Consider the following 144179-nt stretch of genomic DNA (forward strand, 5'->3'; position numbering starts at 1 on the left):
GCTCACCAACCAGATGTGTTTTCTAAAGCATATTTATCTCATCATCATTAGTTATTGAATGCTTAATTACATGCCTGGCACTCTAATACATGATATAGAAGTATTATTTAATTCTCACAACCCTAAGAAAGAGATAATACTGTTTTCTCATTTAACAGATGCAGAAGCTAATGCTTAAGAGATCCAAGTAATTGGCATTCATAGCAAAAATTTCAGAAACAGAACTCAAGCCAAGACTTTCTGATCCCAAAGCTCCTTATTTTAATCACTATACATTCCTTTGATCTGTGACCCTTAGGGCAATGCACCATGAGACCAAGTGTATCAGTGGCAGCTCCTATCTAGCTATAGAGAAGGAATTTGTTCAGCTGCTAAGTCATGTCAGACTCTTTGTGATCCCATGGACTGCAGCATGCCAGGCTTTCCTGTCCTTCACTATCACCCAGAGTTTGCTCAAACTCATGTCCATTGAATTAGTAATACCAATCAACTAGCTCATCCTTTGTCATTCCCTTCTCCTCCTGCCCTCAGTCTTTCCTGGCATCAGGGTCTTTTCTAATGAGTCAGCTCTTACATTAGGTAGCCAAAGTATTGGAGATTCAGCTTCAGTGTTAGTCCTTCTAATAAATTTTCAAGGTTGATTTCCTCTAGGATTGACAGGTTTGATATCTTTTTTGTCTAGCAACAGCAAACCAGTCTTCTCCAGCACCAGAATTTGAAAGCATCCATTCTTCGGTGCTCAGGCTTCTTTATGGTCCAACTCTTACATCTGTACATAACTACTAGAAAAACCATAGCTTTGACTATATGAATCTTTGTTGGCAAAATTATGTCTCTGCTTTTTAATACACTGGCTACTTTTGTCATAGCTTCTTCCAAGGAGCTAGTGTCTTTATATTCATGGCTGCAGTCACCATCTGCAGTGGTTTTTGGAGCCCCCCAAAAGAAAATCTACCACTTTTCCCCCATTTATTTGCCATGAAGTGATGGGATGGGATGCCATGATCTTCATGTTTTGAATGTTGAGTTTTAAGCCAAGTTTTTCACTCTCCTCTTTCACGCTCATCAAGAGGCTCTTTCCTTGGAAGGAAAGTGTTGACCAAGCTAGACAGCATATTAAAAAGCAGAGACATTACTTTGCCAACAAAGGTCCATCTAGTTAAGTCTATGGTTTTTCCAGTAGTCATGTATGGATGTGAGAGTTGGACTATAAAGAAAGCTGAGTGACGAAGAATTGATGCTTTGGAACTATGGTGTTGGAGAAGACTCTTGAGAGTCCCTTGGACTGGAAGAAGATCCAATCAGTCCATTCTAAAGGAGATCAGTCCTGGGTGTTCATTGGAAGGACTGATGTTGAAGCTGAAACTCCAATACTTTGGCCACCTGATGCAAAGAGCTGACTCATTTGAAAAGACCCTGATGCGGGGAGGCATTGAGGGCAGGAGGAGAAGGGAACGACAGAGGATGAGATGGCTGGATGGCATCACCGACTCAATGCGCATGAGTTTGGGTGAACTCCAGGTGTTGGTGATGGACAGGGAGGCCTGGCGTGCTGCCTTTCATGGGGTTGCAAAGAGTCAGACACGACTGAGTGACTGAACTGAACTGATTTGAACGGAGGCTCTTTTGTTCCTCTTCACTTTCTGCCATTAGAGTGGTAACATCTGCATATATATGGTTGTTGATATTTCTCCTGGCAATCTTGATTGCAGCTTGTGCTTAATCCAGCCCAACATTTCACACGATGTACTCTGCATGTAAGTTAAATAAGCAGGGTGACAATATACAGCCTTGATGTATTCCTTTCCCAATTTTGGTCCAGTCTGTTGTTCCATGTATGGTTCTAACTGTTGCTTCTTGACCTGCATACAGGTTTCTCAGAAAGCAGGTAAGGTGATCTGGTATTCCCATCTCTTTAAGAATTTTTCCCAGTTTGTGATCCAGACAGTCATAGGCTTTAGTGTAGTCAATGAAGCAGAAGTATATGGTTTTCTCAATTTCCCTTGTTTTTTCTATGATCCAATGGATGTTGTCAATTTCATTTCTAGTTCCTCTGCTTTTTTGAAATCCAGCTTGGACATCTGGAAGTTCTCGGTCATGTACTGTTGAAGCATAACTTGAAGGATTTTCAGTATTACTTTGCTAGCACACGAAATGACTACAATTGTATGGTAGTTTGAGCATTCTTTCACATTGCTTTTCTTTGTTATTGGATAAAAATGCACAAAAGTTCCAGGGTTTTTAAAAAAAATCTCTTTTGATTGTAACCAAACAAATGAACCTTAACTCTTGAAATTTCTCACACCGAAAGATTAGTGAAAATATAAATCTTGGGTGAAGTTTAGACTCAGAGAAGCCAGAACAGGGAGGAAAGGATGGTAATAGAGTGATTCCGAGAAAACCTTTCCGCTGAATGCTCACTAAACTGTGGTATCCTTTCCCACCCCATTTCCAGGAACCTGTGGAATGTATTCTCTGAATAAACTGAATGGTTTGAATAAAACACTCAAAGATACTGAGATTTCTGTGTCCCCCAACAATATCATCCAATTTCACTTCAATAAAGTCATCAGAGCACGAATCTCAGCCATGCATGCATCCATCCTAATTAGTGTTTGTCACTTTAAGATACGAACAGACAACCAAGGGTCTCCAGACTTTTCAGGAAAATACTCAGTATGGAAAAGATAAAAAAATAACAGAGGGAGTAGAAGAAACCAAGCAGACAAATAAACAACCCAAAACTAGTCTCATCCAAGAGAAAAAGAGAAGGAGCAGAGAGACTGTAAACTAGAGCCAGTTATACAGACTGAAATTAAGTCAGAAAAAGAAAAACAAATAGCGTATATTAATGCAAATGCACAGAACCTAGAAAAATGGTACTGAGGAACCTATCTGAGGGGCAGGAATAGAGATCCATATATAAAGAACAGTCTTGTGAACACTTCAAGAGAAAGAGAGAGTGGGATAAATTGAGAGAGTAGACGTGTTCAACACCATATGTAAAATAGATTGCTAGTGGGAAAACGATGTATAACACAGGGAAGTCAAACCTGTCTTCGGTGACAACCTAGAAGGTGGGATGGCAAGTGGGGAAGAGGCTCAAGAGGGAGGAGCATGTGTGTATATGACTGATTAACACTGGTATATGGCACAGGCCAACACAACATTATAAAGCAGTTGTCATCCAATTAAAAGTAAATTTTAAAAAGAAAAAAGAAAAAATTAACTTAGAAAAAGAAAGAACTCTTAGAAATTAAAAAGTTTATACCTATCCCCAAATTTTATGGAACGTTTGAAAAATAAAGGAAATTTTCTAGAAAATATAACCCATCTATAAAGCCAAATGGCTAGGGGTGTTCCAAATATTAAAATAGAAAATACAGAAGAGGAAATTGTTAAAGAAATATTTTTCCTAATTCTAATACCCAAAAGACATGAGCCTATAGACTGGGATGGCCAACCAAATGCTAAATTTCATGAATAAAAGGTGAAAGTGAAAGTCACTCAGTCAAGTCTGACTCTTTGCGACCCCATGGACTGTATAGTCCATGGAATTCTCCAGGCCAGAATACTGGAGTGGGTAGCCTATCCCTTCTCCAGTGGGTCTTCCCAACCCAGAAATTAAACCAGGGTCTCCTGCATTGCAGGTGGATTTTTACCAACTGAGCTATGAGGGAAGCTTGGATGAATAAAAAGAACTGCACAAGAATAGTATGTTATCATGAAATGTAAGAATTTCAGACATAAGGAAAAAAATATTAAAAGTTTCCAGAGCATCTTGCAGCACTAGGAAGTAGGAAATGTTAAAAAAAAAAATCCATAATTTAACAATAGGATTATTAAAGGGACAAAGGAGACAACAGGAAGAGTTCCCAGTGACCAGAACTGGACTAATCTGAACAACAAAATAAAGTAGTACTGCATTATAACCCAAAGTAGGCAATGTGTACTATGAGTCCATATTGATAAATAATTGAATCAATGCATATGTGGGGGAGAAGAGACAAATCTTCTACACAGAAGAGTACCAAATAATTGATGTAAAGACTCCCTCCTCAAGACGTGAAGCAAAACTCCCCTCCTCCTCAAATGTGGGCTGGGTACAGTGATTTTCTTCCCAAAAAGTGCTTCAAGAAGAGGGAGAAAAACACACTAACTTTTAAGTGGAGAAACCTGGCAAACACTGCCAGAGGCAGATGGTCAAGATCAATGTCAACAGAGGTAAGTCATGTTGACATTTGAGAGATGTGAGGTAAATGGAGCTTTATTTCTGCAGTCTCTCCCTAGAACACACCATCAGACACCACCAAATTGAGGGGTGTTCTACAAAGCATCTGATAAATGTTTCTGAAAACATTCAAGGTCATCAAAGATGAAGAAGGTCCAGGGTTTCCCTTGGTGACTGAGTGGTAAACAATCCACCTGCCAATGCAGGAGACATAGGTTTTATCCCTAGGCCAGGAAGATCCCACATGTCGTGATGCATCTAAGCCTGTGCACACAGTTGAGTAAATTCAACAGATAAAACATGGCCTGCACAGCCGAAAATATTTACTATCTTGTCTCAACAGTAAAGAATTCTCAACCTCTGAACCATATATTGAGTTCCTGCTTTGTGCCAGGCTGCAGAGTTACCCTAGCCATTCCTGTCTTCAATAAGCTCACAGACTAGTGCTTCCTAGTGGGAGACAAGCAAGTTAACAACAGAGCACGTTGTGATAAGATGAGACGGGGAAAGGACAGAACACTGGGGGTGGTAGGAAAAAATCCTAGCCTAGTCTTAAAGGTGAAGGAGAGAGTCAAGAACACTTCCTAAGTCTAGACCAAAAGGACATTGGAGAGGACTTGGGTGGGGTAGAAAAAAATTCAGGTAGAAGGAGGAGCTTATCAGTGGTAATAGCTGCAAGGCACCTCAGACTAACTAAAGAATTTCAGATTTTCAGGTGTTTGTAATATTATTTAAACCATTCAATACCTGTACTATACTATTTAAAAATAAAAGTAGAACTTAAATGTTTTCTACAAAAAAAAAGAGCTAAAAATATAAAACAGAGATACAGGTAGGCCAATAATGAGATCATGTAGCGGTCCAAGTATTACAAGTGATGGGTGTGCGTTTGTCACTATGGTTGGACTTGAAATCAGAAGAAGTGGAAGTGCCAAGTGAGGAGACTGGAACACAGGCTAGGGTCAGGACACCAAGGCCTGAAAAGCCCTATGAAGTGGTATGGACAGTGTCGGGGGAGCATAGAGGAACTCATCATTTTTTCCTTTAATTGAAGTATTATTGATTTCTATATTTTGAATATTATAATTGAACCTGAGAGTATTATCTTATTTTAAAAAAAAGAGAATCTCACATTTAGGAGAATTTTTAATAACTGACTAGTTGTAAGATCTCTAAATATCTTCCAACTTATACAGTCTATGACTCTTGAGATCAGGAAATGACTTTAACCTGAGAAGGAGCCTGTTTTTATGGGTTCTTTTAATAAGAGGAGAAGAGTATCCTCTCCTGCTTATCATCAACTATGAGGATCCCCTCGGCAAGCTTCCTTTTATCTGTGACCCTTGCATCGCTTCTGTACTTTCTGTGATTTCCTATGGGGTGAAAAATCAGTCTGCCTGGATTCCATCTTGACCACACATGAGCTGTGTGGATATGAGCAAATTACTTAACCTCTCTGTGCACAATAACCCCTCTACAAAATGCAGATAATAGTAGCTACATCTTGGATTGCTATGCATACTAAATGACAAGGTCCTTGAAAAGCATTTGACAGATTACCAGGCAAATAGTGAATACCTCACAAGTGGTAATTATTATTCAAGTAGCTGCTATTCCAATAATGTTGGAAGAGCACAGAAAACAGAGTGACCTGTTGCAGTGTGTATCTTGTCACTGCCTGCTCAAAAGCCTTTCCTTTGTGGAATTATCCAGTCCAGCATCTGAGTACAATCAATAATCCATTCTTTTTTTTCTTTTTTTTAATTTAATTTTTTTTTTTAACTTTACAAACATTCTTTTGTAGAGACTAGTATATGGTAAAAAAATACACTGGTTGACTAGGAGAGGCTAGTTCAGAGGCATGGAGAATCATGAATCTTGGAAATGAAAGTCAAGGGAAAGATCACTCATTTACCATCCATCCAAAACCTGATACATGTGGTCAAGCCTCTGCTTGTGTCTTTCTTCCAAGTGGTCCTTTCTAGCTCCATACAGCCATAATTATTAGGGAAATGGAAAGGAAGTAATATTCGCCCAGCTGCCACTATGTGCCAAGTACTGTGTTGTTCACATATAATCCCAACTACAAACCTGTAAGAAGTATTATTACCTTTTATACTATGTATGCAAAGAAAGAGGGATTGGATAAGTTAAAAGTTTAACTCACAAATAGCTTTTGCTCTCTAGTGTATTAGTTACAGCTTACTTGAGGACAAGGACAGTGGTTCACTCATACTGTCCCAGGAAAAAGGTGACTCCTGACGAGGGCCCTCATTATCAGGAATCACTACCCCATCAGGAATCTTCAAGGCATCATTTGCTCTGCTCTTTTCTTCCTGCTCCTCTCTGAACCACTCCTCATCATCAGTTTTCTCATAGTCTCAGCTTGCTCCTGGTCCACATCACACATCCCAGCCCCCAAGTCCTCTCTGAGACCCTCACCTCAGCAATCTGAGCTCAGTGACCCATTCTCTCAATTACAAATGCCATAGCCCTTAATGAGGACCCCAGTCTCTCCAGTACTTATTTCCCATGGCAGACCTCAGGTTATAGTTCATTGGCAGCTCTGTGGTTAGAACCTCAGGGTCATTCATGACCATGAGAAGAAAGACCCCACTGGGTAGAATACAATCATTCCATTTGTATTTTGAGCAATGAGGGCTATGAATGGGGTGTAGTTCTTCAGAAGTGGTTGAGGTCAACCAGCAATGACTAAGAACTCTACCACAAATATGAATTTATTTATGTCTGTCACCAAAATAGTCAGTCAAGTCACTTAAGGATCCATTCAAATGTGAGCAACAGAGAATCCAATTCACAGAAGCCTAAACACACAGGGGGTTTTCCTCTCACAACAAGAGATCTGGATACAGGCAACCTATAGATTAAAAAATACCAAGGACCCAGGCTCTTTTCCTTATGTTCCACTCTATTGATTTGCTACCATATTGTTACAACAGGGCTGAGGTACTTCTGGACATCAAGTTCATCGTTTGGAAGGGGAAAGGAGAGTCAGAGCAGTTTCCCATCATTGTTTTGTGACTTCCATTGGGGAGAGGAAGACCTTCTAAGCAGGTTTCCTCTGTCACTTCTTATCTAGAACAAGTTTACCAGTCCATTCTCTAATCCAACCTATGAGATGTCTATGACAGGTTTAGACCAAGCAGGGACATCCCCTGAAACTGGGATAGGAACTTAGGGTCTCTGATCAAGGGATGGAATACGCTAGCTTTCTGAATAAGTATTAGAGTTCTAATAGGAGAAAAAAAAGATGTTAGTTGAGCAACAAATAACACCTTATTTAGTAGAGCAGTCCTCAAAGACAAGAGACCATGCGTGTGCACCCCTTGAAGCTACCCCAGTATTCCTAATAGACAATAGAAGTCTGTGAAAACTGGCGTACAACTCACTATTTTCCCTCCCCTGACAGAGAAACTGGTTAGAAACTGTGAAAGCTTCACAAGCTTGGGCCCCAGGACAAGAATGAGGTCAAGCAGGAACCCCTCCACTATGATCCTCCATGGAAGCAAACAGCAATACAAACACAACTGTATTATCCTAAACCACTAAACTGTTTCACTGCAGCATAATGTCACATGTCCTAACATCACTGCGGTCATGTGGAAGCAGCAATAGGAGGGGTTAAAACATTCTCTGAAGTAAGACAGTCCAGGATTAGAGGCTCTGACACTTACTGTCCACATGTCCTGCCACTCTGTGTCCTTTAGCCTTGCTCGTGTTCCTCTATCAGCTTAGATCTGTGGTTCTCAGATCTGGCTACACCTTCACATCACAAGAGGAACCTCAAATACATGCCCAGCTTCTACCCCAGACATTGTGATTTCATTGGTCTGGGGTGGAGCCTACACATTAGCACTTTTCAAGCCAAATGTGCAGCTATGTTTGACAGCTACTTGTCTAGAATTCCGTAACGTTATTTAGCTGCTTCACCCTTCAACACTCAGACTGAATCTTCTCCAAAATGTTCTCCTGCACCCAAAGTTCCCACGTGAGCTCCAGTAGCAATCTGGTCATATCTGATCTCTGTAATTAGAACATCACATAAGATTTTCCATTTCCACATCTACTTTCCAACCAGAGTGTGATCTCCCAGAACACAAGGACTGTACTAAAATCTTCTTGTATTCTTAGCACCTAGATCTTGGCATCATGCTACATATCAAGGCATACACACAATAAATGCTGATTTTTTAAACAGAGAAAACAACCGTTGATTATAATTAAGTAACCGATGGTGACCTCTGAGAAAATAAATGGAAGCTTGGAAGAAATTATGACCATCCTAAGTTTAGAGGTGAATGTGAAAGTAAATTATTTGAAGATGATGACTTGACACAAGAAATACAAGGCAAATGATGATGAAGAGAATGGGTCATTTTTAGGACGGGAAAAAGCCAGTTTTATAGCACTAGGAATGGTATTATTCAAAAGGGAAAATGTGTTTTGGCAGAAAAGTAAAATTTTGTTAAAGATTCAGAAATATGAGAAGGAGGTAGAGAAAACAGCATAGGTATACAAAATGTCAAAAATGGTTCTTTCTATGTGGTGAGGTTTTGGTGATTTTTTTTTTTTCTTGTCTTCATGCAAGAGCTCAATGAGTATTTGTTGAATGAATAAATGTTCTTTCTGTGTGTGAATGTGTGTATTTTTTCACAGGTGCAGAGTCGAGTTCATTTTGCAGTTTAAGGCACAATATTACCTTAAGCCTTCTCAGATTTTCCTTTATATCTCCACACTTACCACAAAGTTTCTTTAATGTATCATATTAATGACCCAGATAATCATGATGGTGTGATCACTCACCTAGAGCCAGACATCCTGGAATGTGAAGTCAAGTGGTCGTTAGAAAGCATCACTACAAACAAAGCTAGTGGAGGTGATGGAATTTCAGTAGAGCTCGTTCAAATCCTGAAAGATGATGCTGTGAAAGTGCTGCACTCAATATGCCAGCAAATTTGGAAAACTCAGCAGTGGCCACAGGACTAGAAAAGGTCAATTTTCAATCCCAAAGAAAGGCAATGCCAAAGAAAGCTCAAACTACTGCACAATTGCACTCATCTCACACACTAGTAAAGTAATGCTCAAAATTCTCCAAGCCAGGCTTCAGCAGTACGTACATTATGAACTTCCAGATGTTCAAGATGCTTTTAAAAAAGGCAGAGGAACCAGAGATCAAATTGCCAACATCCACTGGATCATGGAAAAAGCAAGAGAGTTTCAGAAAAACATCTATTTCTGCTTTATTGACTATGCCAAAGTCTTTGACTGTGTGGATCACAACAAACTGTGGAAAATTCTGAAAGAGATGGAAATACCAGACCACCTGACCTGCCTCCTGAGAAACCTATATGCAGGTCAGGAAGCAACAGTTAGAACTGGACATGGAACAACAGACTGGTTCCAAATAGGAAAAGGAGTACGTCAAGGCTGTATATTGTCACCATGCTTGTTGAACTTGTATGCAGAGTATATCAAGGGAAACACTGTGCTGGAAGAAGCACAAACTGGAATCAAGATTGCCGGGAGAAATATCAATAACCTCAGATGTGCAGATGACACCACCCTTATGGCAGAAAGTGAAGAGGAACTAAAAAGCCTCTTGATCAAAGTGAAAGTGGAGAGTGAAAAAGTTGGCTTAAAGCTCAACATTCAGAAAACGAAGATCATGGCATCTGGTCCCATCACTTCATGGGAAATAGATGGGGAAACAGTGGAAACAGTGTCAGACTTTATTTTTTTGGGCTCCAGAATCACTGCAGATGGTGACTGCAGCCATGAAATTAAAAGATGCTTACTCCTTGGAAGGAAAGTTATGACCAACCTAGATAGCATATTAAAAAGCAGAGACATTACTTTCTCCAACAAAGGTCCATCTAGTCAAGGCTATGGTTTTTCCAGTAGCCATGTATGGATGTGAGAGTTGGACTGTGAAGAAAGCTGAGTTCTGAAGAATTGATGCTTTTGAACTGTGGTGTTGGAGAAGACTCTTGAGAGTCCCTTGGACTGCAAGGAGATCCAACCAGTCCATTCTAAAGGAGATCTGTCCTGGGTGTTCTTTGGAAGGAATGATGCTAAAGCTGAAACTCCAGTACTTTGGCCACCTCATGTGAAGAGTTGACTCATTGGAAAAGACTGTGATGCTGGGAGGGATTGGAGGCAGGAGGAGAAGGGAACGACAGAGGATGAGATAGCTGGATGGCATCACTGACTCGATGGACATGAGTCTGGGTGAACTCCAGGAGTTGGTGATGGACAGGGAGGCCTGGAGTGCTGCAATTAATGGGGTTGCAAAGAGTCGGACATGACTGAGTGACTGAACTGAACTGAACTGAAGCAATTTTTATCACTAATTTCTGATATAAGTCTATTCTTTCTTCAATGATTGGTGATGAAAATTTATCATATAATATATAGATTACTAGACAGGTAAGTAAATGTGTGTGAATGTGTGTGTGTTCTATGCTCTTTACTCTGAATCACTGCGGCTTCGTCTTTGTTTTTTTTTTATATATTCTTCATTATAATAGCTTTGTGTCAGGACTTAATATAAAGAAGGGTAACTCTAAACTCTCCAACTTACTTTGGTCTTCTTTAAAAAAGTTTAAAACTATTTTATACTTTAAGCTTTCACGAAAATTCTAGATTTAGTTGTTGAGTACTTAAAAAGATCCTGTTAAGATGGGGGTGCAAAATGGGTAAAGGCGGTCAGATGATCCAAACTTCAGGTGTAAGATAAATCAGTTCTGAGGATATAATGTACAACATGGTGACAAAGGCTCACAGTATTGTATCATACATCTGAAAGTTGCTAAGAGAGTAATTTTAACCTTAATTAGGTTAATAACTACCTTATACTTCCTCTGTGCTCAGACGCTTATTTGTGTCTGACTCTTGCGGCCCCACAGACTGTAGCCTACCAGGCTCCTCTCTCCATGGAATTCTCCAGGCAGTGATACTGGAGTGTGTTGCCATTTTCCAACTCAGGGATTGAACCCATGTTTCTGGAGTCTCCTGCATTGGCAGGTGGATTCTTTACCTCTAGCACCACCTTCCTATAGCTAATGTAATTTATATTGTATATTTTCTAGACAATTATTGCTAGCAATTGCTGTTCACATCTTAGCTACTTTTTTTTTTTATTTTTGGCCTTGCTGATTGTCTTGCAGGGTCATCTTTCCCCAGCATGGATTGAATCCTGGCCAGCATGCTGAAGGCACTGAATTCTAACCACTTGATTGCCAGGGAATCCTTGGTACTTTCTCTTTTGTACTCAGTTAACATAGATTAATGTTTTAAAATTTATGAAGCAAAATGCGGAAAGGAACACAAGTGAAAAATTTGCCTCTGTAGAAATAGGGCTATTTCTTCCTCTATAATAGGAAGAGTGACACAAAAAAGACGAAAATTACAGGAAAATGCAGTGGATGAAGTGAGGGGAGTTGAACAGTTCATTTCTCAAATAGAAATAATCCTGATGGGTTTGAACCTCATGTCTTTAAGAAAGAAGATACGTTTCTGTTAGAAAAACCCCAGGAAAGTCATTGTGAGTCAGAGTTACTAAGGCAACAACCCTTTTAAGAACAGTTATATAATACAAGAAGGAACAATCTAAACTCAAGAGCAAAAAAGAAAACGAAGATTAGAATGAAACCTACACAGTATATTCTCCACCTACTTTCTCATCCATAAAATGACGAGACTGTACTAAATGATAACTAAATTTCCTTCTACCTAAGGGCTCTGAAAATATTCCTTTTAGAAAATGAAAGAGTGGAAATGAAAAAATAATTTTAAGTGTAAATTAATCTCCTCCACTGACTTTCCAGTTCTATTGGCTTTTCTAGCAAAGAGGCTTTGAGAAGGGTTACTTTTTGTGGGAACTCAAGAGGAATAAGTTTAGTACATACAACTGTACAAAGACAGTTTGTACATGAACAATCCTTCCCATCCCATCCCTGAAAAATTCGTCTTCCAGGAAACAGGACCCTGGTGCCAAAAAGGTTGGGGATTGAGAAGACTCAATTTGAGAAGACTCTTTGGGAGAGGAATGTGATTATTTTTATCGCTGTCATTGTGGTTGGTTACTGAACTGGCTCCTTCCCTGTCATCAGCTCTACACCCACTCTATTACTGAAGTTCTTTTCAACAGGGCCCATGCATGTTAAGAATTTTCTAGTTTGGGAAAAGAAGAGAAAAAGGGGGAAAGGAGATGCATTGCTAAAGAAAGCTTTTCTTTCAGACCCTTTGCTGTCAAATTTTTACTTCTAAAGTCACCTTCTGTAATTTAAACAAACATGAAATAAATTCCTTTCTTACTGAATCAGAATCTCTAGGAGCAGAGCCTGGGAATCTGTATTCTAATGAATTCCCGGTTGATCTAATTTAGCAATCCCCAACCGTTTTGGCACCAGGGTCCTGTTTCCTGGAAGACAAATTTTCCAGGGATGGGGTGGGAAGGATTGTTCATGCTGTAATGCGATCTATGAGGAGTAATGGGGAGTAGCAGATGAAGTTTTTCTCTCTCATCTCCTGCTCTGTGGCCCTGTTCCTAAGAGGCCTTGGACCAAACTGGTTCACAGCCCAGGAGGTAGGGACACCTCATCTAACTCATTGCCTCTCTGGCTTCAGACATTTGCATAACCTTTGCCATACTCACATTGTCCTTTCGCCATTGTTCACTCAAGTAGTTTTAGGTTAACTTTAAAATTTTAGTCATCCTAAAAACTATAAAAACCACTAAATTATAGTTTTGATGCATTATTTTCTAAAAATGTACTAAATTTTCTAAAAATGTTCTAAAAAAATTAGAACACATAACTATTTTATTTATTTATTTTTTTTAGAACACATAACTATTTTAAAAATCCATCGTGGACTAGCTGAAGGCAGCAACGGCTCCATTCCACGGATTCCAAGCTGTAAGTCTAGAAAGAATGAGTTCAGCTGCTTTCAGGCCCATGTGATTCAAACTTTGGCCCTCTTCTTTCAGGAGCCTTCTTCCTAGGCCTGGGCACCCTCACACAGCGCTTTGAAAAGCCCCTCGATGCCAGGATCCACCCCCTTCCTTACCCTAGGTACCCTCTCCTGTGACCCCAACCAAACTGGATTTTTATATCTGAACTTAGAACAGTATCACCAAGCAGGTTAATAAATGTTAAAATGTAATCTGCAGGTTTAACTCTTGACAGCAAAAGGCTTTGATTTCCAAGAATGGGGTTCTCCTCAAACAGATACATTCATACAGCCCTTTGCATCAGCGCCTGAAATGGCACACGATTCTCCAGCTTCATTTCTTTTCAATCTTCCTCATTTACTCTGCCTCAGCCACACTAGAACGCACCTCACTTTCTCCCTCTGAATAAACAAGCTCTTCCTACCTCAGCACCTTTGCACTTGCTGGATTTCTTCCCTCAGGGGCCAGCTACACATTCCTTGGGTTTCACTCAAAGTCCCTACTTTCTGAGAGGCAGCTCCTGACCAACCCAGCTAAAGCTACACCAGTTCCCCACACCCCCACACCCTCCAGGCATCCTCTGTCCAGCATTTTTTAACCAAGGGTGACACTGCCTCACAGGAGACGTTGGGAAGGTCTGCAGACGTTTGCAGTTGTCACTACCTGGGGCGACACGAGTGCCCCCTAGTGGGTGGAGGTCAGGAGTGCTAACAATAGTCCAATGTGCACAGCACAGCCCTCCCACTATGGATTGTGTGTGTGTGTGCTTAGTCGCTCAGTTGTGTCTGACTCTCTGTGGCCCCATGGACTGTAGCTCGCCAGGCACCTCCGTCCGTAGAATTTTCCAGGCAAGAATACTGTAATGGGATTTTCCCTTCATTCCTAAGACAACCTCTCTCGGGGCAGCCCACTTCCGCTGGTGTTCTCTTAGATTCGGCCCTGGAATGCTCAGCAATGCCATCTCGGTTTGCTCAGTCGACTCATACTGCTGGCTGAAATGCCAGTACATGCCCCTCTACACCCAGGAGCTGCATTTGGGGGACGCCCATGTCAGGCCCCAATTCTGCTTCCCTTGGTCTGGAAGGCACCCGGGCCTGCGCACCGGGCTCTTCTTATCCTCACTCTGCTGCCCACCTCTGTGAGTTCCATTTCTTCTGGAGGCGTTCCGAAGCTCCAGTGTTCCTTCACGTCCATCATGTGGCCCTCGGGAAGAAGCTCGCACAGGAACCTGAGCCTGAACAGCATGTTCGAGGTGTACCTGGTGGGGAATAACTCCCACCACTTCATCATCTCCCCGACATCCGTCCAAGGGAAAGCAGACATTCGCATCCGAGTGGCAATCCCCCTGGACTATGAGACTGTGGACCGCTACGACTTTGACCTCTTTGCCAATGAGAGTGTGCCTGACCACGTGGGCTATGCCAAGGTGAAGATCACCCTCATCAATGAGAATGACAACCGGCCCATCTTCAGCCAGCCACTGTACAATGTCAGCTTGTATGAGAATGTCACCGTGGGGACCTCAGTGCTAACAGTCCTGCCCTTGGCTCCGCCGGCTTTCACAGAGTTGCTCCTTGCAATCAGTCACCTGGTGCTTGAGGCCCCATGGGCCCTCCTGCAGCCTCTAAGGGCCCCACAGAGAGCAAGGCCAGGGGCTCTGGCCTTCTGGACCCGAAGAAATCCTCTTCATCCCCCCAGCCACCTTCCAATGTCAGGGTGAAGGACACCCAGGCAGCCTGTCTCTCACAGGGCCTGCAGCCATATGGATGTACTGTACCGCAATAAGAATGAACAAACTGTAGCCACACTGAACATGGATATATCTCACAAAAATATAATACTTCAGGGGGGTGCTCTACATGAAAGAATACTTTTTGTATGATTCCCTAAGTGTAAAATAGATGCAAAATGGATCTGTAGAAAAAGGGATCAGCATAGTGGTCATATGGGGCAGTTCTGATGTCATAGGATGTTCAGGGGAAAGTTCTGATGTCATAGAATGTTTTGATTCTTCATCTGGGCGCTGGTCACATGGGGTGTGCTCTTTGAAAATTCATAAGACTACACCTGTGACTTGTGTACTTTTCTGCATATTATACTTCAATAAAAAGCTTATACAAAAAAAAAAAAAGAATACTGTAATGGGTTGCCATTACCTACTCCAGGGGATCTTCCCAACCCAGGGATTGAATCCATGTCTCTTGAATCTCCTGCATTGGCAGGCAGATTTTTCACCACTAGCACCACTTGGCTGCGGCTGCTGCTGCTGCTGCTAAGTCATTTCAGTCATGTCCGACTCTGTGCAACCCCATAGATGGCAGCCCACCAGGCTCCGCCATCCCTGGGATTCTCCAGGCAATTGGCAATCCCCCACAAATGGTTAGCTGGCCCCAAATGCCATGTTTGAAGAGTTCCGCTCGGTCAGTGTACCTGTTCTTCCCTTAGCATCGTCGGCACCAGAACTGAGCGTGCTGCAGTTTCCCTCCTACTGAATGGAGTTTCTTGGGAACTGGAGGTCAGGGTTGTTCCCTGCTCCATCCCCAGCACCTAGAGGAGTTCAGGCACCTTGACTCTCAACTCTGGTCCCACTTGCCCTTGTCCTGTGAAGCCCAGAGCTTCACAGGGAGTTGAAGATGCCTGGCCTCAAGTAAATGATGAAAATAAGAAAACAAGTCAGTTTCCAAAATGAAAACAAAAGTGTGTTTAATTAACGAGTGTACATATGAATGAAAGTCATAATGAGGAATCTCTCACACTTTCATGTACTCATAAAATTATCTTCATAGCCATTAGTGAAAATACTTTTTAAAGATGCACAAAATTTTCTAAGTTCAAATATATGATTTTAATTATTAATATACCAGTTTCCTAGTGCCCCAAGATCAACTGTATAAAATGTAAGCTCATCATCTCAAAAGATCAAAAGCAAGTCAATATTTTCTATATGATTGGTATATATACAGAAAATAATTTAGTATTAACTAAATACCCCCTTTCCCTCCTTATAAATCATTCTTCCCCTTAGTTATAAACAAATTTTTCTACAGTATAAGATAATAGCCAAATTACCCAGTATAGACTTTTCCAAAAGAGAAATGTAATTCAAAAAATAATAAAAAGGGACCATATACCAAGAGATTTGCAACACCATTGAAATTATTTTCTGAACACTGATCGTAGATCTCCTTCCTATCACTACAGACTTCACATAAACACACACAAAACTTTGCATTTCTGTAGTGTTTTTCACTTTTATCTTTCTCCCAAAAAGAAATGTCATTGGAATTACCACTGAACACCAATGTGTGTGTGGAAATAATTCTAAATATGTGTAAAAAAAAAAATCAGCACAACATTGTAAATTAACTACACTTTGTTTAAAAATATATTAAAAATTTAGGCATAAGGAAGGATTTACCATAATGTCACCCAAATATTACTGGTGTGAGTTAGGATTAGAACTCAAGTTCTGTCTCTAATTCTGAGTACCACCTGCTTTCTCCCACGCCCCAGGTCTTGTTCCACAGAACGCTACTGGGTATGCCCGGAGTCACTGTGCTCAGGGGTTTCAAACAAATTTTGGAAATGCTGGATTAAACAACACTAAGAAGATTTCCAAATCCGTAAAGTGCCATCATAAAACTCCAGAAAGGAAAGGGAGAATAGAGCATGAATCGTAAATTAAAAGGTCCACAAGACACAAAGCGGGTACAAACATGAGGCTGTAGGTAGGGCAAGGGCTGAGGGATGCTGAGCATCTAACAGGGCCCTGGCCGCATAGGGATGTCACCCACTGTTGCTAGGGCTTTCCTGACAAGTTACAATTTGGGGCATCAGTTTCAGATCTCTATGGTTATGCATATTCTCTTGAATTAAAGAAACAAACATCATAGTTGGAACATAATTTTTTAAACTCTATCAGTCCTGTCCCATTTGTGAAAGCTAGTATACAATGTTTATCAATCTTCTTTGCCCAAACAATGTTTATTCAGAGTCATATTAATTTCTGAGAATTCCACAGAAGTGTGAAAGCCATTGCCTTCAAAAACAACCATCCAGCCCTCATGGACCACTTTGGTGTCAGTAACTCTGAACACCCCCTAAATAACTCAAGCATGAGTTATGTCAGGGTTTATTCAAAGCGAAATTCTTTTCCAGCCTTCTTAACTGTTCATGTAGAAATGCTTCATAGTGACTAAAATATCCTTACTTTTAGTCTTCAGCTAACTTTTCTGGAAAAAACAAAAATTTAATTGAGATGTGAAAAAGATACAACATGGGAATTGATTCAATACAGAAAAGACCCCTTATCCTTCCAAAAGAATTTTAAGAATAAAAGTGGTCTGAGGACAATTTAGCCTTTTGGTGGAAACTGGTTAACACTCTCAAACAACACTACTATATTTGCAAACTCACTTTTCTAAGGCAGAAAGCCTTTTTTGCTACTCTGCCCCTCTCCTTTTCCCTTATATTTATTTCTGCCCTGCCACATTCTTAAGATTCCATCAGAGCCTGCCAGTTGTCTACATAAACACCTAGAACTGTAGTACCAATGTAGCAGAAACAGCGTAAATCACATGGCAATGGAGTTTCTTCCCCTGGTGTCTCCGTGGACCACTCACTTCCTTATCTTCTTCTAACTGCTAAAATACCATTCTGGTCCCAGGGAAAGCACTTAATGCCTTCTATTTCCAGATCCCTGAGAAACAAGATCTACCTATAATGGCAAAATCACACTCACTTCTATTTTCCCAATGGGTAAATAAAAATCAGTACAATCCCATGATTTGAAACCCTTGAGGTCCTCAGGAATCTAACATTTGGAGTCACTTAAATAGAAAAAAGAATCATGAGATGCTTTCATGTTAAGTCCTTTAGTCCCAAGCTGGGTTTGCTGATTTTAAGCTGTATTCATTTCTTGACAGTTTGTTAACCAAGGTAGAAGTGTGTTATCTGTCTTCTCAATGAGAATTCTTGATGGGATAACAGGATTCATAGGGTCTAAAGAGAATGTACAGTTCTAAAGAGTACATTTCATGTTTTGGAGAGGGATCTCCAATGACCAGAAAGATTGAGCCACTTTTAGTATAAAAAATTAGGACTGTGTGACAGAGGTTGACTGTGCACAGATGAGCTAGACTCACTCTACCCAATATCCCTGACTCCTTGGAATGCCATGGGAAACTGACCAAAAAACTGTCCTGCTGCTTGAAAGGACTCTGACATGGTGATATCTGGTCACTGTCTTCTACAGTGAAGGACATAAGACCTTAGAAGGCCACCAGATCTCAACCTGTGACTTAGAGAGCTTCATCCATAACGTAGATGTTGTCTTCTGCTCGGACAGGCTTCATGGCTGCATTTTTCAAAGCTCCAATGTGAGACTCTTTCAATGGAATCATACTGCAGAAAGAATAACACAAGTAAGAGAAAAGCACCACTTCTCAAGCATGAGCTGCACAGTTGTTTATGTTCAGGCAAGACTAGGTATTTGCATTTCCCAGATGCCAATTCCACAGCCTATGGAATGAAAGCTTTCAGAGTTGTGAATATGAAGTTGCAGGAAAGTCTTAATAATGAGGTGGAAAACCTCAGCAGTCATTAAAATTAAAAAAAAAAAAAAAAACACCCTGAAATTGGTATCTGTCAAGAGACTCATATAACAGAATAAAAAAATGAAAAATCTAAGACTAGTATCAGGCCTCAAATTAAAGTATTAAACTAGGATGCACATTCTCAAAGATGGTCAGGAACTGGTTTGGCTGGTGTTTTTCCAACTGCGGACTGAGACTAGTGAGGGTTAAATTAAATCTATTTAGTCGTCTATATCTTGTACTTAAGGTGAATATATATATCTAAGTATACAAAATATTAGAGCTACTGGATATAATAAAACAGTACTGTTCCACATAAATCTGCACTGGATCATGGAGTCAAAAATCTTACCATGTCTTACGTGGAAAATTAGAAAGTCATGGGTTACTTGATTTTGTAACATGTACACTCACATATCAAGTATATGAAAAGGTCATTTGTGGAGTTTTGATATTGCTGCATTTTTAGGATGTATATATAGTCACAATTTTAATTACCTAAGCCTTCCCAGAAATAATATGTAAGGCACTGAATTTTCATTAAACTCTGATCTTTAAATGAATTACTTATACATTTGTGGAAGCAGTTTAAGTGTTGGTAGCTCAAAATAAGTCAATGTGATATAGCTCCTCCAAAAATAAAATTATTAGGAAATTTTCCTTTTTGTTTTGTGTTGCTTGTCTATATTATATATTATTTTCTGCAATAAATATTTTCTTTTCTAATTATGAGATAAAAAGTGAACCTTAAAAAAAACCTTAACAGTGAAAGGACAAAAATGAACTAACAGGATGCTATTTTTCATACTTTTAGGTCCATAGGGAGTATTTCTTTTCTTCCATTCTTGGAAGCAGATAGTCAAAAACTCCTAAAAGTCTGGGTTTTGGACTCTAAAAGACCTAAGATGGAATCTTCTACCTGCTGTGTGATGTGACCTTGGATGCCACTTAACATCTCTAAACTTGTTTTCCAATTTGAAACCTGAGATTAATACAAGTGCCTGTCTCACAGGTTTATTGCTGTGAAGGGCATGCCTGCAATAAAAAGTCAGCATTTATGGGACACTTGCAATATGCTGGGGACTGTTCAAGGCATGTTCTGTGGACTGGATCATGTGATTAACTCATACATAAGGAAGGCTGTGTACAAACATCCAAAGAAGGAAAACTAGGAGTAATGGATGGCAGCCTAAGAGGGATGGATTTTATCAAAGAAAGACCTTGCTTAAAGCCTAAACTGGACCAGACGTAGCAGGCTATTTGGATTTGGAAGTAGGTAGTGGGTTCCCACCTTTACAGGTGTTTGGGAAAATGACTACAGGGATGTATACAAAGAGGATTTAACTTTTCATTGGCCAGAGGGATAGATTTGCACAACTGTAAATTCAAATGCCTATGAGGCCACACAGCTAATGTAATTAGCAGAGCAGAGCAGGCTGGGTGTGGAACAAAGGGCAAGGCTGCGCACTATGGAGGATTGGAGGCCGCTGCCTTTGTGCATCTTCAGCCTGGAGCTGTCCTCCTCCAGATCTTTGCAGAGCTGCCTTCTGCTCCCTTGGGGCTCACTCACATAGTCTCTTGTCTGTCTCTGTATTCCCCATGGTATTTCTCTGGAAGTTCTGTAAGTTCCCTGCTTATTCATTTATATGTTTCTGTCTATTCTTCTCATCTCTTCAGAGAATATAATAAGAATTCAATAAACAAAGCACTGAATGAAGTCAAATAACAAACCAACAACTCATTCAAATGGTGCATCAAACAAAATGCAACGTAGTCTCTTGTTTTAACAGGTACGGTGAGAAGTGCTTTTCTGTAGCAATTCTGGCACAATTTCAGGGAAATAGAGATGCTAAAATCATTACTGGAAGGTCGGACAGCTGTGGAGGTGCTCAATAAACTAGATTTTTCAGAATCCTAGAGTATAAAATGGAGAGCTCAAAAGAAAAAGAGGATAGGAACAAAGAAATTTCCCACATTTTTATCAGAGTAAGAATATCAAAAAGCATTGACAAAAAATCTTTCAATCTTACCATAGTAGCCTCATCTTGTTACCCAGGCAAAGAGATCCTAAATTGTGGGAAAATTAAGAGAAAATTAAGCTTGTAAGCCAAAGAGTTCATGAGATTTCTTTTTTTAATCAAACAAGCATATTATTTCTGTTATTACTTTAATATGAACAAAATCTATATGGACATCAGAGCCTTAAAAAGTTAACTTAACAGAAAGAATGTTTTAAAACAGAAGGAGAAACAAATCAATCTGGACCATTCTCTTATAACTCCAGGTTAACTTTTCTTGAATCTCTAGGAGTCAAATAAGCCCCTTGGTGTAAAGTATCTTGTGTTTATTATGATTAGTATATTCATCCATATGCCCTAGCTTACTTTAATATGATCATATTTCAGTGTAATAAAAATGGGTCATTGTTTTCTCTCACAGATGACAGGTTTTATACACACACACACACAACTGGTGGAAGGAGACCAGGAGGCACCGGAGGACTCTTGTGAAATCCTTTGCTCTCCTCCTGGCTCTGAAATCATGTACTCTCCCAAAGTCTCATGAGCTTCTTCTGTTAAGTGGGTGCTGTAAAACCCTCAACAATTTTACCTCCTATAAGGACAGAAGTTGGTTCTAGAGAGAATGAGAAAAAGAGGAGTGAAAAGATCTTATATATTATACTGGTTTATTGACTTCCAAATCCCAACTCTACTCAACCAGTGCTAACTCTCCATATTTAATTTCTTCTATGGAGAATTCAAATATAATGTTTCTCTTTATGGGAAAATAGTTTTAAGATTAAAAAAGAACAAGGAAATAATCAAGTAAGTTGTGTGAAATTGAAATCATGTGAGATGTAGGACTACAGGCAGCTTATCTCAAAAATACCCCTGTAGGCACAGTCCTGAGTGACTTACTTTTGCTAATCATGAATACCAAAAGCATGAGCAATAATACCACGACAATAACAGAGATTCCAATGTAGATTCCCTTGTTGGCGATCATCCATGGATCATGTGCCAGCATCACAGGTTAATGAAACATCAGCAGATAAAAAAAAAAAAATCTTGTTAGAATTATGGATAGAAAACATTTCTGAAAGTAATGTACCCAGACACATTTATCTTTATTAATATTTGGTTAGTTCTGGATCATGAGGGGTGAGACCAAATGATCTGAATTTATAACCATATGGGGAAACTCTAAGACAATTTAAAATTCAAAATGTATTTGGAAATGGTAGAAATGTTGTATATCTTTCTTGGTGTAGTATTTACAGATGTGTATACATTTGACAAAATTCAAACTATAATCTTCAAATGAGTCTGCTTTACTATATGTAAATTACACATATTTTTAAAAATTAATAAGGTATTTTCATATATAATCCTCTTATGATATTAGAAAAGAAAACAATTTTTGTTCATATATAAGTTAATATGGTGGTATTACATTTATGTGCTCAGTTATTGAATTTGGCCTTTTGTTAGAGAATTCTTTTTTTTTTAACCTAGAATTCAAGATTCTATATATTTCTTTATAAGTAGACTTGAAGTAGCTGCTCATATACATGGTGCTGCTTAGCAATTAAAATTCTGCACAACTGGAAAAAATACAGTTTTATTTCAGCCTCCTGGTGTGGCTTATAAGGAATCACCTCTTGCGGTAAACCCCAAAATACACCAGGCATCATGTTCGACCCTTTATATAACTTAATCCTAATCCTAAAGATGTCCTGCAGGGAAGGTATCTTAACAGAAGAAGAGTGGAAGACCAGAGAAAAAGATTAAGTCCGAAGTCTCTTCCTGCGTTAGAGTTTAAACTCTGGAGCCAGAATTTCAGCTTAACTTTTACTTAGTTGCTAAAGCTATTTAACCCCTTTGAACCTCTGTTTCTCTGTCATTAGCAGATTAAATAAGGTTCTTGGGAAAGGTACATTATGTAGTTCCTGATGAACAAAATGAGGAATACAGAGGAGGGTGACTTAGCCTCTGAGCTATCCTTGCTTAAAGGGGGGAATAGCCAGTGTCTTGGGAGGAAAAAGCTGTGTTATCACCTTACTTGTTGGCGGTAAAGTGGTTGGATGGAATATGGGATGACAGGAAGCAGGCTTTGCTTCATTTAAAAAAAATATGTTACATAAACTTTTCAGGTTCATTTTAGAATATGCGGCTCAGAGAGAAAAACAAAAATCAATCATAATTCCAACATCTAGAAAAGCCACTATCACCATTTTTCATTAAATATACTCCTCTAGAATTTTATTTCTCCAATATTTCTACTAACAGAAACAGTGACCATATTCAATATATACTACAGCATATACAGTATTTCATTTGTTTTTGTATATATATATATATATATATATGGCCATATCACACAGCATGTGGGATTTAAGTACCCCAACCAGGGATCAAACCTGTGACGTCTATATAGAAAGTGTGCAGTCTTAACCACTGGACGGTCAAAGAACCCTACACTATTTTAAAAGTTAGTTTTTTCACTTAACAATTGATACTATTTTCTCATGTCAGTAAATACACTGCGGTGACAACATTGTTAATGGGCATAAGAGGGCATGCTTAATTGACTAAGTAATTAATCTCATTATTGAATATTTAGGTTGTTTATAACATTCCATGATTATAAATAGCAGCAATGAACATCTTTTCTTATACATCTTCACATATTTGCTCAGTTCTCTCCTTAAGGTAGAGTTCAGGAAACTGATTTAGTACTGGGACAGAATATATGCTGTGTGGTTTTCAGGACACCTGGGAGACACTGCAACACCTTCAAGTCAAGACACCAAAAAGCCCATGATTTTGCTACAGCCTATTGTGAACTTGCTTCTATATTGCTTGTTGGTTGTTGTTGTGGTTTAGTTACTAAGTCGAGTCCAACTCTTTTGCAACCTCATGGAGTATACCCGCCAGGCTCTTCTGTCCAAGGGATTTCCCAGGCAAGAATACTGGAGTGGGTTGCCTTTTCCTTCTCCAGCACATCTTCCCACATCAAACCCATGTCTCCCACATTGGCAGATGGATTCTTTACCACTGAGCCACCAGGGAAGCCCAGATATAGCTTTTACTTTCTGCTACACATACCTGTCTGGCAGGTAGAAAGAATCTCATAATTTAGTATATTTGTTTCTTTTTTAAATCCAGCATAATCTGACTATGTAACAATACAACAGTCACTTACATGGTGGCAGTTCTGCTATTTAACAGGCATAAACAAATTCTGTCCATATCCATCAGATCAGTCAGTGCCCATACCGTGAAAGTGATTAAAATCTTGTGGTGGTGTTCGCATTGTCACTAAGGTATGCAGCATAGGCCATTTGACCTCATACTAAATAACCCCATTTTCTTGAGCTGGACTTTTACAATGGCCATGCTGCAATTACTCACCACTTATGATCAGGATTACTTCATACCTAAACTCTTTTTGTTTATTGCTTCTAAGAGTTATTTGCACACAATAAAAGGAAAGTTGTTTCACCCAAGGGAGCCAAAAGAAAACAACCTATTAATAAATTCTTCAAAGAATTCTTCAAAGATGAGGCTTTGATGAACTTCATGAGACTAGAACTCCTTAGATTTTTCTCTCAAGCTAACTGTGAAAATGTATGAGAACATCCTACAGAATCACAAAGTTGTTCAAGACCTTAGGACCTGAATAAGTCATCATACGGGGAGGATTATACATAGAAAGACTTAGCAGTGGCCTCAAAATTTCTCTCTAGAAGGACAATTAACTTGGAAAAAGATTTTAGGGGCATATATTTAAGCAAGCACACTTTCACTGGCATAAAATTTTGAGTTGGGATTGCTCCCATTCCACCACATCACTTCAGGGCATGTTATTTCTCTAACAAGGATCACAGTCTTCCTTGGTAGTAATGTTACTCACTATCCTTGAATTAATTCATTCTTTTTTCCCCAATTTTCTGGCCAGGAGAAAGTCTGTAGTGGGTGTGTTTATGTGTTTGTGTCGTGTGTGTGTGTGTAGAGTACACCATTTTTCAGGTGTTTCTAACAAACTAGTGCATCTATATAAAACTTTTTAAATTAATTAAAGCATCTCTGGGCTTCCCAGGTGGATCAGTGCTAAAGAACCTGCCTGCCAGTGCGGGAGACTCAAAAGATGCGGGTTTAATCTCTGGGTCAGAAAAATCCCCTCGAGGAGGAAATGGCAACCCACTCCGGTATTCTTGCCTGAATAATCCTATTGACAGAGGAGCCTGGAAAGTTATAGTCCATAGGGTTGCAAAGAGTCAGACATGACCCAGTGACTGAACACAAAGTATCCCTATTTAAGAGTCAGATTCATTTCTTCCTTTGTTTTATGGATTACAAAGAATCAATCTGTGGACTAGTCTAGCTTTACAAATAATAATCTCTAAATGTAACTTGCTTCCAGGGAGACATACAAGTGAACAGAGATAAAAAAATAGAAAGGAATATGCTTACAGTTTGAATGCTACAACAAACAGCACTTGGAAACTTTATCACAGTGTGATTCCCACCTGCTAAACAAGAAGGAAAATTAATTAGAATTATAAAGAAATATTAAGTTTTCACTGCAAACACCAATGTATTCACATTGTCATCTGGTATGAATGAGAAAAGTTGAATAATCATATGGCCAGATACTGTAGGCATTGCAGGAATTATACCAAGTCAATGACTTTTATTAATTTAACCTGCAACCTGTGTGTCTTAACCATTTTATCATGCTGCTTCTGCTGATGCTAAGTCGCTTCAGTTGTGTCCGACTCTGTGTGACCCCATAGACGGCAGCCCATCAGGCTCCTCCGTCCATGGGATTTTCCAGGCAAGAGTATTGGAGTGGGGTGCCATTGCCTTCTCCACATTTTATCATGCGGAGATAATGAAACCTTTTTTTGTCTCTATGGAAAAAGGTGCAGGTTCACAGAAAGTTTACCTACAATTTCAAGGAGTCATAGTGGCCCATTCTCAGAGCTAGGTTAAAAATTACCATTTAAGGGAGGTGGTCAGATTTTTCACAACAGCTAAGAAACTGCCAATGAGTGCTCAGAAGCCATTGCGTACCAAAGAGCAGAACTACCCTGTGCAAAATGGATGTTACATTGGTTTTACATTTAAAATATGAGTGAAATGCACTAAGATATCCCAAACAGGTGGCATCCAGCTCCTCCATTATGCGCCAATGTGCCCAGATATTGATCCAAAAGTGCTATAAAAAACATGTTACGTCAGCCCCCAAGACAAATATAGTGTATATAGTGTGTATATATTTATATATATACTATATGTATATGTATATAGTTATCCTATGTTGGCCTTGGGGCTGAGATAACATATATCATAAATATAACAATATCCTGTAATATAATGTGTTTTTATATTAAAGTTTTAAGTAGTATCCATATACATATTATGTCTTAAAGTTTTGAATATTCAGATTTTAATAGTGTTTTGAAATATCTCTTTTGTCACACAGAACATATACTGTTGACCCTCCTAAGCAACTATAGGTCAAATACAGAATTCTCTCTTTACTGAGTATCTGTTCTATATTAAGCACTCTACAGAATGGGTGGTTTTAAAACACCAAGGATTTGAGTCAGATAAAATTTGACTTCAGTGTTGACAATGTCCCTTACCAGTATGACCTTGATTAAGGTCCTTTACATGTACATTACATATGTATGCATGTAAATGTATAATTTTCTAACTTGGGTAACCTTGAACTGCAAGCTGTTGATAGTACCTGTTTCAGAAAGTAGTCACATTAGATGATGCATGTAAGGTGCTTAATAGCATATTAGAAAAATAGGAGCAATGGAGTGGGGGGACACCATGCAATGGACTTTCAAATATCCTGTCCTTCATTCCTTACAAACTTGCAGTGAGGAATGAAACAACTTGCCCATGGGTGTGCAACTTGAATCTGCCATGGGCGGGCAGTTGAACTGGAAGCTGCTTGGCTCCAAAGCAGAACTAAAGGTCCTTCCCAGTCTGGCAATGGCAAGAAGTAAACCTGCCCTGAAAGAATTAAGTGAGATAACGTACAACAGTTTATTGGCACATTTGTCTGAAAAGGTAGGTGTCAGGCCATATGGTGACCAAAATTCCTTCCAGACTAACACTGCTTGCTTTGGGAGGCTTTAATTCACTGAAGTGTGACTCGGGCACTGTGAGGATTTGCCTGAAGGGCCTCAGAGATGCTGTCAAGACGGCAGCAGTCACAGAAGTCGTGGGGACACAGCTGCTGCAATGTCTGTTCCATGCTGCCAAGTCTACTTGACCAGGTTTTAGTGCCATATTTTAGAGAATGATTTCCCATTTCTTACTTTGTTCTTCCTCTTAGCCTAAAAGTGTTGGGTGCAATTGCTCCAACTGCTCTTACCTGTATTTTAATCTGCTTTCTTTTTGATTTTGAGTTCACACCAAGGATTCCACTTTCAAAACCAAATGTAACTATTAGCTAATCCCAATTTAAATTGGTCCCATTCTGAGTCCCTGGAGAAGGCAATGGCAACCCACTCCAGTACTCTTGCCTGGAAAATCCCATGGACGGAGGAGCCTAGAAGGCTGCACTCCATGGGGTCACTAGGAGTCGGACACGACTGAGCAACTTCACTTTCTCTTTTCACTTTCATGCACTGGAGAAGGAAATGGCAACCTACTCCAGTGTTCTTGCCTGTAGAATCCCAGGGATGGTGGAGCCTGGTGGGTTGCCGTCTATGGGGTCACATAGAGTTGGACATGACTGAAGCGACTTGGCGGCAGCAGCAGCATTCTGAATCCCACTGCATGTTCATTTTCAATTAAGAGTTTCCTTGAATGATTGGCAAAAGGTAGGCCATACTTGGTGTCTGCTACAAATTAGCAACTCTTGATGAGTCATATGCATGAGGAGTCTTGCAAAGCCTAACCTTGCTTGGATGCTTCACAGGTGCAAGGACACATAAGCCAATGCTGCATTACAAAGGGGTTCACATGTGGCACTCCCCAAATTTACCACTATGGGTAACAGAGTTAGCTGGGAAAGATGACAGGACTCAGCACTACCTTTCTCCATCACAGGAAAGACAGACAAATCTTACATCCCAAAGAATATAGACCTGCCCAAATTAGGGAGAATAGGGAATACTTAAGGGGTGGAATAGCAGAATCTCAGTGGGGCATGCCTCTGTGATGCTGGTGTCCATGTCCTCAACCCATCTCAAAGGGCCCACATGGAATGAAAGCTCGACAAGGCAGCAGAGGAGCCTCATGGCTCTGTGTAGTTTCTGGAGGAAACATAAACAGGTGACTAGTTTGGTCTGGATCAGCTTACTTTGGATTTAATACTTTTAAGGCTCTGTCCAGGGAAGTGAGCCAAGTAATAAGTTGAAAACAAAGCTGGTTCATTTAATTTAGAAAAATATGGATATGCCTGTGAATATTTTCAGGTCAGACAAGTTTCCTATGTACTCAGTTAAACATACTTCTAGACATTCTAAGTAATAATCATAATTGCCACTCTATCACTTACATTTTAACTGTGCCCTAAGATTTTTTTTTCAGTTAATCCTTGTAAGAGTAAGTAACATTCAATCCATTTTCCAAAAGGGTAAACACAGATTCAAAGATGGTAAGATATTTGTTCTAGTTGCATAGCTAATTGGAGTAATCAGTACTGGCACTCAATTTCAGACTTGTCTTAATTCAGAATATGTGCTAATATCTATCAAAATTTAAAAGCTCCCAGCTGTTCTGAAAAGAAACTGAAGTTACCTGTTGTGGAAGAGCACCATGGTGAGTGCGTTACATTTGTTTTATGTGAGCAGGTAGACTGGGTTCCTGTAGTCTGCGTGGGAGACGATGAAGAAGCTACAGGAATGACAAGAACAGGAAAATGAGATTCAATTTTATGGAGGAAAATTTCCACCACCAAGAAAAATAACAGAACTAAAATCAGGAATTACCCTTTTACACTTTCTTAGAGAAAAATTCAAGGATGGCCATGAGTGATTGCCCTGACATATAGATATTTCATTATCATGGAGAAATCTGTTCTAGATGATGATCTAGGGAACTTAACAAGAGACAGAATTACTTCATTTTCTATACACTTAAAATTCCCCTAAAGCCTACAATCGTGCATGTTAAGAAGGACACCCAGTTATCTTGGGTTCATCCAGTGCTATTAAAAGTTTGTGGAGCAGGGCCTTGGAGCGGGCATTAAGCCAGTACCTTCACAAGAACCTCAATCTGGATTTCCTGACCTTATTCAAGTTCCTAATTATCCATCTACACATCCTTCCAGGGAGATGCACATATTAACCAGCACAGAAAATAAACTAAGAATATCCAAGTTCTTGAGGTTACATTAAGGCAAAGTACTGTCCAAAGTCTGAGTCTTGGTAAAGAGTCACAAACCAATGTTCCTGGCACCCTGGTTCCTTCTGCAGTTGTGCTCCGGTCACCCCTTTCATAGGACTGGTATCCGGTGTTATTAACTCATCTTTCATTTCTCACCAAAAAACTTCACTGGGATTTCTCAGGGCTATGTTTCCTTTTTCCTTCCTTGAAATCTCTCCTTTATTTTCTATCAGACATCTCATCTGATCTGCAGAGTTGACCATCTGTCTCTTAATAAGATTGTTATATCCCTTCCTATGAGAGCAATGCAGAATTGCCAGGCAAGTTAGTGGTGCTGCTTGAACAAGAGTTCCCAAACCTGGACTTTCCTTATTGCCTCTCATTGGTCTTCTTTTCACTTGCTCACCATGGACTTCACATTTCAACACCTTTACTCTTGTTCTTAGCAGTCTTTGTTTTTTGTGCAATTTTTTATTTCTTTGTTTAGTCATTGCTTCTGGTAGTAGCATTTTGGTTTTCTCTTTTGTTTGTTTTGCTTCCCCCAGTGCTCAACTCTACAACAGGATGTGGCTCACTTTAGGAACTAAAACAGGGCAAGAGAAAGTCAGGTGATCAGAGTCTTTATTCAACTTAAATCTGCGAAAGACCTTTTTTTGCTTAACTTCTTTCTCTAGTTTGGGCCTTTGTGGGCATCTTTCTTTTCTCCACTGCTCCTATGACTTAATTTTTGTTCATTTATTTAAAAACTACATCTCTTTTTAATCAGAAGATAATGTAGAAAAATGGCTCTGATGAACCTATTTGTAGGCCAGCAATGGTTTTTCCAGTGGTCATGTACGGATGTGGGAGTTGGACTGTGAAGAAGGCTGAGCGCCGAAGAATTGATGCTTTTGAACTGTGGTGTTGGAGAAGACTCATGAGAGTCCTTTGGACTGCAAGGAGATCCAACCAGTCCATTCTGAAGGAGATCAGCCCTGGGATTTCTTTGGAAGGAATAGTGCTAAAGCTGAAACTCCAGCACTTTGGCCACCTCATGCGAAGAGTTGACTCATTGGAAAAGACTCTGATGCTGGGAGGGATTGGGGGCAGGAGGAGAAGGGGACGACAGAGGATGAGATGGCTGGATGGCATCACTGACTGGATGGACGTGAATCTCAGTGAACTCCGGGAGTTGGTGATGGACAGGGAGGTGTGGTGTGCTGCGATTCATGGGGTCGCAGAGTCAGACACGACTGAGTGACTGAACTGAACTGAACTGAACTGAATAGAAACACAGACATAGAGAAGAGATTTGTGGAGACATCAGGGGGAAGGAGCAGGTGGGCTCGTATGATTTTACATCCAACCAGTGCAGGAGTATTTTAGGTGACCAGCATGGACAGGGTCGCAGAGCATAGAGAGGAAATGGATGTAAGGACAAATACCCCTGCAGTGGGTCTTCTTCCGTGTTCTCCTCCTTTCTACCCTGTAAAGCTCAACTGTAATCTCAGACTTTGAGGGAAATTATCAGGATACATGTAATATTCAGTGAGTTCTATTCACACAGAGGTCCTATGGACAAATACACCAAGACTTTCTTTCTGAACCTCTGCTTTGAACAAGGGCCATAACTTACACGTGTTCCCCAAACCAGGAGCACTAATCCATGCACCTCAGCAGACACAAACTATTAAGAAGTAAATCAATATTGAGAAAGTCAACAGATGCTCTAATGTGTTTGCTGCCTGGAAGAAAACTTTTTTTTTTTTTTAATAAACTTTCATGACTCTAAATCCACAGTTTTAACCTAAAGTCCTCTCTTCCAAACTCAGATCAAAGTCCAGTCCTTCAGATCCTTCCTAGTTGAATACACACATGGTTCAATGTGAGTGAATTGAAATCATTGTGTTCCATCAGACGTTTTTGGCTAAGAGGTTGTGATATTTCTGTTAGTTCTCAGATTCCAGAGTCACTTCAAAGTGTCAAAGAGTTGGGGAGGCTTTGGGAATCTCCAAAGGTAAAAGCTATCTTTTTAATCCAAAAGATAGAAAATTTGATCATAAACGGGTCCTCTGAATGGCAAGCTATTTCCCCACCCGTAAGTCAAATTATTCTCCATTTGTATTAAACCTAAACTTTCATCTAACAGAAATCTCAAGTATAAACTCTGGACCCTGAATTGAAAAAACAAACCTGTGCATTTTAAATCTCTTCAGTCTTTAAATCTGATGTTTACTTTATTACAGTATGAGTACATTTGCTGCTACATAAATATATTAAAGAGTGCTAGAAGCAAAACTGTGTAAGTCCTTGACACCCTGAAAAGACAGGGCAATTGTATAAAGGGGCTTCCAGTGAAGATGTCAGATCAGGCCAAATTCATTCAAATACATGCTCTATGATCAGGATAGAATGCAGAGAGGCTCCAAATTCAAATTAATGGGACAATCTAGACTCAACCATTTTCTATTCATGTGATTCCCAATGATGAACTTAGACACTGTGTCTCAGTCTTCACAAATATAAAGTAGGCCTGAGTCACACCTACAGTGCATAGGGTTATCATAAGAATTCAGTGGATTAATACTTCAGAAGTGGTTAGGCTGGTTCCTGACTCAGGAAACAGAATAAATATTATCTTCACTGAAATTTTCTCCTCAGGTGTTGAATTGGGCCTCAGAATGGATTAAGTGATCTCTATTCACAGCTCATTGTAAGGACAGATTCTCATTTACCTGACCTTGTTTTGCTGTTTGTACTTTTCCCTCATAACAACGTGTCAACTCAGCCAAGTCTGCCTTTCCTTAGATGTCCAAGACCAGTGGTCTGACTTGTTTTGTATTAATGAATTCCTTTGAGAATGAGATAAAGAGTCACAAGTCCCCTTCATTCTGATATGCTTGTACTTCCAAAAGGTGAATGTAACAAGGTATTCTGAAAGTGAGAGTCGCTAAATCATACTGACTCTTTGTGACCCTATGGACTATACAGTTCATGGAATTCTCCAGGCCAGAATACTGGGGTGGGTAGCCTGTCCATTCTCCAGGGCATCTTCCCAAACCAGAGATCGAACCCAGGTCTCCTGCAATGCAGGCGGATTCTTCACAGCTGACCCATAAGGCAAACCCAAGAAAACTGGAGTAGCAAGCCTAGCCCTTCTCCATCAGATCTTCCCAACCAAGGAATTGAACCAGGGTCTCCTGCATTGCAGGCAGATTCTTTACCAACTGAGCTATCAGGGATAGGAGTTCACAAACTCTAAAGTCAGATATGGAAGCCTGTGAAGAATCCTTACTCTAGACTATACCTCAGCCTTAACATTGTGCCCAGGATGGTCTATATCCAATCCTTTAAGGGCTTCTGGGCTCAGAAGCACAACTGTTTACCTGGCTTGACGTCGTCTGTGGGTGTTGGCTTTGGAAGAGCAGAGGTAGAGGCCCCCGTTGTCATATGAGTATCCGTGACTACTGTGGTAGTGCTGTTCCCTTCTGGAATGGTGGTGTTCATTGTTGGAGGAGTGGTGTAGGTTGTCCTTGGAATATTGGTAGTACTGGTGCTTGTGCTTTCAGAAGTGATATTGGGGCTCACTGTTGTCATAGGTGGAGCTAGAAATCAACATGAAAGCAAGGGTTCATCATACTGCAGGAAAGAAGAGCCTGTGAATCAATACAACCAAGGAAACTGTCCTCAGGCAGAAATGAACACTTATCTCCCATGAACCCAGACTTCACATCATTGGTCAACTAGAATCTCTGACTGAGGAGTGAGTGAAGACATGGTCACAACAAGAAAACAGCTGCATTGAAAGGACAAAATTTGGGGAGGTATGGACATAAAAACAATGATACCTGGGATTTGTGCTGAACAATTTGTAAAAACTAGTCATGTATATTATGCTTATGTATCTAAATAAACATCTGTGAGTAAGGGGAAGATGTCTAGATCCTGAAGCTGCATTTGTCTTTTCAGTGGTAGGACCTAAATAGTAGCTCCTAAGAAACAGACTATTTACCAAAGAAATGCCATTCAGTCAGTCAGCGTTATGAGTACCCTTCCAAAAGACCTGCATCCTAAATGCAGATTAAGTCACACCAAGAGCATATGCTAGATAACACATGCATTATGCACTTGGTTAGAAAGTGGACTAGATGTTTTAAGGTTCCTTTCTACATGAGAGATAATAACCACAGGTAATAACTTTGGTGCTTTCCAGAATCAGAAATCCTGTGGGATTCCAAACTACTTATTGAAGTCCTCAGAGATACCCAGAGGAAGAACTGAAATTAGAAGTGAGTCAAAACACAGTGCCTGGCACAAGAGCCAAAGTTATAGGGTAGACTCAAGAATGGGGACTTTTTTCCTCAAGGGACATCTATTTTGCCCACAAGTGGTATTCTCAGTTTTCAACTCTACAAAATGTAAATTAGAACATCAAGTCTCTTTAATACGAGACAACTGCTGTGAACACTCATTTGAGGAATTCAAGCAGCTTAATTTGGAAACTAGCCAATTTTGCCCTCAAGAACAAAAATTTTTTTCAACAAGTATTTATGTACAAGGTATTAGTAAATATTTTAGTATTTGGGAGTCCTGTGATCTCAGTGATAACTGCTCTGATCTGTCAGTGTGAAAATATCCATTAATAGTATATACGTGAATAGCTGAGTCTGTGTTTCAATAAAACTTTATCAATCTTTTGGTGAGCCTGTTTTACAATCTGATCTGGTCCTAGAGCTACAATTTGCCTCAGTTCAGTTCAGTCGCTCAGTCGTGTCTGACATTTTGTGACCCCATGAATCGAAGCATGCCAGGCCTCCCTGTCCATCACCAATTCCCAGAGTTCACCCAGACTCACATCCATCGAGTCAGTGATGCCATCCAGCCATCTCATCCTCTGTCGTGCCTACCCAAGTCTAAAAGTTTAGTCAGAGGTTTTGATGAAAAGCACACCCAAATCCCCTCCATTCTTTTTGAAATCAAATCTAGACAAAAAGAGGAAGCAAGCAAAAAAAAATCCGACCAAAGGACTATAACAAGGAAGAAGTCTACTTGGCTTTTTTAACTAACTGTCTTCCTTGGTGGTAAATATTTCCTGAGGAAGAAGCTAGGAAGCTAAGGGTAGAAGAAGATGCTGAGGAAGAGCCTTAACAGAAGGTTGAAAAGTAAGTTCATCCTGTCAAAAGTGCAAGAAAACTTAAGCAAAGAATTGGATTGGAGGCAGAAAGTCACTTTGGCTCAGTTATGGACTGGTTTCCCTCTGGACAGGGGCAGTGAATTTGTAAATATTCATGTATTAAAGATTTCTGAGCACTACAAAATTTCCCTAATTTCCTTCTATGTCATTTAAAAATATATTCAGCTAGACCAATCATATAATATCACAACTCCAAAATGATCTCTTCACAAACCAATCATATAATATCACAACTCCAAAATGATCTCTTCACAAGCTGTCTCTTTTCCACGTCTCTATGGTCAGCCTCTTTGGCTTCCATTAATTGACTCCTAGAGGCAGTTTCCCTAGAGTCAGTGTCTTCTGCATCTGAATTGACCTTATTTTACTTGCCTTCATCAAGGACACAGAGTACAAAGTTGGAAGACTGCAATATCAAATTCATTGAAAGCAAAAAAGAGACATAACTTATGACGTCCTGGGTACAGTGTTCTATTTTCAATGGAAGACTTTTGCGGGAGAACATTCATTAGGAAAGAGTACCAGAAACCAGGAAATCCTGAAGAACCTTGTCCTTTCATCAAGAGGTAAGAAAAAGTAGGATGTCTACATCAAGATAGAAAAATGTAAACTTCCCTGATTTTTTTATTTCACAGTATTCTTAAAAAGTACCAGTGAACATTTATTGATATGCAAGTGTTTTCATATTGCAATAAGCACGTTTTAATTTTTAAAGAAGTAATTTAGTGATATGGTGTGAAATGTGCTTCAAAAAATCCAAGACAAGGCAGATGGAAGAGGTGAAACTATATAGTATAAAGGCCCATACAGTGTATTTGCAACAAGACTGAACTGGCCCCTGTTAAAGCCAAAGTATACAAATACTTGACCAGACATTATATTGCCTATTTTATACATGAGAAATTCTCTGTAAGTCCTAAAATGTTAGGAAAGGATATTTAAAATTTCTATTAAGAAATAATCTCAGAGAAAAGGACAGTTCTTCAAGTGGAATAAATTCAGCTCCATAAAAATGTTTACTATATCTCAGTGTGGAACAGTGAATGTTTTTTCATGAACCAGCTAGCACTACTGAAGGACTGCTTTAGGAGATAGCAGTCTTTTCTGGCTGGGAAGTTCCTCTAGCTTAAGGTCTTGAATCAAGTTTAGTGTTAACACCTCATTCTACACAAATACAGTTATTTGTGTAGATAAAGTTATTTTATCCCAAGAGTGATTAGAAAACAAGATTATAGGAACCTCTTCTTTCCTTATTAATGAATGAAGAAGTTATATCAAACAAAAAACCATGGAAGCTCCCAGCAAGTGATCAAAGTAAGTAGAAATACAAGCTCACGTGTCTTAATACACAACTCTAGGATGTCATTGAACTACCCTTTCTTCTCAAAACGGCAGCAATGCAAGCCACTGTCAAGAGGAACTGCACTCTCTGTGCTCAAAGAAACATTAATTTCACAAATATTTCCTTTTAGCTCATAATGTTTGGAACAAGAAAAGTTTGGGGCATAATGAGGGACAAGAAAGGAAGATTCATGTGTAATTTGCATAGGAAAATTTCCACTGCCAACAAAAATAACAAAACAAAAATCAGGAATTACTCTTTGACACTTTCTTAGAGAAAAATTCAAGGATGGCCATGATGCATTACCCTGCCATATAGATCTTTTATTATTATTAATAAATCTGCTCTAAGTGATGATGTGGAGAGCTTAACAATAGACAGAATTATTTCACTTTTTATACTCTGAGAAGTCCCCTAAAGCCTACAACCATGCATGTTAAGAAGGACACCCAGTTAAACTTGGGTTCATACCAGTGCTATTTCATGTTTGTGGAGCAGGGCCTTGGAGCTGGCACTAATACACTCCCTTCACAAGAACCCCAATCTGGATTTCCTGACCTTATTCAAGTTCCTAATTATCCATCTACACATCTTTCCAGAGAGATGCACATATTAACCAGCACAGAAAATAAACTGAGAATATCCAAGTTCTTGAGGTTACATTAAGGCAAAGTACTGTCCAAAGTCTGAGTCTTGGTAAAGAGTCACAAACCAATGTTCCTGGCACCCTGGTTCCTTCTGCAGTTGTGCTCCGGTCACTCCGTTCATAGCACTGATATCCTGTGTTATTTAACTCATCTTTCATTTCTCACCAAAAAACTTCACTGGGATTTCTCAGGGCTATGTTTCCTTTTTCCTTCCTTGAAATCTCTCCTTTATTTTCTATCAGACATCTCATCTGATCTGCAAAGTTGACCATCTGTCTCTTAATAAGATTCTTATATCCCTTCCTCTGAGAGCACCGCAGAATTTCCAGGAAAGTTAGTGGTGCTGCCTGAACAAGAGTTCCCAAACCTGGATGCTGAGGTCCAGCCCCGGCTGATCCAGGGTATTCAAAGGAGAGACGGTGTTGGCGATTTATTTAAATATTAATTAGAGATATAAAGAGTAATAGCATGAGGATAGCTCAGTAGGAAAATTCAGTGGAGAAAAGAGGCTGAGTAGCTTGGTTTACGCGGAAAATCAATATAACCTGTGACACCAGGTTAGCTCTGACCACGGAGGTCGCAGGTGCCCTCTCGAATAGCGGAAGGTGCCCCACCTTAGACACCTTCTCAAGTGGGTCTTAGAAGCCCAGGCAAATAAATAGTCGCAGAGGACCTCCACGCTCCAGATGGAGACTCAGCCGGAATGTGAAAAGAAAGAATGACATGGGGAGACCAAGCTTTGGTGAGCAAGGCCCATAGCTTTATTTTCAACAGGGGCTTTTATACCCTAAGTTACACATAGAGGATAATAGGGGATGTGAAATCATGCAAAGTCAGCAGTCTTTGATCCTTATCAAAAACCAGGGTTTCTTTCCTGCAAATTTACCGTATACAAATGGTTTAGGTGATTTACATCATCTTCTAGCCAGAAGGCCTATTAACATTTTATGACTCTTGACAAAGATTTGTCAACCGTAAGACTTATTTTCTCTAAGAGTAATTATTTTAAGGTTTGGTGCCATCCTCTGAAGGTGTTAGATAAAGTTGCATTCCTATAGGGCAGAGGTGCAGTGGGTTTACAACAAAGGAAAGAATTTATTACCTTAAGGGTCTAAAGTTGCTAACACCAAGGCCACTACTTATTTTTTCTACATACCAAGTATATTAATTAATACACATTCAAGGATACAATACAGGGGATGTGGAAACTTGGCAGCAAGCATTGGCTCATCAACGAAATCTTTTACTAGTTTTATTCTGACAGTTTCTAACTCTCTGAGAGGCTCTAAGCTATTTGAATATCTTAAGCTTCTGGTGCCTCTCAAGGCTGGGAGACTGTAAACAATCGTATGCATAGCTGTAGGAGTCTGGGTAAACTTGTCAGGCGAGTTAGAGAGCTATCTGAGGGGTTTGTATTTAAACACTCCCAATGCCTAGGAACTTTATTAATTGGAGCTGTAAGTTAACTTTTTGTCAGAGAGAGTGAGATGGTGGTGGGGGACAGCCCCCAGTAAAGTCAGAGGTGAGAGCAGAAAGCAGTTAAGTAGGCAGACTCTGGTTTTTTGGGGGTAGATGCTCGAGAATATCCAGGGGCACTCCTGAGGCTCGATCCCGCCTTTTCGTATGCCAAGCCTCCTTCCTCATGACCTTTGCCATGAGTGGACTGCCTCTTGCCGGCTCCCAGCACCTGGACTTTCCTTATGGCTTCTAATTGGTCTTCTATTCACTAGTTCACTGTGGACTTCATATTTCAAAATCACCTTTAACTCTTGTTCTTAGGAGTCTTTGTTTTTTGTGGAATTTTTCATTGCTTTGTTTAGTCACTGCTTCTGGTAGTAGCATTTTGGTTTTCTCTTTTGTTTGTTTTGATTCCCCCAATGCTCAAATCTACAACAGGATGTGGCTCACTTTAGGAACTAAAACAGGGCAAGAAGAAAGTCAGGTGATCAGAGTATTCAACTTAAATCTGCGAAAGACCTTTTTTGCTTAACTTCTTTCTCTAGTTTGGGTCTTTGTGGGCATCTTTCTTTTCTCCACTGCTCCTATGACTTAATTTTTGTTTATTTATTTAAAAAAATACATTTCTTTTTAATCAGAAGATAATGTAGAAAAATGGCTCTGATGAACCTATTTGTAGGCCAGCAATAGAGACACAGACATAGAGAAGAGATTTGTGGACACAGTGGGGGGAAGAAGCAGGTGGGCTCGTGTGATTTTACATCCAATCAGTGCAGGAGTATTTTAGGTGACCAGCATGGACAGGGTCACAGAGCATAGAGAGGAAATGGATGTAAGGACAAATACCCCTGCAGTGGATCTTCTTCCGTGTTCTCCTCCTTTCTACCCTGTAAAGTTCAACTGTAATCTCAGACTTTGAGGGAAATTATCAGGATACATGTAATACTCAGTGAGTTCTATTCACACAGAGGTCCTATGGACAAATACACCAAGACTTTCTTTCTGAACCTCTGCTTTGAACAAGGGCCATAACTTACACGTGTTCCCCAAACCAGGAGCACTAATCCATGCACCTCAGCAGACACAAACTATTAAGAAGTAAATCAATATTGAGAAAGTCAACAGATGGTCTAATGTGTTTGCTGCCTGGAAGAAAACTTTTTTTTTTTTTAATAAACTTCCATGACTCTAAATTCACAGTTTTAACCTAAAGTCCTCTCTTCCAAACTCAGATCAAAGTCCAGTCCTTCAGATCCTTCCTAGTTGAATACACACACGGTTCAATGTGAGTGAATTGAAATCAATGTGTTCCATCAGACGTTTTTGGCTAAGAGCTTGTGATATTTCTGTTACTTCTCAGATTCCAGAGTCACTTCAAAGTGTCAAAGAGTTAGGGAGGCTTTGGGAATCTCTAAAGGTAAAAGCTATCTTTTTAATCCAAAAGATAGAAAATTTGATCATAAACGGGTCCTCTGAATGGCAAGCTATTTCCCCACCCGTAAGTCAAATTATTCTCCATTTGTATTAAACCTAAACTTTCATCTAACAGAAATCTGAAGTATAAACTCTGGACCCTGAATTGAAAAAACAAACGTGTGCATTTTAAATCTCTTCAGTCCTTAAATCTGATGTTTACTTTATTACAGTATGAGTACAGTTCCTGCTACATAAATATATTAAAGAGTGCTAGAAGCAAAACTGTGTAAGTCCTTGACACCCTGGAAAGACAGGGCAATTGTATAAAGGGGCTTCCAGTGAAGATGTCAGATCAGGCCAAACTCATCCAAATACATGCTCTATGATCAGGATAGAATGCAGAGAGGCTCCAAATTCAAATTAATGGGACAATCTAGACTCAACCATTTTCTATTCATGTGATTCCCAATGATGAACTTAGACACTGTGTCTCAGTCTTCACAAATATAAAGTAGGCCTGAGTCACACCTACAGTGCATAGGGTTATCATAAGAATTCAGTGGATTAATACTTCAGAAGTGGTTAGGCTGGTTCCTGACTCAGGAAACAGAATAAATATTATCTTCACTGAAACTTTCTCCTCAAGTGTTGAATTGGGCCTCAGAATGGATTAAGTGATCTCTATTCACAGCTCATTGTAAGGACAGATTCTCATTTACCTGACCTTGTTTTGGCATTTCTACTTTTCCTTCATAACAACATGTCAACTCAGCCAAGTCTGCCTTTCCTTAGATGTCCAAGATCAGTGGTCTGACTTGTTTTGTATTAATGAATTCCTTTGAGAATGAGATAGTCACAAGTCCCCTTCATTCTGATATGCTTGTACTTCCAAAAGGTGAACGTAACAAGGTATACTGAAAGTGAGAGTTGCTGAGTCGTGTCTGACTCTTAGTGACCCTATGGACTATACAGTTCATGGAATTCTCCAGGCCAGAATACTGGGGTGGGTAGCCTTTCCCTTCTCCAGGGCATCTTCCCAAGCCAGAGATCGAACCCAGGTCTCCTGCAATGCAGGCGGATTCTTCACAGCTGACCCATAAGGGAAGCCCAAGAAAACTGGAGTGGCAAGCCTAGCCCTTCTCCATCAGATCTTCCCAACCAAGGAATCAAACCAGGGTCTCCTGCATTGCAGGCAGATTCTTTACCAACTGAGCTATCAGGGATAGGAGTTCACAAACTCTAAAGTCAGATATGGAAGCCTGTGAAGAATCCTTACTCTAGACTATACCTCAGCCTTAACATTGTGCCCAGGATGGTCTATATCCAATCCTTTAAGGGCTTCTGGGCTCAGAAGCACAACTGTTTACCTGGCTTGACGTCGTCTGTGGGTGTTGGCTTTGGAAGAGCAGAGGTAGAGGCCCCCGTTGTCATATGAGTATCCATGACTACTGTGGTAGTGCTGTTCCCTTCTGGAATGGTGGTGTTCATTGTTGGAGGAGTGGTGTAGGTTGTCCTTGGAATATTGGTAGTACTGGTGCTTGTGCTTTCAGAAGTGATATTGGGGCTCACTGTTGTCATAGGTGGAGCTAGAAATCAACATGAAAGCAAGGGTTCATCATACTGCAGGAAAGAAGAGCCTGTGAATCAATACAACCAAGGAAACTGTCCTCAGGCAGAAATGAACATTTATCTCCCATGAACCCAGACTTCACATCATTGGTCAACTAGAATCTCTGACTGAGGAGTGAGTGAAGACATGGTCACAACAAGAAAACAGCTGCATTGAAAGGACAAAATTTGGGGAGGTATGGACATACAATTTATAAAAACTAGTCATGTATATTATACTTATGTATCTAAATAAACATCTGTGAGTAAGGGGAAGATGTCTAGATCCTGAAGCTGCATTTGTCTTTTCAGTGGTATATGACTAGGACCTAGATAGTAGCTCCTAAGAAACAGACTGAGCGCTGAAGAATTGATGCTTTTGAACTGTGGTGCTGGAGAAGACTCTTGAGAATCCCTTGGACTGCAAGGATATCCAACCAGTCCATTCTGAAGGAGATCAATCCTGGGTGTTCTTTGGAAGGAATGATGCTAACACTGAAAGTCCAGTACTTTGGCCACCTCATGTGAAGAGCTGACTCATTGGAAAAGACTCTGATGCTGGAAGGGATTGGAGGCAGGAGGGAAAGGGGACGACAGAGGGTGAGATGGCTGGATGGCATCACCAACTCGATGGACATGAGTCTGAGTGAACTCCTGGAGTTGGTGATGGACAGGGAGGCCTGGCGTGCTGCGATTCATGGGGTCGCAAAGAGTCGGACACGACTGAGTGACTGAACTGAACTGAACTGAAAGCCAAATCATACAAATACTTGACCAGACGTTATATTACCTATTTTATACGTGTGAAATTCTCAATAACTCCTAAAATGTTAGGAAAGGACATTTAAAAAATCTTCTAAGAAATAATCTCAGAGGAAAGGGAAGTTTTTTAATTGGAATAAATTCAGCTCCATAAAAATGTTCACTATATCTCAGTGTGGAACAGTGAATGCTTTTTCATTAATCAATTAGCACTCCTAAAGCATGCCTTAGAAGTCATATTTTGCTGACTGGGAAGTTCCTCTAGCCTATGGTCTTAAATCAAGGTTAATGTTAACACTTCATTCTACACAAATACAAGTTATCCTATGAAGAGTTATTAGAAAACAAGATTATAGGAGCCTCTTCTTTCCCTAATCAAGGAAAAAAAGGTTAATATCAAATAGAAACCTCTTTATCTAGGGAAACTCACAGCAAGTGATCAAAGTAAGTAGGAAGACAAGCTCACCTGGCTTTATAGTCAACTTTATGATGCTTTGTTTATCATTGAAAAGCCATTTCTGAATACGGCAACAATACAAGCCACTGTCAGAAGGGACTGCATTCTCTATGGTCAAAGAAACATCCCTTTTACCAATATCTCCCTTGAGCTTATAACGTTCATTCTTCTGTTTAGTGATTTTGTATCCATCAGTACTGATAATGGTATTTCTGCAGTCTATCCAAGAACATTTCCCTTGGCCCCAGCACATGGATGTGACTTTTCCTTCATAGAAGCAGGGTAGCGTGACTGACTGGCCTACCACTCCAATCACTTCTCGGTAAGATGTTACACCATCTGTAAATAAAGAGAAACCAAAGCATGAGGTCTCAATATTTTAACTTTACTTTCATTTTTTTCTTTATATAGCTTATTTGGTTTGAAATCATCTGACTAACATCTTGAGTTTTTAAAACTTAGTATGAGCATTTTTTTACATTCACATATTCTTTAGCAGCATTATCATTTACTAGATATATTTCTAGATGAAACATCATATAAATGTTTTCCTGTATTCAGAATTACTTCCTAATAGGATAGATTTCTGAGAGAAAGTTTCATTATAAAGGGCAGAAATATGTTCAATCTCTTGGTAATAAGACCAAATTTCTCTCCAAAAGGTTTGAAATAAATGGTATTACAGTAATACATGAATATGTGTGTATTTCTTTCTATTTTTGACATGTATCTGCTTATTAAATAGGTAATACATACATGTAGCTTTTCTTCTCCCCTGATTGTCACTGTTTCAGTTGAAATCTCTTTTAAAAACTCTTTTGCATTTTTAGTTTTGATTTTAAGTCTTTACTTCAAGTTTTTAAATAGCTCTTTCAAATTAAATCACCTCATAACCCTGCTCTTAATTAAATTTTTTAAAAAAAGCAGAGTTAAAGTTTTACTTAAAGCATCATTGGTTAGAAGGCCAAAGCCTTGTAAGCTGTTTAGAAATCAGTTCTTAGGAAAATGAGTTTATAATACATTCAGGAGAAACTGAGGCTTTATCATGGGCTTAAGGATCAACCAGATAAATTCAAGCTAGGATCCCTTCTTGAGCAATGTACAATGGAGCACAGTTCACTTACCTAGGTGAAACCAAAAAATTGGAGAATATTCAGTCAAACACTAAATGTTGCCTCTTAAAAAACAAACAAACAAAAACACCTCTCTCCTGAGTCAGCAACTTAAAAATCCCTACATTGTCAAATGCAGTCCGAGTGGTCTGTAAAAGAATCTGAGACTCAGTGCCTAATCATGGGGCTGGGCTGTAAGTCTGGGAAATGCTCTGGGAATAAAACACTCATTGATACATAAAATAAGAGTCTAGTTTTTTCGTTGGAATTCTGGTAATATTTAGTTTTGCTTAGTATCATTTTTGGATTACAAAGGTAATACAGTATCACTATAAAAATTTGTTCTAGAAGTATAATTTTAAAACATACTTTCTTCAGATTCCCAATTCTAGAGATTGTTTTAAAATTTAGGATATGTGTATTCCTAAATTTCCCCCTGTCTCATAGAATATTTTTAATTAAAATATTTTATTTATTACAAAAAAAATTTTGGCCACACGACATGGTCTGTGGGACCTTAGTTACCCATTCAGGGATGGAACCCTGAATTGGAAACACAAAGTCTTAACAACTGGAAAAGCAGGGAAATTAAAACATTTTCTTTTTAACAGAAATAGTTGCCCACAGTTGAAGGAATCAAAAAGCACAGAATGGTACAGTAAAGGACTCTTTCCTTCCCCACTCACCCCCATTTCTTCTTCTCATCCCCTTCTACACGCTGATAACAGCTGTTACTGTTTCCTACCTACACATGAGCAGTTCATGCATATACAACCATCTACCTACCCACCCCTCCATTTATTTTGTTGTTGTTGTTTAAATACAAGCAATGCATAAACCACACTGTACAGCATCATGCCTTGTAACCCACTCACAGATTTTGTAATTCTTAGCATTTAAGCACTTTCTTTGGCTTTAGCCTTCAGCCTGGTTCTTTGCTCATTTGTTGACCCCATTACCTTCTGACAAAGCCCTAGCACACCTACTCTGCCTCATCACTCACACAGCCCCTACACTCCCCATCCTCAGGCTTCCAAAGCACAGCCCACCTGTTCACTTACCTGCCAGAAGGAGTAGGAAGCCCAGGATGGCTACCCAAGGATGCATGGCGCTGTTGTCCTGAAGGAAAGAGAAAGCAAAGTGGTTAGTGTGTCTTCCAACCATATCGTATCAGAATCAAAACAGTTAGGTGATGTTTTGGGGGCTCCAAGAAAGGATTGCTGCTGCTGCTGCTAAGTCACTTCAGCTGTGTCCGACTCTGTGTGACCACATAGACGGCAGCCCACCAGGCTCCCCCATCCCTGGGATTCTCCAGGCAAGAACACTGGAGTGGGTTGCCATTTCCTTCTCCAATGCATGAAAGTGAAAATTGAAAGTGAAGTCGCTCAGTCGTGTCCGACCCTCAGCAACCCCATGGACTGCAGCCTACCACGATCCTCGGTCCATGGGATCTTCCAGGCAGGAGTACTGGCGTGGGGTGCCATTGCCTTCTCTGCCAAGAAAGGATTAGCCAGAGGCAAAGTGATAAAGAAGAGATTTATTAGAATAGAATGCTTGTGAGACATCAGATCCAGCAGGTGAGTGTTGTGCTACCCCAAGTACTCAGTGAGTTACATTTTTATCATCAAAGGAGGATAGAGGAGGGGAGAAAACCACCTTCTTTGTCTTTCTTTGAGTCTTCCATCACTAACTCCTCCTACAAGTTGGGTAGGGGAGTTTTTGGCCCTATATGGTGCATCTGGGACTGTCATGGAACTATGGAGAAATTATTTCAGGTCTCAGAACAGTGAGGGTCATTCACTTTGAAATGTACCCTTCCATAAATTATTTGTGTGTGTGTGTGTGTGTGTGTGCAGAGAGCATGTCCTAGGGGTCATTACCTTGTTCATGTCACTGGGCAGGTTTTAGACCCTATTTTCCACTATTGTTTTACAGTTTGAGGGCATGTCTCACGCTTCTGTTAAATGGTTTTATGGCTAAGCAAGTTAGCTTGGATTTGTTGTTTGGCAAGCAGATCTGGCTTTGATGCTAACTGACTTGCTCTGCTTTATGAGACAAGCAAGCCCACATTGTTTCAGGATTTTTCCATTTTGTTCTTGGATGATCATCAACTTACAGGGATCTCTCTTACTTTTTTCTTTACATATAATTACCTCATGGGATTAACTATTAAATCACTATCATGTCCCTTTACTTTGTCCCTATAATTTCCTACTCCAAGTGTTTACCATTTTATGCTTAAAAGTGGGTAAGAAGTAACAGTGAGTCTTTAACAGTGAGTCTTTAACTGCTTCTGTCTGAGATGGGATGTAGGCCTGCCTGAGGAAGGAGTGAAATGTCTGGCTGGCTGTCTCTTTTCTGCGGTAAGAATTATAAACCAATTAGTATCATCCTTTTAGCTCTCTTAGACGTTAAGCTTTGGAGGATGGATTTACAAAAGACAAAAATGAAAAGAAATTAGCATTAAAAGAGATTATAACCATGATTTGGCGATCCAAAACATTTTTCCAAAAAAATTTCTAAATCTGGAAAAGGGTCATTTAAGTCCTTAATCTGTTTGTTTTTGATTAGGCCCATTATCTTAATATTTTATACTTCAGAGTTTATTAAGTCTTCTATCTCTGTTAATCTGTTCTTTATTTTCTATGAATATCAATTGGTGATAGAGTTGCTTCCTTGTCCCTCAGGAAACAGAGTGGCCCCTAATTTAGTTAAGTCCCTTCCACTACAGAGATAGGACTTGCCTGGTGGCTCAGACATTAAGGAATCCGCCTGTAATGCAGACCTGAGTTTGATCCCTGGGTTGGGAAGATCCCCTGGAGAAGGAAATGGCATCCCACTCCAGTATTCTTGCCTGGGAAACCCCATGGACAGAGGAATCCGGCAAGGGTCATGGGGTTGCAAGAGTAAAACACAACTTAGCAATTAAACCAGCATACCACCTTCCATTAAAGAGAGGACAATCAGGCGCAAACAGAAAGGAATATAAAAACAACTGGCCATTGATGTTGTACAAAAGGGGTTTCAGGAAAACTTCCATTACATACTTCTTATGTTTGTTAAGATTTCTAACCTTCTGGGTTAAGAAGGAGGTTGGCACCAATATCTCTAAGAAATTCTACTAAGTGGCCTTCCGCATCAATGACCACCTGAAGTTTGGCATTAGGTATGTAGATGGCCTCTCTAGGCAAAGTCACCTTTGGCTTCAGGCCACCTCAGTCTTCTGATTATGAAACTGTCAATAGCCAAGGGCCCCCTGTCACTCACTGGCATCTGGGGCATTCTCTCTTTCAATGTCCTGGATGTTTTCTAAAAGCTCATTGATCACAATCTTCCTTCGAGTGTCCCTTCTGTTCACACCTGGCACACTGATTTTGGATACCCATGGGTCTTGCACAGTCAAATGACCCAGGAAGTCTGGCCTCCCTTTCATGGTCCGTGAGTGGACAGGACCACCGCCATCATTTGGGCCTTTTGTGTATTTCTCTGGATGCATTCAGCCTTTTCAGCCATATCCCTATTATTGAAAACCAAATAAGAACTGGAGCAAATCACTCAAAAGGTCTGAGGACCTCCTCCTTCCAGCAGTTGCTTTTTGAATTTTGCGTCTGAAGTCTGGGGCAGACTGGGTTATGAAATGTATAGCCAAAAGGATCTGTCCCTCAGGAGAGGAGGGATCCACATTTGGGTGCTATTTAAAAGCTTCCACTAATCTCTCTTGAAAGACTGCAGGATTTCCCTCTGGTTCCTGTTGGACTTCTTTCACTTTTTTCATAATTGATGGGTTTCACTATAAGCTTTTTCATACCCACTAATAAATAATTACTCCTATGGTCCTACTTATTTCTATCATTACAATTCATCTGGAGACTCCAATGCGGATCTGCCTCAGGGAAAGCATTGTTTTCCACCTGATGCACTGCATGGCCTTCTTGGGCTTGGGCTGCTACTCGGTCAGCATGGGCTCTGGCTGCCAGTACTGAGTGCTGTTCTTTCTTAGGAGAGTAGCGGTGGGATAAAATCTGTAAATACCCCCAGGTGAGATTCCCCCCAGGTAAGCTTCTTTGTGAAAATTTCAGAGTCCTCAGAAACACCTCTCAATTTATCCTCTGCCAGACTTAGATCAGACATCAAAGAAAACACATTTGTTTCTTGATTTTTATGAGAAAGTCCTCTCAGAGGAAGAACCATAGGAGCAGTTGGTTGGTAACATACTCTGGTATGCTCTCAGCCAGCTAGGCTGGGATTGGGTCCCTTGGGTAACTTGGGGTACCTAGGAGCTCCTGATAGTGGAGGTCGTTCCTCAGCCTTGGGTGTGTTTTCCCCTGGGATAATAGCCTCTGCTAGAGCAAGGGCTCCGCCTGTAAGATAGCTCCTGTTGCAGCAGCGGGGTGCACTCGAGCAGTAGTTAGCTATCCAAGTTTCCTTCCCATGTCAAAATCCCCTGTGTAATTTAATCAAGATTTGTACTTACAACTTTAGATGTTGTTCCTTCCAAAGTGGTCTCCCAAGCAGGTGTTACTGCCTGAGAAATTGCTGCTAAGGAATAGTAGAGAAGGTGTTCCAGTGGTGTTGACAGTGAGTAGACACTGGTCTTGCTGAAAATTGAAAATAAAGGATCAGCAATTATAAGGGTTGGAGGGAGGGGAAGACTGGGAAATCCTCTGCTGGGCACTTCAAGTACTTAGGAGGAAGTACCTTAAGTCTTGAGCTTCCCTGGTGGGTCAGCTGGTAAAGCATCTGCCTGCAATGTGGGAGACCTGGTTTCGATCCCTGGGTTGGGAAGATCCTCTGGAAGGCATGGCAACCCACACCAGTATTCTTGCCTGGAGAATCCCCATGGACAGAGGAGCCTGTTGGGCTATGGTCCCCAGGATCGCACAGATTTGGACAAGACTGAAGCGACTTAGCAGGCAGGCAGGACCGTAAGTCTTGGAAGATGATTCCCATCAGTTTCCTTGTATATCGTATACTTAAGAAAACTGATAAGAGGCCTTTCATCTAGGTTGGCCATAGTCCTCTAAATGATAGTATGTATAATCCCCCGGGAATAGATTATGGGCATCTAGTCACAATCCAAAGACCAGCTTCAGAAACAAGCTTAGAATCAGTGACCAGCTTCAGAAACAAGCTTAGAGTACCTTCTTAGTAACTCATTTAAGCTTTATAATAATATAACATAGTAACAAAGAACTATTTGAAAAGTAAGTTTTAGACAGTAGATACATACCTCAAGTAGCAAAACTAAAATTTTATACCTATTAAAACAATCTTTTTCTCTAAAATTACTCTCATTTTTATCAAATATAGCCAAATTAAGATTAATCTGTTCACAAAATAAGACTGCCAGATCGATCACATAGGCCTGTATAATTTTTCCAATAAGGTAGGTACCTTGGTTACTAAAAATACAAAAGTATACCTCAAGTGAAAAACACATTTTTAATCATTCTCTTTTCACTGTGAGGATACCAGTCTTGTAGCCAAAAAAGGCTTCAACCCATTAAATGAAGAGTGGGGTTTGCCAGGGAGCCAGGAAAAGCCAAGTGGTCATCTTGGATTTCCCATATTCCTGACTGTTTAATTTACAGCTTTTTAAAAATCTATCTTAGTTTTTCCCATTTAGGAGCAGACAATAGTCGTGCTTCAAGGACATCAGACTGGCAAAAGTCTGACAATAAGGGGTTAATTTTCTTGCTGACAAATTTTACAACAAATATAAAGTTAACTTACTAACTTTTAGAAAACCCAGGTACGATAAAGTATTATGCTTAAGGTTGATGATGCTAAAAATATGTCTGCATTAATTAAAAAATGTAAGTTTACAGACTTGAGTTTTAACAGGGATACACACAAAATGTAGAAGAAAACTCGCAGAATTAGGAAGATGAGTATAGATTGCCAAATCCTGACAGAAGCAGCCCAAAAGGTAAAATTTCTTCCTCTTTACATATCACACTCCTTGTCACATGTGCCAACCATAAGATCCCTTTTACATCTCCAAATATCCATACTACCTTTCTGTGGAAACCCACGTTGATTGCCACCGTTCCCCTGGTTCCCTGTCTTTACACATCCAGTAATCATTTCTATAGTCTGTACTTAGGTACCCAGAGTCCCAAATCATTCAGGGATGATCGGCCTGCTTAATACTGGCAGCAAGGGTAGAGTGTCCTTCCCAGAACTTTTGGACTCCGGAATGGCACCCCACTCCAGTACTCTTGCCTGGAAAATCCCATGGACGGAGGAGCCTGGTAGGCTACAGTCCATGGGGTCGCGAAGAGTCGGACACGACTGAGCGACTTCCCTTTCACTTTTCACTTTCATGCATCGGAGAAGGAAATGGCAACCCACTCCAGTGTTCTTGCTTGGAGAATCCCAGGGATGGGAGCCTGGTGGGCTGCCGTCTATGGGGTCACACAGAGTTGGATACGACTGACGTGACTTAGCAGCAGCAGCAGTCCCTTGGCCCTACTAGGACCCATCATCGACCTCCTTATCTACTGTCAGATGTGGTTGCCAGTTGAAACCACTAGGTGGCGATCTGGGAGCTCTGAGGAGCTCCAGTTCCCTAAATAGCACAGAAAGAATTCAGCCAAAGGCGGAAACGGGATAAATCAGAAGTGATTTATAAGAATAGGACCCTTGTGAGACTCATAAGCTGACAGATGAGTGTTGTGCTGCACCAACTACTTAATGGGTGACATTTTTATAATCAAAGGAGGGAAGAAGACCACCTTCTTTATTCTTTGAGTCTTCCATCACAAACTCCTCCTACGTGAAGGAGAGAGAGTTTTTACCCTATATGGTGCGTCCAGGACCGGCATGGCAGTATGGAAAACTTATTTCAGGTCTCAGTACAATCAAGAGAGTTCACTTTGAAATGCCACCTTTCTAATTCTGGCAAATGTCTTGATTTCTGCAAACCTCAGTTTCTTCTCCTTTATTATGAATGTAATAATAGAATCTTCCTCAAACATTTGGATGAGGCCTCACAACAAGATAATGCCCTCAAAAGCATCAAGCCCAGGCCTTTCCTATAAAAAGCACTCGGTGATTGTTTTTTATTATCAGTGACTCCCACAATTACATAGATAGCCCAGAACTCTCCCCTATGAGGTAATAACTATGAAAGCTTTGGTATAGTGTCAAGTCCCTATTCAACACTTACACTGTATCATCATAGTAATGATTATTTGATCAGAGGGAAGTACCGATCATCAGACACTAATCCCCACTTAGGCATCCAAAAGTCCACTCAGCCCCACATTTCCAACTGCCTGCTAAACATCATCCAGGAGCACTTCAAACTCAAGATCATCCAAATGATTTTCACTTCTTCTCCCAGGGTTCTTTTACCAGTGAACCCATCACATCAGCTAATCTCCCAAGTACAGAGACTCAGTCATTCGTCCTTCTTACTCCAGCCACCAGGTCCTCACAATTCCAAGTCCTAAATGGCTCTGACTCTGTCCCTTCTCTGCTGTTACCGCTGCTGTCACTCTAGCCGAGACACTCCTCTCCTGTCTGAATTATAGCAGGAACCTCCTGGGGAGCCTCTCTGCATAGAGGCTTGTGGAAAGTGAAAGTGTTAGTCACTTAGTCTTATCCAACTCCTTGGGACTCCATGGGCTGAAGCCCAGCAGGCTCCTCTGTCCATAGAATTCTGCCAGCAAGAATACTGGAGTGGGTAGCCATTCCCTTCTCCAGGAGATCTTCCCGACCCAGGGTTCCAACCCAGGTCTTCCGCATTGCAGGCAGATTGTTTACCATCCTCTCCCCTCCAACATACCTTCCATAGACTTTACAGGAGCAATTTTTCCTAAAACAGAGCTGAAAATACCATTTCCTAATCCACACACATGAATGGTTCCTTAAGACCCTGGAATGAAATCTAAATTCTTCTGCCTATCAATGAAGTCCTTTAAGAACCGAGGCCACTCCTAGCTCCCCAGTCACCCTTAGATAAAACCAGGCTCTTAATCAATCACCAAAGATTTTACACTCTTATCCGTCCCTTTATTTCTGTTCAGGCTGTTCTCCCTATTTGTTCTCTCTGCTCAATGAAATGTTCTCATCCATGAAGAATCAGTTCAAGGATCTCTGAGAGAAACATCCTGGCCCTCCTTTCCCACTTAGAATCCTTCTCTCCCTTTTTTGGGTCCCCAGGGCACTTTTTCATAACTCTACCCCAAAGTAAATCCCACAGGATGGTTGTTTGCTGTAGACAAGCCTGTCTCTTCAACCCCTTTAAGGAGAGATGTCAAGACTTCCTCATTTTGGTGTGTCTGGGCCCTGCACAGAGAAGCAACCAGTTAAGCCATGTTTAATGAATCATAGATTTGAAAGGCCTTTACCAAGTATCATGCAACCTATTTCTATGTATCCAAATGAAATGCCAAGATAAAGATATAAAAATCTCATCTCCAACCACTTTTCCCTCTGAGAATCCTTCGATTTGCTGGAAAAACCAGCTTGCTCTGGACCGTGAAGCTTGGGCTGGTTTTATAAAACAGAGAGACATAGTAAGAGAACAAATGCTCCTAAAAGTCCCCCATTTCCACTCCCCACCATCCAACCCTGGGACCAAGAAAAAACTACTGTAACAATCACCAAGAAAGGAAAATTTGATGATTACCAGAGCAGGTTTCACTTTTTTCCAGTTTTCCTTGGTGGACAGCCAAGTCCTCACGCGTATTTGAATGTGTGGGATTTGAAATGATTTACCGCCTGGACTTCTTGCTGTTGGTGAGCATAATAAGCCAACTTGGGTCTGAGAAAAACTGAAGGCTGATATTTGAGGAGCAAATAGGAAAATCTGCCCTCAGGGAGCTCTATTGAGAGAGAGAGGCTGCTAGTCCTGGGACAAAGGTTAACTATGTGGAATAAGAGAACTGGCCTCTGATCAGCAATCTCCCCAACTGTAAGCCCTCTCTGAACTCAGTGGCCTTTTCTGAGCCTCAATTTAGCATCAGTTTCCCACTGACAACACCACTCCCAGGAGTCCATAGACTCAAATTTAAAGCCTCTGAAACATGAGTATGAGTCTCAGCTCTCCCTCTGCTTTGCTGTGTGATCTTGGGAAAGTCACTCCACATCTCTGAGCTCCATTTAGGCAGCCACAGAGTGGAGGTGAGGATTTGCCAGCCTAGGTAGGGTTTCTTCAGATGATGTCTGCAGACCAAACACCTTCAAAGCAGAGGAAGACACTGGAGCAGGAGATCTATACTTGGAGATATCTTATAAAATAAATAATACACATCAGGAAGCCCTTGCATGACACATTTGACCACAGCTCTTTTTCAAGCAAAACTTGATTTCTGAGCCTAAATTATAGAATGGTATCTGCCTGTGTGCTAACTTGCTTCGGTCCTGTCCAAATCTGAGACCCTATGGACTTCTCTGTCCATGGGATTCTCCATGCAAGAATACTGGAGTGGGGTTGGCATTTCCTACTCCAGGGGATATTCCTGACCCAGGGATTGAACCCGCGTCTCTTAATGTCTCCTGCAGGCAGGTTCTTACCACTAGAACTACCTGGGAAGCCCAAATTATAGAGTATAGGCCCTCTACATTGAGTGATGTGAATATTACAAAAAAATCTGAGGGCTATCAGAGGATTAAAGATGTCCGCTCAGAGAAACAAAACCTGTAACTGAGAGTTCTGTAGAGCCATGCAAAAAGGAGTCAGTTAAAACCTTTCAGAACCTCAAGTTTATTCTAATAGTGAGTCAAGAATGACTACCATGATGTTTTTTAAAAAGGTTTTTTCACTTCCCTAAGTGAAAGTAAGTTTGCCACTCATCACTGATTTTTCCCCTGATGTGATCAGCAGTAAAAACAAACAAACAAACAAACAAAAAGCCATAAAACCAAAAAAATGTCTCTGTACTTGGAAGGAAGCTCTAGTCAAAGCTATGGTTTTTCCAGTAGTCATGTATGGATATGAGAGTTGGACTATAAAGAAAGCTGAGCACCGAAGAATTGATGCTTTTGAACTATGGTGTTGGAAGAGACTCTTGAGAGTCCCTTGAACATCAAGGAGATCCAACAAGTCCATCATAAAGGAAATCAGTGCTGAATATTCATTGGAAGGACTGAGGCTGAAGCTGAAACTCCAATAGTTTGGTACATGATGTGAAGAGCTGACTCATTGGAAAAGACCCTGATGCTGGGAAAGATTGAAAGCGGGAGGAGAAGGGAATGACAGAGGATGAGATGGTTGGATGGCATCACCAACTCAATGGGCATGAGTTTGAGTAAGCTCCCAGGGAGTTGGTGATGAATAGGTAGGCCTGGTGTGCTGCAGTCCATGGGGTTGCAAAGAGTCGGACACGACTGAGCGGCTGAACTGAACCTGGAAGGAACCAACTCAGCTGGGAACTGGTAGATGTGGCCTCTTGCTCCCCAGCCAGCATGGCCTGAGAATTAAGGTATGTGAGTAGGAAGATCAACAGAGATGCAGTGAGGAGAGGGGATGGGAGTCCCGCCTGAGGGCTCTGATTCACCACCAGGAATTACAGACCAGGCACTGTCCTCATGCATTTCCTAAGTCACAGCCCTGTGAAACATGTACTGTCATCTCCATTGTTGATTTTGAGGAAATAGACTTAGAAAAGGCTAGAACAAGAACCTGAGATTCTAAAATTAAAAAAAAAAAAGCATACAATGGTGGAGCTGGTGCATAACCATGAGTCTTACACTTGCCAGCTGAGGTCTTTTAACCTCCACCTACTGCTACCCAGAAGACTGGGAGGGCAAAGGACTAGACAAAAAGGATTTGGGATGTTATTGAGGCAGTAAAAATGAGGATAAGGCATAATCATAAGGGAGTTAATCTCATGTCACTGGATTTTATTTAGGAAATGACTTAGTGAGATGGGTTTCCTCGTGCTATCTTCAGGGTCTGGACCCAAGAGAGAAGCTAGGACTATAAGGAGCAATTTGGGGCCATTCCACACATTCCTGTAGCCTAGTGAGAAATGAAATTAATCCACAGGCTCGACAGAATGATCTGAATTCCCAGCTACTTAGAGGGACAAGAGTTCGTTTTCCCCTAACAGACTGCCTTTACCTGGGGGTAGGAAACCTATGAGAATTGTAATTGTGGTTGTTCCTGTTGTTTGTGTTTGAATTATGGTTCCTTATTTGGGGCTTTGCAGAAATCTTAGAGAATCTAACAGAAGTTCTAGACTTTTTCCACAGAAAAATGTGTGGATACATACACACTATATACATATATAGTATATGTATATGTATGTGTATATATATATATATATGTGTGTATGTGTGTGTGTGTGTGTGTGTAATACACACACATATATAATTTCAGGTGGTTCTTGCATTCCCCCCTGAGTTTATCCACTGAAAACTCCATCTTGGCCCCATGAAGAGTAGCCAGCCAAGCTTCACTGTCCATGGGATTTTCCAAACAAGAATACTATAGTGGGTTGCCATTGCCTAGTCCAGTGAATCTTTTTGACCTGGGAATTGAATCCCAGGGTCTTTTGATTCTGGCATTAACAGGCTGATTTGTTACTACTACACCACTAGAAGATATTAAGAAGAGATGGCAAGAATACACAGAAGAACTGTACAAAAAAGATCTTCACGACCCAGATAATCACGATGGTGTGATCACTCACCTAGAGCCAGACATCCTGGAATGTGAAGTCAAGTGGGCCTGAGAAAGCATCACTACGAACAAAGCTCGAGGAGGTGATGGAATTCCAATTGAGCTCTTTCAAATCCTGAATGATGATGCTGTGAAAGTGCTGCACTCAATATGCCAGCAAATTTGGAAAACTCAGCAGTGGCCACAGGACTGGAAAAGGTCAGTTTTCATTTCAATCCCAAAGAAAGGCAATGCCAAAGAATGCTCAAACTACGGCACAATTGCAGTCATCTCACACGCTAGTAAAGTAATGCTCAAAATTCTCCAAGCCAGGCTTCAGCAATATGTGAACCATGAACTTCCTGATGTTCAAGCTGGTTTTAGAAAAGGCAGAGGAACCAGAGATCAAATTGCCAACATCTGCTGGATCAGGGAAAAAGCAAGAGAGTTCCAGAAAAACATCTATTTCTGCTTTATTGACTTATACCAAAGCCTTTGAATGTGTGGATCACAATAAACTGTGGAAAATTTTGAAAGAGATGGGATACCAGGCCACCTGATCTGCCTTTTGAGAAATCTATATGCAGGTCAGGAAGCAACAGTTAGAACTGGACATGGAACAACAGACTGGTTCCAAATAGGAAAAGGACTATGTCAAGGCTATATATTGTCACCCTATTTATTTAACTTCTATGCAGAGTACATCATGAGAAACGCTGGGCTGGAAGAAGCACAAGCTGGAATCAAGATTGCTGAGAGAAATATCAATAACCTCAGATATGCAGATGATACCACCCTTATGGCAGAAAGTGAACAGGAACTAAAAAGCCTCTTGATGAAAGTGAAAGTGGAGAGTGAAAAAGTTGGCTTAAAGCTCAACATTCAGAAAACGAAGATCATGGCATCTGGTCCCATCACTTCATGGGAAATAGATGGGGAAACAGTGGAAACAGTGTCAGACTTTATTTTTTTGGGCTCCAAAATCACTGCAGATGGTGACTGCACCCACGCCATTAAAAGATGCTTACTCCTTGGAAGGAAAGTTATGATCAATCTAGACAGCATATTCAAAAGCAGAGACATTACTTTGCCAACAAAGGTCCGTCTAGTCAAGGCTATGGTTTTTCCTGTGGTCATGTATGGATGTGAGAGTTGGACTGTGAAGAAAGCTGAGTGCCGAAGAATTGATGCTTTTGAACTGTGGTGTTGGAGAAGACTCTTGAGAGTCCCTTGGACTGCAAGGAGATCCAACCAGTCCATTCTGAAGGAGATCAGCCCTGGGATTTCTTTGGAAGGAATGATGCTAAAACTGAAACTCCAGTACTTTGGCCACCTCATGCGAAGAGTTGACTCATTGGAAAAGACTGTGATGCTGGGAGGGGTTGGGGGCAGGAGGAGAAGGGGACGACAGAGGATGAGATGGCTGGATGGCATCACTGACTCAACGGACATGAATCTGGGTGAACTCCGGGAGTTGGTGATGGACAGGGAGGCCTGGTGTGCTGCGATTCATGAGGTCGCAGAAAGTCGGACACGACTGAGGGACTGAACTGAACTGACACCACTGGGGAAGCCCAGGATGGACACGGTTTAATAATATTCCTGAAACCTGTGGGTGAGTCCCAGCTCTCTCTGCACTGATGTGTGATCTTAAGCAAATCACTCCACATCTCTGAACATGTGAAATGGTGCTTTAAAAATGAGGGCAAAAATTGTTCTGTAGTCACTAACAGAAGCTGGTAGTAAGTGAGCAGTTCTGACTACTAGTAACCATCTCAGTCTGTTTGAACAACAGTAGTGAAACTTGTCTCCACACTTGTCCCTAGTGAATATTGTAGAGGGAAATTTGGAGCATAGTGGAAATTTGCCATTAACCCTCAATACAAACACATGTTACAGTTTGGGAAATTCTGGGTACATGTGCAAAGGAAGTGTTCTAAAACCCATGTGAGTACTTGAATTCAAATAAATCAAGAATATTCCCTGATAGTACAGTGATTAAGACTTGCACTCCCATTGCAGGTGACATGGATTCAATCCCTGTCAGGGAACTAAGATTCTGCATGCTACCCCAAAGCAGCTTAACACCAGTGTCTATAATATTGAGACAACTTTGTAATTGATGGGCAGTACTGTGGTGTTGGAGAAGACTTTTAGAGTCCCTTGGACTGCAAGGTGATCCAACCAGTCCATTCTGAAGGAGATCAGCCCAGGGATTTCTTTGGAAGGAATGATGCTAAAGATGAAACTCCAGTACTTTGGCCACCTCATGTGAAGAGTTGACTCATTGGAAAAGACTCTGATGCTGGGAGGGGTTGGGGGCAGGAAGAGAAGGGGACGACAGAGGATGAGATGGCTGGATGGCATCACTGACTCGATGGACGTGAGCCTCAGTGAACTCTGGGAGTTGGTGAGGGATAGGGAGGCCTGGCGTGCTGTAATTCATGGGGTCGCAAAGAGTCGGACATGACTGAGCCACTGAACTGAACTGAACTGAACTAAGGGGCCAAAAGAAGCAATCATCTGATCTTGGAAAGGAGTGGCTTTCTCTGCCAAATCCAGTTCTTAAGTTCCCATCTTTGGACCACTTCTGCTCTTCATAAGGTTGCTCTGTGCTTCCCCAGCATTTCGTTCACACAAGCACAGCTACTCTGCTTTCAACATGGCCTTGTCTTTTCAGGGAAATTCATGAAAACCAATTGTTTCCATAAACACCCAGGTAATTCATCTTGCATGACTGATTGCTGTGATGACTGTACAAGCTGGTACAAATGATTAAGCACTACTCAGTGGTTTAATGCCTTGGGCTTGCATTCTGATTAAATACAGAGTTGGAGAGGTGGTCTTAGAGGTAAAAAAAAAAGATGTGGGGATTCAGCTCACATTAACCTGTCTTGGTTAACACTGTGGTATTTGCCCAAAATGCAAATATAGTGGCAGGTTCTATTGACAGAAGTATGACACACAAAAGAAGGAAGGTGATGTGTCATTCTACCCATTATTTGCTCAACTCTGGGTGACTCACTTCAAAAGGTCATTGTTAAACTGGAGTTCATTGAAGGAGCATTAACGGTATCGAACATGAAAAAACATGTACAGTATCATTCCTGGGTTTTAATTCCTCTACCAAATTAGGCAATGGGAGCAGATTTTTTGTTTTGTCTTTTTTTAAAAAATAATTTGAAAACTCTCTGGAAAGGGATTTTGCATACCTGTTCTGCTACATAGCCTTTTATAAAAGAAGTGAAAGGATTTGGTATAAACTGTGATAAAGACCTTGCTTTCTTAATAATTAACCAATATCACAGTATCTATTAGCAAGTAAATATTAATAAGTAAGGAAATTGAGGGTTAGCAAGGTAACTTTTCAAAGTCATACTTGGAGATTCTCCTGGTAAAGAAACACATTAAGATCATGGTTTTATGTTTTGCTAATACAGAAACTTTAAATCCCCTTATTATACTAGATTGGCAAATGCCCTTTATCTCCTGTGGCCTCGGTTTTGCCATCTGTGAAATAAGAAGCTTGGACTGGATGGACTCTGGGCCATTTTAACTCAAACAGCCCTTGGTTAGTCATTTTGTAATTTAGCAGCATCCATTGGTTACTGGTCTTGGTGTTCTCATCAGCAGGCTCTCTTCTCTCTTTACAGGCTAGACAATGTTGGAGAAAGTAAAAAATGTCCTCAGTGGAACAGAAGATGAAGATGGTCTTTTCACACTGTAATGTACCTCTTTTTCTTAGGGTTGATGATGAGGGTATGACATGTGAATCATCAAAATATATCTTGGAAGTTTTTGTTTAAAAAAACAAACACTCACCTATCACATTGGTGTGATGTGAGTCTGAGTGAGCTCCGGGAGCTGGTGATGGACAGGGAGGCCTGGCGTGCTGCGATTCACGGGGTCGCAAAGAGTCGGACATGACTGAGCGACTGAACTGAACTGAACTGAACTGAATCCAGTCATGCTTTAATTTCCCAAGTGAAAGTTACTTTAGAGACTACACTTTGTCTGTCTCATGGTTTAATATATGTAGCATCACTGCTGAGTTATCTTCCACAGTATACTTGAATGCCTTTAGTGACAGTGAACCCACTACCACACCTAAGGAAGTCTATTCAATCTCGGGGCACTTTTGAGATTTAGAAATATTTAAAACAAGGTCTGTGTCCAGATAGCATCTGCCTGTTGGTCCTGTTTGAACTCTGTGATTACAAAGAACAGGTCTAAACTCTCTACTGCCTGGTAGCAGTGCTTCCGGTACCTAGAGGAGAACCTCATGTTTCTCCAAACTGCCTTGTTTATGGGACACGATTTATGGTCCCTTCCCTACCCTTGTTAACTTTGCTTTAGGTTGCTTTTATATATCTGTTTATGTCCAGCATTAAGAATTCAGTGCCTCACTCTGGGGATGGTGTGAGCATCCCTGGGGATGACATGACTGTCCTCAACAATGAATGAAACAAAAAGGAATCATGCCATCACTTTGACTGACCTCTAAAAGGTCCTGATTCTCTATTATTTTTCCATTCATATTTTGTCACATCTTAATTCTTGCTTGAGAAATTTAATTTTTGAAATAGCTAAGAGTTCATCAGAGTACACTAAGGTGAATGATGTGGATGTTCATAGAGAGCCAGCCGTGGTTATGACTGTGAGGCAGTCCAGATCAGTTTCGCTAAGTACAGTCCATGGGAACTGAACACTTTCAGAGCCGGTAGCATGAGGAACCATGGAGAGAGGTTAAAACAAGCTGTCATTGACTGAAGGAAAGAATGTGCACCTCAGTGAGAGGCCTCTGGCTAGGAAGAAATGTGGAAAGTCAGCTGGGGCTGAAAGAAATTTGCCAGAAATACTTCCTGGTATGTTTGGGCAGTAGACACACTCATGAAATAGGTGCACAGTCTTTCCAGGTAGCCATGCTTTATATTTTGACTCTCTTGACATTACTTCAAGAGAGGGGAAAAAATACCAGTTTTATGACCCATCCACAGCAGCCTCTAAGTTTTTCCATTGTTAGTTCACACAAATAGAGCAGTTAATAAAAGCACCCCCTCTCACCCAAGCACTTGGAGAACCACCTGCCCAGGGCGGCCAGCCCTCTGCCTCGCTCACCTGGTGCCAAGAGGAGAGGCAGGGTTGGACTAGTAAGGAAGGAAGGAAGGAAATAACTAGCAGCACACGGGTTGCTTCTTTATTAGGCTTGGCTTTCCGCTCTGTGTTAACTCAAAATACTGGAAATGACCAGCAGGCTCAATTGAGATTTAGAACCTGGGGATGGGTGGTTGGGGGGCGATGGATCTAGAATCAGGTACAGGGCTTCAGTGTCCCCATCTGGAAAATGGGGTGGGACTAGATGACCTTGTACAGATGGTCAGGTTTTAATATTTTGTGGGTTAATGAGACACCCCATTCCTAACTTAGCTCATGCTCCCTACCCACCTTCCCAAACCACCACCAATACCACCACCGACTTGGGTCTGACTAGAAGAGATGACAGCAAATATCATACCCCCTAAACAGAACATCTCAGCTCAATGAGTATCTTTGCAAGAGGCCATCTTCAGTCTTTACTAAGTATGTTTCTAAAACGCCTTGGTCAGATTTATAAACACTTAAATGCATAATCATAGTGTCTTACAACTAGTAATAACCTCCTAGTAGCCTCCAGCCTAGTAGCTCTCAACCTTAGCTGAACACTGTAATTACCCGGAGAATTTTTTTTAAATGTCAATTCCTGAGTCCCACCCTTTAGGAGATTCTTTTGTGATTGGTCTGAGTGTAGCCGGGACATCTGATTTTATTTTATTTGTTTATTTTTAATGCTCCAGGTGGTTCTAACATGCAACCAGGGCTGAGAACCACTGCTGTCACTCTGTGGTTCTCAAACAGGGCACGTCAGACCAGCAGCCTGAGCATCACATGGAACTTGTTAGGCACACATTCTTGTCCCCACCTCACACCTTGCTTGCTTGCCAAGTCACTTCAGTCATGTCCAACTCTTTGTGACCCTATGATTGTAGCCAGCTAGGCTCCTCTGTCCATGGGATTCTCCAGACAAGAATACTGGAGTGGGTTGCCATACCCTCCTTTAGGGGATCTTCCCGACCCAGGGATTGAACCCATGTCTCTTATGTCTTCTGCATTGGCAGGCAGGTTCTTTACCATTGAGTCACCTGAGAAGCCCATCCATACCTACTGACTCAGAAACCCCAGGTTGGAGCCCAGTGATCTGTATTTTAACAAGTGATTAAGATGAGTCTTAAGAGTTTGAGAACTCTGGCTGCATATAATCCCTAAGAGGAGGGTAGAAATGTTAAGAAAAGACTCTTCTGTAACCAGGGCCCCAGGATGATTGGCGTGACCACAGAGGTGGAGTGGGGAGTAGGGGCAGAGTTTCCAGCAACTGGTGCCCAAGGTTCCAGTGGAGTCATCAGCTCTCAGTCAAGCTAACATTACTTTCTGCTGGATTCTTAGGGTAGCTTCTAACTACACTCACCAACTAAGCTCCTTTCCCTCTCCAATTTGTCCTCCATGCTGTGGCAGAGGAATCTTCCAAATGCAGATATGAGATTCCTGTCTCCTATTTTCCACACAAGGGGACTTAGAGGAAACACCCTTAGGCTCTGCCCCAGGCTGCAGTGGGGAACTCAGAGGCCAGGCAGCTGATACGGAGGAATGAAGACGTGGGAATGAAGTGGCCTAAACTGACATGGAATGTTGTGTGTCTACTTACAGGCACTCACACCACACTTAGTAAATAACATCCTCCAACTGGATGGCCACAAACTGAAACAAGGCAGCCAGTGTGAGATTCAAAGGTCTAGGGGGTGGAGGGTGGGAGTCACAGGATAAAGAATGAATACATCCAGAATTCTTACCCTGAGACTCCTTGATCAGAGCAGGCAGTTGGGGTACTGGTTCTTCTTTCCCTCTCTGTGCCATCAGGATGAATTGGTAGCATCTATAAACAACTCCCTGGGAGGAGCCTGGTAAGCTGTAGTCCATGGGGTCGCTAAGAGTCGGACACGACTGAGAGACTTCACTTCCACTTTTCACTTTCATGCATTGGAGAAGAAAATGGCAACCCACTCCAGTATTCTTGCCTGGAGAATCCCGGGACAGAGGAGCCTAGTGGGCTGCTGTCTATGGGGTCACACAGAGTTGGACACGACTGAAGCGACTTAGCAGCAGCAGCATAAACAACTCCCTAGTATCCACTGTGTTGGGGGACCAGAAGAGAGAATCACTTCCCTGTGGTGGTGGTTTAGTTGCTAAAGCCTGTCTGACTCTTGTGGCCCCATGGACTGTAGCCTGCCAGGCACCATTGTCCATGGGTTTTCCCAGGCAAGAATACTCGACTGGGATGACATTATTCTTCTCCAGGAGATCTTCCAGACCCAGGGATAGAGCCCAGGTCCTGCATTGGCAGGCAGATTCTTTACCACTGAGCCACAGGGGAGGCCCTGGTTCTCCAATGCCAATCCCTTTATAATTTAGTCTTCCCCTGCTCGCATATTATTTACTCAGAGTCTATTTGCATTTGTGGAGGAAGCTGCTAGTGGAGAAGCTGGCAGTAACCTTAATGAAGCCAGGTGAGACCCATTGAAATGGGAATGTACTGAACTAAGTTATAAAGAGCTGAAGCCAGCTGTTAGCAAGCTTAATGAAAGGTTAACAGGAATCCTGCAATGGGTAGCTGGGGAGACTCTTTGTCCATTTAAAGAAAAAATGTTGAGAAGTGGGTCCCTGTTGTGGAAGCAAGAACAGAAAGAAGAAGCCACTTGTAACCAAAAAGTTGTATCTGAGATAGAGTTTCATTTAGATTTGTATACATGTTACAGTCTTAAGGGAAAAAAGCACTATGAGTTCTTGGCTCTCTGAACATCAGAGGCCAGAAAAGGGAAGTGTTCCTGAATATGATAAATGTTAATGCTGTTGTGGAGGTGCCTGGGGAGCCCTGGAGATGGTTGCTCCCAAATCAGAAGGTTCATTTTCTAATTGCACTAAAGATGTACTTCTGCAGTGGTAGTATTATCCATGTTGCATAAGGAGCTAGGGGGTATGGGAGCAGGAAAGACCCTTCACATCCTTCGACTCAACACCCATTTCTTAGCTCCTGAAGTTGAGGCCCAGAGACAGGGAATAAGTTACCCCAGAAAACACAGGAAAGGAATGCTAGAGCAGAAACCTAAACCTTGTACCCTAGACTTATCTCTACAGCCGTGTGATAATATTGTCCTTGAAATTTTCTAATTCCATCTGGGTCTGCGTGATTCTTTACTCTTTTGAAGTCACATTCTTTAAGTTCTTGTTGGGCCTGCAACTCTCATTTCTTTTCCTTAAGCGGTCTTTCCTAACAACACTTGACCCTATTGCACTCCCTCCTCCTCCCAGAAAGAGGAACCAGACGCTGAAGTGCAAAACTTGGCTGTTGCTCTTTGGAATGCTGCTTCTAACTATGGTGACCAACATGTTCCAGTTTTAAGACTCAAAATCCTGGCATTTGAAAACCTCCCTCAGTCCCCCATAAAGTGGGCTAATTTGTCAACCCAAGTCCATAACTAAATTGGAGATCAACAACACTCTTCCGACTTTTTCAATTCAGTGCCCCTGCTCTTGGCTTTATTGCAGGCAATATATTTTCTTTTTTCCTGTGACTTTGCAGTTGGACCTAAGGGGAATTTAATTTCAGATCCAGCATTAGTATAGACTACTAAATCTAGATTCAAGACCCTTTCTCTGCAAAATGTGGGCCTCAGACAACTATTGTCATCACCATGGAGCTCACTAGGAATGCAGAATATCAGTGGAATCCCAGACCCTCAGAATCTGCATTTAAACAAGTGCAGATTTGAGTACTTGTTTCACATGCACATTAAAGATCAAGAAGTACTTGTCTAAAGCACTGATATTCAAATGTGACTGTATACTGGAATCTTGTGGGGAACTTAAAGAAATCCTGAAGCTGGATTTCCCTCTGCTCTCTTGGTTTAATTGACATGGAGGAGACCTGGGCTTCAGGAGTTTTGAAAACACCTCAGGTAATTCTGCTATATAGCCATGTTTGCAAAGCACTAGTCTATAGGGCCCTGGAGAAGGGCATGGCAACCCACTCCAGTATTCTTGCCTGGAGAATCCTCATGGACAGATGAGCCTGGCAGACTATAGTCCATGGGATTGCAAAGAGTTGGACACAACTGAGCGACTAAACGCAGCACAGCACAGTCTACAGGCAGGGCAGCTTTGCACCAGAAAGCAATGTTGCTAATTAATCAGGATAACTCTTGGCTAAGTTACAAGTTTACATGGGTCTAGTACCCCCACGTGATTTTGCTCCAAGAAATGATCAATAAGATTGCTCAGGAAGATCTGAGGAGACAAGGTAGTGACTTCAATGTCCCAACTGCTGTGGATGAGACCCATTAAAGTAATTAAAAACGAAGATATAATATTTGGTCTGTGGAAAGTGATAATGAGAAAACTTCAAAGATCAACAGAGAAGGAATGTCTGCGGGGACAAGGTGGTGCCATTAATCTGTTCAGAGATATGAGAGGGACAATGAGGAGATAGCACTAAGATAAGACAAACATGGAGGAAGGGTTCAGTGGAAACCTTTGTGCAGAACAAGGAGCTTGGTCAAAGGGCAACCCTGTGCCCTCTGGTACCTAAACATAATGGGAGTCCCATGTATGTGTGAATTTGGTGAAAGAATTTGTCAACTAAGCACACATCTCTGTAGAAGGTCACTGCTAGTCACAGGGAACAGACACCTTAGTTAATGGTTTTAGTGCTTTTCTAAGTATGTGAAAATGCAAGAATCCTGGTTCAAAAATTTTCTCCTGAACATATCCCTCTGAAGGCCTGTTCTGCCCTTTTCCCCAGACACGGAGCACCTCATTCCTGATCTCCACCCTGAACTTCCTTTGGCTATGCTGAAGGACAGAAGCTGGAGGAGCAGTACTCAATCCTCATTGAGCCAGATGGGGAGTGACATTCTTTAGTTGACAATGAGGTGTTAGAGTCTCTCTGACTTTCCTTGGTCCCAAGATGGCTGCCACAGCTCTAGTATACGCATCCACAAAAGCATCCCAAGCAGGAAGGAAAAAGAAGATGGGAAATGGGACTTTTCCCTTAATATGACACTTACCTTTTATCCAAAAGAGAAATACTTCCTAGAATCAACCAGAAGACTTCCCCATATATTTCACTGCCCATTCATTTCATTGGGTCACAGACCCATTCTTTAGCATGGGGGACTGAGCTGCCTGGAACTATTTTACAAGAATCATTACAGGCTGTGCACATTGCCATTCAGCCAAAACTTAGGATCAGTCTGTATGGAAGAAACTGGGAATGGCTGTTGGGTAAACAATCTTGATTTCAACCACATTCATTCATCTGACAAAAGTATGCTGGATGTCTCCTACGTGCCAAGGGCCCTACTGTGTACTGGGGTCTAAGAATGAACTAGTCCTCATTTCCAGACAGCTTATAGTCTATAAAGCCATTTCTGTCTTTATTAGGCTAAATGCATAATATAGAGACTTGAATAATTTCTAATGTACCTGAGAAGCAAAAAGAATGATGAGAGAAAAAAGAATGAAAGTTTGGAATTCTGCCTGCACACATCCTTGCAGCTCTGCCTTTGATGTCAGTATCCAGGTCAATGCAGGAAGGAGCAAACATTCCACCTTAGAAGGTGAAGGCAAATTATAGCAACTAATAACTCTTTTTACTAGTTTTTCCAGTAGTCATGTATGGACGTGAGAGTTGGACTGTGAAGAAAGCTGAGCACCAAAGAATTGATGCTTTTGAACTGTGGTGTTGGAGAAGACTCTTGAGAGTCCCTTGGACTGCAAGGAGATCCAACCAGTCCATCCTAAAGGAGATCAGCCCTGGGATTTCTTTGGAAGAAATGATGCTAAAGCTGAAACTCCAGTACTTTGGCCACCTCATGCGAAGAGTTGACTCATTGGAAAAGACTCTGATGCTGGGAAGGATTGGGGGCAGGAAGAGAAGGGGACAACAGAGGATGAGATGGCTGGATGGCATCACCGACTCGATGGACTTGAGTTTGAGTGAACTCCAGGAGTTGGTGATGGACAGGAAGGCCTGGCGTGCTTCCTGGGGTCGCAAAGAGCCAGACACAACTGAGCTACTGAACTGAACTGAACTGAATAATTCTTAGCTACAGGAAGTTTGATAAGCTCAGTAGTCAGTGGTCAGCTTGGTAAAAGTGCAGTGACAGAGTAATGGAAATGACCACTTCTGTATTTCTATGCTGTCTCACACTGTCCCAAGCGTTTTTAAACACACAGCAGTCTGTCAGAGGAAGGGCATAGCTCCATTTTATAAAGGAGAGAAAGGAAAGCACAGAGGGGTCCAGTGACACCCCTGGTTCCCTCTACATTGAATGAAATATAACTAGAATCAAGCATCCTCAACCCAGGGGGTCAATATCATCTTCATGGGGTTCCTGCCATGTGCACCCAGCTTTGCGCTTGGACCTACTAACAGGACCAGCAGTCAGACGAACACGATTTGAGCACTTCTGTGTGCCAGGCACTGCCCTAAGCACTGTACGTGCATTATTTTGTTTCACCATATCAATCTCTCTGTGAGGGAGCTTCCAGTCTTATCCCTGTTTGAGAGATGAGGAAATGGGAGCTCAGATACACAGGGTAACTCATCTGCAGTCGAGCTGAGACTCAAGCTGTGGAGCAGCTCCAAAGCCGAAGGTTCTGTGCTGTGCTCTGGCCCCTTCAGGCACACAAAGTGCTGGGGTGACCTCCAAGGGATTATGCTAGTGTGTGAGGTGGGAAGGATAGTCAGCTGGGAGTCGTAGGTCTCCCCCTAATAACCTCAGTAAAATCAGGTGTTCTTTCTGCCTACATCTGTCTGAAACCAACCTGGAAATGGGTTGTTGTTGTAGTTGTTGCTGTTCAGTTGTTCAGTAGTGTCCAACTCTTTGAGGCACCATTGGACTGCAGCACACCAGGCTTCCTTGTCCATCACCATCTCCCAGAGCTTGCTCAAACTCATGTCCATTCAGTCAGGGATGTCATCCAACAATCTGGTACTCACAATTTCAAGTAATGTCTCTGCTTTTTAATATGCTCTCTAGGTTGGTCATAGCTTTTCTTCCAAGGAGCAAGTGTCTTTTAATTTCATGGCTGCGGTCACCATCTGCAGTAATTTTGGAGCCCAAGAAAGTAAAGTCTGCCACTGTTTCCATTGTTTCCCCATCTATTTGCCATGAAGTGATGGGACGGGATGCCATGATTTTCATTTTTTGAATGTTGAGATTTAAACTAGCTTTTTCACTCTCCACTTTCATCTTCATCAAGAGGCTCTTTAGTTCTTCTTCACTTTCTGCCATAAGGGTGGTGTCATCTGCATATCTGAGGTTGTTGATATTTCTCCCAGCAATCTTGATTCTACCTTATGTTTCATCTAGCCTGGCATTTCAAAGGATGTACTCTGCATATAAGTTAAATAAGCAGGGTATCAATATACAGCCTTGACATACTCCTTTCCCAGTTTTGAACCAGTCTGTTGTCCCATGTCTGGTTCTAACTGTTGCTTCTTGACCTGCATACAGGTTTCTCAGGAGGCAGGTAAGGTGGTCTGGTATTCCCATCACTTTAAGAATTTTCCAGTTTGTTGTGATCTACACAGTCAAAAGCTTTGGTGTAACCAATGAAGAAGTAGATGTTTTTCTGGAATTCTCTTGCTTTTCTGAGATCCAGTGGATGTTGGCAATTTGATCTCTGCTTTCTCTGCCTTTTCTAAATCCAGCTTGAACATCTGGAAGTCCTCCGTTCATGTACTATTGAAGCCAAGCTTGGAGGATTTTGAATATTACCTTGCTAGCATGTGAAATTAGTGCAAATGTGTGGTAGTTTGAACATCCTTTGGCATTGCCCTTCTTTAGGAGTGGTATGAAAACTGATCTTTTCCAGTTCTGTAACCAATGCTAAGTTTTCCAAATTTGCTGGAAATGGGAGTGGGGGGCATGTAAAGGACATGATGCCAGAGGGTCTCGGGTCCTGGGTCTCACGGTCTTGAAGAGATGAGAGTTTAGATTTACCAGCAAATGTGACTATGTTTTCAGGCACAGAGACCGAGTATCAGAATTGAACATTTAAGATATAGTACAAATATACTACAAAGATGGCCTCCTTCCTCCCTTTTAAGATATATTCTGAGAGACAAACAAGAAAGAAAGGCAGAGTCCCGGACAGACTCCAGACTAGAAAATCCAGTCTGGTCTTCCTCCCTGGCCTTGCCTCACCCTGCCTCTTATCTCTGCTCTCCACCCGGTTATCTCTTCCTTCTGCTCGGTTCTCTTTCCCAACCCAGGCCCCTTTTCCCTCTGAGATGCCTTCAGTGTCTTATCTTCCTTCAGCAGCTCCATCAACAAAGTCCTGTCATTTTTTCCCCTCGTGATTCAGGATGCCTTTGCATCATTTTAATCTATTCCTCTGAACTTTGATTTTCAATCTCTTCCCAAACTTAATCTCAGACGCTTCTTCACTGAGATTAAAAAAAAAGAGAGATTATGTAACTTGATAATACCTCTGGCTGGAGGATCAAGAAAAGACAGCAGAGTCTTGCTTCCCCATTAATGCCTTAGGCTTGCTGTGAAAAACATTTTTTTACATTAACCAAAGACTCACCATCAACTAATACTGCAACCTCCTCTTTGATCTTCCACATTTTTCTTCCCCCAACTTTTTAAAACGATGTCTGAAACATTTTGTAACACCTCGGTGTATGCAAAGAGTCTTGGAGTCAAACCGGCCCAGAACCTGAAGCTGCTCCAGGAGGCCCAGGATACACTGCTTTGCTTCTGTTAGTCTCAGCTTCATCATCTATAAAGTGGGACTGATCATGGGACTCTCCTCATAAGTAAGCATTAAATGTAGCAATGCCAGGAAAGCATGGCATGGGGTGGGTGCTCCATGACTAGTAGGCGCTAGGAGGCGCTGCTGTCATAGCTCCCTCTCCAGCCCTACAAGCTCAGAGTCTGTGTTTATCAAAGCTTGCTGGCAGGACCTGCATGCCCCCGATGAAGATTGATCCTATGAGCTAATGTTGAACCTAGGGACTGGTGGTCTATCTAAGAGGCTGTGGGAATGTCCCCTTATCTACATTTCTCATACTCTAAGGAGCTTCAGAACCATCTGAGAACATATTAAAAATGCATATACCTGGTTCCAACCTCCAGGAGATGCTGAGTGTATGAATATGGAATTGGGTCCTGTTACCTGTGTTTTTTATAACCTCCCCAGGTGGAGTTCTGAAGCAGGGGGCAACAGACACTCTAGGGTGGCTGCGATGCCCATGTTCCACAGTTCTCCTATTACCCATCCCAGCTCCTGACCCCTCTGCATCACCAGCCTCTTCTGAACTCTGACCCTGCTTTACCTTTGTTTATCTTTGGGCCCGGTGCTTGGCCCTGATTTTGCTCTTCTGTGGTTTACCATGGTCAAGTCCAGGGCGTTGCCCACTTTGTCTGTGGTTCTTACTCTCAGCTCTCACTCCTGGTTCACAGGCGATTTTCTTGGAACACCTCTGAGATTTGGCTTTTGGCTTCATTCTGTTTTTCATCATAAATTACTCTGTGGTGATGCTGGCACTCTGTGGCTTCTGTGCATCTGCTGATGGTTATCATCTTCTGTCCTTTCCTGCCTTTCATTTATGTCTTTGGTACCAGTCACCTCTTTGGATTTCCAGTATGATGGAGAATCTTGGACCATGGTAAGGGCACCATTTTGAACCTGAATCATGATTTTAGAACATCAGGAATGTGCAATGTAGACAATGCATTGAATGTTTATGTTAATATTAACTGGGCTATTTTCTATTTGAATTTTAAATCCATCTTATATATCTTAGTTTATAGTGGGGGCTTTCCACCTCTACCAAATGATGAAGCCTCTATGAAAAATGCTCTGGTTTCTACCTGGATTCTAACTTTAAAAAAAATGCCATAATATATATATAACATAAAATTTTCCATTTTATCCATGTTACTGTATAATTCAATGGTATAATTACATTCACAGTATTGTACAACAATATGTACATTATCTATTTCCAAACTCTTTTCATCATCCCAAACAGAAACTTGGTAACTGTTAGGCAATAACTCCCCATTCCCTCTTCCCTCAGCCCCTGGCAACCACCATTCTACCTTCTGTCTCTCTGAATTTGCCTATTCTAGATATTTTATATAAATGAAATCATATAATATTTGTCCTTTTACATATGACTTATTTCACATACTGTAATGTTTTAAGTTTCATGCATGTTGTAGCATGTATCAGAACTCCATTCCTTTCTTTGGATGAATAACATTCCTTTATATGTACACAGCATGTTTTATTTATCCATTCCTCTGTTGAATAACACTTGGTTTTTTTCCCACTGTTTGGGTATTGTGGATAATGCTTCAATGAACACTGGTGTACAGTATCTGTTAAAGTCCCTGCTTAAGAATTTTGGAGTTTTATACCAGAGATGAAATTGTCGGGTCATGGGGTATCCTATGTTTAGCTTTTTGAGGAACTACCATGCAATTTTCCTCCGTGGATGCACCATTTTATATTCCCACCACCAATGTACAAGGGTTCCAGTTGTTCTACATCCCCACCAACACTTGTTACTCTCCTTAAAAAAAAAAAAAAAATAGCCATTCTAGTCGGTGTGAAGTGATATCTCTTGGTTTTGATTTGTATTTCACTAATGGCTAATGATGTTGATCCTATTCTCATCTGTTTATTGGTCATTTGTGTATCTTCTTTGGAGGAGTATCTATTTAAGTCCCCCATTCATAGATAAGGAAAAATGAGCAGCCAGTAAATTTAACCTACTAGACTGGAAAAAATTTAGAACACTGATATAGCAAGTATTGGCCTGGCAGAGGCCTAGAAAATGACTTGGCCTCCTGGAGTGAAATGGGGTATGAATTAGTACAGCCACACTCTGGGGCAATTTGGCAGTTTTGGTTAATTGACATGCACATGACCTAGCTAAGCCAGAGCAATTTTATGCTTTGTTATCTGTTCTAGAAAAGCACACGTGCACAAGGAAACATATTTGCAAATGTTACCAGCAGTGTCATATGTGTGGGGATGGAATGAATATGTGTATATGGGGAGTGGCTTACCTATGGCACAGTTCTTCCAAGGAACCGCATGGACAAGGATAAGAGAATTAGACAGATTTGTATCCATTTGTGTGAAAACTCCAAGCCTTACTGAAAACAGGAGACTTCAAAACATCACATAGAGAGGGAGACTTCAAAACTTCACCTAAAATACAAAACCATTAAGAGAAAAATAAACTAGTTTTCAGGATTTGCGGGCACAGACATATAAAAGTAAATGTATAGAAAAGTGCCTGACAGGACATACACTCAACTCACTGTGTCAGCATCTCCTTGATCAGAGGAAACAGACTGGGCTTGAGGGTAGTAGTCAAAGAGGATTTTAGCTTTATAACATTTTAATTGTTATACCAAGGGTGTTTCTGTATTACTCATTTGATTAAAAATCAACATTAAAAAAGGAAGCAAGTGTGGCAGGAAAAAAACCATTATGCTTACAATGAAAACCTCATTCTGTCAGTCACTGCTTTTGTGTTCTCTGGAGGAAAGCCACAATAATCCTGACCTCATTATGCAGGAAAGGGGAGAGATCATGTTCACCTCAGAAATAGTTCTCAGGTTCACATGAGGTAGAGCATTAAAGGCCACATGAAACAAATAAGCTATTAGTACAAATCACCAAGCATATCAGAATTTAGAAATAGAAAAGAAACTCTTCTTTTCAGCTGCAAAATTATTCTGGAGTGCAGGAATCAATGGTGCTAAATCAATTTCTCTTTTCAGGAATTACCCAGAATGGTGGGTACAACCTGGGTTCTGGGGCCAGCTGGGTTCCTTCTTTAGCTGGTGAACTTAACCAAGGCCTTTCCCCAATCTGGGTCTCAATTTCGTCATCTACATAGTGAAGAGTTTGATTTTGCAACTTTTAAGAGCACATTTAGCTCTGATCTTTGATAAGCCCGAGCAGTCACTACCTTCAGAAAAGGCACAAAAGCAAAGCAAACAGATTAGCCACCAGGCACAGCCTTCTTCAAGGAGGGTTAGAGAAGCCCACTCAGTGTCCAGCCATCACCAAAACTTTCCCCACACCTCCAGCCCATAGGAGAATATATAGACCAGGGAAAAAGATGAGAAAGTGACAGGAACTGCTTTCATTCCATTAGCTACCACAGGGTATCTGGGGAGAGAAGCAGTTCAATGAATAATTACCTCAGGGTGACAAGTTCTCTGATGGGGGATCTCCAGGGAAGACAAGTAGACACATGCAGACCAGTTTGGCAGCTGTAGGTGGACCGGAAAAGCCTGGCTTACATGGAGACCTGAGGATGCATGGAGTCACAGAGGACAGAAAGGAACAGAGAGCAGCAGGACAAGGGCTTGTTTTTTGGAATACAGGTGTTTTCTCATGCAGCACATCTGAAAGATTCATGTGCAGGAATTATGAACTGTTAAAACTGCAAAGGGCATTAGATACTGTCTCATCCTAAAGTCATAGATTATTAAAACTGGCCCTATCCATGTTCCTCTTTTCTTATCTGGAAGGGCCATAGATGTCAGTGTCAAAAGATAATAACCAAGATGTGACTGCAGCTCAGTTCAGAGCATCTCACCCTATAGCATCAGCATGTGACGGTCTATTCTGGCCCACACTGAGTGTGTACATTTGCATCTTCCAAAGCCTGGAAATGATGTGCGGAAAAGGTAAACTTCACCTTGATGCCTGACCCCCAGCAAAATAAAATGAACAAAGAAGCAAGCAAAAACTCCTAAAAAAAGAGAAAAATAAGAATTATAATAAGAGCTCTCAGCAGAACAAATTCCCCTTGTTCTGGCAGTGCTAGCAACACCTGCAAAGGCAATTTCTTTTTCCCATGTTATTCGAGTCCATATCTCTGTGTCTTCGATTATCATTTCTGGTATGAACATAAATATCCCCACCCTAAAACATCCAAACCAGTCTCAGGATAAACAATGTATCACAAATAAAGGGAGAGACCCTCCAAGAAGAGAAGCTGAGTGGATGCAGGAATGCATGGACTTTGGCTTTACAGATCAGCCATGAAAATTCATCACAGGGTGCCAAGCCTCCTGGGACTCCTGGATGGAAAGACTGAGAACTCTTACTCAGGTAAACCCACCCAAGTTCAATCACCAGCTAGAGAATTAGAAGCCCTTTGAACATTTTAGCTGTTGGCAGATGTCAGGAGTTTGTCTGTCTGTCCAAATTCTATTTCTTACATTCCAGTTAATGCTGACAGGGCAGAACCTCTAGGTTTCATTTCTCTTTCTGCCTCATAATCTTCCCTTTCTTTCTCCTGAATGGCCTCCCTCAATCTGAGATGTATGATCAAATGTGCTGAGCACTTTCCTCCTGGCCATTAGTGTGTATGCAGACACGTGGAGTGATGGTGTGGGCATGCATGGACACTGCTGTCCACGCATGTTGGGGGTTTCCCACACATACATGAGCACCTATGCTGTGTGTATGCTTGCTCATAAACTGTGCATCAGCCATGGTCCTCCTGGCTACTGTGCAATTCACACTCAAATGCAATTAACTCTCCCTGCTGGCAGTAGTTAAACACAGACTCCTCATGGAGCCAAAGGGAAATTAGGCAGGAATTTGGTTCTGCTCCCATACTGGATTCTCCCTTACCCAGCCCCTTGGCCTCCTTGCCCTGATAATGGAGAAATAAAAGCAGGGCTGCTACCAACCATATCATAAACCAAAAATACCATTAGAGTTTATTGGGCAAGGAAAGAAGAGGTTCAATAGAGGAAGCATATGGTGATAGTTACCAGATAGGCTCAGGTAGTAAACAAGCCAAGGTCTGGGCCCAATTCCACCACTTTAGTGAAACCACTTGATGGGGAAGAGCACACATTTCATGGACCAGATTTCAGGGCTTGAACTAGGTGATATTTATGGCTCTTCTGGACTCTATGGATTCAACAACATATCCAGGACCACAGACTCAGAGGAATCAAATCAGTGTTCATCAACCAGATGTATTTTCTTAAACAGATTTATCTCATCATCATTAATCACTGAAGGCTTAACTTTATGTCAGACACTCTGCTATGTGATATAGATGTATTATTTAATTCTCACAACCCTAAGAAATAAATATAATTATTTTTCCCATTTAACAGATGAGGGAACTGAAGCTTGAGGAAACTGAAGCTTAAGGGAACCAAGTAAAGATATTCACAGCAAAAATGTAGAAACAGAGCTGAACCAAGATTTTCTGATGCCAAAGCCCTTGATCTTAATCACTGCACACTCCTTTGATCTGTGACCTTTAGGGCAATGCACCCCCAGTAGCTAACGCCTATCTATACCAGAGTGGGAATTTAAGGATGCACAATGTTTAAGATTTAAAAAAAAATTTTCATTTGATAGTAACCAGCCAATTGAGCCTTAAATTTTCAAATTTCTCACACTGAAGTATGCATGAAAATACAAATCTTGGGTGAGGCTCTGGACTCAGAGAAGCCAGAAACAGTGGGGAAGGGAGGGAAACAAAGGGATTCAGAGAAAATCTTTCCACTGAATTGCTCAATAAACTGTGGAATCCTTTTCCCACCCCACTCCCCACTCCAAACCTGGGGAATGTAATCTCTGAGAAAACTGAATGGCCCAAATAAAACACTCAAAGATACTGAGATTTGCGACTCCCCACAACAATATACCCAATCCCCTTTCAATAAAGTCATCAGATTAAGAGTCTCAGTCATCTATGCACCCCTCCTAATTAGTGTTTAGGCCATCACTTTGAGATATGAATGGAGGACTGAGGATCTCTGAGATCAGGAGAGTATACAGTGTGAAAAAGATATAAAGACAACAGAGAGCACAGAAGAAAACAGAATACAAACAAACAAACAAAAAAACTAGTATCTTCTAAGAAAAAAGAGAAGGAAGGGAGAAACCACACTAATAGGAAAAATCAGAGAAAAGGAAAGAGCTTTTAGAGTTTAAAAAGATTATAATTATCCCAAATTATTTTCTTTTAAAAGTTTAGTACTTTAAGGTTTTAATTTTTAGCCTCTGATCTATTTTAAATTAATTTCCTGTGTGGTATGAGGTGGAGACAATTTCTTTAAAAACAATAATAATAAGGTTTTCCCAGCACCATTTGTAGAAAAAAAAGATTTCTTTTCCCCATTCAAACTGCCTTGACACCCTCATCAAAAGTCAACTGAGTCTATATGTGTGCTGGCTATATATGCTTGAGTCCTTTTTTGGATTTACTACTTTGTGCTACCATTCAACATGTCAGTTCTTTTGCTAATAGGATACTAAATGAATAGTATACTGTCTTGATTCTGTAGCTTATACTAAATTAGGTAGTATGAGCTCTTCAACATTCTTTTTCTAGATTGTTTTGGCTTTTCTTACTTGTGTTTTATATAAATTTCAGATGTGTGTCAATTTCCATAAATAAACAACAACAACAACAAAAAACAGCAAAAAGTCCTCTGTCATTTTGATTGTGATTGCATTAAAACCACAGATCAACTTGTGGAGAAATGCAGAACTAGCATTGCAATAATATTAAATTTTCCAGTGCACAAGTATGGTATATCTCTGTATTTAATTATGTCTTTTAAAATCTCTCTCTTCTAAAGAACAGTCTCACTTCATCCCATGCAGGTCCTATGTTTGGCTATCATACTGACACTCTTACCTTAGCAAGGGTTAAAACGTCATTCATCTAATATCACCCAATTAATTCCCTCTTTGACGAATTTAAATTTGAAGAGCTGAATTTTCCAGATTCAGTATCCAGAAAACAAGGTTTAAGGTTTTAGACTGAGCTCCCCAGAGATAATCCAGCTCCTACATTTCTGCAGACTTTTTGAGCTTTTCTTTTAACTTCGAAGTTACCAAATATGCTTCAAAACATTTCTTTAAGTAAGGTAAACTATTGCTTCCTACTTTAGGTTAGAAAATATAATGTAGCATTTAATATTACTACAGATGAGCATAATTTGAAACAAATTAATCCTTGTTATATAAAACAAATTATGATTATTTTCAGATACTCTATGTTGGTTCATGTTCAAATGTTTTAACACGATCCAAATTTGTAACTTGACAAAGATATGGTTTTGAGAAAATTCAGAGCAAAAGAAATAATAGAAAGATCTGAAAATATCAATCACTTTATCAATTGTATAGTATTCCTTCAAAGTTCATTAAAAACGTAATCTGTGACATAATTCTTCAATTTTAATATTCTCAAATAATATCCCAGAAATAAGCTGAGAAGTTCGTGGTGAACATGCCACTATTTTCATATTTTCTTTTAGAAAGTGCTTGAAAAATAAGTGAATCTGAGTTTAGAGAAAGCTTGTTCACATCCAGAAAGACACCATTTCTCCATATAAGCCAATTTCTTTTCCCTAGCCTCTCTGCTCTCTAGGCTGGCTTGGCAGTATTGTATGTAATTTATAGGTAACTCCTGGAAGAAGCTGATTACTTCAGAAAATGTACCTCTCTTTATGACCAGCATGCTTTCTGAATTTATTAAACCAATATGAACATGGGAGACTCCAAAACTAAGAGCATTAGAGAACTCCACTTGACCTGCCATGTCTTTACTTCTCTGGATGTGTTTTTGTACAGCACTGATGCTCATAGCATCTCTCCTTACAGCAAGTGAGTCGAATACTCATTACTAGCAATAGCTAAGGGGCTTCCCAGGTGGCGCTAGTGGTAAAGAATCCGCTGCAACAGATTGCAACGGATTGCAAGGTAAAGAATCTGCTGCAACGCAGGAGACAAAAGAGAAGCAGGTTCCATCTCTGGGTCTGGAATATTCCCGAGAGGAGGAAATGGCAACACATTCCAGTATTCTTGCTGAAAAATTCCATGAAGAGAGGAGCCTGGCAGGCTACAGTCCATGGGGTCGCAAAGAGTTGGACATGACTGAGCACCCACGCACTTAGGCAGCAATAGCTAATGGAATCAATTCTGTCTTTGCAGCTGCTTTGAACTGTGAGGACAGGAGCCTGAAGCCAATGTTAGTCACCAAGCTACAAATGGGTGAAGGCTGACTGATAAGAGAACCAGTCAGGCAGAAGGCAAGTAGACATAAAGAGAAACCCTGGATCTCTGACGTGGTTTGAGCCCCTGAACAAGGCACATCAATGTGCCAGTAAATTCCCTTTGGGGCTTTAGGCAATTTCTGTTGAGTCTTCCATTATTTGGAATCAAAAGACCCCCATCTAAACCAAAAGGCCGTCTACATAGTGGCAATTTGGCTGGATGACAAGTTTTTCCAGTTTTAAGGGTTTTTACCATTATATGGTCCAACTACCTGCTTCACCAAACATCTGTTTCACTCCAACTAGTGTTTGTCATCTCTTATACTCTAGGCATGTAGGAATTCTACATTCTGGGCTCAGGGAGTGAAGACAAATAAGACATAGATTTAACCATAAGGACCTGATAGTTTCAAATCTTTAAGCAGAAGCAGTATTATGAGGTGCTATTTTAAAGACAAGGCCCTGGAGGCCACAGAGTACACAAGTCTTTTAAGTAATAGAAAGAAAATAGAATCCAAGTTTTCTGATAAAGGGCTCTTTGTGGTAGCCAGTAATTCCTCTCTGGTTAAATGTAATTCCACTCATTCATTTTCATTTGTTCTTTTCCTTATCAATTACAGTGGAGGGGCGATCAGCCCATGGACCACATCCAGCCCATCCTCCATTTTTGTAAATAAAGTTTTATTGCAATACGACCATGCCTGTGTGTCTACTTACTGTCTATGGCTGCTTTCACATGGCAATCACAGAGTTGAGTAAATGGAACAAATACTGTATGGTCCACATATCCAAAAATGTTTATAATCTTAGCAGTAAAAACTGTCAATCTCTGAACCATATATTGAATTCTTGCTTTGTGCCAAGCTTCAATGTTAGGAGTCATTATTGTCCTCAATAAACTCATAGGCTAGTGCCTCCTAGAGGGAGATAATCAAGTTAACAAACACTAGAGCACAGTGTGAAAAGATGTGATAGGAAAAGGACAAAACTCTATGGGAGTGTTAGGAAAAGAAACCTACCCAGTGTGAAAGGTAGAAGAGAGTCAAAGACACTCTCTTAAGTCTAGATCTAAAGGACATTGGAGAGGATTTGGGGTGGGGTAGAAAGAATTTCAGGCAGAGGGAGCAGCTTATCAGCGGTGATAGTTGCAAGGCACTTCAGACTAACAGAAGAATTTCAGGTTTTCAGACATTTATTACATTACTTAAACCATTTAAAGGTGTATATTGTAATTTTAAAAGTAGAACTTAAATGCTCTCTCAAAAAAAATTTAAAAGTTCCCTGGTGGCTCAACAGTAAAGATTCTGCCTGCAGTGCAGGAGCCAGAGGAGATGCAGGTTTGATCCCTGGGTTGGGAAGATCCCCTGGAGAAGGAAATGGTAACCCACTCCAGTGTTTCTGCCTGGGAAATCCCATGGACAGAGGAGCCTGGAGAGGTATAGTCCATAGAGTCACAAAGAGTTGGTCACGACTGAAGTGGCTTAGCACATGTTTAGACTAATGATGAGACCATGTAGTGATCCTAGGATTATGATTGATATATATGTGCCTATATTTCACTGTAACTGAACTTGAAATCAGGAGGGAAGAAGTGGAAGTGCCAAGTGAGAAAGTTGGAATACAGGTTGAGTCAGATTACCAAGAGCTTGAAAAGCCACAATAAAGGAGTATAGGCATTGTCATGAAAGTGAAGAGGTACTCACCTTTTTTTTTAAATTGAAGTGTAGTTTATTTCTGTCATTTGTGTATGATCCTTGAACCTCAAAGTAAAACTTGTTTAAAAAAAAAGAATTTCACAATTGGAAGCATTTTCAAGAACTAACTACAAGATCATTAAATCTCCTCCACCTTGTACAGCATGACTCTTGAGATCAGGAAATGGGAAGAGGGCTATTTTTTGGGGCTCACTTAGTGAGAGGATAAGGGTAGCCTCTCCTGCTTATTGTCAACCATGAGGACCCCTCAGCAAGCTCCCTCTCATCTATGACCCATGCATCAGCTTCTGTAATTTCTCTGATTTCCTGTGGGAAATCCAGCCAGCCTGGATTCCATCTTGACTACATACCAGCTGTGTGGTTATGAGCAATTTACTTAACTTCTCCGTGCGCAATTACCTGTTTATATAATATTATCTATTATATGATATTACCTATATCTCTAATTGCTGTTAGTGCTAAATAAGATGGTCCATGTAAAGCATTTAGCAGAGTACCAGGCAAATAGTAAGCACCCAAGAAATGTTACTTATTATCCAAGTAGCTATGATTCAGGTAGTGTTGGAGGAGCACAGAAGACAGTATGACCTGTTGCAGTATGCATCTTGTCATTGCTTGCTCAACAGCCCTTCCTTTATGGAACTATCCCTTCCTCAATCTGTGTGGATCCAGTCCAGCATCTGAGGGTGGGTAGAGTCAATCATCGGAGAAGGCAATGGCACCCCACTCCAGTACTCTTGCCTGGAAAATCCCATGGACGGAGGAGCCTGGTAGGCTGCAGTCCATGGGGTTGCTGAGGGTCAGACACGACTGAGCGACTTCACTTTCACTTTTCACTTTCATGCATTGGAGAAGGAAATGGCAACCCACTCCAGTGTTCTTACCTGGAGAATCCCAGGGACGCGGGAGCCTGGTGGGCTGCCGTCTCTGGGGTCGCACAGAGTCGGACACGACTGAAGCGACTTAGCAGCTGCAGTAACAGAGTCAATCATTTAACCTATTCCTTTGTAGGGATCAGTACAAGGCAAACAAAATAGACTGATTTACTTGGAGAAGCTAGTTCAGAGATGTGGAGAATCATGACTCTTGGAAACAAAGTCAAAGGAAAGATCACTAATTTACCAACCTTCCAAGCTTGATACACATGGTCAAGCCTTTGTTTGCATCTTTTTTCCAAGTAGTCCTTTCTAGCTCCATAGAATCCTAGTTGTTAGGGAAATGAAAGGAATTCACATTCATGCGGCTGCTACTATGTGCCAAGTACTGTATTTTTCACATATAATTCCAACTACAAACATGTAAAGAAGTATTACCTTTTATATTATATAAGCAAGAAAGAAGGGTTGGAATTGTTAAAACTTTAACTCAAAGTATAGCTTTTGTTTTCTAGTAGATTCGCTAGAGCTTCTATGAGGAGAAGGTCAGAGAGTCACTTATATGGACAACGAGTCACCCAGAAAAGAGGTGATTCCTGACAAGGGCTCTCATGGTCAGGAATCACTACCCCATCATATACTCCCAAGGCATAACTTGTTCTGCATGTCTCTCAAATGTCTCTCTCTTCTTGTCTTTGAACCTCTCCCCACGACCAGGCTCATCATGACTTCAGCTTGCTCCTGGTCCACAGCATACACCCCAGCCCCAAGTCCTCTCTGCCACCCGTAACTCAGCTTTCTGAGTTCAATGACTCGTTCTTTCATTTATAAGTTCACAGCCCTGAAGGAGGACTCTAGTTCCTCCAGTCCTCATTTTCCATGGCAGACCTGAGGTTACAGTTCACCGGCAGGTCTGTGGTTGGCACCCTAGGATCAGCCATCACCATGAGAAGAAGACCCAACTGAGTAGAATACAATCATTCCATTTGTAGTTTGAGCAATGAGTGCTATGAATGGGGTACAGTCCCTTGGGGTAAATCAGCTATGACTGAGAACTCTACCACAAATAAGATTTGTTTATGTATGTCACCAAAATGGTCAGTTGAAACCATTCAACTGTAATAGAGAATCCAATTCATAGAAGCCTAAACATACAAAGTATTTGTTTTTCTTCTCATTAGAGACATCTGGATGTAGGCAACCTACAGATTAGAAAATATCAAGGACCCAGGCTCTTTTCTTTCTGTTCCACCTTACTGATTTGTGACAACACGTGGTCACAGTAGGGCTGACATACTTCTGGACATCAAGTTCATCTGTGGGAAGGGGAAAGGAGAGTGAAAGTGCTTTTACATCATTGTTCCATGACTTTCACTACCAGTCAATTCTCTAATCCAATCTATGAGATGTCTATGACTGATTTAGGCCAATCAGAGACATTCCTTGAGCCTGGGATAGGGGTTTATGGTCTCAGAGATCAAGGGATGGAATATGCTGGTTTTCTGAGAAAGTACTATAGTTCAATTAAGAGAAGGAAAGGCTGTTAGTGGAGCAAAAAACAGCACTTTCTTTAACAGAGTACTCCTCCAAAAGAAGAGACTCTGAATACACTCCCCCTACAGCTGGCTGAATGCTTCCAATAGATAATAATTGCTTGTTGAGTAGGATGAGAAACTGAGTGAATGAAAGAATACTTTGACTCATTAAAGGGAAAAACTAATACAGAGTAGAAAGAAGACCAAGGTGGTTGTCAGTTCAGTTCAGTTCAGTTCAGTCGCTCAGTCGTGTCCGACTCTGCGACCCCATGAACTGCAGCATGCCAGGCCTCCCTGTCCATCACCAACTCCCAGAGTCCACCCAAACCCAGGAGATACAAAAATTTCAGAAATCTCATGAGATCAAGTCTCACATCTGTCAAACTCAATTTCTTTATCTGTAAAATAAGATTGAACAATCCATTCATCATAAACTTGATTTAGGGATCAAATAAGACTACTTATATTCTTTGAGATCATAAAGAATTAGGAAATATTGTTTTAATTTACAAGCAATGGAAACAAAGACAACAAAGACAGGAGGAAACCAGCATGAGTCAAAAGGCCTTAGAAATATCATCCTTATGGGGAAGGGGGGTGCTCCACAGACAGAAAGGCAGAAATGGAGCCTGGGCAGAAACATATTCTGATTGGCTGAAAGAGTCATTGTTATGTTGGTTTTATCTTCTGAAGATGAAAGATAGTTTCCATCTGAATAATATAGGAAGTGCTGAAAGCTTGGAAACACAACTCTTATTCTTCTGGCAAGTCAAGAACTTGGATTAAGAAATTGAAAGACATAAGATAGAAAAAGTAAAGTATCCAGGTCCCCTGGGGATATCCTACTTGGGCCAATATAATGAAATCACTACTTTCAGGTTACATTACATTGTAGAACTACAGATGAGTATAGCTTGCTGCCTGGAGCAACTGTTGTTGTTCAGTCGCTCAGTCATGTCTGACTCTTTGAAACCCCATGGACTGCAGCACACCAGGCTTCCCTGTTCTTCACCATCTCCCAGAGCTTGCTCAAACTCATGTCAATTGAGTTGGTGATGTCATCCAACTGAGCTCAATTTGATTTCATAAAACTTAGTGACAGTCGTTTTTACAAATATTTTAGCTAAATTCAGGCACATGGTGAAGGGATATTCCCCACCCCCATGATGTCACATATGGCCACCAGGCTTGATCTGGCCTGTGCATGTGGGCAGAAGCGTCATGAATCACATGCAGGTAGAAGTGTGAGAACTGGTGTACAATTCACTGTCCTCCCTCCCCTGACAGAGGAACTGGCTCCAAACAGTGGAAGCTCCACAAGCCTTGGTCCCAGGGTGAGAATGACATCAAGTGGGAACCCTTCCCTCCCGACCCTCCATGGAAGCAAACAGAAACACAAACAAAGTGGCATTGTTCTAAACCACTAAACTGCCTCACTGCAACATGATGTCATGTAACCTAACACCACCGTGGTCACATGGAAGCAGTAACAGGAGGGGTTAAAACATTCTTTGAAGTAAGACAGTCCAGCATTAGAGGCTCTGACACTCACAAACTGCAAGTCCTACCATTCTGCACCCTTTGTCCTTTCTTGTGTTCATCTATCAACCTAGATCTGTGGTTCTCAGATCTGGCTGCACCTTCAAATCATAAGAGGAACCTCAAATACATGCCCAGCTTCTATCCAGACTGTAATTTTATTGGTCTTGCATGGGGCCTGGGCATTAGCACTTTTAAAGCCTTATGTGCAGCTAGGTTTGAGAGCTACTTGTCTAGAATTCTTTAATGTTATTTAACTGGTTCACCCTTCAACACTCAGACTGAAATCTTCTCCAAAATGTTCTCCTGAATCCAAAGTTCCCCCTTGAGCTCCAGTAGCAACCTGGTCACAGCTGATCTCTGTAATCAGAACATCACATAGAGTTCCAAATCTACTTTCTAACTGAGTGTGAACACAGGGACTGTAACAAAATCTCCCTGTAGCACCAGCAATAAATCCTGGCATCATGCTAAATATTAACATGTATAAACAATACATGCTTATTTATTTAAACAAAGAGAATGCCACTTGATTAAACTTAAGGAACCATTGGTGACCTCTGAGAAAACAGCAGTTTTAATGGAAACTTGGAAGAAATGACAACTGTTCTAAATTGGGAAGCAAAAGTAAGTTATTTGAAGACACAGTCTTGACATGAGAAATAGAAAGGCAGATAATGATGATCAAGAGAATGGGTCATTTTCAGGATGGGGAAAAAGCCAGTTTTGTAGCATCAGAAATGGTCATTCTAAAGGAAAAAATGTGTTTCAGCATAAAAGTATAATTTTTGTTAGTCAAGGATTCAGAAATAGAAAAACGAGGTGGAGAAAAGAACACAGGTATACAAAATGTCACACATGGTCATTTCTGAAGTAAGGTTTAGGTGATACTGTTTTCCAGTAGGTGCTCAATAAGTATTTATTGAATGGATAAATGTTCTTGCTGTGGGTGAATGTGTATATTTTTTCATAGGTGCAGAGTTGAGTTCATAGTATAGCTTAAGGCACAATATAATCTCAGGTATGTAAAGCCTTCTCGTATTTCCCCTTATAACTAACAGTTTTTCTTCAATGTGTTGTGTAAATGTCATTGGATATGTAAGCATCCTTGAAAGATGCATAGCATTGCTTCGTATGCTGTTGTTGTTTAGTCACTAAGTCCTGTCTGACTCATCTGCAACCCCAGGACTGTAGCCCACCGTCTCCTCTGTCCATGGGATTTCCCAGGCAAGAATACTGGAGTGGATTGCCATTTCTTTCTCCAGGGGATCTTCCTGACTTTGGGATCGAACCTGAGTCTCCTGCATTGGCACGTGGATTCTTTATCAGGTAGCCACCAAGGAAGCTCATTGTTTTGTATACTATATTTCAAACTGACAAAATATTTTGCCATACATCTCATTCTGCTTCATGTTTACTCAACCCAATATTCTTGAGCTCTGTGTTAACATATTTATCTTAAGAGTTACCAACTGCTGCGTAATTTATCATTGTAGGCATATTCCCTATTATGGTCAACCATTCTCTTGATGAGCATGTAGTTTTACCCCTCTGCATGTTCTCAGTTGCCCTGTCATGTTTCTTTGCAACCCCATGGACTGTAAACCTGCCAGGCTCTTCTGTCCATGGGATTCTCCAGGCAAGAATACTGGAGTGCCATATACTTCTCCAGGGCATCTTCCTGACCCAGGGATCGAACCTGTGTCTCTTGCATCTCCTGCATTGGCAGGCAGATTCTTCACCACTAATGGATTCTTTACCACTTTATTTCCTAGTCACCTGGGAAGCCTTCCCCACTAGTAGAAATATCATTTAAATTGACAACCTCACACATGTCCTGACATGGACTTGAGAAACAGTTTCTTAGGGATAAGTATCCAGAAAAGGGATCGTTAAATTATAGGCTAGTCACTTACTTAATTTCAACGGGTACTGACAAAGGTCTCTCTAGAACTGCACAGTTTTACTGGTACTAGTTGTGGTTGAGAGCTGCTTCCCCAGAGCAGCTCTAGAATCCCTCTGTATGATCTCTCTAGAATTTTTGCCATGCTGACGAATGTTATATGCTACTGTGTTCCCTTTGAATTTCTCTGACTACTGGTGAAGTCAATCATCTCTTCACTTACTGATCACATTATGGTCCCCCATTAATGAATTGGCTTCTCTTATCTTTGCCCATTTTTCTACTTATTTTATTTTTCTCTCAATCTGTGTGTGTGTGTATAATGTCATCTTTGAACATTACAAGTGATTCTGTTCCATAATGTCTCTGCCAACTTTGTCCATTAAAAATGTCATCGAACTGAAATCCTTAATAGTGATATATTAAAATCCATCAAGCTTTGTTCTCATGGATTCTGACTTGAAGATTTTATTTAAGAGTCCCATTTCTATTCCAAAATTACTATAATATTTCCCTTTATTTTTTATATTAATTTTACAGTTTTACTTTTGAAGTTGCTCTTTAATTCCTCTGGAGTTCACCATGTACATGGTATGAGATAGGGATTGAACTTTATTTTTTCTGTAGAGTAAGCTAATTTTCTCACTACTTTCTGCTACAATTTCATTCTTTCTTCACTGATTGGTGATGCCATCTCTATCATATGCTATGTTGAATATTAGACAAGTAGATAAATTGTGTGAATATGAGTGTATTCTATTCTGTTTCTGATGTGCTGGGTTTTGTTGTTGTTGTTGTTCTTCTTCTTCTTCTACAGTATTTAGTATAACAACATTGCATCAAGCTTTAATATTAAGAAAAATGACTCCAAATTCTCCCACTTTCTTTGGTCTTCTTAAAAATTTTTTAAACTATTTTATACTTAATACTTCCATGAAAATTCTAGATATAATTGTTGAGTACTTAAACAGATTCTGTTAGGATGGGAGGTGGAAAAAATAGGTAAAGGTGGTCAGAAGGTCCAAACTTCCAGTTATAAAATAAATCAGGTCTGAGGATATAATGTACATCATGGTGAAAAAAGTTCACAATACTATATTGTATATCTGAAAGTTGCTAAGAGAGTAAATCTTAAAAGGTCTCATCACAAGATATAAATTGTAACTATGTAAGCCTGGCGTGCTGCAATTCATGGGGTTGCAAAGAGTCGGACACGACTGAGAGACTGAACTGAACTGAACTGAAGGTGATGATTGTTAACTTATTGTGGTAATCATTTCATAACACATACAAATAACTATCATCAAGTTGTACGTTTAAAACTAGTACAATACTATGTGTTAATTATATCTCAATAAAATTGGAGGGAAAAAAGATCCTGTTAGATTTTTATTGAATTAGCTTGAATGATGATTTATTAAGGAAGAAATGACATCTTCATAAATGTTAAGTCATTCAGTCCATGAACTTAGTACATCAGTTTTCCTTATGTTCCATGACATTTTTCTTTATAAAGTTTTTCTGCATCCTTGACTAGGTTAATTACTACATTATACTTCCTAAAGCTAATGTAATTTATACCTTATGCTTTCTAGACAATTATTGCTGAGGTAGAAATTGCAGTTGACACCTTAGCTATTTTTTTTTTTTTCCTGGCAGTGCTGTATGGCTTGTGGGGTCCTATATACCTGACCAGGAATTCAACCCAGACCACAGGGATGGAAGTACCAAATCTTAACCACTGGACCACTAGGGTATCCCCACTACTATTTTGTATTCAATTAACATGGATTACTTTGCTAAAAGACTATGAAACAAAATGGGGGAAAAGAATACACATGAAAAGTTTGCTTTTGTAGGCATAAGGCTATTTATTCCTCTACAACAGAAAGAGTGACACAAAGAAGGTCAAAGATATAGGAAAATGTAGAGGATTACGTGAGGGAAGTTAACAGTTCATTTCTCAGAATAGAAATAAGCCTGATGAGTTTCAACCTCATCCCTTGAAGAAAGAAAATGCTTTTCTGTTAGAAAAAACTGATGTCAGACATTGTGAATCAAAGAATTACCAGGGCAACAAACCCTTTACAAGATGAGTTATATAATACAAAACTGAACAATTTAAACTCTAGAGCAAAAGAGAAAACAATGATCAGAATGAAATCTAAACAATATATTCTCTACCTACTTTCTCATCTATAAAATGAGGAGGCTGTACTAAATGATATCTAAACTTCCTTCTACCTCAAGTCTCTGAAAACATTCCTTTTAGAAAATGAAAGAGTGGAAGTGGGGAAAAAAAAAAAACTTTTAATTGTAAATTAATCTCCTCTGAAAGAGATGAGAATACCAGACCACCTAACCTGCCTCCTAAGAAATCTGTAAGCAGGTCAGGAAGCAACAGTTAGAACTGGACATGGAACAATGGACTGGTTCCAAATAGGAAAAGGAGTACATCAAGGCTGTATATTGTCACCCTGCTTATTTAACTTATATGCAGAGTACACCATGAGAAATGCTGGGCTGGAAGAAGCACAAGCTGGAATCAAGATTGCCAGGAGAAATATCAATAACCTCAGATATGCAGATGACACCACCCTTATGGCAGAAAGTGAAGAAGAACTAAAAAGCCTCTTGATGAAAGTGAAAGAGGAGAGTGAAAAAGTTGGCTTAAAACTCAACATTCAGAAAATGAAGATCATGGCATCTGGTCCGATCACTTCATGGGAAATAGATGGGGAAACAGTGGAAACAGTGTCAGACTTTATTTTTTTGGGCTCCAAAATCACCGCGGATGGTGACTGCAGCCATGAAATTAAAAGACACTTACTCCTTGGAAGCAAAGTTATGACCAACCTAGACAGCATATTAAAAAGCAGAGACATTACTTTGCCAACAAAGGTCCATCTAGTCAAGGCTATGGTTTTTCCAGTAGTCATTATGGATGTGAGAGTTGGACTATAAGGAAAGCTAAGCACTGAAGAATTGATGCTTTTGAACTGTGGTGTTGGAGAAGACTCTTGAGAGTCCCTTGGGCCAAAGAGATCCAACCAGTCCATCCTAAAGTAAATCAGCCCTGATTATTCATTGAAAGGACTGATGCTGAAGCTGAAACTCCAATGCTTTGGCCACCTGATGCAAAGAGCTGACTCATTAGAAAAGACCCTGATGCTGGGAAAGATTGAAGGCAGGAGGAGAAGGGGATGACAGAGGATGAGATGGCTGAATGGCATCACCGACTCAATGGACATGAGTTTGGGTAAACTCTGAGAGTTGGTGATGGACAGGGAGGCCTGGCATGCTGCAGTCCATGGGGTTGCAAAGAGTCCTCCATTGACTTCCCATTTCTATTGGTTTTTCTAGCAAAGAGACTTTGAGAAGAGTTATTCTTTCTGTGAATTCAAGAGGAGTAAGTTTAGTGCATATGACTGCACAGAGACAATTTGAGAAGGACTCTTTGGAGAGGAATTGGATAATTTTTATTGCTGTCATTGTGGCTGGTTACCAAACTGGCTTCTTTTCTGTCATTAGCTGTACCCCTACTCTATTACTGAAGATCTTTTCAACAGGGTCCATGTATTTTAAGAGTTTTCTAGCTTGGGAAGAGAAGAGGAAGAGGAAGTGAAACTTCTGGAGTTGCATTGCTAAAGAAAGTGCTCATTCTTTCAGACACTTTGCTATCAAATTCTTACTCAAAGTTCCTCTTTGGTGAGGTAAGACTCCCCGCCGCCTCCCATATTCAAATAAAAAAGTAGTGTGACAAAGTAAAAAGCCCATCACTGAAGTGTCTTGAAGAACAGATGTTTTTTTCACCTGGATGAGCTCCATTTCTCCTTTCCTCCTTTCTATATCAGGTCCAGTTCCCTTTCCAAATCTCCAAGATAACTTGGAAAGAAACCAAAGTTACACTTCTGAAGAACAGGAAAAATTAAATCATGTGACCATCTCAAAATGTAAAAATATGGTTTAGAAATAAGTGGAGACACAAATAAATTATTAAAAGTAAATATAAGACTATTACAAATAATAACATAAAACTTAAAATAACCTGAGTGGCATGTGCCATAAATATGAAGGGTCAGACTGAATCATCTGTATAAAGATTCATCAACCATTTAAAAGGATTTTTACAAGTGTGTCCTTACTGTTCTCCACAATAGAAGTGAGGAAGATGACTCGTGGTTGAGTGTGACAATCTAGATACAAATGATCATGCACAATCTTAACCCATTTTGTAAGAAGAAACCTACATAAACTCAAGCTTGAAGTAATATGAGAGATGTTAACAATAACCTCTTCTGAGCAGAGACAACAGGCGACTTTGGGTTCCTTTTTTCTTCAAAAATCCACATTTAAAATTTTTGTATAAAAATTATATTCTTGTATAAAGCAAAATATTTAAAAAGAAGAACACAGAAAACTAACCAAAGACAAATGAATATTAGAAATACATGGCCCAGGCTTAGTATGTCACAAGTTAAAGAGTAGAAAAGTCTGAGTAAATCACCAAAATTTTTTTGTGCCTCAGTTCCCTTTTCTATAAAGTTGGAAGTGCTGCCTTCCTTGGGCACAGAGGTTTTTTGATATCAAAACATCTTCCCATGAAAACTTTGAAATGCATTCAGCTAATGATAATTTCCCTTGCATAAATGAGGGAGTGGGTTTAAGTAAAGACAAAAATAAGTTGCTCTCTGTTTCTTTGATTTCTTTTAGCTGTGTTGTTAAACTTTACATAATAGTTCAGGGAAAACATATACCCTCTAAATTACTCTAATACTGTTCTCTGCTAAATACTTGGAAAGTAGGAGAAAGGAGAGAAGAAAAAATTTCCTCAGTTTCAGCCCCAAATCCTACCATTGGAAACCCAGCAAAACAGTTGTATTAAATATTTGGAAAACCTTCAAGTCCACATTTTCTGTTTCTAATAGGACTTTGGAGAAACAATCTGAGAATTGTTAATTTCTTGCCCGAAGACACATAAAATAAGTTGCAGAGTCAGAGTCTACTTTTAGGTTAGATCTTGGACACTTGGTCACAACCCCACCCCACCTCAAACAAAAACTCCAAATAAATATACAGTAAGAACCAGCGAGAAGATGGTAAGGTGTCTAGAGGGGGAAGTCCTTTGGAAATAAGAAGTAGAAAGAGTAGGGTGGCCACACAAGGAGAAGGAGCCCAAAGGGCAAAAGGCGAGGTGCCAGAATTCAGGTCCTCCTTTCACAGCTGTGTCCTGGCCCAGCCTCGGGTGCCCCTTGCCATGGGCACGGGGGAGGGTGCCCACATGACACAGTCTGAACTGTGCCTAGGGTGACTGCCCAGTGTGTCTCAGTCAGTGGGTGGACATTATTGTGCTGATGGCTTCCTGAATCTCTGGATTGAAAAGGAGTGTCTAACAACCCTACTTGTTCAACTATAATGATTACATGTTGTTTCTAATTTATCTTTTGCCTCCTTTCCCAGGTTTCTAATGTAAGAACACCATGAAGCCAGCCAAGCATTCTATCTTTGAAGAAAGTGGTTTGAAGGAGCTGAAGAACCTGCAGAAAGTCAAAGTTTATACCCTGGAAAATCCCATGGACAGAGAAGCCTGGCGGGCTACAGTCCATGGGGTCCCAAGAGTCGGAAATGACTTAGCGACTAAGCCACCATCACACCCTGTTTGCTGCTGCTGCTGCTAAGTCACTTCAGTCGTGTCCGACTCTGTGCGACCCCATAGATGGTAGCCCACCAGGCTCCCCCATCCCTGGGATTCTCCAGGCAAGAACACTGGAGTGGGTTGCCATTTCCTTCTCCAATGCATGAAAGTGAAAAGTGAAAGTGAAGTCGCTCAGTCGAGTCCGACTCTTAGCAACCCCAGGTACTGCAGCCTACCAGGCTCCTCCTTCCATGGGATTTTCCAGGCAAGAGTACTGGAGTGGGTTCCCATTGCCTTCTCCAGACCCTGTTTACAACATTCTATATTTCAGGATGCTTTCCAAAGATAGGGTACGGTATTTTGCTATGGCAACCCTAGCAAACGAACATGGATATCAAGCAAACACTAATCTAAACTAATCAAAGTAAGTATGAGTGGCTATATTACCATAATGTAAAGTAGAATTCAGACAAAAGAAAATTACCAGACACAAAAAAGGACATTATATAAAGATAAGAGGGCTAGCCGAGCAAGACATAGCAATCCTAAATCCATCCACATCAAACAACAGTGCTGTAAAATATGTGAAGGAAAAACTGACTGAACAAAAAGAAGTAGAAAATTTGATGATTATATTTGCAGACTTCAGCACTCCCTCTCAATGACTAAAAGAATAAGTAGCCATAAGATCATCAAGAATATAGAATTCTATGACACTATCAGACAACAGGATATAATCAACATTTATAAAATCCATAAATAGCAGAATACATTCTCATTGAGTTACCGCAAAACATATATCAAGACAGAGAACATCACAAGCCATAAAACAAACTTTAACACATTTAAAAGAGTTAAAATCATACACAGTAATATTCTCTGTTTACAATGGAATCAAACCAGAAATCAATAATAAGAAGATTACAGGAAGTTCTTCAAGCACTTAAAAACTAAATAACACACTTCCAAATAATCCAAGGATGAAAGAAAAAGTCTCAAAGGAATTTAAAAAATACATTGAGCTGAATAAAAATTAGGTCAGAATTTGTGGGACAAAGCTAAAGCAACGTGGAGAGGGAAATTTATAACAATTTTATGCATACATTAGAAAAGAGGAAATAAACTCAAATTAGTAATCTAAAATAATCTCAAAAACCTAGAAAAAGATGATCAGAAGAAACAAAACAAACCCAAGCTAAAAGACAGAAGACAATAATAAAGATAGGAGCTGAAATTAATGAAATTTAAAGTGAAAAACCAATGCAGGAAGTCAAGGAAACAAAGAGCTGGCTTTTTAAAAAGGTCAATAAATTGACAAACTTCTAGCAAGACTAACTTTAAAAAATAACGGAAAAGGCACAAATTGCTAACAACACAAATGAAACCAAGAATATCACTACAGGCCCTGTGACCCCCCAAATGATAATAAGAAAATACTAAGAATGACTACACAGATAAACTAGTCATTAGATGAAATGGACCAATTCCTCAAAAACACTATCACAACTCACCCTAATTGGAATAGATAATATGAATAAGCCTACAACTATTATGGAAATTGAAATCATAATTTTAAAATGCCTCCAGAAGATCTATAGGCATATATGATTTCACTGGTAAATTCTTTTCTCTCTCTCTCTCTTTTTTTTAACTTTACTTTCTGTCTCTTCAATAGAGAATTCTATCAAACACTTGGAAAAGCTAACATTAATCCTACATGATCTTTTCCAAAAAATGAAAGTAGAATATCTCCATTTTATGCAGTCGGTATTACCCTGATACCAAAGCCAGATAAAGAGTATAAAAAAGAATACACTCAAGATTATAGATACACAAATTCTTCATAAAATATTAGAAAATAGAATTCAGCAACATATAAAAGGAATTATGCACTATGACCAAATGGAGTTTATTTCAAAGGTGCAAGGCTGATTGAACATTAAAAATTCAATTGGTGTAATCCATCATATTAAAAGTATAAAGAAGAAAAATCATAAAATCACATCAATTGATTCAGAAAAAAAATTTGATAAAAGTCAACACCCATGTATAAATAAAGTTCTCAGACAGGTAGGAATAGAGGAGAACTTACTCAACCTAGTAAAAAACATGCACAAAAGAAAAAAAGTCCCTGCAAATAACATCATAATAATGGGGGAAGAGTAAATGTTCCCCACAAAGAGTGGGAAGGAGGGAAAGATGCCTGCTCTTCCCATTCCTATACTACAGAGAGCTAAAGTTCTATCCAGGCAATAAAGCAAGACAAGGAAACAAACAATATACAGATCTGAAAGGAAAATTAAAACTGTCCCTATTTGTAAATTACACGATTGATTGTCTATATAGAAAATCCCAAGGAATCTTAAAAAAACAACAACAAAAAAAGAAACAACTCTTTGAACTCGGAAGTGAGTTCGGCAAAAATGCAAAACATAAGACAAAAAATACAAAAGTTGGTTTATTTCTATGTATTATTTTATTTCTATATACTATCAAGGAACACAGAGATGTCAAAATTTAAAAGAAAACTACATTCAAAAATATAGATATACCAATCCTTAATAAAATATTAGAAACTAGAATTCAGAAACATATAAAAAGAATTATACATTATGACCAAACTATACACTATGACATTATGACCAAATGGAGTTTATTTGAAGTGTGCAAGGCTTATTCAATGCTAAAAATCAGTGTAATTCACCATATTAACAGACTAATGAAGAAAAATCATAAAATCACCTCAATTGATCCATAAAACGCATCTGATAAAATTCAAACACCCATGGGTGAATAAAGCTCTCAGATAGGAAGAGAGGAGAACCTTCTCAACATAATAAAAAGCATATACAAAAAAAATTCCCCAAAATAGCATTATACAAGGGGAAAGTGTGAATCTTCCCCATGAAGACTGGGAAGAGGGAAGGATGCCTGTTCTTCCTATACTTAGACTGTGTGTTAATCACCTAGTCCTGTCTGGCTTTTTGTGACCCCAAGGACTGTGGCCTTCCAGACTCTTCTGTCCATGGAATTCTCCAGGCAAAAATACTGATGTTGGTAGCCATTTCCTTTTCCAGGTGTTCTTCCCAACCCAGGGGTCAAACTCGGGTCTCCCACATTGCAGGCAGATTCCTTAGTCTGAGTCACCAGGGAAGTCCATTCTAAAGCTACATAGAGCTAACAATCTGTCCAGGTCAATAAGACAAGACAAGGAAACAAATGATATACAGATTAGAAAGGAAGAATTAAAACCATCCCAATTTTAGATAACATGATTTGCTGTCTATATAGAAAATCCCAAAGAATCTTAAAAAAAAAAAAAACAAAACTAGAACTCATTAGTGAGATCAGCAATGATACAAAATGCAAGATAAATATATAAAAATGGTTTTATTCCTATACACCATTTTATTTCTGTATACCACCAAGGAACACAGAGACACATATACATATATATGAGGCTTGTATGCTAAAAACTACAAAAATGCTGAGGAAACTCATCAAAGAAGATGTAAATATATTGAGAAACATATTGTGTTAATGAGTTTGACCACAGAGTAAAGATGTCATTTCTCTTTCCCCAGACTGATATATAGGTTTAATGCAATTCTTATCAAAATCTCAGCAATATTTTTGTAAAAATGAAGATTATCCTAAAATCTATATGAAAAGACAAAGGAACTAGAATAGATGAAATAATTTTAGAAAAGTAGAACAAAGTAGGAGGAATAAGTCTACTCAATATCAAGCTTAAATACATAGGTACAGTAATCAAGATTATGCAATGTTACACTCAAAATGGATAACCAATAAAGACCAAATATATAGCACATGGAACTCTGCTCAACATTATGTGACAGCTTGGATGGGAGGGGAGATTGTGAGAAAATGGATGCATGTGTATATGTATGGCTGAGTCCCTTTGCTGTTCACCTGAAACTATCACAACATTGTTTGTTAACCAGCTATCAGTTCAGTTCAGTTCAGTCACTCAGTCATGTCCGACTCTTTGCAACCCCATGAATCGCAGCACTCCAGGCCTCCCTGTCCATCACCAACTCCTGGAGTTCACCCAAACTCACATACATGGAGTTGGTGATGTCATCCAGCCATCTCATCCTCTGGCGTCCCCTTCTCCTCCTGCCCCCAATCCCTCCCAGCATCAGAGTCTTTTCCAATGAGTCAACTCTTCACATGAGGTGGCCAAAGTACTGGAGTTTCATCTTTAGCATCATTCCTTCCAAAGAACACCCAGGGCTGATCTCCTTCAGAATGGACTGGTTGGATCTCCTTGCAGTCCAAGGGACTCTCAAGAGTCTTCTCCAACACCACAATTCAAAAGCATCAATTCTTCGGTGTTCAGCCTTCTTCACAGTCCAACTCTCACATCCATACATGACCACAGGAAAAACCATAGCCTTGACTAGATGAACCTTTGTTCACAAAGTAATGTCTCTGCTTTTGAATATGCTATCTAGGTTGGTCATAACTTTCCTTCCAAGGAGTAAGCGTCTTTTAATTTCATGGCTGCAGTCACTATCTGCAGTGATTTTGGAGCCCCCAAAAATAAAGTCTGACACTGTTTCCACTGTTTCCCCATGCATTTCCCATGAAATTATGGGACCAGATGCCATGATCTTCGTTTTCTGAATGTTGAGCTTTAAGCCAACGTTTTCACTCTCCCTAGGGAGTATCAAATAGTGAGAACTCACACAAAGGAAACCACTTGAATACAAAACCCGGCATAACCCAACCACCAGTATCATCCTGTGCAGGATGCCTCATCTAAACAACAAACAAAACAAAAATACAAACTGAATCATCAGCAGACAGGAGTACCACCTCACTCAGCCTTGCCTATCAGAAGAAAAAAAAACAAGCAAACAAAAACTCAGCACAAATCTCACCCTATATGAAGCTCACACAAACCATTGGACAAACCTTAGGAGGTCAGAAACCAAAAGGAATAAAGAATTCAATCTTCTTCAAGGAAAAAATTTAACTGTCCTTAAAGCCTGGGAAAAGGAGCCCTCAAACACAATAGCTTAAAAAAAAAAAAAAGATAGAGAAATACTGCACAAATGAAGGAATAAACTAGAGACACAAAAGTCCAAATAAATGAAGAGGAAATAAGAAAATTACCTGAAAAAGAATTCAGAATAATGATAGTAAAAATGATCAAAAAACCTTGAAAACAAAATGGAAAAAAATGCAAGAATCAATTAACAAAGACCTAGAAGAATTAAAAAATAAGCATGCAGAGACAAACAACACAATTACTGAAATTAAAACTACTCTAGAAGGAATCAATAGCAGAATATCTGAAGCAGAAGAACGAATCAGTGAGCTGGAAGATAAAATGGTGGAAATAACTTCTAAGGAGCAGAATAAACTAAAAAGAATGAAAAGAGCTGAGGACAGCCTCAGAGACCTCTGGGACCATATCAAACACACCAACATTCAAATTATAGGGATCCCAGAAGGAGAAGAGAAAAAGAAAGGGTATGAGAAAAATTTTGAAGAGATTATTGTTGAAATTTTTCCCAACATGGAGAACGAAAGAGTCAATCAAGTCCAAGAGGCACCAAGAGTCCCATACAGGATAAACCCAGGGAGAAACACACCAAGACACCTACTAATCAAACTAACAAAGACTAAACACAAAGAAAGAATATTAAAAGCAGCAAAGTAGAAGCAACAAGTAACATAAGGGAAACCCCATACGCTTAACAGCTGATCTTTCACCAGAAACTCTGCATTCCAGAAGGCAGTGGCAGGATATATTAAAGTACTGAAAGAGAAAAATCTACAATCAAGATTACTGTACCCAGCAAGGATCTCATTCAAAACTGATGGATAAATAAAAAGCTTTTCAGAAAAGCAAAAGTTAAGAGAATCCAGTGCCACCAAACCAGCTTTACAACAAATGTTAGACAGACTTATATAGTCAAGAAATACAACAAAAGAAAAAAGATCTACAAAATGAAGCCCAAACAATTAGAAAATGGCAATAGGAACATATGTATCAATAATTAATTTAAATGTAAATGGATTAAATGCTTCAACCAAAAGACACAGTTTGGCTGAATGGATAAGAAAACAAGACCCATATATATTCTGTCTACAGGAAGCCCACTTCAGACCTCAAGACACATATAGACTGAAAGTGAGGGGATGGAAAATTATATTCCATGCAAATGGGAAGCAAAAGAAAGCTGGAGTAGCAGTCCTCATATCAGACAAAATAGACCTTAAAATAAAGAAGATTACAAGAGATAAGGAAGGACACTAATAATGATCAAAGGATCATTCCAAGAGGAAGACACAGCAATTGTAAATATCTCTCCACTCAATATAGGAGCACCTCAGTACATAATACAAACACTAACAGACATAAAAGGAGAAATTGACAGTAACACAATAATAGTAGGAGACTTTAACACCCACTCACACCAATGGACAGATCATCAAAACAGAAAATTAATAAGGAAACACAAGTTTTAAATGATACATTAGATGAGCTGGATCTCATTGATATCTTCAGCACATTCCACCCAAATGCAGAAGAATAGAACTTTTCAAATGCACATGGAACATTCTCCAGGATAGACTACATCTTGGGTCACAAATCAAACCTCAGTAAGTTTAAGAAAACTGAAATTTTATCAGGCATCTTCTCTGACTGCAATGCTATGAGACTAGATATCAATTATAAGGAAAAAAACTGTAAGAAACACAAACACATGGAGATTAAACAACACATTTCTAAATAACCAACAGGTTACTGAAGAAATCAAAAAGAAAATCAAAAAAATTTCTAGGAACAAATGACAATGAAAACATGACAACTCAAAATCTATGGGATGCAGCAAAGCAGTTCTAAGAGGGAAATTTATAGCTATACAATCCTACCTCAAGAAATAAGAAAACATCAAATAGACAAACCTAACTACACCTAAAGCAACTTGAAAAAAAAAGGAAGAAAAAAATTAGTAAAAGGAAAGAAATCATAAAGATCCGAACGGAAATAAATGAAAAAGAAATTAAAGAAACAATAGTAAAGGTTAATAAAACTAAAAGCTAGTTCGAGCCAGACTCATAAAGAAAAAAAGAAGAATCAAATCAACAAAATTAGAAATGAAAAAGGAGAGGTTACAGCAGGCAATGCATAAATACAAAGGATTATAAGAGACTATTATGGAAAACTATATGGTAATAAAATAGATAACCTGGAAGAAATGGACAGATTCTTAGAAAGGTTCAATCTTCCAAGACTGAACCAGGAAGAAATAGAAGTTATAAGAAATCCAATTACAAGCACTGAAATTGAAACGGTGATCAAAAAAATCTCCCCAAAAACAAAAGCCCAGGACCAGATGGCATCAAACATTTAGAGAAGAGTTAATGCCTATCCTTCTAAAACTCTTTCAAAAAATTGCAGAGGAAGGAACACTTTCAAACTCATTCTATGAGGCCACCATCATCCTGATATCAAAACCAAACAATGACAACACAAGAAAAGAAAACTATAGGCCAATATCACTGATGAACATAGATGCAAAAATCCTCAACAAATTTTAGCAAACAGAAATCAGCAACACATCAAAAAGCTCATACACCATGGTCAAGTTGGGTTTATTCCAGGGATTCATCAATATACAGAAAGCAATCAATGTGATACACCATATTAACAAATTGAAAGATAAAAACCATATAATCTTCTCAATAGATGCAGAAAAAGCCTTTGACAAAATTCATCACCTATTTATGATTAAAATGCTTCAAAAAATGGGCATAGAAGGAACCTACTTCAACATAGTAAAGGCCATATATAATAAGCCTATGGCAAACATTATTTTCAATGGTGAAAAACTGAAGCATTCCCCCTGAGATCAGGAATAAGACAAGGCTCTCCACTTTCACCACTATTATTCAACATAGTTCTGGAAGTCCTAACTACAGCAATCAGAGAAGAAAAAGAAACAAAAGGAATCCAGATCAGAAAAGAAGTAAAGCTCTCACTGTTTGCAGATGACATGATACTGTACCTAGAAAACCCTAAATATAGTATCAGAAAATTACTAGAGCTAATCAGTGAATTTAGCAAAGTTGCAGGATACAAAATCAATATGCAGAAATCACTTGCATTTCTATATACTAACAATTAAAAATCAGAAAGAGAAATTAAGGAATCAATTCCATTCACCATTGCAACAAAAAGAATTAAATATCTAGGAATTAACTTTCCTAAGAAGATAAAAGAACTGTACACAGAAAATTATAAGACACTAATGAAAGAAATGAAAGATGGCATAAACAGATGGAAAGATATCCCATGTTCCTTGGTAGGAAGACTCAATATTGTGAAAATGACTATACTACCAAATGCAATTTACAGATTTAATGTGATCCCTGTCAAATTACTAATGGCATTTTTCACAGAACTAGAACAAAAATTTCACAATTTATAGGGAAACATAAAAGACCGCAAATAGCCAAAGCAGTCTTGAGAAAGAAGAATGGAACTGGAGGAATCTAGCTTCCTGACTTCAGGTTATACTACAAAGCAACAGGCATCAAGACAGTATGGTACTGGGACAAAACAGAAATATAGACCAAGGGAACAAGATAGAAACCCCAGAAATAAACCCATGCACCTATGGGTACCTTATTTTTTACAAAGGAGGAAAGAATATACAATGGGACAAAGACAGCCTCTTCAATAAATGGTGCTTGGAAAACTGGACAGCTACATGCAAAAGAATGAAATTAGAAAACTTCCTAACACCATACACAAAGATAAACTCAAAATGGATTAAGTACCTAAATGGAAGACCAGAAACTATAAAACTCTTAGAGGAAAACAGAGGCAGAACACTCGATGACAAATCAAAGGAAGATCCTCTATGACCCACCTCCTCCTGCTGCTGCTGCTGCTAAGTCGCTTCAGTTGTGTCCGACTCTGTACGACCCCATAGACGGCAGCCCACCAGGCTCCCCTGTCCCTGGGATTCTCCAGGCAAGAACACTGGAGTGGGTTGCCATTTCCTTCTCCAATGCGTGAAAGTGAAGTTGCTCAGTTGTGTCTGACTCTTAGTGACCCCATGGACTGCAGCCCACCAGGCTCCTCCATCCATGGGATTTTCCAGGCAAGAGTACTGGAGTGGGGTGCCATTACCGTCTAGGGTAATGGAAATAAAAACAAAAATAAACAAGTAGGACCTGATTAAACTTAAAAGCTTTTGCACAGCAAAGGACACTATAAGCAAGGTGAAAAGACAACCCTCAGAATGGGAAAAAATAATAGCAAATGAAACAACTGACAAAGGATTAGTTTCCAAAATATACAAGCAGCTCATACAAGTCAATACCAGAAAAACAAACAACCCAATCAAAATGTGGGAAAAAGACCTAACCAGACATTTCTCCAAGGCTAACAAACCATGTTAGCCATCTCCAGATGGCCAACAAACACATGAAAAGATGCTCAACATCACTCATTTTTAGAGAAATGCAAGTCAAAACTACAATGAGATATCACCTCACACCAGTCAGAATGGCCCTCATCAAAAAGTCTACAAAGAATAAAGGCTGGAAAGGGTGTGGAGAAAAGGGAATACTCTTGCATTGTTGGTGGGAATGTAAATGGATACAGTTACTATGAAAGACAATATGGAGATTCCTTTAAAAACTAGGAATAAAGCCACCATATGACCCAGAAATCCCACTCCGAGGCCTATACCCTGAGGAAACCAAAATTGAAAGAGACACATGTGTCCCATTGTTCATTGCAGCACTATTTACAATAGCTAGAATATAAAAGCGACCTAGATATCCATTGACAGATGAATGAATAAAGATTTTGTGGTATATATACACAGGGGAATATTAGCCATAAAAAGGAACACAGTTGAGTCAGTTTCTAATGAGGTGGATGAACCTAGAACCTATTATACAGAGTGAAGTGAGTCAGAAAGAGAAAGATAAATACCGTATTCTAACACATATATACAGAATCTAGAAAAATGGTACTGAAGAATTTATTTACAGGGCAACAATGGAGAAACAAACATAGAGAATAGACTTGTAGACATGGGGAGAGTGGAGCAGAGGGTGAGATGTATAGAAAGAGTAACATGGAAACTTATATTACAATATGTAAAATAAATAGCCAACAGGAATTTACTGTATGGCTCAGGAAACTCAAACAGGGGTTCTATATCATCCTAGAGGGGTGGGATGGAGAGGGAGATGGGAGGGAGTTTCAAAAGGAAGGGGATATATGTATACCTATGGCTGATTCATGTTGAAGTTTGACAGAAAACAGCAAAATTCTGTAAAGCAATTACCCTTCAATAAAAAAAAAAAAAATTTAAGAAAAGGACAGTTAGAATGGTTGTACAAAAAAGATCTTCACTACCCAGATAATCACGATGGTGTGATCACTGACCTAGAGCCAGACATCCTGGAATGTGAAGTCAAGTGGGCCTTAGAAACCATCACTACGAACAAAGCTAGTGGAGGTGATGGAATGCCAGTTGAGCTATTTCAAATCCTGAAAGATGATGCTGTGAAAGTGCTGCACTCAATATGCCAGCAAATTTGGAAAACTCAGCAGTGGCCACAGGACTGGAAAAGGTCAGTTTTCATTCCAATCCCAAAGAAAGGCAATGCCAAAGAATGCTCAAACTACCGCACAATTGCACTCATCTCACATGCTAGTAAAGTAATGCTCAAAATTCTCCAAGCCAGGCTTCAGCAATATGTGAACTGTGAACTCCCTGATGTTCAAGCTGGTTTTAGAAAAGGCAGAGGAACCAGAGATCAAATTGCTAACATCCGCTGGATCATAGAAAAAGCAAGAGAGTTCCAGAAAAACATCTATTTCTGCTTTATTGACTATGCCAATGCCTTTGACTGTGTGGATCACAATAAACTGTGGAAAATTCTGAAAGAGATGGGAATACCAGACCACCTGACCTCCCTCTTGAGAAATCTGTATGCAGGTCAGGAAGCAACAGTTAGAACTGGACATGGAACAACAGACTGGTTCTAAATAGGAAAAGGACTATGTCAAGGCTATATATTGTAACCCTGCTTATTTAACTTCTATGCAGAGTACATCATGAGAAACGCTGGACTGGAAGAAACACAAGCTGGAATCAAGATTGCCAGGAGAAATATCAAGAACTTCAGATATGCAGATGACACCACCCTTATGGCAGAAAGTGAAGAGGAACTCAAAAGCCTCTTGATGAAAGTGAAAGAGGAGAGTGAAAAAGTTGGCTTAAAGCTCAACATTCAGAAAATGAAGATCATGGCATCCAGTCCCATCACTTCATGGGAAATAGATGGGGAAACAGTGGAAACAGTGTCAGAGTTTATTTTTCTGGGCTCCAAAATCACTACAGATGGTGACTGCAGCCATGAAATTAAAAGACGTTTACTCCTTGGAAGGAAAGTTATGTCCAACCTAGATAGCATATTCAAAAGCATAGACATCACTTTGCCAACAAAGGTCCATCTAGTCAAGGCTATGGTTTTTCCTGTGGTCATGTATGGATGTGAGAGTTGGACTGTGAAGAAGGCTGAGGGCTGAAGAATTGATGCTTTTGAACTGTGGTGTTGGAGAAGATTCTTGAGAGTCCCTTGGACTGCAAGGAGATCCAACCAGTCCATTCTGAAGGAGATCAGCCCTGGGATTTCTTTGGAAGAAATGATGCTAAAGTACTTTGGCCACCTGATGCGAAGAGTTGACCCATTGGAAAAGACTCTGATGCTGGGAGGGATTGGGGGCAGGAGGAGAAGGGGATGACAGAGGATGAGACAGCTGGATGGCATCACTGACTTGATGGACGTGAGTCTGGGTGAACTCTGGGAGTTGGTGATGGACAGGGAGGCCTGGCGTGCTGCGATTCATGCTGGGGTCACAAAGAGTCAGACACGACTGAGCGACTGAACTGAACTGAACTGAACTGAACTGAATCCAATACCAATTGCTGACAAGGATATGGAACAAAAGGAACTCTCATTTATTGCTGATGAGAATTTTAAAATGTTATTTTGCTATTTAGCTATTTTTGAAGACAGTTTAGTAATTTCTTACAAAACTTAACAAACTCTTTCCATACAATCCATTGATCATGCTGCTTTACCTGCACATGAATTTTTTAAAGTTTTATTCATAGTTGCCAAAATGTGAAAGCCACTATTACGCCATTCTATAGGTCAATGAACTTAAACTAAAAATTATTATTCCACAATAACAAGAAATGATCTATGAAGCCACAAAAAGAAACAGGAACATTAACTTCATACTGCCAAGTGAAAGAAGACAATCTGAAAAGATTCATACTCTGTAATTCCAACTACATGAAATCTTACAAAAGGTATGATCTTTTTATGGAGACAATTAAAAGGTCAGTGGTTGTTGCAGATTTGAGGGGAGGAAGGAAAGGATAGGTGGACCAGAGGGGATTTTTAGAGCAGTAAATAGAGCAATAAAACTGTTTAGCATGATTTGGTAATGGTGGATACATATAATGATACACTTGTCAAAACTTTTAGAATGCATCTCACAAAGTTTGAACTCCAATAAACTATGGACTTCAGTTAATAATGATGTATCAATATTGGTTCATCAATATGCCAACATTGATGCACAAGGCTTGGGATACATGTGGATGGTGGAGAGGCTGCGTATTTTGGGGAGAGGGAGACAGGCATATGGGAACTCCATGTACTTCCCCCTCAGTTTTGCTGTGACCTTGAAATTGCTCTAAAAAATAAAGCCTATTGAGAAATATGTGAATCATTTATTACCCAAGTATCTTTTGGCTCCAGCAGGTGCAGAAACTGCCAGACAGAGCACCCCATCTCAGCAGGCGACAGCACAAAACACAGGTCACGTTAGAGCACTTCCTCACAGGCCAAAGGGGACTTTCTTCTTTGCTTGTTTTTACAACTGGTGGAAGAAAACATTCAGTTCTTTGGAGGCCCAGGGATGGTTAAAGGAGACAGCTGTGGGCCAGCTTCCTGAGAAGCCTTACAAAAGCATGGCAGCATCCAGACTTCTCGTTCCCAGGGCTGCACCAGCATCATGTGGTTGCCAAGGAAGCCAGATGGAGGACAGATCTGCTGTCGCCAGGCATTCTGCCCTTTCTCCACTTGGTGGCTCACCTGCCCCGGACTGGACCAGTGTTGATGTGTTCCTGTTTTAGTGTGTATCTTTCACGCTTTTCTAGAGCATTTGTCACACACAGCAAGAAAATATGCTGTCATCTTCCTTTTCCAAGTCTCTAGGTCAGTGGTTTTCAAGCTCGACTACACATTGAAATCACCTGAGGAGACTGAAAAGTTTAACATTACCTGTGGAGTCCCATATGAAGGTTACAGGTGTGAGGTCTTGTACTAAGGCCACAGACGCAGAGCCTAGAACTAAGGCCACCTCTGGACGTGACTGAGCCCCACTGCGTGTATGTGGGTGCTCATTAACTTACTGCTGTCTGACTCTTTGCGACCCCTTGGACTGTAGCCCATCAGGCTCCTCTGTCCATGGAATTTTATAGGCAAGAATACTGGAATGGATTGCCATTTCCTACTCCAGGGTATCTTCCCAACCCAGGGATAAATCCCACAAGTCCTATTGTAACCATTGACAAAACCTCCCTGCTTCTTACTGGCCAGCTCCCTTACCCCTATTAGGCAAAAATACCCACTCTAGTACTCACGCTATAGCACCCTGACCAATCACCAATGATGATGCCATCCTTCCAGCAGGAATTTCCTTTGTTTAGAGGCTATAAAAATTGGCTACTAGCCCACGTAAAGCATTGGTTCTCCCTTGAGCTCACCGGCTGTTCTAACAGTCGACTCTCTGACCTGTCAGGAGGTTGGCCCACTGTACTCCCAGTCCCTACATTATTTTTGCTCTTTTTTCTTAGTAAATTCACTTTCTGTAATACTCTGCCCCTGGAAATTTTTCTTTCAACCGACTCTCCAACTGGACTACCACAACACTACCTCAGCCCCAGCTGCTGAGAGCCTAATTTGCTGGTCAGGGTCTGAGTTCCCAGGTGATTCTAATATGCAATCAAGTTAGAAAATTACTAGTCTCATTCCCACGGAAAAGGCAATGGCATCCCACTCCAGTACTCTTGCCTGGAAAATCCCATGGACAGAGGAGCCTGATGGGCTACAGTCCAAGGGGTCGAAAAGAGTCAGACAGCAGTAAGTTAATGAGCACCCACATACACGCAGTGGGGCTCAGTCACGTCCAGAGGTGGCCTTAGTTCTAGAAGGCCATGGCAACCCACTCCAGTACTCTTGCGTGGAGAATCCCATGGACGGAGGAGCCTGGTAGGCTATAGTCCATGGGTCTCTAAGAGTCGGACACGACTAAGCAACTTCACTTTCACTTTTCACTTTCATGCATTGGAGAAGGAAATGGCAACCCATTCCAGTATTCTTGCCTGGAGAATCCCAGGGACAGAGGAGCCTTGTTGGGCTGCCATCTATGGAGTTGCACAGAGTCGGACATGAGTGTCACGACTTAGCAGCAGCAGCAGCAGCAGCAGCAGTCTCAGTCCCTGGGGTTCACACAGGCTCTCATACTCCAGCCAGTCACAGGAAGGGGTTAGTTTCTAGTTTTAGAGACACTCTTCCCCCATCCCACCCCCAGAACACACAAGAAGGCTCTCAGTTCAGTTCAGTTGCTCGGTCATGTCCAAGTCTTTGTGACCCCATGGACTGCAGCTTGCCAAGATTCCCTGTACATCACCAACTCCCAGAGCTTGCTCAAACTAATGTCCATTGAGTTGGTGATGCCATCCAACCATCTTATTCCCTGACTAGAAGGCTCTGCTGCTGCTACTGCTAAGTCACTTCAGTCGTGTCCGACTCTGTGTGACCCCATAGACAGCAGCTCACCAGGCTCCCCCGTCTCTGGGATTCTCCAGGCAAGAACACTGGAGTGGGTTGCCATCTCCTTCTCCAATGCATAAATGTGAAAGTGAAGTCACTCAGTCGTGTCCAACTCTTAGCGACCCCATGGACTGCAGTGCACCAGGCTCCTCCGTCCATGGTATTTTCCAGGCAAGAGTACTGGAGTGGGGTGCCATTGCCTTCTCCAGAAGGCTCTAGGGAACATTTTTTTAGTCAATGTGTTCACTAATTCTCATGGATAAGTATTGTGTAAACTGGATGCTGGGAAACTACATACACTTCCCTCAAAGAGCTCAGTATAATAAACATCAGTGATCTGAACACCTCTCATATTACAAGACCAGGTTATAGGGTCACAATTTATGGTTACAATTTGTAGAGACTCTATTTGACACGTTACTGCCCTGGCTCCAGGGCTCTGTCAGCCAGAAGAAGGAGGAGGTCTCTTTGTAATTCACCCCTAGGTGCAACCCAGGTTAGGTGTGTGCTGGTCTCCTGCAGAGGGACCTGAGCTAGGCACTGGCACCATGCCTGGCACATGGGAGGTGCTCCATATTATTCACAGAGAGACTACAATGGGCTGCACAGAAGGGTTCAGGGGAGGGGACGCATCCTGTCTACAGGGATTAGGTGAGAAAGTGTGAAGAGGCTAAGGCTGAGATGAACCTTGAGGGATGGCATGCCTGGTGGAGAGACAGGAGACAAGCATCTCCCCAAGACATGCTGACCTACAGAGTGGAGAGTGGGTATGTGAGGCATGTCTATCTGCCAGAGCACCACATGGAGGGGCTGCATGAAGTGGACAAGGGAGAACCTGTGAGGGGCTTATGATGGAGTAGGGACTTGTACCCACTGGGGAGCAGTGGGAGGATTTTCAACTTCCATAGCACAATCAGATCCTGGTTCCTTTGATTACACTGGTGGCTGTGTGGAAAAAAATTTAGGGACTATTGGGATCACCAAAAATGCCAACTCATAAGTGGAAAGGCCCTTGAGGTCCTTTAGATGTAAAGAACAGACTTTTGGACTCCATGGGAGAAGGCAAGGGTGGGATGATTTGAGAGAATAGCATTGAAACATGTATATTACCATTTGTGAAACAGATCGCCAGTCCAGGTTTGATGCATGACACTGGGTGCTCAGGGCCAGAGCACTGGGATGACCCAGAGGGATGGGATGGGGAGGAAGGTGGGAGTGGGGTTCAGGATGGGGAACACATGTACACGCATGGCTGATTCATGTCAGTGTATGGCAAAAACCACAATATTGTAAAGTAATTAGCCTCCAATTAAAATAAACAAATTAATTTAATAAAATAAATAAACAGAAAGATAAACCATGTTCTTTGATGAGAAGATTTAATATCACAAAGAATCATCTCTCCAAATTAAATTAGGATACACAGGATTTACTATGTTGGAATTTTATAAAATAATCAAAAACTTGTTTGTAAAGATAAATTAACAAGAATATGCAGGGACATTATGAAAAAGAATAGTGACAGGACTTGCCTTATTGGTGTCATTATATTATAATGTTAACGTCATTATATGTGTGTGAGTGTGTGTGTGTGTGTAATAACAAAATAAAGGTGTGAGTTGAAATCATGTTAAAAAAAAAAAAAAAAAACAAAACCTGTACACGCCCATGATTTGAAACCCTTGAGAGGTCCTAAGGAATATAACATTTGAAGTCACTTAATTAAAAAAAAAATGAAAAAAGGGATCATGAGATGCTTTCATGTTAAATCCTTTAATCTCAAGTTGGGTTTCCTGATTTTTAAGTTGTAGTCAGCTGTTCTGGACAGCCTTGATATCTGAAATAGTGTTTTTTGTCTACACAATGAGAATTCTTGATGGATAACAGGATTCGTAAGGACTTAAGAGAATATACAATTCCAAAGAGTACATGTTTAGGAGAGAGCTCTCCAATCACCAGAAAGATTGAGACACTTTTAGTATAAAAAATTAGGACTGTGTGACAGAACTTGACTCTACACAGATCAGCTGCACCCAATGTCCCTAACTCCTTGGAATGCCACTGGGAACTGACCAAAAAATTGTCCTGCTGCTTGAAAGCACTCTCATATGGTAATATCTGGTCACTGTCTTCTACAGTCAAGGGCATAACACCTTAGAAGGCCACTGGATCTTAATCCTTAACTTAAAGTTGGTCATCAATAATGTCGACATTGTCTTCTGCTCGGACATGATTCACATCTGCATTTTTCAAAATTTTAACATGAGAGTCCCTCAATAGAATCACACTGCAAAAAGAATGACATGAATAAGAGAAAAGCAGATCACTTCTCAAGTATGAGCAACACAGTTTATGTTCAGGCACACTGGGTATTTGCATTTCCCAGAGCTCCATTCACAAGCCTATAAAATGCACAGAAGCTTCCAGAGTTGTAAACATGAAGTTGCAGGAAGTCTGTGTAATAGGGAGGTAGAAATCCTCAGCAGTCATTTCAAAAAACTCAGACGGTCTCCTTCAAGAGACTCATGTAACAGAATACAAAAAATGGAAAAATCTAAGAAGACTAATATAAGACATCAAATGGAAGTACTAAACCAGGACACACATTCTCAAAGATGGCCAGGAAATGGTTTGGCTGGGTTTCTTCCCAACTGTGGACTGTAACTCTTTAGTGAGGGTTAAATTAAATCTATTTAGTCATCTATTTCCTGTATTCAATATAAATATATATCAGTATACAAAACATAAGAGCACACTGGATACAGAAAAATAGATTTATTTCACGTAAGTCTATATTGGATCATGGAATCAGAAATCTTTCTGTGTCTTAATGGTGAGACTTAGAAAGCCATGGTTTACATGAGCTGTATACCATGTATGCTCACACATCAAGTGTATGAAAAGGTCATTTGTGGAGCTTTGATACAGCTACTTTTTTTAGAATTTGTAATTGGAAGTGGTCAAACAAGAGATGGCAAGAGTGAATGTCGACATTCTAGGAATCAGCGAACTGAAATGGACTGGAATGGGTGAATTTAACTCAGATGACCATTATATCTACTACTGCAGGCAGGAATCCCTCAGAAGAAATGGAGTAGCCATCATGGTCAACAAAAGAGTCCGAAATGCAATACTTGGATGCAATCTCAAAAACGACAGAATGATCTCTGTTCATTTCCAAGGCAAACCATTCAATATCACAGTAATCCAAGTCTATGCCCCAACCAGTAATGCTGAAGAAGCTGAAGTTGAATGGTTCTATGAAGACCTACAAGACCTTTTAGAACTAACAGCCAAAAAAGATGTCCTTTTCATTATAGGGGACTGGAATGCAAAAGTAGGAAGTCAAGAAACACCTTGGAGTAACAGGCAAATTTGGCCTTGGAATACAGAATGAAGCAGGGCAAAGACTAATAGAGTTTTGCCAAGAAAATGCACTGGTCATAACAAATACCCTCTTCCAACAACATAAGAGAAGACTCTATACACGGACATCACCAGATGGTCAACACTGAAATCAGATTGATTATATTCTTTGCAGCCAAAGATGGAGAAGCTCTATATAGTCAGCAAAAACAAGACCAGGAGCTGACTGTGGCTCAGATCATGAACTCCTTATTACCAAATTCAGACTTAAATTGAAGAAAGTAGGGAAAACCACTGCACCATTAAGGTATTACCTAAATCAAATCCCTTATGATTATACAGTGGAAGTGAGAAATAGATTTAAGGGCCTAGATCTGATAGATAGAGTGCCTGATGAACTATGGAATGAGGTTCGTGACATTGTACAGGAGACAGGGATCAAGACCATCCCCATGGAAAAGAAATGCAAAAAAGCAAAATGGCTGTCTGGGGAGGTCTTACAAATAGCTGTGAAAAGAAGAGAAGCGAAAAGCAAAGGAGAAAAGGAAAGATATAAACATCTGAATGCAGAGTTCCAAAGAATAGCAAGAAGAGACAAGAACGCCTTCTTCAGCGATCAATGCAAATAAATAGAGGAAAACAACAGAATGGGAAAGACTAGACATCTCTTCAAGAAAATCAGAGATACCAAAGGAACATTTAATGCAAAGATGGGCTCAATAAGGGATAGAAATGGTATGGACCTAACAGAAGCAGAAGATATTAAGAAGAGATGTCAAGAATACACAGAAGAACTGTACAAAAAAGATCTTGACAACGCAGATAATCACAATGGTGTAATCACTGACCTAGAGCCAGACATCCTGGAATGTGAAGTCAAGTGGGCCTTAGGAAGCATCACTATGAACAAAGCTAGTGGAGGTGATAGAATTCCAGTTGAGCTATTCCAAATCCTGGAAGATGATGCTGTGAAAGTGCTGCACTCAATATGCCAGCAAATTTGGAAAACTCAGCAGTGGCCACAGGACTGGAAAAGGTCAGTTTTCATTCCAATCCCAAAGAAAGGCAATGCCAAAGAATGCTCAAACTACCGCACAATTGCATTCATCTCACACGCTAGTAAAGTAATGCTTAAAATTCTCCAAGCCAGGCTTCAGCAATATGTGAAATGTGAACTTCCTGATGTTCAAGCTGGTTTTAGAAAAGGAAGAGGAACCAGAGATCAAATTGTCAACATCCGCCGGATCATGGAAAAAGCAAGAGAGTTCCAGAAAAACATCTATTTCTGCTTTATTGACTATGCCAAAGCCTTTGACTGTGTGGATCACAATAAACTGTGGAAAATTCTGAAAGAGATGGGAATACCAGACCACCTGATATGCCTCTTGAGAAATTTGTATGCAGGTCAGGAAGCAACAGTTAGAATGGGAAATGGAACAACAGACGGGTTCCAAATAGGAAAAGGAGTACGTCAAGGCTGTATATTGTCACCCTATTTATTTAACTTCTATGCAGAGTACATCATGAGAAACGCTGGACTGGAAGAAACACAAGCCGGAATCAAGATTGCCGGGAGAAATATCAAGAACCTCAGATATGCAGATGACACCACCCTTATGGCAGAAAGTGAAAAGGAACTAAAAAGCCTCTTGATGAAAGTGAAAGAGGAGAGTGAAAAAGTTGACTTAAAGCTCAACATTCAGAAAACAAAGATCATGGCATCCGGTCCCATCACTTCATGGGAATAGATGGGGAAACAGTGTCAGACTTTATTTTTCTGGACTCCAAAATCACTGCAGATGGTGACTGCAGCCAAGAAAATAAAAGACATTTACTCCTTGGAAGGAAAGTTATGACCAGCCTAGATAGCATATTCAAAAGCAGAGACATTACTTTGCTAACAAAGGTTCGTCTAGACAAAGCTATGGTTTTTCCTGTGGTCATGTATGGATGTGAGAGTTGGACTGTGAAGAAAGCTGAGCACTGAAGAATTGATGCTTTTGAACTGTGGTGTTGGAGAAGACTCTTGAGAGTCCCTTGGACTGCAAGGAGATCCAACCAGTCCATTCTGAAGGAGATCAGCCCTGGGTGTTCTTTGGAAGGAATGATGCTAAAGCTGAAACTCCAGTACTTTGGCCACCTCTTGGGAAGAGTTGACTCATTGGAAAAGACTCTGATGCTGGGAGGGATTGGGGGCAGGAGGAGAAGGGGACGACAGAGGATGAGATGGATGGATGGCATCACTGACTCGATGGACTCGAGTCTGAGTGAACTCCTGGAGTTGGTGATGGACAGAGAGGCCTGGCGTGCTGCGATTCATGGGGTCGCAAAGAGTCAGACACGACTGAGCGACTCATCTGATCTGATCTGATCTGATGTGGTCACTATTTTTATTACCTAAGTCTGCCCAGAAATTATATATAATGCACTGAACCTTCACTCAGCTACGATCTTTAAACAGATTAGTCATACATGTGTGGAAACAGTTTAAATGTTAGTAGCTCAAAATGAGTCTATGTGATATAGCTTCCAAAAAAAAATAACATCATTAGGAAATGCTCCTTTTTGTTTTGCTTTCTTTTCTATAATATACAATATTTTCTAAAATAAGTATTTTCTAACTAGGTGATAAAAGGTGAAACTTTAATAAAAGTTAACAGTGAAAGGACAAAAATGAACTCTAAGGATGCTATCTTCCATGCTTTTCTTTTCATAGAGAGTATATTTTTCATACATTTTTAGAATCGGATAGTCAAAAACTTCAAGAAGTCTGTGTTTTTGACTCTAAGAGGCCTAAGATGGAGTCTTTTACCTGCTGTGTGATGTGACCTTGGATGTCACTTAACATCTCTAATCCTGTCTTCTAATCTGTAAACTGAGAGTAATACTCATTCCTGTCTCACAGGTTTATTGCTAAGAAGGGCATGACTGCAATAACAAAAGCCAGCATCGATGGAACACTTGCAATATGCTGGGGATTATTCAAGGCGTGTTCTGTGGATGGGCTCATGTAATTAACTCAGACATAGGAAAAGTTGTGTACAAACATCCAATGAAAGTGAACTAGGAATAATGGATGATGGACTAAGAGGGGTGGATTTTATCAAAGAAAAACCTTTCTTAAAGCCCAAGCTGGACCAGATGCTGCAGGCTGTTTAGATTCGGAAGTAAGTCGTGGTTTCCCACCTTTACAGGTGTTTGCAAAAATGACTACAGGGATGCATAGAGAGGAGTTAACTTTTCATTGGGAAGTGGGGTAGATATGTACAACTGTAAATTCAAATGCCTATAAGACCACACAACTAATTGAGCAGAGTAGGCTGGGGTGGAACCATAGGGAATGATGGGAACCTGGAGAGCTGGAGGCATGTCCCTACCCCCTGCCTTTGTGTATCTTCAACCTGGAGTTGTCCTCCTCCAGATCTTAGCAGAGCTGCCTTCTGCTCCTTTGGGGCTCACTCACATAAACTGTTGCCCTGCTACTGTAGTCCCCATAGTATTTATCTGAAAGTTCTAAAAGTACATTGTATTCATTTATATGTTTTCTGTTTCTTTTGCTCATCTCTTTGGAATAGGCGTCTAATATACACTCAATAAACAAAGCACTGAGTGAAATCAAATAATGTACCAAACAACCCATTCTAATGGCCCATCAAGAAAAAAAAAACAAAAACCCTGCAAATTAGTTCTTGCTCTTTGAGGTCTGGTTTCAGGGTGTTTCTGTAGCAGTTCTAGCACATTTGCAGAGAATACAGAGACGCTAAAATCATCACTGGAAGGTTGGAAAGCAGTGGAGGTTCTCTATATCCTAGATTTTTCAGGATCCATAGTATAAAATAGGGAGTTCAGAAGGAATAGAGGAGAGAGACAGAGACATTTTTACTAGAGTAAGAATTGTTAAAAGAGTCATTGACACAAACCATTTCAAACTTACCATCGTAGCTCCAACTTATTACCCAAGAATAAATTACCTAAATTGGGGAAGAAATAAAGAGAAAATTAAACATGTAAGCCAAGGAGTTCATGAGATGTTTTTTCCAAACAAATATTTTATTTCTGTTTTTACTTTAATAATAATAAAATCTGTACAGATCTCAAAGCCTGACAAATTAATTAAGAAGAAAGAATATTTTTAAATTTATTTTTAGAAAGAATATTTTTAAAACGAAAGAGAAAGAAAATAATTGTGGATCCTTTCCTTGACAACTCCAGGTAACTTTTTTTTGAATCTAGGAGCCAAATAAGCCCCTTAATGTAAAGCATCACATATTTATAAAAGATTTAGTATATTTAGCCACATGCCATAGGTTACTTTAATGCCATTATATTTCACTGTAAAAAAGGTGGGAGATTGTGTTTCTTTTCATAGATGACAGGTTTTAAACATACACACTCAACTGGTGGAAGGAAACCAGGAGACGTTGGATGAGTGCCTTGCAAAAACCTTCATTCTCCTCCTGGCCCTGATACCATGTACCCTCCCAATAACTCATTGCTTCTTCTGTTAAGTGGGTGTTGTAAAACCCTCAACAATTTCAGTCCCTATAGGGACAAAAATTGGTCTTGAAGGGAGGGGAAAATGAAGAGTGAGCAAATATTATATATTATACTGGCTTGTTGACTTCCAAATTCCAGCTCTAACCAACCAATTCTTAATTCTCCATATTTAATTTCTTCTATGGTCAGGAAGCAACAGTTAGAACTGAACATAGAACAACAGACTGGTTCCAAATAGGAAAAGGAGTATGTCAAGGCTGTATATTGTCACCCTGCTTATTTAACTTATATGCAGAGTACATCATGAGAAATGCTGGACTGGAAGAAACACAAGCTGGAATCAAGATTGCTGGGAGAAATATCAAGAACCTCAGATATGCAGATGACACCACTCTTATGGCAGAAAGTGAAGAGGAACTCAAAAGCCTCTTGATGAAAGTGAAAGTGGAGAGTGAAAAAGTTGGCTTAAAGCTCAACATTCAGAAAACGAAGATCATGGCATCTGGTCCCATCACTTCATGGGAAATAGATGGGGAAACAGTGGAAACAGTGTCAGACTTTATTTTTGGGGGTTCCAAAATCACTGCAGATGGTGATTGCAGCCATGAAATTAAAAGACGCTTACTCTTTGGGAGGAAAGTTATGTCCAACCTAGATAACATATTCAAACATAGATATCACTTTGCCAACAAAGGACCATTTAGTCAAGGCTATGGTTTTTCCAGTGGTCATGTATGGATGTGAGAGTTGGACTGTGAAGAAGGCTTAGCGCCAAAGAATTGATGCTTTTGAACTGTGGTGTTGGAGAAGACTCTTGAGAGTCCCTTGGACTGCAAGGAGATCCAACCAGTCCATTCTGAAGGAGATCAGCCCTGGGTGTTCTTTGGAAGGAATGATGCTAAAGCTGAAACTCCAGTACTTTGGCCACATCATGTGAAGAGTTGACTCATTGGAAAAGACTCTGATGCTGGGAGGCATTGGGGGCAGGAGGAGAAGGGGACGACAGAGGATGAGATGGCTGGATGGCATCACTGACTCGATGGACATGAGTCTGGGTGAACTCCAGGAGTTGGTGATGGACAGGGAGGCCTGGCGTGCTGCAATTCATGGGGTTGCAAAGAGTCAGACATGACTGAGCGACTGAACTGAACTGATGGAGAATTTAAATAACATGTTTTTCTTTATAGGACAATAATTTAAGAGAAATAAAAAAGAAAAAGAACCACTTGTAAAAGAATGAAACTAGAACACTTTCTAACACCATACACAAAAATAAACTCAAAATGGATTAAAGATCTAAACATAAGACCAGAAACTATAAAACTCTTAGAGGAGAACATAGGCAAAACACTCTCTGACATACATCACAACAACTAATCTCAAAAATATACAAGCAACTCCTGCAGCTCAATTCCAGAAAAATAAACAACCCAATCAAAAAATGGGCCAAAGAACTAAATAGACATTTCTCCAAGGAAGACATACAGATGGCTAACAAACACATGAAAAAATGCTCAACATCACTCATTGTCAGAGAAATGCAAATCAAAACCACAATGAGGTACCATTTCACGCCAGTCAGAATGGCTGCTATCTAAAAGTCTAGCAATAAATGCTGGAGAGGATGTGGAGAAAAGGGAACCCTCTTACACTGTTTGTGGGAATGCAAACTAGTACAGCCACTATGGAGAACAGTGTGAAGATTCCTTAAAAACTGGAAATAGAACTGCCATACGACCCAGCAATCCCACTGCTGGGCATACACACCGAGGAAACCAAAATTGAAAGAGACATGTGTACCCCAATGTTCATTGCAGCACTGTTTATAATAGCCAGGACATGGAAGCAACCTAGATGTCCATCAGGAGACGAATGCATAAGAAAGCTGTGGTACATATACACAATGGACTATTATTCAGCCATTAAAAAGAATACATTTGAATCAGTTCTAATGAGGTGGATGAAACTGGAGCCTATTATACGGAGTGAAGTAAGCCAGAAAGAAAAACACCAATACAGAATACTAATGCATATATATGGAATTTAGAAAGATGGTAACGATAACCCTATAAGCGAGACAGCAAAAGAGACACAGATGTATAGAACAGTCTTTTGGACTCTGTGGGAGAGGGAGGGGGGATGATTTGGGAGAATGGCATTAAAACATGTATGCTACTGCTAAGTCACTTCAGTCATGTCCGACTCTGTGTGACCCCATAGACAGCAGCCCACCAGGCTCCCCCATCCCTGGGATTCACCAGGCAAGAACACTGGAGTGGGTTGCCATTTCCTTCTCCAATGCATGAAAGTGAAAAGTGAAAGTGAAGTCGCTCAGTCGTGTCTGACCCTCAGCGACCCCATGGACTGCAGCCTACCAGGCTCCTCTGTCCATAGGATTTTCCAGGCAAGAGTACTGGAGTTGGGTGCCATTGCCTTCTCCATAAAACATGTATAATATCATATAAGAAATGAATCACCAGTCCAGATTCGATGCAGGATACAGGAAGCTTGGGGCTGGTGCACTGGGATGACCCAGAGGGATGGTATGGAGAAGGAGGTGCCGGGGGTGGGGGTTCAGGATGGGGAACACGTGTACACCCATGGCAGATGCATGTTGATGTATGGCAAAACCAATACAATATTGTAAAGTAAAAAAAAAAATTAAAAAATAAAATAAAAATAAAACATAAATAAATAAAAATGCACCTGTATATATATATATAAAAAAAGAACCAACCAAGAAAGTTATGTGAAATTGAAATCATGTGGAATGTAGGGTTATAGGCAGGTTAGATCAAGAATACTCTTGTGGGCATAGTCCTGAGGTGACTTACTTTTATTAATCATGAATACCAAAAACATGAGGAATAATACTGAGATTATAACAGATATTCCAATATAGACTCCCTTATTGATGCATATCCAAGTATCTTGTGTCAGTATCACAGCCTAAGGAAACATCAGCAGATTAAAAGAAAAAAAAGATCATGTTAGAATTATGAGTAGAAAACATTTTTGGAAACAATGCACCCTGACATATTTATCTTATTGGCCCTTGGCTAGTTTTGAATTATGAGGGGTGAGACCAAATGATCTGAAGTTATAGCCATATGGTGAAATTCTAAGACAGTTTAAAATTCAAAATGTATTTGGGATGGTGGAAATGTTGTATATTTTGCAACATACACAATACGTATGTTATATATACATATGTAAATGTACTTAAGTGTATGCATTTGTCAAAACTGAACTCTAAGCTTCAATTGAATATGCATTATTATATGTATTTTTAAATGCATGTTTTAAAAAATTGATAAGGTATTTCCATACTTCCCTGGTGTCTCAGACAGTAAAGAATCTGCTTACAATGCAGGAGACCCAGGTTGGAATGCAGGAGATCCCTGGGTTGGGAAGATCCCCTGGAGTAGTACATGACAACAAACTCCAGTATTCTTGCCTAGAGAATTCCATGAACAGAGAAGCCTGGAGGGCTACAGTCCATAAGGTCACAAAGAGTCAGACACAACTAAGCAACCAACAGTAGCCACTTTCATAAATAATCCTCTTATTAGAAAACAACAATTTCTGTTCCTATATAAACTGATGTGGTGTTATTCAATGTTAACTGAATGTGCTCAATTTTGAATTTGGCTCTTGATTCAACACTTTTTCTTTTCAGGAGAACTCAAGGTAATATCTATAGGTTCATAAATGGACTTTAAAGTGGCTGCTCAGATGTATGGCTCTGCTTAACAGTTAAAATGATGAGCAATTGGAGAAAATACAGTTTATTTGAATCTCCTAGTGTGGTCCATAAGTGATCATCACCTCCTGAAATAAACCCAAAATACACCAGGCATCATGCTCTGCCCCTTTATATAGCTTAACTCTAAATCTAAAGAGTTCCCATTAGATAGGATTTTAATAGAAACAAAGTGGATGGTCAGAGAAAAGTTTAAGTCTTGTGTCTCTTCCTGCATAAGAGGTTAAACTCTAGAGTCAGAATCCCAGCTCTTTTACTCAGTTGCTCTGTGACCCTGGACAAGTTATTTAGCCTCTCTGAACTTCTGTTTCTCTGTCTGTCAAATGCAAACTAAAGAAGGTACTTGGGTAAGATACATTAGATATTTCCTGATAAACACTAATAGGAATAGAGAAGAGGGTAACTTAGCATTTGAGCTGTCCTAGCCTAAAGGGGCGGAGAAGGCAATGGCACCCCATTCCAGTACTCTTGCCTGGAAAATCCCATGGAAGGAGGAGCCTGGTAGGCTGCAGTCCATGGGGTCGCTAAGAGTCGGACACGACTGAGTGACTTCACTTTCACTTTTCACTTTCATGCATTGGAGAAGGAAATGGCAACCCACTCCAGTATTCTTGCCTGGAGAATCCCAGGGACAGAGGAGCCTTGTTGGGCTGCTATATATGGGGCTGCACAGAGTTGGACATGAGTGATGCGACTTAGCAGCAGCAGCAGCAGCAGCAGCAGTCTCAGTCCCTGGGATTCACACAGGCTTTCATACTCCAGCCAGTCATAGGAAGGGGGTAGTTTCTAGTTTTAGAGACACTCTTCCCCCATCCCACCCCCAGAACACACAAGAAGGCTCTCAGTTCAGTTCAGTTGCTCGATCATGTCCAAGTCTTTGTGACCCTATGGACTGCAGCTTGCCACATCTACATGCATATCCCCTTCCCTCTTGAGCCTCATCCATCACCCATCCCACCCCTCTAGGTCATCACACAATGCAAGACTGGGCTCCCTGTGTTATACAGCAACTTCTCACCAGGTCTCGATTCTCCACATGATAGTGTACATATGTTAACACTACTTTATCCATTCGTCCCACTCTCTTCCTCCCCAACTTGTGCCACAAGTCCATTCTCTACTTCTGCATCTCCTTTCCTTCCCTGCAAATAGGTTCATCAGTACTATATTTCTAGATCCCATATATATGTGTAAATATTCAATATTTGTTTTTCTCTTTCTGACTTACTTCACTCTGTATAATAGGCTCTAGGTTCATCCACCTCACTAGAACTGACTCAAATTCATTTTTTTTATGACTGAGTAATATTCCATCGTATATATGTATAACATCTTTATCTATTCATCTGTTGATGGACATCTAGGTTGCTTCCATGTCCTGGCTACCATAAATAGTGCTGCAATGAACAATGGGGTACACATTTCTTTTGCAACTGTGGTTTTCTCAGAGTATATTCTCAGTAGTGGGGTTGCTGGGTTATATGGTAGATTTATTCCTAGTTTTTAAAGGAATCTCCAAGGTAGTGGCTTTTTAACTTTGTTTTTGCTTCCCCCTAATTCTCAAATTTATAACAGGATATAACTCTCTTTAGGAACTAAGAACAGGACAATAAAAGAAAATCAGATGATCAGAGTCTTCATTCCTCTTAAATCTGTGCAAAAGAATTCTTGAGCTTAACTTCTTTCCCTAGTTTGGGTCTTTGTGGGCATTTTTTTCCCTTCCCTGTTCCTATGACTTTACTTCCAACTATTACAGAAATATTTTAGGTAATTAGTATTGACAGATATACAGAGAGGAAATGCATGTAAACATAAATGACTCTGCACTGGATCTGATAAAATTCAAATCTAATTTCAAACTCTTCAGGAAACCATCGGTTCGGTTCAGTTCAGTCACTCAGTCATGTCAAACTCTTTGTGACCCCGTGAACCACAGCATGCCAGGCCTCCCTGTCCATCACCAACTCCCAGAGTTTACCCAAACTCATGTCCATTGAGTCAGTGATGCCATCCAACCATCTCCATCAGGATACATATAATATTCAATGAATTATATCCCCTAGGAGGTCACATGGACAAATACACTAACACTTTACTTCTGAAACTCTGCTTTAAACAAAGGCCATAGCTTACACATGTTCCCCAAACCAGGAGCACTAATCCATCCACTTCTGTCAACACAAACTATTAAGAAGCTAAATCAATACTGAGAAAGTCAGCAGATGCTGTAGTGTGTTTGCTGCCTGGAACTAAGCTTTTGCCTTTTTTTTTTTTTTTACAAACTTTTATGACTCTAAAATCCCAGTTTTAACCTAAAGATCTTTCTTCCAAACTCTGTCCAAAATCTAATCCTTCAGATTTCTCAAGTTGAATACACACATGGTTGAACGGGAGTGAGAGGAAATCAATATATTCCATCAGACGTTTTTAGCTAAGAGGTTGTGACATTTCTGTTATTCCTCAGGATCTAGAGCCATGTCAAAGAGAGAGAATGTTCACTAAAACATTATCTTTTTAATACTAAAAATAGAATGATTGAATGTAAACATGTCCTCAGAATGAGACACTATTTTCCAACCCATAAGGGAAATTAATCTCCATTTCTATTAAATCAAAACTTTTATCTAACTAAAATTTGAAGTATGAATCATGTAGCCTGAATTGAAAAAACAAACACATGGATTCTAAATTTCTAAAGTCCTTAAAACCGATGTTTACATTCTCATCAGTATAAATAATATTTCTATGCTACATAAATAAATTAAAGGATGCTAGCAGCCAAACTATATAAGTCAATGACACCCTGGAAAGACAGGGCTTTTCAGTGATGAAGTATGTAAAACTATGTAAGTTACTGACAACCTGAAAAGACAGGGCTTTTCAATATGAAGGCTTTTCCAGTGATGATGTCAGATCAGAAGTTCACTCAAATACAAGCTCTATGTTCATAATAGAAGGCAGAAAAGGCCCAACATTCAAACTAATGGGGACATCTAGACTCAACCATTTTTTAGTCATATGACTGTCAACAACGTGCTTACATTTCATTCCTCGGGACTCAGGGATACATAATAGGATTGAATCACACCTACAATTCATAAAGTTGTCCTAAGAATTAAGTGGCTTAATACTTGTAAAGCAGTTAGCATGGTTCCTGATACAGGAAACAAAGTAAAATTAACTTCATTGAAATTTTATCCTCAAGTGTTGGCTTCGGTTTCAAAATAAATTACCTGATCTCTATTCAGAACTCCTTGTAAGGACAGAGTCTCATTTACCTGAGCCTGTTCTGGGATTCCATATATTTTCCTCTGAAATCTATATTCAACTGGGCCAAATTCACTATCATACATAGATATCCAAATCAGTGGTCTGGCTTTCTTTAACTATTGACGAATTCCTTTGAGAATCAGATAATAGCCATGAGTCCCCTTCATTCTGAAAGAGCTTAGACATAAAAAACTGTGAATGTAAGAAGGGGCAGGGAGTTTTGGATTTTTGTGAAACCAGGTTTGGAAATGTGTTGAGCATCCTACCCTAGATTGTATTTCTGCCTTAACACAGTGCCCTTGCATGGTTTATATCTTCGCCTGTAAAGCCTTCTGGGCTGAGAAGCATAGCTGTTACCTGGTTGGAAGTCCTTTGTGGGTGATGGCATTAAAAAAGCAGAAGTAGAGGGCCTCATTTTCTCTGAAGCAGTGGTGACCACCGTGGTTGTTACAGCAGTGGTGTTCTTTGTTGGAGTTGTGGTGGTTGTCATTTTTGGAGTAATTGTGGTAGTTGTTGAAGTACTCCAGGTTGCAGTTGGAGTAATAGTGGTGGTCGTTGTTGGAATGATTGTGGTTGTTATTGGAGTAGTAGTGGTCATCGTTGCTGAAATAGCGGTGGTTCTTCTTGGAGTAGAGGTAGACATTGTTATTGGAATACTGCTGGTCATTGTTGGAGTAGTCATGGTTGCTTGAGTAGTAGGGGTCATTTGCTGTTGAGATCTTCATGGTAGCTACTGCTGTTGGAGTAGTAGTAGTGGTACTTGTTGCTGGAGTAGTGGTGCTGGTCATTGTTGGAGTAGTGGTGGTGGTTGTTGTTGGAGTAGTGGTGGTTGTATTCAGTGGTGGTATCTTTTGTTGGAGTAGTGATAGTGCTTATTTTTGGAGTAGTGGTGGTGGTTGTTGGAGTGGTGGTAATGGTGGTGGTTGAAGTAGGGATGGTTGTTGTCAGAGTAGTGGTTGTTCAACTAGTGGTGGTTGTTTTGGGAGTAGTGGTGGTGGTTGTTGGAGTAGTAGCAGTCATTGTTGGAATAGTGGTGGTGGTTGTTGGAGTAGTAGCAGTCATTGTTGGAATAGTGGTGGTGGTTGTTGGAGTAGTGTTGGTGGTTATTGGAATAGTGGTGGTTGTTGTGGGAGTAGTGGTGGTGGTTGTCAGAGTAGTGGTAGTAGTGGTGGTTGTTGAAGCAGTGGTGGTTGCTGGAGTAGTAGTCGTCATTGCTGTTGGACTAGTAGTAGTTGTTGTGGGAGTAGTAGTAGTTGTTGTGGGAGTAGTGGTGGTGGTTGTTGGAGTAGTAGTAGTCGTTGCTGTTGGAGTAGTAGTAGTTGTTGTGGGAGTAGTGGTGGTGGTTGTTGGAGTAGTAGTAGTTGTTGTGGGAGTAGTATTAGTCGTTGCTGTTGGAGTAGTAGTTGTTGTTGTGGGAGTAGTGGTGGTGGTTGTTGGAGTAGTAGTAGTTGTTGTGGGAGTAGTATTAGTCGTTGCTGTTGGAGTAGTAGTTGTTGTTGTGGGAGTAGTGGTGGTGGTTGTCAGAGTAGTGGTAGTAGTGGTGGTTGTTGAAGTAGTGGTGGTTGCTGGAGTAGTAGTCGTCATTGCTGTTGGACTAGTAGTAGTTGTTGTGGGAGTAGTAGTGGTTGTTGTTGGAGTAGTAGTAGTGTTGGTCGTTGTTGTTGTAGGTGGAGCTAGAAATCAACATGAAAGCTGGGATTGATTAAGCTGCGGGAAACAAGAGACTTGTGCTGGGCCAGTAAACCAACACAACCAAGGAGACTGTCCCCAGGCAGAACTCGGACTCATCTCCCATGAACTCTGAGTTCTTGTCATTGGTGAGCTAGAATCTGTGACAGAGGAGGGAATGAAGACATGGTCATAACAAGGAAACACCTGCATTGAGAGGATGATATTTGGGGGAGGTGTCAATATAAAAAATGACATTTGGGATTTGTATTGAAGCACTTCATAAAGATTAGTTATGCATATCAGATTTATGTATCTTCATAAACATCTGTGAGATAGGGAAAAATGTCTAGAGCTTGAAACTGTCTTTGTCCTTTCAGTGGTGCATGACTAGGGCTTAAATAGTAATTCCCAAGAACTGGAATATTTATCAAATAAATAGCATTTACTTCAGTCAGTCCTCAGTTCAGTTCAGTTCAGTCGCTCAGTCGTGTCCAACTCTTTGCGACCCCATGAATCACAGCACGCCAGGACTCCCTGTCCATCAAAAACTCCTGGAGTTCACTCAGATTCAAGTCCATCGAGTCAGTCATGTCATCCAGCCACCTCATCCTCTGGCGTCCCCTTCTCCTCCTGCCCCCAATCCCTCCCAGCATCAGTCTTCTCCAGTGACTCAACTCTTCACATGAGGTGGCCAAAGTACTAGAGTTTCAGCTTTTAACATCATTCCCTCCAAAGAAATCCCAGGGCTGATCTTCAAAATGGACTGGTTGGATCTCCTTGCAGTCCAAGGGACTCTCAAGAGTCTTCTCCAACACCACAGTTCAAAAGCATCAATTCTTCGGCCCTCAGCCTTCTTCACAGTCCAACTCTCACATCCATACATGACCACAGGAAAAACCATAGCCTTGACTAGACGGACCTTTGTTGGCAAAGTAATGTCTCTGCTTTTGAATATGCTATCTAGGTTGGTCATAACTTTCCTTCCAAGGAGCAAGCGTCTTTTAATTTCATGGCTGCAGTCACCAACTGCAATGATTTTGGAGCCCAGAAAAATAAAGTCCGACATTGTTTCCACTGTTTCCCCATCTATTTCCCATGAAGTGATGGGACTGGATGCCATGATCTTCATTTTCTGAATGTTGAGCTTTAAGTCAACTTTTTCACTCTCCTCTTCCACTTTCATCAAGAGGCTTTTGAGTTCCTCTTCACTTTCTGCCATAAGGGTGGTGTCATCTGCATATCTGAGGTGATTGATATCTCTCCTGGCAATCTTGATTCCAGCTTGTATTTCTTCCAGTCCAGCGTTTCTCATGATGTACTCTGCATATAAGTTAAATAAACAGGGTGACAATATACAGCCTTGATGTACTCCTTTTCCTATTTGGAACCAGTCTGTTGTTCCATGTCCATTTCTAACTGTTGCTTCCTGACCTGAATATAGGTTTCTCCAGAGGCAGGTCAGGTGGTTTGGTATTCCCATCTCTTTCAGAATTTTCCACAGTTTATTGTGATCCACTCAGTCAAAGGCTTTGGCATAGTCAATAAAGCAGAAATAGATGTTTTTCTGGAACTTTCTTGCTTTTTTCATGATCCAGTGGATGTTGGCAATTTGATCTCTGGTTCCTCTGCCTTTTGTAAAACCAGCTTGAACATCAAGAAGTTCACGGTTCATGTATTGCTGAAGACTGGCTTGGGGAATTTTGAGCATTACTTTACCAGCATGTGAGATGAGTGCAATTGTGCAGTAGTTTGAGCATTCTTTGGCATTGCCTTTCTTTGGGATTGGAAGGAAAACTGACCTTTTCCAGTCCTGTGGCCACTGCTGAGTTTTCCAAATTTGCTGGCATATTGAATGCAGCACTTTCACAGCATCATCTTTCAGGATTTGAAAGAGCTCAACTGGAATTGGAGAAGGGAATGGCAAACCACTTAAGTATTCTTGCCTTGAGAACCCCATGAACAGTATGAAAAGGCAAAATGATAGGACACTGAAAGAGGAACTCCCCAGGTCAGTAGGTGCTCAATATGCTACTGGAGATCAGTGGAGAAATAACTCCAGAAAGAATGAAGGGATGGAGCCAAAGCAAAAACAATACCCAGCTGTGGATGTGACTGGTGATAGAAGCAAGGTCCAATGCTGTAAACAGCAATATTGCATAGGAACCTGGAATGTCAGGTCCATGAATCAAGGCAAATTGGAAGTGGTCAAACAGGAGATGGCAAGAGTGAATGTCAACATTCTAGGAATCAGCGAACTAAAATGGACTGGAATGGGTGAATTTAACTCAGATGACCATTATATCTACTACTGCAGGCAGGAATCCCTCAGAAGAAATGGAGTGGCCATCATGGCCAACAAAAGAGTCCAAAATGCAGTACTTGGATGCAATCTCAAAAACGACAGAATGATCTCTGTTCGTTTCCAAGGCAAACCATTCAATATCACAGTAATCCAAGTCTATGCCCCAACCAGTAATGCTGAAGAAGCTGAAGTTGAATGGTTCTATGAAGACCTACAAGATCTTTTAGAACTAACACCCAAAAAGATGTCCTTTTCATTATAGGGGACTGGAATGCAAAAGTAGGAAGTGAAGAAACACCTGGAGTAACAGGCAAATTTGGCCTTGGAATACGGAATGAAGCGGGGCAAAGACTAATAGAGTTTTGCCAAGAAAATGCACTGGCCATAGCAAACACCCTCTTTCAACAACACAAGAAAAGACTCTACACATGGACATCACCAGATGGTCAACACTGAAATCAGATTGATTATGTTCTTTGCAGACAAAGATGGAGAAGCTCTATACAGTCAACAAAAACAAGACCAGGAGCTGACTGTGGCTCAGACCATGAACTCCTTATTACCAAATTCAGACTTAAATTGAAGAAAGTAGGGAAAATCACTAGACCATTCAGGTATGACCTAAATCAAATCGCTTATGATTATACAGTGCAAGTGAGAAATAGATTTAAGGGCCTAGATCTGATAGATAGAGTGCCTGATGAACTATGGAATGAGGTTCGTGGCATTGTACAGGAGACAGGGATCAAGACCATCCCCATGGAAAAGAAATGCAGAAAAGCAAAATGGCTGTCTGGGGAGGTCTTACAAATAGCTGTGAAAAGAAGAGAAATGAAAAGCAAAGGAGAAAAGGAAAGATATAAACATCTGAATGCAGAGTTCCAAAGAATAGCAAGAAGAGATAAGAAAGCCTTCTTCAGCGATCAATGCAAATAAATAGAGGAAAACAACAGAATGGGAAAGACTAGAGATCTCTTCAAGAAAATTAGAGATCCCAAGGGAACATTTCATGCAAAGATGGGCTCGATAAAGGACAGAAATGGTATAGACCTAACAGAAGCAGAAGATATTAAGAAGAGATGGCAAGAATACACAGAAGAACTGTACAAAAAAGATCTTCACGACCCAGATAATCACGACGGTGTGATCACTGACCTAGAGCCAGACAGTCAGTCCTAGGAGTACCCTTTCAACATACCTGAATCCTAAATGCAGATTAATTCACACCATTGCCATTTGTAGAAAGGTGGATGAATCTAGAGTCTGTCAGATGGAGTAAGTAAGTCAGAAAAACAAATATTAATATAATATATTAAAACATATATGGAATCTAGAAAAATGGTCCAGATGAACTTATTTGCAGGATAGGATTAGAGATGCAGACATAGAGAGTGGACAAGTGGACAGAGAGAGGGATGGAGGTTGGTGGAATGGATTGGGAGATTAAGGTCAACATATACACACTACCTTGTGGATAATAGATAGCTAGTGGGAACCTGCTATGTAGCACAGGGAGCTCAGCTTGGTGACATAGAGAGGTAAGATGGAAGGGTAGATGGGAGGGAGGACGAGGAAGGATGGGTTATATGTATACATAGAGTTGACTCATTTCTCTGTACAGTAGAAACAAATACAACATTGTAAATCAACTATACCACAATTTAAAAGAAAAACAACACACACACACACACACACACCATATGCTAGATAATAGATGCCTTAGGCTTTTGGATAGAAAATGAGCCAGACATTTTAAGGTTCTTTTCTACTGGAGAGATAATAACAATAGGCAATAATTTAGACTCTTTTCAGAGTTAGAAATGGTATAGGATTCCAAACCACTTACTGCAGTCCTCAGAGCTGCCCAGGGAAAATTGAAACTGGGATTAAGCCAAAAACATTGTGCCCGCTGCCATAAAGGCAAAATTGCAGGACTGAATCAAGAACGTGTAGCTTTTACTCACCAGACATCGTTTGTTGCCTACAAGAAGTATTTTTTAATTTCAACCCTATAAACTATAAATGAGAATCCCAAGTTTATTGAACAGGGGACAATGGGTATGAACAGCTTTTGAGGGATCAAGTCAAATTAATTTGGAAACTAGCTAATTTTTGCCTTAAAGAAGAAAAACTTTTTTTCAACAATTATTTGTGCCTGTCTGTTGTGTACAAGGCATTAGTAAATGCTTTAGGCTTTGGGGGTCCTGTGATCTCAGTGGTAATTGCTCAAATCTGTCAGCGTGAAAACAGCCATAGACAGAATATAAACAAATGAGTGTGGCTGTCTTCCAATTTATAAAACTGTGGGTGGAAGTGTTTTGTAATATGATATGGTCCTGGGGCTACCGTTTGCTGAGCCTGTTCTAATAGTGTAATCAAAAGTTTTTTAAAAGTGTGAAATCCAACCCCCTCAGTTTGAAATAAAATACAGAGAAAAAAAGGAAACAAGCAAAAATCTTATTAAAGGACTATAACAATGAAAAAACCTAATCAGCTTCTTTAATTTGTCTTCCTAGGCGGTAAGTATTTCCTGAGAAAGAAGCTAGAAAGCTAAGGGTAGAAAAAACTGCTGAGGAAGAGCCCTAACATAAGGTTGAAAAGAAAGCTCATTCTGTGAAAAGTGCAAGAAAACTTTAGCAAAGAATTGGGTTGGAGTTAGAGAGTCACTTTGACTCAGCTATGTACCTGTTTCCCGAACAGAGTAGTGGCTTTATAAATATTCATCTACTAAAGAATTTCTGAGCACTAAAAGCCTCCTCTTAATTTCTTTCTATATTATTTTTTAAATATTCAGCCACAGCAATCATATAATTTCACAGTTTCAAAAATGTTCTCCTCTTCACATGTGGCCTCCTCCTGCCAGCCTTTTTTGGCTTCCTTAAAATGCCCCCTAGATGTAGTTTCCCCAGAGTCAGTTATTTCCTGCATCAGAGTTGACATTTTACTTGCCTTCATCAAGGGCACAAGCCAAGTACAAAAGTTGGGAGATCACAATATCAAGTTCATTAAATTAAAATTGAAACAGATTATGAAGGCCAAAAATATCATGTTCTGTTGTTAATAGAAGACTTTAGGGAGAGAACGTTTATTAGGAAAGAGCACCAGAAACCAGGAAATCCTGAAGAACCTGCACCTTTCATCAAGTGGTAAGGATAATTATGCTGTCTACATTAGGATGGAAAAATGTAAACTTCACTGATTTTTTTATTTCACAAAATTATTAAAAGCTACAAGTGAACAATTATTGAGATGCAAATGCTTTAATACTGCAATAAAGCTATTTTGATTTTTAAACAAGCAATTTAGTGACATGGTGTGACATCTGCTTCAAAAAATCGAAGACAGGGCAGAGGAAAGGTTGAAACTATATAGGCTCATACAAAGTATATGCAACAAGATGGAATTGACAATTGTTAAGCAGATGATACATCTACTTGCTGTTGCTCTTTAGTTGCTAAGTTGTATCCCACTCTTTGCCACCCCATGGACTGTAGCCTGTGGGATTTCCCAGGCAAGAATACTGGAGTGGGTTGCCATTCCTGAACCAGGGATCCAACTCTCATCTCCTGAGTCCCCTGCATTAGTGGGTGGATTCTTTACTTGACAGGGCTTTATATTATCTATCTATCTATAAGTTGTAAAATGTTAAGAAAGGACATATAAAAATTCTCCTAAGAGAGAATCTCAGAGAAAAGGACAATTCTTCAAGTGGAATATATTAAGTTCCATGAAAATATTCACTATATTTCAGTGTGGAACAGTGAATGCTTTTTCATGAACCATACAGCACTCCTGAAGATAGTTTGCTGACTGGAAATATTCTCTTGACTTTGGTTTCGAGTCAAGGTTCATCTTAACACTTCATTCTACACAAATACAAGTTATTCTACTGAACAGTTATTAGAAAACAAGATTATAGGAACCTCCTCTTTCCCTATTAAAAAAAGAAAAAGTTAATATCAAGCAGAAAACTCTTATCTCTGGAAACTCATAGGAAGTAATCAAAGGAAGTAAGAAGACAACTCACCTGGTGTTATACGCAGCTCTAGGGTGACTCTTCTGTCATTGTCCCACCCTCTCTGCTCAACACGGCAGCAATACAAGCCACCGTCAAGGGATGGTCAAAGAGGCATCCCTTTCATGGTTATTTCCCTTTAGATGAAAACGTCTGTCTCTCCGATCAGTGACTCTGTATCCATCAGTCCAGATATGTCTGCACGGAGTCCAATTACATGACCCTCAGCCCCAACACATGGGCATGACATCTCCAGTGTAGGTACAGGGTAGAGTGAGACTGACCCACCACTCCAATCACTTGTTCGTAAGATGTTACATCATCTATAGATAAAAAGAAACCAGAGCATGAGGTCTCAATATTTTACCTTTAATTTATTTTCATTTTGTTCTTTATGTAGCTTATGTGGTTTGAAATCATCTGATTATCTTGAACTTTTAAAATTTAGTATAAACATTTTTCTATGCTAATATATTATTTGGTGGCATTACTATTTACTTGATATATATTAGCATACTATTTACTTTATATATATGTGTGTGTGTGTGTGTGTGTATATATATATATATATATATATATATATATTTATAGATTGCAGAAGGCAATGGCACCCCACTCCAGTACTCTTGCCTGGAAAATCCCATGGATGGAGGAGCCTATTAGGCTGTAATTCATGGGGTCGCTAAGAGTTGGACATGACTGAGCCACTTGACTTTCACTTTTCACTTTCATGCATTGGAGAAGGAAATGGCAACCGACTCCAATGTTCTTGCCTGGAGAATCCCAGGGACAGGGGAGCCTGGTGGGCTGCCATCTATGGGGTCGCACATAGTTGGACACAACTGAAGTGACTTAGCATAGCATAGCATATTTATAGATGAAACTTCTTATAAATGTTTTTCTGTATTCAGGATTACTTTCTAATATGATAGATTTCCAACTGAGGAACTATCAGCATAAATGGCAGAAATATGCTCAGTCTCTTGGTATATATGATCAGACTTCTCTCCAAAAGATTTGAAACAAATGACACTGCACCAATGCATGAGTGTGTGTATATTTCATCCTGTATTTGACAGGTATCTGCTTATTAAATATGTAATACTTATACGTGGCTTTTCCTTTTCCCTTGATTCAATCACTGTCTCAGTTGAAATCTGCTTATAAACTATTGAATTTAAAGTTTTGATTTTCAATTTTTATTGCAATTTTTAAAATAGCTATTGCAAATAATGTCACCTCACAACCCCTCTCTTATTTAAAAAAAAAAAAAAAAAAAGCCGAGCTAATGTTTTACTTGGATGCTTCCCTGATAGCTCAGTTGGTAAAGAATTGCCTGCCAAGCAGGAGATGTAGGTTTGTTCCCTGGGTCGGGAAGATACTCTGGAGGAAATGACAACCCACTCCAGTATTCTTCCATGGGAAATCCCATGGACAGAGAAGCCTGGAGGGCTACTGTGCTTAGTCACTCAGTAGTGTCTGACTCTTTGCAACCCTATAGACGATTCTCCATGGGGAAGAATACTGGAGTGGGTTGCCATGCCTTCCTCCAGGGCATCTTCCCAACCCAGTGATCAAACCCATGTCTCCCGACCCCATGGGGGATTCTCCAGGCAAGAATATTGGACTGGGTTGGCATGCCTTCCTCCAGGGCATCTTCCTAAGCCAGTGATCAAACCCATGTCTCCCACATTGCAGGTTTCTTTACCATGTGAATCACCAGGGAAGCCCAAGAATACTGAAGTGGGTAGCCTATCCTGTCTCCAAAGGATCTTCCCAACCCAGGATTCGAACCAGGGTCTCCTGCATTGCAGGTGGATTCTTTACCAGCTGAGCTACTAGGGAAGCTCATGAGAGTCAGACAGGACAAAACAAAAACAACAGTGCTTTACTTTAAGCATCATTGGCTAGAAGGCAGAAGCAAGGAACCCTTTTAGAAATCAGTTCTAAAAAAAAAAAAAAATGAGTCTATAATACTTTCAGGAGAAACTGAAGCTTATAATGAGTTTTAGGATCAATCCAAGAAATTCAAACAGGGATCCCGACTCGTGAGTTGATGACAGCTCCGGAATGGGCACAGTCCACTTACCCAGGTAAAACCAAAAATTAGAGAATATTCAGTCAAATACTAAACTTCACCTCTTAAAAACAAACAGGCAGGAAAACTCTCTCCTGTGGTAGTGGCTTATAAAACACTGCATTGCCAAATGTAGTCTGAGTGGTTCTTAAAAGAAATCTGAGATTCAACAACTAATCATACTTATAATTGGGCTGTGCATCTAGGAAATGCTCTGGGAATAAAATGCTCATTATTACATAAAGTAAGAGTCTATTTTTTCCCTGTAATTCTGATAATATTTAATTTTACTAAATATCATTTTTGTACTACAAAGGTAAAACATACTATTTATAAAACTTTAAGTAACAGAAGTTAATAATTCTAAAATGTACTTTTCCTAATTCCCACTTCTAGAGATTGTTTTGGAAATTTATGGGATGTCTATCCCTAAAATTTCCCTTGTTACACCAAATGCTTTTAATTAAATTTTTTCTTTCGATTTACTTATTTTTTTAATAAACAATTTTGACCATGCTGCAGACATGTGGGATCTTAATTCCCTAATGAGGGATTGAACCCACACTCCCTATATTGGAAGCATGGAGTCTTAACCACTAGAAAAACCAGGGAAGTTTTCTTATGCCAAGAAAACCCAAGAACATCTACTCTCCACCATCACATCCACACATCCCCTACACCCTCCCAAGCTCAAGGCTTCCAAATCATAGACCACATGCTCACTTACCTGGCAGAAGGAGTAGGAGGCCCAGGATGGCTACCCAAGGATACATGATGCTATTGAACTAAAGGAAAGAGAAAACAGACTGGTTAGTGTGCCCTCCAACTGTATGGTATCAGAATCAATACAGCTAGGTGGTATTGTGGGGGCTCCGAGGAGCTCAGGTCACTTATGTCTCAGTACAGAGAGAATTCAGCAGGAGGTTGAAAATGGATAGGTAAGAAGATTTATTAGAATAGGATGTGTGTGAGACCTACAGCTGGTAGGTGAGTGTTGTGCTGCCCCAGGTACTTAGTAGGTTACATTTTTATAATCAAAGGAAGAGAGAGGGGGGAGAAGACCACCTTCTTTGTCTGAGTTTTCCATCACTAGCTCCTCCTACAAGTCAGGTGGGGAAGTTTTTGATCCTATATCGTGCATCTGGGACCATCATGGCGCTATGGAGAAATTATTTCAGGTTTCACACATAGAGGGTCGTTCATTTTGAAATGTCACGTTTCTAACTCTGGCAATTGTCTTAACCTCTGCAAACTTCAGTTTCTACTCCTTTATAATGAATGTTGAGAAATCTGTATGCAGGTCAGGAAGCAACAGTTAGAAATGGACATGGGACAACAGACTGGTTCCAAATTGGGAAAGGAGTACGTCAAGGCTGTATATTGTCACCCTGCTTATTTAACTTATATGCAGAGTGCATCATGAGAAATGCTGGGCTAGAGGAAGCACAAGCTGGAATCAAGATTGCTGGGACAAATATCAATCACCTCAGAGATGCAGATGACACCACCCTTATGGCAGAAAGTGAAGAGGAACTCAAAAGCCTCTTGATGAAAGTGAAAGTGGAGAGTGAAAAAGTTGGCTTAAAGCTCAACATTCAGAAAACGAAGATCATGGCATCTGGTCCCATCACTTCATGGGAAATAGATGGGGAAACAGTGGAAACAGTGTCAGACTTTATTTTGGGGGGTTCCAAAATCACTGCAGATGGTGATTGCAGCCATGAAATTAAAAGATGCTTACTCCTTGGAAGAAAGTTATGACCAACCTAGACCACATATTTTGAAAGCAGAGACATTACTTTGCCAACAAAGGTCTGTCTAGTAAAAGCTATGGTTTTTCCAGTGGTCATGTATGGATGTGAGAGTTGGACTGTGAAGAAAGCTGAGCGCTGAAGAATTGATGCTTTTGAACTGTAGTGTTGGCCAAGACTCTTGAGAGTCCCTTGGACTGCAAGGAGATCCAGTCCTTCGTAAAGGAGATCAGTCCTGGGTGTTCTTTGGAAGGACTGATGCTAATGCTGAAACTCCAGTACTTTGGCCACCTGATGTGAAGAGCTGACTCATTGGAAAATACCCTGATGCTGGGAAAGATTGAGGGCAGGAGGAGAAGGGGATGACAGAGGATGAGATGGTTGGATGGCATCACCGACTCAATGGACATGGGTTTGGATGGACTCCAGGAGTTGGTGATGAACAGGGAGGCCTGGTGTGCTGTGGTTCATGCAGTCGCAAACAGACACGACTGAGCAACTGAACTGAACTGAAAATGAATGTAATAATGGAATCTTCCTCAAACATATGGACGATGACTCATAATGAGATAATGCACTGAGAGCATCAAGCCCAGCCCTTTCTCATAATAAGCACTCAGTAACTGTTATTTATTATTATCAATGACTCCCAGAATAATAGTGATAGCCTTGAACACTCCCCTATGAGATGATACCTATGAAAGTTTTGGTATAGTGGCAAGTCTCTATTCAACACAATACACTGTATCATCATAGTAATGATTATTTGATCAGAGGGAGGTGACAATTGTCAGACACCAATCACCACCGAGGCATCTGTACATCCTTCTAGTCCCACATTTCCAATTGCGGTATCTGTACATCCTTCTAGTCCCACATTTCCAATTGCCTGTTAGACATCTCCTAGGGAGCACTTCAAACTCAAGATCACCCAAATAAATTTCATTCTTCTTCCTGGGGTTCCTTTACCAGTGAACCCACATCAGCTAATCTCCTAAGTACAGAGAATCAGTCATCCTTCCTTCTTACTCCAGCCACCATGTCCTCTCAATTCCAAGTCCTAATGGCTCTGACTCCTTGCTGCCACTGCTACCATTTTCCTAGTTAAGATGCTCCTCTCCAGCTGAATTATTGCAGGAGCCTCCTGGGGAGGCTCTCTGCCTCCCGGCTTATTCACCTTCTAGTCATCTGAAACACTTTTTACAGAGCATTTTCCTAGAACAAAGCTAAAAGTGCCATTTCCTACTATTAACACATGAAAGCTTCCTATGACCCTGTAATGAAATCTGAATTCTTCATTCCATTAACCAGTCTATTAAGAACCTAGGCCACTCCTAGCTTCCTGCCTCCATTAGATTAATCTAGGCTCTTAAACAATTGCCAATGATTTCATGCTTTTATAAGTCCCCTTGTCTTTAATCATGCTGTTCTCCCTGACTGTTCACTCTGCTCAATAAAATATTCTCATCCATGAAGAACCAATTCAAGGATAATTGAGAGAAATCATCCTGGCCCTCCTTTCCCAGTTAGAACTCTTCTCTCCCTTCTTTGGATACCCAAAGAAGGCACCTCTTCATACTTCTACCCCAAAACAAATCTCACTGGATGCTTGTTTGTTCTGCACAAATCTGTCTCTCCAGCCCCCAACTTCAAGGACAGAGGTCAAGACTTCCTCATTTTGATATGCTCTGGGCCCTGCACAGAGAAGCAACTAGCCATGTTTAATGAATCGTAGATTTGAAAGGCCTTTACCAAGTATCATGTGACCTATTTCCATGTATCCATATGAAATGCCAATAGAAAGATACAAAATCTCATCTCCAGCCACTTTTCCCTCTGAGAATGCTTTGATTCTATGGAAAGGCCAGCTTGCTCTGAACAATAAAGATTGGGCTGGTTTTGTAAAACAGAGACATAAGTAAGAGAACAAATGCTCCTAAAAGCTCCTGTTGGGAAGCATAGTGCAAAATAGCCGTAAAAGGAGAAAGTCCTTGGGAAAATGGCGAAGGGCCAGAAATACCCGGTTTTGCACTGCAGACAGAAAAACATCTCCTGCCTTTGGTTATGCTCAGCGCCAAGAGTTAATAATGAATAGGGATGTTACTTGTGAGAGCGGGTTGTGGGAGAAGCCCATGAGCCATTTAGAGTGCGCTGTCCTTGAAATGTTTTTACTGATTATGTGTTAACTCCGTATGCGCTCTGCTGGCCGCATACTTTAAGCTCTTTGTTCCTGATTCTATAAAAAAGCTTGACTGCAGAAATAAACTTGTCAGTCCTTGCAAGAAACTGTCCGAGTGTCATTCTTTCAGGTTCGTCGTTTCCAAGTCCCGGGGAGAAAAATCCCCAACAAGTGGCGCCCGAACAGGGACTTGAGAGGAAGGCTAAACAAAGCGACCAGCCCCTGCAGAAAGAGGCAAGCAGGATGGGACAACATAGCAGTAAAATTTCTTTCATTTCTATAATGCATCATTTTTTGAAACAAAACGGTGTTAATGTTTCAAGAGATCAGTTGAATGACTGCTATCATATTGTACTGGAACAATTCATGTTTCCCAGAAGAGGGGACACTCAATCTAGACATATAGAAAAGGGTTAAAAATAATGTCTTGAGAGCATGTTAGCAAGGGTTACCTGGTCACTCATATGGGCTGTCATAAAACAAATTGAAGGGCATAACATTGATTTGGAAGTAAAAACTATTCAATCTTTACATGAATATGAGCTTAAGGAATAAGATATGCAAGGTACTTTGAAATATAAGAATGTTATGCTCAATCAGACACAATCCTTAGAAAAACAACTTAGAGACATATATATACAAGATATGTCAAAACTGAAGCCACTTAGAACGGGTCATTTCATTCAACGGACAGCCCAAATCTGAGGCTTTTCCTTCTGCTCCATCTGTAACAGCAATTGCTAACTTTGCTCATACTAATCATTTCACTCCTCCTCAGGAGATGCCTGCTTGCACTTTCGCTTTCCCAATGCAATTTGATCAACCTGCCCAAGGCCAAAATACTTGGGCTAATCTAGATTTTAGCATGTTGTCTAATTTTAAGAAAGCATGTACTCTGTATGGACCTACTTCTCCTACTATATAGAATTTCTCAGAGGATGGGCTGGCCATTGGATGCCATATGATTTTTTTCAAGTAGCAAAGATGGTTTTAAATCCTCAACAATTACTGCAATGGCAAATGTGGGTTAATTATGAGGCCCGACAGCTGATGATTGACCAGCAATCTCATGATAACCCTGCCAATGTAACCTATGATATACTCACTGGAACAAGAGCCATGGCCGATATGATTGCACAATTAGCTAGTATTACCCCTCAGATGTTACATTTCATTAACGAAACTACCTGCAGGGCATAAGCAAAGGTTGATAGCAGTAACTCTGATGGTTCATTTATTAAGATTATTCAAGGACATAAAGAGGAATATTCTCAATTTATAGGAAAATTAAAAGATGCAACTGAAAAATCTATTAAGGATGTGACTTTACAAAATATTATTTTAAAACAACTTGCTTTTGAAAATGCTAATGAGGAATGTCGATCCATGTTCAGACCTATTTGAGAGACTGGCTCTCTTATGGAATATTTGAAAACATATAGAGATATCAGATCTAGTTCCCATAGAGCAAAATTGGCAACATTAGAAACCTTTAATGTACAAAAAGCTGCTAATGCCAAATGTTTTAACTGTGGAAAGCCCAACCATATGAAAAAACAATGTCACCTGCCAACACAGGCCAGAAAAAATAATACTACTTCTAATAGGAAGAGACCCCCAGGAGTATGTCCAAGATGTAAAAGGGGGTTTCATTGGCTGAGTGAATGTCATTCTAAATTTGATAAGGATGGAAACACCTTGAACCCCAATGCACAACAAAAACAACAGGGAAACTAATAAAGGGGCCATCCTCTAGCCCCACTACAAAAGGAGGACCTAGCGTTATGACGCTACAAGCAGCTACATCTAAGAATGCTTGCATTGATATACCTAGTCCTTATGATATGGAACTAAAAGAATTATACAACCCCCACAAAATTCCCACTGGATATTATGGCCCGATTCCACCCGGGACAATGGGACTGATTTTGGAACGTAGTAGCTGCACAATGAGAGGTTTAATGGTTTTGACCGGTGTTATGGATGAAGATTATGAAGGGAAAATACATGTTATGGTAAATGTTGTGAAAATGGGAAATATATACTTACAAAAAGGGGGACATTTTGCACAATTTTTACTTTTGCCATAAGTTAAACCAATGAAGGCATCTGATAAAGTTCGGCAAGGAGGCTTTGGCAGTACCAACCTTACTGCTGCACTATCCACCTTATTAAAGGAACATCAGAAATCCATGCTTACTTTACACATAGGGGGAAAGAATTTCACAGGCATGTTAGATACTGGAGCTGACATTTCAATCATTAGAGCTGCAGAATGGCCCCTCGATTGAGGTAAGGTTGTGGCTCCTTCTAGACTATAAGGAGTGGATAAAGCTGATACCACACAAACTTTTGTCAATGCATCCTATTTACAAATGTATGGCCCTGATCAAATTGTAGCTTATCTTAAACCATATATTACTAATATCCCTATCAATTTATGGGGACTGAATTTTCTTGAGCAATCAAAAGCCACAATTTCTTTAAATGAACCTTTTTAATGGGGGCCATTGAGTTAACACCGCTGCCCCTCGATTGGGAATCTGATACCCCAGTATGGACACCTCAATGGCCCCTAACTAAAGAAAAATTGGCAACTCTTACACAATTAGTTAATGAACAATTACAAAAAGCTCATATAGAACCTTCATTTTCCCCATGGAATTCCCCTGTTTTTGTAATAAAAAAGAAATCAGGAAAATGGCGATTGTTGATAGATTTAAGAAATGTTAATAATACCATGTTACCTATGGGGCCCTTACAACTCGGATTGCCCTCCCCTTCTATGGTACCAAAAGGATGGTCTGTAGTTATTATTGACTTCCAAGACTGCTTTTTTACTATACCTTTGCACCCTAAAGATAGAAAATGTTCTGCCTTTTCAGTTCCTTCTATAAATCACATGGCTCCTGTTAAAAGATTTCAATGGAAGGTGCTACCTCAGAGAATGATGAACTCCCCTACCATTTGCCAATATCTCATATCTATTTTATTACAACCCATTAGAGATAAGTATCCTACTGCATTTTTAATTCATTATATGGATGATATACTTCTCTCTGTGGAATCTTAACTCTGTTTACAACAGTTATATAATTAAGTTATTACTACTCTTCAAAATCATGGCCTGCTTGTAGCACCAGATAAAATTCAATGGAAAGCACCCTTTAATTATTTAGGACATGTTATGAAAGAATCTAAAATCAAACCTCAAAAAACTCAAATTTCTATGCAATCTCTATGCACACTGAATGATTTTCAAAAATTGCTAGGAGATATTAATTGGCTGCAGCCATCTATTGGCATCCCCACCTATGCCTTACAAAATCTATTTAAAATTTTAGAGGGATCCCCGACCCTAATAGCCCTAAGCGGCTAACAAAAGAGGCCAAAGAAGAACTGGCCTTAATGGAGAAACACATTCAACAATCTTTTTCAACTCGGCTAGATTATGATCAACCAGTTTCTTTATATATATTTCCCACAGAACATTCACCCACAGCAATTATAACTCAACATAGCCCAATAGAATGGGTATATTTACACACTGAACAGTCTAAAAAAATTGTATCATATATTGAGAAAATAGGGCATTTAATTATGTCAGGAAGAAGCCATGTACAGACTTTGACTGGATTTGATCCATATGCAACACACGTTCCCTTGACAAAAAAGGAATTGCAAATTGCCTTATAGTATAACCTGACCATGCAAATGGCATTAAGTGATTTTCAGAATGTTATCTCATTTCATTTGCCAAAAGGAAAATTATGGGACTTTCTACAATGTACTAAATTCATTGTAACTAATATCATTGCATCCCAGCCTATTATCAATGCACCCACCTATTTCATTGATGGCAACAAGAAAGGCATAGCAGGGATTGTTGGCCCTGATATCAAAGAGAAATTACCCACTACCTATTCTTCAGTGCAAAGAGTGGAGTTGTATGCTTTATATGCTCTTTTGTTGCTTCAACCATTATCCTTCAACATATATACTGATTCCAAATACCTTGCTTCCCTTTTTCCTGATTTTGTTACTGCCTTTTTATACAACCTAGATGAAGAATTATATATTCTCTCTTCACAGACTCAAGCTTTAATTCGTTCACGTATGGAACCTTTCTTTATTGCACGTATACGTGCTCATTCAGGTTTACCTGGCCCTCTGCTCGCAAAAAATGATGCTGTTGACAGGCTCGTAGCTCCCATTTTTACATCTGCCAATGACGAACATGCTAATCTTCATACCAGTGCTAACAGATTGCACTCTAAATACCATATTCCTCTCACTGAAGCGTAGTATATTATTAAAACCTATGATGTCTGCGCCCCTCTGCACATACGTACTACGATTTCAGGAATTATTCCCCGAGGGCAACAGCCTAACTCCCTTTGGCAATCTGATTTCACTCACTGCTCCTTAGGAAAGTTTTCTTTGCTTTTTGTCTCAATTGATACATTTTCAGGCTTTATCTAGGCAGTACCTATCTCTTCAGAATCCAATAAACACTTCATTTCCGCATTCTTACTCACCTTCCCCATTATAGGGATTCCTTCTGTCTTGATAACAGACAATGGACCTACATTCACCTCGCATTCTTTTCATTCATTTTTATCAGAATGGAACATCACACACATTACAAGAATACCCTATCATCCTCAAAGTCAAGCCATTATTGAAAGAGCCCACCGCACCCTAAAAACTCACTTACTAAAACAGAAAGGGGGAATATGGAGGAGGAGATACACTTCTTATCCCATGAACCCTCAATTACTATTATCTTTAACTCTTTATTCCCTGAATTTTTTAAACTTAACAAAAAATAATTCTGATACTCATGCAGATAGACATTTTGCAGAAGACAAAAAGAGCAAATTAGAAACCAATACACCAATATGGTATAAGCAATTTAATCAGTGGCTTCCAGGAATCTTACGACTCCTAGGCAAGGGTTATGGTCTTGTCATTGCAGATGGAAGGGAAATCTGGGTTCCCTTTCGCCATGTCCGTTGCCAAGAGGGACCCCAAGACCGGAGTCCCTCGGGAAGTGACAAAGTTGACGCGAAGGGTCTCATCAATGACCCTGGAGGGGCCAATGAGGAAATGCCATCATCTGAATCCTTACCCGACATGGGCTCAAGTGAAAAACATGACTCATCAGGCTGAGCAAACACTGAAGAGCAAGAGTAACATCATAACTGCTCCTGGTTTAATAGATCAAGCATTGTAGGCTTTCATAAATCTAAGACAAGTTTCTGGACTGATAAGGACATACTGCTGAATTGGTATAACGGGGGCTTATCACCCCCACGACCCAGGATTGTTGTCCCCATTGTGGGGCTGGAGCAATGGCACATTTGGAAAATTCCAGCAGCTTTAGAGCACTTCGCTAGTGTTTATGGGACTGTAGGTATGTTTCGTCCTTCTAATTATACCTTCCTATATAATAGTACTGGATATATTCAGTCATGTGTTCACCTTCCGTACTTGTTTACTGTAGGGCATTTTGATATTGACTTATCAGCCAAGATTGTCAATTGTACTGAATGTGTATTGTATACCTGCCTTAATCACACCATTTCATATCACAGTGTTAGCATTGCGCTAGTTAAAGTTTATGGCTTCCTGTAAACTTAAGTGAGCCTTAGACTGATTCTGTATTTCTTTCTGTATTGTTGAAAACTGGGCTTAGGTGATCTAAGCGCATCATTGGGTGGATTATCACAGGCATCTTAAGTCTTATCTCCATTATGACTGTAGGAACTTTGTCTGATATGGCTTTACATAATTCTATACAAAATCATGATTTTATCACTGCTTGGCACAAAGACTCTCATGATCTGTGGACTCTACAAGCTCAAATAGATCAGCAATTACAAACATGAATTAATGAGTTACAAACTGTGGTTATCTATTTAGGAGATCAAATGCAGCAACTGACTTTCCGAACACGTATACGCTGTCACTGGAATTTTACTTCTTTTTGTCTGACTAACATGCCCTATGATAGCACTGAATATCCTTGGAATAAGGTCAAGGCGCATTTGCAGGATCTCACAAATAACTCAAGTTTAGACATCAATTTTTTGAAACAAGTTGCTAATTTTCAAGTTAGGTAGGTTAGTCACACACTTAACTTCAACAGGTTCTTAAGCTCTCTCTAGAACAACTGCACTGTTTTACTCCTACCTGCTGTGCTTCAGAGTTCTGTTTCCCCACAACCTTGCTAACAATATGATCCCTCTAGAATTTTTGCTATGCTGACAGATGCAATGTGCTACTGTGTTCCCTTTGGATTTCTCTGACTTCTGTTGACTTTAATCATCTCTTCACTTAATGGTAACATAAGTGAACATATTAAACTTATGTTTTCCCTTCAGTGAATTGACTTATCTTTGCCCATTATTCTAATTGTTCCTTTTCTCTCTCTCAAAGTGTGTGTGTGTGTGTGTGTGTGTAATGTGATCTCTGAACATTTCAGTAATTCCTTTTGCTCTGTTATCTCTCTTCCAGCCTTGTTCACTGAATACTTCATTGAACTGAAATACTTAATAATGATCTATTAAAGCCTAGTGGAGGTGATGGAATGCCAGTTGAGCTTTTTCAAATCCTAAAAGATGATGCTGTGAAAGTGCTGCACTCAGTATGCCAGCAAATTTGGAGAATTCAGCAGTGGCCACAGGACTGGAAAAGGTCAGTTTTCCTTCCAATCCCAAAGAAAGGCAATGCCAAAGAATGCTCAAACTACTGCATAATTACACTCATCTCACACACTAGTAAAGTAATGCTCAAAATTCTCCAAGCCAGCCTTCAGCAATATGTAAACCATGAACTTCTAGATGTTCAAGCTGGTTTTACAAAAGGCAGAGGAACCAGAGATCAAATTGCCAACATCCACTGGATCATGGAAAAAGCAAAAGAGTTCCAGAAAAGCATCTATTTCTACTTTATTGACTATGCCAAAGCCTTTGACTGAGTGGATCACAGTAAACTGTGGAAAATTCTTAATGAGATGGGAATTCCAGACCACCTGACCTGCTTCTTGAGAAACCTGTATGCAGGTCAGGAAGCAACAGTTAGAACTGGACATGGAACAACAGACTGGTTCCAAATAGGAAAAGGAGTACACCAAGGTTGTATATTGTCACCCTGTTTATTTAACTTATATGCAGAGTACATCATGAGAAATGCTGGGCTGGAAGAAGCACAAGCTGGAATCAAGCTTGCCCGGAGAAATATTAATAACCTCAGATATGCAGATGACACCACCCTTATGGCAGAAAGTGAAGAAGAACTAAAGAGCCTCTTGATAAAAGTAAAAGAGGAGAGTGAAAAAGTTGGCTTAAAGCTCAACATTCAGAACACTAATATCATGGCATCCGGTCCCGTCACTTCATGGCAGATAGATGGGGAAACAGTGGCTGACTTTATTTTTGGAGCTTCCAAAATCACTGCAGATGGTGATTTAAGCCATGAAATTAAAAGATGCTTGCTCCTCTTTGAAGGAAAGTTATGACCAACCTAGACAGCATATGAAAAAGCAGAGACATTACTTGTCAACAAAGGTCCGTCTAGTCAAGGCTATGGTTTTTCCAGTAGTCATATATGGATGTGAGAGTTGGACTATTGTGAAAGCTGAGCGCTGAAGAATTGATGCTTTTGAACTGTGGTGTTGGACAAGACTCTTGAGAGTCCCTTGGACTGCAAGAAGATCAAACCTGTCCATCCTAAAGGAGATCAGTCCTGAATATTCTTTGGAAGGACTGATGCTGAAGCAGAGACTCCGATACTTTGGCCACCTGATGCGAAGAGCTGACTCATTTGAAAAGACCTTGATGCTGGGAAAGATTGAAGGCAGGAGGGGAAGGGGATGACAGAGGATGAGATGGTTGGATGGCATCACCGACTCAATGGACATGAGTTTGCATAAACTCCTGGCGTTGGTGATGGACAGGGAGGCCTGGCATACTGTAGTCCATGGGGTCGCAAAGAATTGGACACAACTGAGAGACTGGACTGAACTGAACTGATTGATTTTCCTATTCTATTGGTTTTTCTAGCCAAGAGGCTTTGAGAAGAGTTATTCTTTGTGAGAACTCAAAAGGAGAAAGTTTAGTGCATATGACAGCACAGAGACAATTTGAGAATGGACTCTGACAGAAGAAGTGGACTAAATTTTTATCATTGTCATTGTGGATGGTTACTGAACTAGCTCTTTCCCTGTCAATAGATCTACCCCCACTCTAATATAAAAGGTCTTTTCAACAGGGTCCAAGTATTTTAAGAGATTTCTAGCTAGGAAAGAGAAAAGGAAGAGGAAGAAGTGAAACTTCTGGAGCTGCATTGCTAAAGAAAGCTTATTCTTTCAGACTCTTTGCTGTTAAATTATTACTTAAAGTTATCTTCTATAATTTAAACAATAAGAAATAAATTCCCAGATGCCACCTTTATTACTGAATCAGAATCTCCAGGAGCAGACCCCAGGAATCTGTATTCTAATGAGTGCCCAGTTGATCTAACTCAAGAATCCCCAACCTTTGGCACCAGGGACCTGTTTCCTGGAAGACAATTTTTCTGTGGAGGAGGGGCAGGGGATGGTTTACTCAGTAATGAAAGCAATGGTTTAGGTGGCAATACAATTCATGGGGAGCAATAGGGAACAGCAAATGAACCTTGCTGCCAATCACCTCCTGCTGGGTGGCCAGTTTCCTAACAGGACTCCTACTGGTGCCAGTGCAAGGTCCAGAGGTTGGGGATCCCAATCTAACTCATTGTCTCCTAGGCTTCAGGCATCGGCATAACCTTTGCCAAACTCACATTGTCCTTTTGCCATTATTCACTCAAGTTGTTCTAGGTTAACTAAAATTGTAGTCATCCTAAATAATATCCATTAAATCATAGTTTTAATGCATTGTTTTCTAAAAATGCAATTAAAACACATAACTATTTTAAAAATCCATCATGAACTAGCTGAAGGCAGCACCTACTCCACTCTACTGATTCAAAGGTGTAAGTTTGGGAAGACTGGGTCATCTGCTTCCAGGTCCATGTGATTCAAACTTTGGAGTCAAACTTTGGCCCTCTTATTCCAGGACCCACCTTCCTAGGCCTGGGCATCCTCACACAGTCCTATGGAAAGGCCCACACTTCCAGGACTCTACCCTGTCTTTCCCTATGTACCCTCTCCTGTCATGCCAATCAAACTGGATTTTTACTTCTGAACTTAGGACAGTATCACCTAAAGCATGTTAATAAATGTTAATATATACTCTGCAGGTTTAACCCTTGATAGCAAAAGTGCTTTCTATTCCAAGAATGGGTTTTTCCTCAAACAGATACATTCATACAGCCCTTTGCATCAGCATCTGAAATGGTACATGATTCTCCAGCTTCATTTCTTTTCAGTCTTCCTCAGTCACTCTGCCTCAGCCACACTAGAACACACCTCACTTTCTCCCTCTTAATATACAAGCTCTTCCTACCTCAGTACCTTTGCACTTGCTGGATTTCTTCCACATGTCTGCCATCTACACATTCCTTGGGTTTCAACTCAAACTCCCCACTTTCCCAGAGGCAGCGCCTAACCAATCCAGCTAAAGCTACACCAATTCTCCACATCCCCATGCCCTCCATGTATCCTCTATCACAGCAGTTTTTAACCAAGGGTGATATTTCCTCTAAGGGAGACATCGGTAATGTCTACAGACTTTTGCAGTTGTCACTACCTAGGGCTGGGTGTGGGGTAGGGGGGAAACAAGTGCCCTGTAGCGAACAGAGGCCATGTATGCTGATAAACAATCCTATGATGCATAGTACAGTCCCCTCCTACAATGCATTATCTGGACCCAAATGCCATGTTTGAGAAGTTCAGCTCTATCAGTGTATTGTGTTTTTTGCTTCTCATCATCAGCACCAGAACTGATGGTGTCGGGGTTTCTTTCCTACTGAACAGAGTTCCTAGGGAACTGGAGTTCACGGTTGTTCTCCACTTCACCTCAGCACCTAGAGGAGTGCCAGGCACCTTGACTCTCAAATCTGGTCCCATTTATCCTTGTCCTGAGATCCCACAGCAAGTTGAGGATAACTGACCTCAAGTAAATGATGAGGATAAGAAAATATGTCACTTTAGAAAATGAAAACAAAAATGTGTTCAATTAATGAGTGTGCATACAAATGAAACTCATGATTGGGAGTTCTTCATGCTTTCATGCACTCACAACATTATCTTTATAGC

At 40.3% G+C, this 144179-nt stretch overlaps 1 protein-coding gene and 1 long non-coding RNA gene across 6 annotated transcripts; one reads left to right on the forward strand and one right to left on the reverse strand.

Annotated features, from left to right (window-relative positions):
* Positions 1-15882: 15882 nt before the first annotated feature.
* LOC100294726 (hepatitis A virus cellular receptor 1) lies at positions 15883-47739 on the reverse strand. 5 transcript variants are annotated; one of them, XM_010807546.4, is made up of 10 exons: positions 47610-47739; positions 44197-44254; positions 42033-42362; positions 40564-40782; positions 32526-32744; positions 28573-28668; positions 25276-25334; positions 21718-21790; positions 20830-20866; positions 15883-18608 (listed from the first exon to the last, which is right to left on the reverse strand). In XM_010807546.4, exons 2-10 carry the CDS (start codon positions 44240-44242, stop codon positions 18506-18508), a joined length of 1182 nt encoding a protein of 393 aa, XP_010805848.1. In that variant the 5' UTR covers positions 44243-44254; positions 47610-47739; the 3' UTR covers positions 15883-18505. The 5 variants fall into 5 exon arrangements, with proteins under 5 accessions (XP_010805848.1, XP_024851042.1, XP_024851040.1 ...); XM_024995274.2 differs by lacking the exon at positions 47610-47739 and adding an exon at positions 44565-44706; XM_024995272.2 differs by lacking the exon at positions 47610-47739 and having other exon boundaries at positions 15883-17437; positions 18499-18608; positions 44197-44558.
* Positions 47740-57616: 9877 nt separating this feature from the next.
* On the forward strand, positions 57617-77113 carry LOC112447468 (uncharacterized). Its single transcript, XR_003035682.2, has 3 exons — positions 57617-57842; positions 58403-58472; positions 76863-77113. It is a non-coding gene; the product is annotated as an uncharacterized lncRNA (long non-coding RNA).
* Positions 77114-144179: the final 67066 nt, after the last annotated feature.

This window comes from Bos taurus, chromosome 7 (genome assembly GCF_002263795.3).
Source record: "Bos taurus isolate L1 Dominette 01449 registration number 42190680 breed Hereford chromosome 7, ARS-UCD2.0, whole genome shotgun sequence".
NCBI lineage: Eukaryota > Metazoa > Chordata > Mammalia > Artiodactyla > Bovidae > Bos > Bos taurus.

What these genes read in the sequence shown, in the direction of transcription:
- LOC100294726 (XM_024995272.2), bottom strand. Translation starts at nt 44,299, where the DNA reads ATGGTTGGAAGACACACTAACCACTTTGCTTTCTCTTTCCTTCAGGAC. An exon ending in CTTCCTACTCCTTCTGGCAG is followed by an intron (nt 42,363 to 44,196) that starts GTAAGTGAACAG and finishes CTTTATTTACAG; the next exon opens with ATGGTGTAACATCTTACCGA. An exon ending in AACAAGATGAGGCTACTATG is followed by an intron (nt 18,609 to 20,829) that starts GTAAGATTGAAA and finishes TTCTTTCTGCAG; the next exon opens with TATGATTCCATTGAAAGAGT.